Here is a 144,179-nt window from a genome sequence, read left to right as displayed (position 1 = left end):
ATCCCAGAACCTATTGGAATCCTGGACTGACTTTCAATTGTCCCAAGTCCAGGACCCTGCCAAGGTAGAACCATTCGACGTTCAGAACCTCTGGGACGTTTCTCTTATTTAGTCCATTTTTTACAAACCAGTTTCAGGGGATAAACATCTAAACAAAGTTTGGAGTACTACATGATTAGCACCAAGCCTTGATCAGATCATCTTAAGGAGATCACAAGAAGATCTCATCCCAGAACCTGTTAGAATCCTGGACTGACTTGCAATTCTACCAAGTCCAGGACCCTGCCAAGGTAGAACCACTCGACGTTAAGAACCTCTGGGATGTTTCTTTTATCCAGTCCATTTTTTAGAAACCAGTTTCTGGGGAAAGAGTGTTTTTTTAGGTCAAGTCCTACCCAATTAAGGGTTAGGGTTAGGGTCATCCCAGAGCCAAATGGAATCCTGGACCGTCTTAACCAAGTCCAGGACCCTGCCACTAGGGGTCCAATATCTGTGGCTTCCCATCCTCCCCTAGATCCTAGAAATTTAGTAGCCATCTAGGGGCTAGGAACACAGTTCCTGACAATATTTTTGAGACTTTTTGGACATCTACTCAGGATAAACTTTCAAGCTACAGGAGTCTCAGGCTGCCTTTGGATGTAAACTGAGTGTACCATGGTGAGGTTGGATAGCTTGCGTGGTCTTCCCGGTTTGGACTACGAACAATCAGTATTGACAAAATAATAATAATAATAATCACACCTAATAAACACAAACAATGTGCAAACTTGTCCGGTTTAAATAGACTACAGTCGATGCACCGTGGAGACCAGAGCTAGGGATGGCCACCTGGATCATGGCTTGAATGTCTCGCTGAACTAGGTCGGGAACATTTAGGTCTACAGTAGACCCCCGGCCTTATGACACCTCAAAACCAAGTGCTTTCGTATCCCAGGGGTCTACTGTGTTCGTGGCTTAAATGTCTCGCTGAACTAGGTCGGGAACATTCAGGTCTACAGTAGACCCCCGGCCTTATGACACCTCAGAACCAAGTGCTTTCGTATCCCAGGGGTCTACTGTGTTCGTGGCTTGAATGTCTCGCAGAACTAGGTCGGGAACATTCATGTCTACAGTAGACCCCTGGCCATAGGACACCTCAGAATCAAGTCATGTGGTATCCCAGGGATCTACTGTGTTCGATTCGTGTTCCGGATGTGTTCTGGTCTTGAGGACTGTTCGAGGAATCCAAATGATTGATGTCGACCTGACCGGAGCCATCCCAAGTCAGTACAGTAAACGTTTGGATCTGTTACCTCCTGTTTCAGATTCAGAGGTTTGGATCTCAGACCCAGTCCTGCAGGGACCGCTTGCAGTGCACCAGGAGTCTAGGAGCCCCCTTGCTCTGGAGCGTGTTGATGATGGCGTAGACCAGGCCCAGGATGCACAGCACCAGGACCAGAGGGACCGACACCATCAAGATGTTCATGGTCCGCTCCTGGCTGTCGTCTACCTTCAGGACCACGTCCACCTCGTTGGTGTCCTCCTCGCGATTCTGGTCCCGGTCCTCGTCCGGGCGTTCTTCTCCTCGGTCCTCGTCGTCCCGGTCCACTTCGTTGTCGTCGTCCCGTCCGACGTCCGGGTTGAACGGCGGCTGGTTGACGTCCGGGTATTTGGGGTCCGTGTCCGGAGGGTCCAGGTCCACGCTGCATCCCATGAAGTCCCGCAAGATGGACTTGGGGTAGCCCGGCTCACTTTTCATGCGGTGGTTGTCAAATTTCCAGTATTTGGAACCTTTGTAGAAGTAGGTGTACGCTGGTGGAGACGAAACACAACAAAAGACACTTAAAACCTACGGACACAGAAACTCGCAGGCTGCGATTCCTGGAGAGTGCTCAGTAAAGAACATCTGATGACAAAGACTATTCTAGTGTATTGTTTTGTGCTCTCTAGCTTAGGATTAGCTTTGTATTAGCTGAGAGTTAGCTAAAGTTAGCTAATTACAAACTGACCGTTAGCTTAGCCTACACTACATTCTAATCAAAGACACTAAAGACATGTTGATTATATTCCAATCCACTCTATTTCATTTTTTAGCTAACTTCGGGTTAGCTTAGAGTTACTTAGCTAAGCAGTAGTTGAGCGTTAGCTGACTCTAAGATGAGCGTTATCTTAGCATACATTATGTTGTAATCAATGACAATGTAAAGCAGTCTATGCTATTCCATTATATTATATTTTATTTGTTAGCTAAGCATTAGCTTTTTATCAACTGAAAGTTAGCTAAAGTTGGCTAATTACAAACTGACCGTTAGCTTAGCCTACATTACGTTCTAATCAAAGACACTAAAGACATGGTTATATTTTTCCAATCCATTCTGTTTCATTTTTTAGCTTAGCATTAACTTGGGGTTAGCTTAGAGTTACTTGAACGTTAGCCACATTTAAGCTAAGTGCTAGCTGACCATTAGGCAAGTCTGTTTGTTATATTGTATTGCATTTTAATCTGCTTTATTTGTTAGCTAAGCATTAGCTTAGGGTTAGCTTAGCGTTAGTTGAGCGTTAGCTAACTTTAAGATGAGCGTTATCTTAGCATACACTATGTTGTAATCAATGACAATGAAAACCTGTCTATGCTATTCCATTATATTCTATTTTATTTGTTAGGTAAGCATTAGCTTAGGGTTAGCTTAGCGTTAATTGAGCGTTAGCTAACTTTAAGATGAGCGTTATCTTAGCATACACTATGTTGTAATCAATGACGATGAAAACTCGTCTATGCTTTTCCATCATATTCTACTTCATTTGTTAGCTAAGCATTAGCTTAGGGTTAGCTTAGCATTAGTTGAGCGATAGCTGACTCTCAGCTGAATGTTATCTTAGTACACACTATGTTGTAATCAATGACAATGAAGACAAGTCTATGCTATTCCATTATGTTCTATTTTATTTGTTAGCTAAGCATTAGCTTGGGGTTAGCTTAGCATTAGTTGAGCGTTAGCTGACTCTATGATGAGCGTTATTTCAGCATACACTATGTTGTAATCAATGACAATGAAAACAAGTTCCATTATATTAGATTTTATTTGTTCGCTACTGTTAGCATTAGCTTAGAGTTAGCTTAGCATTAGTTGACCGCCAGCTTAGCATAGGGTGCGTTTTGATCAATGACGATAAAAACGAGTCTATCATATCTTATTTTATTCTATTCGATTTCATTGGTTAGCTGAGTATTAGCTTAGCGGTATTTAAGCATTAGCTGCGTATAAGTTGAGCGTTAGCTGAGCTTAGCATTCTCTTAGAGTGCACAACATTGTATTCTATGACAATAAAGACTATTTTATTCCCTTTTATTCATTAGCTCAACATTAGCTTGGGGTTAGCTTGCAGTCAGATTTCTAAAATAATGACATATTTTGTACAACTTGCTATGTTGTTACCAGGTTAATTATTGGAAGAGAAAGAGAAGAGAAAAAGAAAAGAAAGAGAAAGAGAAAAACAAAGACAAAGAAAGAGAAAGACAAAGACAAATAAAACGACAAAGACAAAGAGAAAGACAAAGACAAAGGCAGAGAGTGAATGAGAGAAAGAGAAAGAGAAAGAAATTGGAAAAAGCGAAAGAGAGAAAAACAAAGGGAGAATTAAAGAGAGAAAGAAAGGTTAAAAAAGCGAGAAAGAACAAAACAAAGAATGAGAGTAAAAGAGAGGAAGATACAAATAAAGAGGAAGGGAGAAGGAAAGAAAGTAAGTGAGGAAGAAAGAAAGACTGTAAGGAAGAAAGAAAGAGAGAGAGAGAGAGAGAGAGAATTGAGAAAAAGAGAAAAGGAATTGGAGAAAAAAAGAGAGGTAAAAAGAGACTGCGTAAGAGAGAGGGAAGCGCAGGAGATACACAGAAAAAGAATGAGAGACAGAGATAAAGAAAGATATAAAGTTAGAGAGAAAGAGAGAGAAAGAGGGAGAACGGAGAAAACAGAAAAAGAATGTGAGAGAGAAAGAGTAAAAGAAAGAGACTGAATAAGAGAGAGGGAACAGCAGAAGATACAAAGAAAAAGAAGGAGAGACAGAGATAAAGAAAGATATTAAGTTAGAGAGAAAGAGAGGGGGAGAGAGAATGGAGAAAAAGAGAAAAAGAATGGGAGAAAGAGAGAGAAAGAAAGACACTAGGAGAGAGGGAAGTGGCGAAGATACAAATAAAAAGAAGGAGAGACAGAGATAAAGAAAGATATAAAGTTAGAGAGAAAGGGAGAGAGAGAATGGAGAAAAAGAGAAAGGGAATGGGAGAAAGAAAGACACTGAAAAGAGAGAGGGAACAGCAGAAGATACAAAGAAAAAGAATGAGAGACAGAGATAAAGAAAGATATTAAGTTAGAGAGAAAGAGAGCGGGAGAGAAAATGGAGAAAAAGAGAAAAAGAATGTGAGAGAGAAAGAGTGAAAGAAAGAGACTGAGTAAGAGAGAGGGAAGAGCAGAAGATACAAAGAAAAAGAATGAGAGACAGAGATAAAGAAAGATATGAAGTTAGAGAGAAGGAGAGCGGGAGAGAGAATGGAGAAAAAGAGAAAAAGAATGGGAGAAAGAGACTAGGAGAGAGGGAAGCGGCGAAGATACAAATAAAAAGAATGCGAGACAGATATAAAGAAAGATATAAAGTTAGAGAAAAAAAGAGAGAGGGAGAAAGAGAATGGAAAAAAGAGAAAATCTATGGGAGAAAGAAAGAGAAAAAGAAAGAGACCGAAAAGAGAGGGAAAAACAGAAGATAAAAAGAAAAAAATGAGATAAAGAAAGATATTAAGTTAGAGAGAAAGAGAGCGGGAGAGAGAATGGAGAGAAAGAGAAAAAGAACGGGAGAAAGAGAGAAAGAAAGAGACTGAGTAAGAGAGAAGGAAGAGCAGAAGATAAAAAGAAAAAGAATGAGAGAATGATTAAGATATAAAGTGAGAGAGAGAGAGAGAGAGAGAGAGAAAAGGGAGTAGGGAAAAAGAGAGAAAATGAAAGGGAGGGGGAGGTGGTCCTGCCCCTGAGTCCCATCCATCAGGAAGCACTCCAGCACACTTTCTTCATTGCTTCCTAGAGTGTGTTAACCCGGGGGGAGTGGCTGGAGAGGGCCCACCTGCGCCCACTAAGTCTCTTCATTGGATGCGCACTCACCTCCGTCATCGCTCAAGAAGGCCCCCTTGGGGCCGGAGGGGACGGAAGACCCCCAGACGTCGATGGCTTTGGGGTAGCCCGGGTCCGCCGAGCGCGATTGCTCGTTGAAGCGCCAATACCTCAAAGACACGCGGGCAAAAAAATAGACGTAAGTCTCGTATCCAATGCGCTAGGGGGCGCCCCTCAATTCTTTTGTGTTTGGTTTGTGTTCCCGTTCTTACCAGTTTCCCTGAAAGAGGTACGTGTATCCGGAAGGCTCCCACCAGATGGCGGCGTCGATGCGATCGTAAGGAATTTCGTGGCCGTAATGTCCCAGTTCCAGAGGGTAGCCCGCTTCCAGGTTGGCCTCTCGGAAAAGCCAGAATCGGTTTTCTGGAGGGACCGCCAGACAAAAGTGTCAGAAGACTCGGAACCGCTGTTTGAAAACCAGACATCTGTTGCTAAAACATGGGAAGTGTGTCACGGTTGCCACGGCGCCCAATCGGCCCCGCCCGTGTGGCGCCGGCTGCGGCTCGTCGACGGATTGGCTTTCTGTCTGTTTAAGCTCAGTGCTCTCACTCACCCTTTGTCAGTCCGTCAACAAACCTCTGCCACGCAAGACGTGAGTTTTGACTCTGCCAGGGTTTCCTGCCTGTGTTTCCTGTCCGGTATCATTTCCGTATTGATATCCAGTTCCCTTCCCGTCTAGTTTGTCCTGTTTGATTTCGATATCCTGTTTCGATATCGACCCTGTCTGTCCTGTTGTTTAATATCGGTTTTCAGTTCCGTTCCCGTCTAGGTTGTCCTGTTTAATTTCGATCCGCAGTTTTGTTCCCATCTAGTTTGTCCTGTGTAATTTCGATATCCTGTTTCGATATCAATCCCGTCCGTCCCGTTGTTTAATATCGGTTTCCAGTTCCGTTACTGTCTAGTTTGTCCTGTTTAATTTCGATCCACAGTTTTGTTCCCATCTCGTTTGTCCTGTTTGATTTCGATATCCTGTTTCGATATCATACCTGTCCGCCGTGTTGTTTAATATCGGTTTCAGTTCAGTTCCCGTCTAGTTTTTCCTGTTTAATTTCGATCTCCAGTTTTGTTCCCGTCTCGTTTGTCCTGTTTAATTTCGATATCCTGTTTTGATATCTTTCCTGTCTGTCCCTTTGTCTAATATCGGTTTTCAGTTCCGTTCCCGTCTAGGTTGTCCTGTTTAATTTCGATCCCCAGTTTTGTTCCCATCTAGTTTGTCCTGTATAATTTTGATATCCTGTTTTGATATCATTTCTGTCTGTCCCTTTGTTAAATTTCGGTTTCCAGTTCTGTTCCCGTCTAGTTTGTCCGGTTTAATATCAGTCTCCAGTTTTGGTTTCGGTCTAATTTGTCCTGTTTGATTTCGATATCCTGTTTCAATATCAATCCTGTCCGTCCTGTTGTTTAATATCGGTTTCAGTTCAGTTCCCGTCTAGTTTGTCCTGTTTAATTTTGATCTCCAGTTTCGTTCCTGTCTCGTTTGTCCTGTTTGATTTCAATATCCTGTTTCGATATCAATCCTGTTTGTCCCGTTGTTTAATATCGGTTCAAGTTCCGTTCCCGTCTAGTTTGTCCTGTTTAGTTTCGATATCCTGTTTCATTTTTGGCTTTATCATTTTCTTCTTCCTTTTCTCTCTTTTTTCATTTAATGTTTTGTTTTTGTTTTTTATATTTCTTCTTTTTCTCTTTTTTCTTTTTCTTTTATTCTTTGGTTTATTTCACCCGACCTTTTTGCTTCTTTTTTGCATTATTATTATTTTTTCCTCCTTTTCCCTATTTTTTCTCTTTTTCCTTTCTTTTTTTCTAGTGTTTTTTTCTTCTCGTTTTTTCTTGGTTTTATTATTTGTTATTTTTCTCTTTTCCCCTTTTCTTTTATTCTTCAGTTTCTTTCACCCCATCTTTTGACTTCTCCTTTTGCTTCATTATTTACTTCTTCCTTTTCTCTCTTTTTTTCATTTCTTCTTTTGTTTTTCTTCCTATTTTTCAGTTTTTTTAATTCTTCTTTTTCTCTTTTTCCTTTTTCTTTTATTCTTTTGTTTCTCTTGCCTCACCTTTTTGTTTCTTTTTTTGCTTTTATATTTTCTTTCACCTTTTCTCCCTTTTTTCTTTTTTCTTTTTTCTATTGTTTTTTATTATTATTATTTCCATTTTTTTTCATTCTTATTTTTCTCTTTTTCCTGTTTTATTTTAGTCTTTTGCTTCTTTTTTCCCCAAGCTTTTCTTGCTTTGACATATTCTTCTTATTTTTTTCCTTTTTGATTTGTCATTCATTTTTTGTCTTGTTTTGTATGGTCATTAAGCCGCCGCCATTCTCATTCTTTTTGTGATTTTTAGCACTCGTTTTCAACCGCATGACAGAAAACCACGACAAAAAATACAGACTTTCCTTTGAACTTTCTTATTAAGGCAGGAGGAGACCCCTGATTTATGACGTGAACCGACTTATCTGCCTTTACTGTCCATCAAAAATAACGATGTACCGGTATTCGCGTGGAGTTTGAAGGTAATGAGTTGAAAGATTTATGACTTTCATGCCCAAAAATTACAAACAATTTGATAAAGGTTAGCATCATGTTGCAATTAGCGTGTCCGACGTCAGTTTCGGTTTCAGGTTGACGAAATACTCTTACTCCAAAACACACGATAATGCCGACAGATTAAAAAAGAAAAAAAAATCCGCCTAAAAGCATTCCTGCATCAGTTGAAGATCCTTGTTGTAATCCGTCTGTGTGGGCTCATAACACCCCTTTCAAAATAAAATGACTTGTCAGAGATCTCTGGTATAGCCGGGAGATTGTTTTCTTGACCTTGGAATATCTTTAGCAATTAGTAAAAGATTCAAATGATGATTGAAACGTTCGTTAGCTGATGAAATTCCCAACATAAATATGTACACGATCATATATTCAAATCAGAGTCGAAATTAAACGTGTCAATTTCCCTACGGGGATGAATCAAGTATCTATCTATTTCTCTATCCTTCTAGCTATCTATATCTATATCTATCCAGAAATCTATCTATCTAGACATCTATCTATCTACACACCTATACATATATATATATATATATATATATATATATATATATATATATATATATATATATATCTAGACACCTATCTATATATCTTTATATCTATATATCTAGACACCTATCTATATATCTTTATATCTATATTTACCCAACTATCTATCTAGACATGTATCCAGACATCTATCTATCTAGACTTCTATCAAGACATCTATCTATCTATATCTATCTCTCTAGACACCTATCTATCTATATATCTATCTATCTATCTATCTATCTACACACCTATACATCTATCTATATCTATCTAGACACCTACCTATATATCTATATCTATCCATCTAGACATCTATCTAGACATCTATCCATCTAGACACTATCCATCTAGACACCTATCTATCTATCTATTTCCATCTTTCTAGATATCTATTTATCTAGACACCTATATATCTATCTATATCTATCCAGACACCTATCTATATATCTATATCTACCCAACTATCTATCTAGACATGTACCTAGACATCTATCTATCGAGACATCTATCCATCTATAGCTATCTTTCTAGACACCTATCTATATATCTATATCTATCCATCTATCCAGACATCAAACTAGACATCTGTCAGACATCTATCCATCTATCCATCTAGACACCTATCCATCTATCTATTTCTATCTATCTAGATATCTATTTATCTAGACACCTATATATCTATCTATATCTATCCAGACACTTATCTATATATCTATATCTACCCAACTATCTATCTAGACATGTATCTAGACATCTATCTATCTAGACACCTATAATATATATATATATATATATATATATATATATATATATATGGTATAACCCCTAACCCTATCGAGACATCTATCCATCTATATCTATCTTTCTAGACATCTATGTATATATCTCTATCTATCTATCTATCTAGACACCTATATATATATATATATATATATATATATATATATATATATATATATATATAGACACCTATCTACCTATCTATCGATATCTATCTATCTGTCTATCTATCCATCTAGATCTATCTAGACATCTAGACATTTATCTATCTAGTCATCTTTCTATCTATACAACTATCTATTTATCTAGATGTCTTGATAGATATCTAGATATGTCTAAATAGATAGATGGATAGATCTTTAGATAGATATTTAGATAGATCTTTAGGTAGATCTAGAAAGATAGATAGTTAATTGAAATCCCCGTAGCAATATTGAGGAGCCGGCGGATCCGTGAGCTTTTGGCAGCCATCCCGGGGACAGAGCGATGACATCATCCTCCTGGGCTTCAAAGCCCCTCGGTCGGACCCTCGCCGGATCGGTCGGCTTGTAAAAAGACAAGCCGCTCTCGCATTTGAAATAACGAGCCTGGCTGAGGGAGATTTATAGGCCAGGGATTGCACGGGGGATGGGGAGGGGCTCATTCCTTACGTCTCTCAGAATGGAATAGCAAGGAACCAAGGGGGGCATATCATATACATGGGAGGGAAGGGGGTGGGGCACAACTATTATTAACCCTGAAATTGAAAGTGTTTTTTCAAAAATGTGTTTCACAATTACCGTTTTAAAAATGTACAGTTTGTTTTTGTATTTTGTCATTTATTTCATTTAGTAGAATCATGGATTTTTTTTTCAAAAATATGTTATTTTATTGTTCTGTAGATTATTACATTATTTTTCGTAATTAACTCGAAAAACTTTTCTTTTGTCCTGCTTTTTTTTCTACTTTTTTCCTTTTCTTCTTCTTTTTTTTCTTTACTTTATTTATTCTTCTTTATTTATTCATTTTTTTCCTTTTTCCTATCCTTTTAAATTTTTGCTTTCTATTATTTTTTTTCCTGCTTGTTTTCTTCTTCTTTTTTTCTCTTTTTCCTTTTTCATTTACTTCCTTTTTCTTCTTTTTATACTTTTTTCCTTTTTTTTCTTGATTTATTATATTTTCTTCTTATTTTTTTTTCATTTTTGTGTTTTGTTTGTTTATTTTTCCTATCTTTTCAATTATTTTTTCTTGCTTTCTACACTTTTTTATTATTTTTTCCTGCTTGATTTCCTCTTCTTTTTTTCGTTTTTAATTTTCCTCATTTTTCTTCTTTTTATAGCTTGCTTTATCATACTTTTCTTATTATCATTTCCTTGTATTGCGTTTTGTTTTTTATTTTTGTCTTTTATTTCTTTTTTCCTATCTTTTCAATGTTTCTTTTCTTGCTTACTGCATTTTTTATTTTTGTTCTTGCTTGATTTTGTCTTTTTTCTTTTTATACTTGCTTCTTTTGTTCTTCTTTTTTTCTTTTCTTAGCTTTTTACTCCTTTCCTTTTGCTTTATTATGTTTTTTTCTTTCTATTACTTTTTTTCTTCTTAATTTTTTCTCTTTTGAAGTTTATTCTTTTGTTTCTTGTTTCTTCTTTCTTCTTGCTTTATGATGTTTTCTTCCTTTATTCCCTTCATGTTTTATTTTTTCCTTCTTTTGTTTCTTTTTTTCCTCGCTTTTTCCTTTTTCTTGCTTCTTGCAGAATGTTTTTAACAGTGTGGAGAAGCTTCATTTGGCCCACACTCACCCGGATCCAAAGTTTGAGACCCCAGGACGGATTCCCGGGGTCTACCGCATCTCGGTTTTCTACGAGGTGTCAAGCGAGTGTTTCGTCCAGTCTCCGACTCACCCTTAAAGAAGACGAAGCGTCCGTCGTGTCGTTCGTAGGCGGCGTCGATGTCTCCGGGCAGACCCCGCCAGAAGTGTCCGATGGGCATGGGGTAGTTGTCCAGGACCCTGTTCCTGCGCACCCTCCAGAACCAACGTCCCTGCGGGGGGAACGGAACCTGAGACAAGGTCTTGCTTTATGGGACGGTAATATCGCATTAGGCTACCTTGAAGCTGTTACTGAAGTACATATGTACGCGTCTGTCTCAGCGGTTTACACTTCAATTTGTTATCAGCCCATATACTTCAGGAACTTTCACTTTAGGGTGTACTCACTTTTGTTGCAAAGGGGTTTAGTTATTGACAGCTATATTTTGAGTTTTTTGAGAGTTAAAAAAAATTGACGCCGCTATAAAAACTTTACACAGACTACTTTTTATCGTGCAGAAGCGATGTTTCTTCAGTGTTGTTCTACTAAACACTATAATTGTCACGGTTGCCATGGCGCCCAATTGGCCCCGCCTGATTGGCTTTTGGCCTATTTAAGTTCAGTGCTCTCACTTTACCTTTGTCAGTTCGTCAACGACATGGGTTTCGACTCGGTCCTGTTCCTGTTGGTATTTCCTGCCCGGTATATTTCCCATTTATTTTGTCCTGTTCATTTTCGGTTTCCAGTTTTGTTTCTGTCTAGTTTTGTCCTGTTTATTATTTTCTCCAGTTTTTATTCCCGTCTAGTTTCTCCTGTTTTATTTCGATTTTCCTGTTTCGGTATCAATCCTGTCCGTCCCATCCTGTCCGTTATCGACCCCATCCGTCTGATATCAACTCGGGCAATTGAAATCGATCTCGTTGACAGATTCGCTTTCCGTCTATTTAAGCTCAGTGTTCTCACTCTTCCTTTGTCAGTCCGTCAACAAACCTCTGCCCCGCAAGACTTGGGTTTTGACTCGGTCCTTTTTCCTGTTGGTATTTCCTGTCCAGTATTGTTCCCGTTTATTTTGTCCTGTTTAATTTCAATTTCCAGTTTTGTTTCCGTCTAGTTTCGTCCTGTTTGTTATTTTCTCCAGTTTTCGTTGCCGTCTAGTTTTTCCAGTTTTTTTCCAATATCCTGTTTCAGTATCAATCCTGTCCATCCTGTCCCGTCCGGTATTGACCCCATCCGTCTGATATCAACTTGGGAAATTGGAATCGATCTGACAGATTGGCTTCCGTCTATTTAAGCTCAGTGTTCTCACGCTTCCTTTTTCAGTTGGTCAACCAACCTCTGACCCGCAAGACGTGGGTTTGGACTCGGTCCAGTTCCTGTTGGTATTTCCTGTCCGACGTTGTTCCAGTTTATTTTGTCCTGTTTAATATCGGTTTCCAGTTTTGTTATCGTCCATTTTTGTCCTGTTTATTATTCGCTCCAGTTTTCGTCCCTGTCTTGTTTGTCCCGTTTATTTTCGATATCCTGTTTCAGTATCAATCCTGTCCGTCCCATCCTGTCCGTTATCGACCCATCCGTCTGATATCAACTCGGGCAATTGAAATCGATCTTGTTGACAGATTGGCTTTCCGTCTATTTAAGCTCAGTGTACTCTCCCTTTGTCAGTCCGTCAACAAACCTCTACCGCGCAAGACGTGGGTTTCGACTCGGTCCAGTTCCTGTTGGTATTTCCTGTCCGATATTGTTCCCGTTCATTTTTTTCCTGTTTAATCTCGGTTTCCAGTTTTGTTTCCGTCTAGTTTTGTCCTATTTATTATTTTCTCCAGCTTTCGTTCCCATCTAGTTTCTCCCGTTTAATTTCGATATCCTGTTTCAGTATCAATCCTGCCTGTCCCGTCCTGTGCGGTATCGACGCCATCCGTCCCTAACGTGCGTGACTCCCCATTTCCCGTAAAATAAAAGACTTATGTGAGAACGTCACGCGTTTGGGTCCTGATCCGGTTCCGGTTCATGACAACAACGGAATCTTTGCAGAAATGTGAGGGGTGTACTCACTTTTGAAATACTTTTACTCGAGTAAGACTTTTGGCTGACCTACACGGAATGTCCCGGCGTTCGGCTAATAAAAGGGACGAAACTCAGCGGCGTGGACAGATTTACGAGACGGACGTCGGTTTATAAAGCGGGGAGCGGTCGGCGTGACCGTCCCCAGATGAAATAGCCGCGAGATGCTAAGGGATTTGCTCTTGGCTAGCGTCCCGACATTCGTCCTTCACGGGCGAGCGGGGACAAGATTTTCCCTCGTCCGACGTTTCCAGACGGGAACGATCGCCGGTTGACGTCGGATTCCGATAAATGTCTTCATGGAGGATGGGAAAAAAACGGCTGGACAGAAAATATTGTGAAAATCTATGTAAGAAATAATAATGTCAAGATATTAAACCATGTTAGACGTAAACGAGATTGGGATTACTTTTCAAGATTGTTAGTTAGCAGTGTTGGGAATAACCCCGTTATGAATAACGAAGTAATCTAACTAGTTTTCTGCTTTTAAAACACCGTCACCGTTACTGATAGTCAAAGGAGGTGCGTTACTTTGACTGCAGAACACCGATGGTCGAGTTGTTTATGTCACGTCTTTTCCGATCACCTGTAGGGCTTTCGACGTTGGGTCGGAATTCCCTTTTGCAATGTTAAAAAACTTTAATTGAATAATCCACAGCGACTGAGTTATCTGAGTTTGAAAGAAGCCAGCGAGCAGACAAAAGGTCCTGCATACACGAGGGCATAAAAGTTCTCTAAAGCCAGGGAACTGGGATCCAGCCACACAGGAGGCACAGGACCAAATCCCAGCTTAGCAAGCAACCAGAGAACCTTGCCGAGCCAGCATTTGATATCTTGCATGCATGTGTGAAACAAAGAAACAGGCCGGTCAGAGGGGTGGGAGACCCCCGCCCCCCCGGCGACCGGAGATGTGAGACAGGGATGCCTGTCACCTCGCATTTCAGTTTGAAAGAAGCCAGCGAGCAGACAAGAGGTCCTGCATACACAGGGGTAAGAGAGTTCTCTAAAGCCAGGGAACTAGGGTCCAGCCACAAAGGAGGAACAGGACCAAATCCCAGCTTAGCAAGCAACCAGAGAAACTTGCCGAGCCAGCATTTGTTACTTGGCATGCATGGGTGAAACAAAGAAATAGGTCGGTCAGAGGGGTGGGAGACCCCCGCCCCCCAGGCAACCGAAGATGTGAGACAGGGATGCCTGTCACCTCGCATTTCAGTTTGAAAGAAGCCAGCGAGCAGACAAGAGGTCATGCATACACGAGGGTAAGAGAGTTCTCTAAAGCCAGGGAACTAGGGTCCAGCCACACAGGAGGCACAGGACCAAATCCCAGCTAAGCAAGCAACCAGAGAACCTTGCCAAACCAGCGTCCAAGCCCGATCGAGCCAGAGGCCAAACCAATGGGACGCATCCTGTGACCTCAAGAAACTTTAAGCCACCGCCGGCCACCTCGAATTTCAGTTTGAAAGAAGCCAGCGAGCAAACAAGAGGTCCTGCATACACAGGGGTAAGAGAGTTCTCTAAAGCCAGGGAACTAGGGTCCAGCCACAAAGGAGGAACAGGACCAAATCCCAGCTTAGCAAGCAACCAGAGAACCTTGCCGAGCCAGCATTTGTTACCTGGCATGCATGTGGGGAACAAAGAAACAGGCCGGTCAGAGGGGTGAGAAGCGCCTGCCCCCCAGGGCGACCAAAGCCGTGAGCCAGGGATGCCTGTCACCTCGCAATTCAGTTTGAAAGAAGCCAGCGAGCAGACAAGAGGTCCTGCATACACGAGGGTAAGAGAGTTCTCTAAAGCCAGGGAACTAGGGTCCAGCCACACAGGAGGCACAGGACCAAATCCCAGCTTAGCAAGCAACCAGAGAACCATGCCGAGCCAGCATTTGTTACTTGGCATGCATGGGTGAAACAAAGAAGCAGGCCGGTCAGAGGGGTGGGAGACCCCCGCCCCCCAGGCGACCGGAGATGTGAGACAGGGATGCCTGTTACCTCGCATTTCAGTTTGAAAGAAGCCAGCGAGCAGACAAGAGGTCCTGCATACACGAGGGCAAAAGAGTCCAGGGTGTCCCCTGCCCACTGCCCGAATGGGATGGGCTCCAGCACCACCGCCACCCTACTGAGGATAAGCGGTGCAGATAATGGATGGATGGATAAACTCAGGTCTTTAATTCGATTGGTCAGAATAATCATTGACCACCTAAATTAGTAAATGGGCCCAAAATAATAATTTAGTTTGTATCCGGTGCTATAAGAAGAGATTGGTGTCTATAAAATGTACGAACACAACACCGATTTAGCGTTAGCATGCTAACGACCGTTCCTAAAAATGTCATCTTGGAGGTTTCAAAGCCCACGCGCCCGGCCATGATGGCGGCTGACATCACCACCAAATGGAAACCATCTGCGGGACCGCCGAGTTCTCCGCCCCGGGCCTAACACCTGAACGCACCGCGGCCGGCCGTTTTACATGCCCGTCTCCTCGTAAAAGGCGGTCCTCGCCTCGTTTTACCGTCTCCGCCGTCCGCAAATTGGAAACAGGCCCCGGGTCGAGGTACACCTGCCATCCGAATAACGATATTCACGTGCCAAAAGTACTTAAAAGTAGAAAACAGAAAGTACTCGAACGTACGGAAAAGGAAGAAAAAGGAAAATGGAGGAAAAGAAAAAAGAATGAAAGAAAATAAAGGAATTAAAGAGAAAAAAAAACAATGGAATTTTCTCTTTTTTCTTTTTATATTTTTCCCTTTTTGTTTTTATTTACCTTTTTTTCTCGAGTTTCACTTTTTCTCTTGTTCCTTTTATTTCATTTTTCTATTCTCATTTTTTAGCCTTTTTTTCTTATTCCCTTTTTCTTTTCTTTTTTTTGTATTTCTCCTTTTTCCAAAAGTAGGAGTCTCCATATCTTGTGCTTTTAGCACTTGTTTTCAATGGCACGACAGAATAGAGCGACATCCAGTGGGAAATATTACACACTGTCCCTTTGACTTTCATGAATTTTTTGGATGAAGTTATGAAAAGTAATAAAAGTACTTCAAATTGGAAAAAAGTTCTTAAAAGTGTGAAAAAGTACTCAAATTTAGTAAAAAGAAGAATACTGAAAAATACAATAAAAGGGCAAAAGGGTACAGATAAACAAAAATGACTGAAACAATAAAAAAGTATTGAAAGTACTAAAAAGTCCCAAAAAGTTCTGTACTTTTTCCTTATGTACTAAAAAGTGATGAAAGGTCGAAAAAAGCCAGTGCGGTGCCAAAAGTACTAAAATTCTGTCTACGACCATACCACCCTGAGAATGCCTGATCTCATGAAGCTAAGAAGGTTGGGGACTGATTAATACTTGGATGGGAGACTGCCTGGTGCAGTAACTTAGGTCATTTGGTGCACGCTCTGCTGCAACAGCACTGACTGTACCCCCTGCGGTGAAGATGAATTTCCCTAAGGGGACCAAATAAATTGAAATATTAAGATTGTTATGTCCTAAAACGTGAACAAAGGTACTAACATGTACTTTGTGCTACTATTGCTTTCGCCCCATTACTCGTTAAATATGTATAGTTTTTAACGAAACTCCGCCTCCTGTCCTTTACTTTTCCGACTCTTCCTCATTTGCATGTCGTTCTTTTGTTTGCAAACGAAAGAAATCTCACCTTGAAGACAAACATCTCGCCTCTCAGCATGGCCACCGTATCAAAGTCGCCCTCGCAAATGTCCGGTCCGTAGTGGTCCGGTTTTTCGGTGGTTCTGGGTCTGTCCGGCTGGCGGGGGGGGTTCTGTGGAGGACGGGGGTCCGGGCGCCGCGGAGTCACCGTTGGCAAAGACTGAGTGGGACGGTTGTCTTGCGTCCCTGCAGGACGGACAAACCGGAAAGACATCAAGTCAGTTTTTATGTAGAGGAACTCCACTGCCACATCACCATTTCCCCTAACAACAGGACCTGCCTCCAGTGACCGTGACATCATCACTTTAAAAGAAGAAGCGGCAACAGCTTTCTTTCTCTCTTTTAACCGCGCTCCAACTGCCTAGAAGCTACCCTCTTAAAGCGAGTGGTCCGGCGGGTAGGGACTAAGATGACCGGCCGAGGTTCGAGGGTGTGGCCGCCCCAGAGCCACCAGGCTTGGAGAAGACGTGGTTCTCTCCGTCCCTGTTGTCTGGATAACAACAACTGCCGTGAAATCCACCGCCAAGAGGGATAGGACCCTGGCTTTCTTCGTCTTCCTGTCAGGCCATGTGCAGCCTTTTACACACCCTTCCCCCGAGAATAGATGACACACAACCTGTCTTGGGTGTTTTGGGCAATATAATAATAATAATAATAATAATTTCCTTTGTATTGTCATTCTTTGTAACAATGTACACAGAACGAAATGTCGATACACCTGACCCGTTGTATAGACACACTATGAAAATAATTCCTGATCATTTACAGGAGATGATTATCTTAAAACTGGGTTTATTAATCAGTACCGTTACCTTTTAGAAAATGTCTTCCCCTCTCTCCTTGATTGTGTGAACAACGTGCTTTATTCTCTTGTTTGTTTCATGTAAATAAAACGTAGTTTGTTCGAATCAAACCACGTGCATTATCTTTTTGTGTCCATCTTATTTTCCTTCCTGGACTGATCAATCATTATCCGTAGCAAATACTACAATATGTTTAGAGTATTGCCTTCTTCATGATAAATGGGAGACACAATATGGTAATGGTTCTGACCGTAGATTTGCTGAATTCCTCGTCTGTCGTCCTCGGGTAACTGGAAATCGTCCGTCTCCATCCATTGGTAGAAGGGCGCCATGATAGCTAGCGGGTTGTTGGAATGCTCCAGGCCCAAAGCGTGGCCCAGTTCGTGGACCGCCACCAGGAACAGGTCGTTGCCTGCGAGGAACGAAGAAGAAGAAAAATCGAGGAATGAGTGAAAAAATAGGAATAGTCGGATTAGGATCGGAATATTGCCGGAATTGCCACAGAATCCGAACATTCCTAAATCGAATATTTCGTTATAGTGTTTGTTAGCTGGTCGTTCTTGTATACTCATTCTACGAGTGCAAAACCTTTTCTTCTTCTGTGATTTTTTTTTGTCTTCTTCGTTGGTGTCGCAAAGAACTTTGGACTTACAGTATAAAAACGAATGCTACACGTTAACTCTGTCCAACTAAATAAATCGGAATATTACTGATATTCGGGTAATGTAAAGAAACCCGAGTATGTTCTTTATTGTAATGCAAAAAGTCGCTTTGTTTGATGTTTTTCTAACGTAATTGCAAATCATGATAGAAAACCTGTTCAGTAATTTGGCCCATTGCTCCATGCAGATATCCTTCTAGAGCAGTGTTGTTTTGGGGCTATTGTTGGGCAACATCGATTTTTAACTCCCTACAAAGATTTTTTTTATGGGGTTGAGATGTTGAGAATGGCTAGGCCACTTCAGGACCTGAAATACTTTTTACGGAGCCACTCTTTTGTTGTCCTAGCTGTGTGTTTGAAATTATTGTCACGCTGAAAGACCGAGACACGTCTCATTTTAAATGCTCTTGCTGATGGAAGGATCTTTTTACTCAAAATCTCTCGATACAAACATCAGTCGTCGTGGTCTCTTTGCAGAAAAATAGCCCCATAGAATTATGTTTCCACCCTCATGTTTTACAGGGGATATGGTGTTCTTCATTTTGAAGTTATAAACTATTTTATACGCTGTTTTATTCCACTTATACTCAAAATACTTGTCCCAAGTTTGACCCCAGCCTTGAGTGCAACTCTTCAGAAGGGTGTCGTAAACCGCCTCTGCTTTGGAACATGTCTTTGGATTCAGTCTGTGCAGATAACAATGACTTATCACCTTGCTTGGGGTGTTGGGAGTATGTGCCTGTCACCCCTTGTCACCCCTCTTCCCATTATTCAAATCATGGTTGGGAAATTTAAATCGACGACGGCGCGGACCAATCACAGAGGCTTGGTCATGGGGCGTGAACATTTCATCGGGTTATAACATGGGAAGACCCTGGAACCTCGTCGTCTTCTGCACACAATTGCAATTTTGGCACGGCAGAAAGATCCGATTTGTTCAACTCTTTGATTCGGCTAAATAAGTTGATTTGTGAACTATACTCGTCGTTCGGCTGATTACATTTCTCCGGCTTCTGGACATACTCCAACTGTATGGGTTTAGATTTCAGTTTAATAAATGATAAAACGTTACAATATACAATTCAGCAACATGTTTTCTACGGCAAAACAGGGCCTGGACGGTTACTGGCTTCAGCAGGGGGACACGTCTGGCAGTTTAGGAAATGAGTCCCTAAACTGATAGTAGCCTTTGTTATTGTGGTCCCAGTTCTCTTAAGGCAGGGGTGTCAAACTCATTTTAACTCGGGGGCCACAGGATAGAACAAACATTCTCTCAGGGGCCGGACTAATGAGGTAGGAAGAATGTAAAGGAAAGAAAGAAAGAAAAAAAGAAAGAATGAAAAGAAAATATGGAGAGAAAGAAAGACAGAAAGAAAAAGAGAAAGAAAGAAAAAAGAAACAACGAAAGAAACAACAAAAGAAAGAAAAAGAGAAAGAAAGAAAGAAGAAACAACGAAAGAAAGAAAAAGAGAAAGAAAGAAAGACTAGTAAATTGAGGAGAAAGACGAAGAGAGAAAAAAATAAGAGAAAGAGAGGGAGAGAACAAGAGGGAGGGTGGGACAAAGAAAGAGAGAAAGGGAGAAAGCGAGAGAGAGATAAAGGAGAGCGAGAGACAGAGAATGTTAAACAAAAGAGATAAAAAGAAATAGTGAGAGAGGGGGAAAGAAAGAGAGAGAGAAAAGAAATCCAAACAGGAATAAAAAGAGAGAAGGAGAGAAAGAGAGAAGGGGAGTAAGAGGAGGTTGATGCAAGAGAGAGAGAGAGAGAGAAAAGACAGAGAAAAGGAAAAAAGGAAGGGAGAGCCAAAGAAGGTAAAAAGACACAGATAGAAAAAGAGAAGAAGAGGAACAAAGAAAGAAAAAGAGAGACGGAGCGAGTGAAAGAGAGAGAGATTGAAGGTGAGAGAAAAAGGGAGGATGAGAGAGAGAGAGTGAAAGAGAGAGAGAGAGAAAGAAAGACATGCAGGTACAGCGTTTGTGAGAGGCGCCTGGCTTTGGCAGAATCAAGTGGACATATTTCAACCTGCAGCTCGTTTTTCTCTTGCGCTTCCCTCAGCTTTGTCTCGCGGGCCGGATTCAATCCCTTAGCGGGCCTGATCTGGCCCGCGGGACGGCAGTTTGACACTTGCGTCTTAAGGTCATTCACTAAGTTCCCCCGTGTGGTTCTGAGGTTTTCTGTTCTTGTTATCAATTTGACACCACAGGGTGAGATCTTGGACAGAGCACCAGATGAAGGGAGCTTATCAGTGGTCTTGTATGTCTTCCAGCTTCATTTCCATTTTACCTATTGCAGATTGAGTCTATCCATCCTGGTGCAGATCTACAATTTTGTCCCTGGTGTCCTCGGACAGCTCTTTGGTTTTGGCCATAGTGGACCGCCTGAGGTTGTAGACAGGAGTCTTTTATATTAATAATGAGTTAAAACTGGTGCCATTATTACAGGTAACAAGTGGATCCTCATGAGACCTGGTTAGGAGAAGTTAGACCTCTTTGACTGACAGAAATCATGCTTGTTCGTAGGAGACCAAATAGTTCTTCATCTCATTTCATCTCATCAGCCGTACCGCTTATCCTCAGTAGGGTCGCGGGGGTGCTGGAGCCCATCCCAGCCATCTCCAGGCAGTGAGCAGGGGACACCCTGAACTGGTTGCCAGCCAATCGCAGGGCACACAGGGACAGACAACTCATTCGCTCATTCACACCTCAGTAGGGTCGCGGGGGTGCTGGAGCCCATCCCAGCCATCTCCAGGCAGTGAGCAGGGGACACCCTGAACTGGTTGCCAGCCAATCGCAGGGCACACAGGGACAGACAACTCATTCGCTCATTCACACCTAGGGACAATTTAGACCGGCCAATTCACCTGAAATGCATGTTTTTGGAATGTGGGAGGAAACTGGAGTGCACAGGGAGAACATGCAAACTCCACACAGGAGGTTCGATCTCATGACCTCACTATCTGCACGGCTTATCCTCAGTAGTGTCGCGGGGTTGCTGGAGCCTATCCCAGCAATCATCAGGCAGTGGGCAGGGGACACCCTGAAATGGTTGTCAGCCAATCGCAGGGCACACGGGGACAGACAACTCGCTCGCTCATTCACACCTAGGGACAATTTAGACCGGCCAATTCACCTGAAATGCATGTTTTTGGAATGTGGGAGGAAACCGGAGTGCCCGGAGGAAACCCACGCAAGCACGGGGAGAACATACAAACTCCGCACAGGAAGTCTGGAGCTGGATTTGAACCCACGCAGGAGGTTCCCAAGACATGAACTGTGCCGCACAAGCGCTAACCACTGCGCCGCCGTGCTGCCCCAAATAGTTCTTGTCCACTCTAATTCGGAAATTGATTCTTTAAAAATGAAACAATGCAATTTTCTTATTTTAATTTTTTTAAATTCCACATTCTGTCTCTCATCTCTCGGGCCTGGGTCATAGTTGGATAGGAGACTGTCTGGGAAAACCAGGTGCTGTAACTCGATGAAACATATTGAAAAGTTCTAAAAGGTCGAAAAAAGCCAGTGCGGTGCCAAAAGTACTAATATACTGTCTACGACCATACCACCCTGAGAATGCCTGATCTCATGGAGATAAGCAGGGTGGGGCCTGATTAATACTTGGATGGGAGACTGCCTGGTGCTGTAACTCAGGTCATTCGGCACACGCTGTGCTGCGACAGCACTGACTGTACCCCCTGGTACAGAAATTGAAATTCCGTAAATGTCACGGTTGCCATGGCGCCCAATTGCTCCCCGCTGCGTGGCGTCAGGTTCTGTCACGGTTGCCGCGGCGCCCAATTGGTCCCCGCCGTGTGGCGGCAGGTTCGGTCACGGTTGCCGCGGCGCCCAATCGGCCCCGCCCATGGACACCAGCGGAAACGCGTTGACAGATTGCTCCCTGACTACTTAAACGCTGTCCTGTGAGTTGTTTTTTGTCGGAGCGTCTGCTAAACTCTGTTTTGCCACGTTAAGCCTTGAGAATTTCCGTTTTTCCTGTGTTTTTGCTCTTGTTTGTCAAGCCCTGTGAATCCCTGTATTCCCCGTGTTTTTTGCTTCTGTGAATCCCTGTTTTGCCTGTGTTTTTGCTCTTGTTTGCCAAGCCCTGTGAATCTCCGTTTTTGCCTGTGTTTTGCTCCTGTTTTGTTCTCGCCCCGATCTGTTCGATTTTGACCACGTCCTCGTTCCGATCAACCAACTTCCGCGACCAACGATTTCCGGATCGAGTGTGCGCTCATTCCTCTTCTCCCCAATAAACTGTGAGTAACGTTACGCGATTGGGTTCTGCTTCCTGTTTCCTGTCCTGGTTTGTGACAGTAAAGGGACAACATAAATGGAATTATTCTTCATATGCATTTCACAATTATTTCTCTTAGAGTTGACTCAATTCTTATCGGCCCCACAGTATGAAGATTTTGAAGAAAAATCGGGAACGTTTTTAGCTTTGCTAGCAAATCTGGAAACCATCAGATTTGATGAGGCAGCTGAAATTCCAGGCCTGAAGGAAGATCACGCAGGAACGAGTGCAGGAACCGGTCTGTTCATTGTTCTCTCTCGATGATGTCATCGACGAAAGCCATGACCCGGCGTGTGGACCGATACTATCGCGCGTTCCCTGAAATGAAGTCCGCTTTTGTTACGAGCTCTATTATCGACTGACGTGACCTCGTTAGCCGTCCTCCGTTAGCATTTCAAACACCGACCCGGAGATTGGGTCTGGGGTCCGCAATTTGAAGTTTGACCCCAATTTTTGCTTCTCTTGAAATAGGATTTTTCAAAAAGTGTTCAACAGTACTAAAAAGTACTGAAAAAAATCTACAAAAAAAAGTACTAAAAATTAATAATATTGTCAGGACCGGAACAAAGACAGGCGAGCGAAGGTAGTGTCGAGAGCGGGGAAAAACAGATCGATGGCCGGGACGGGGGAGCAAAAACGTAGTCGAGTTCAGAAAAAGGGTCGGAGCCGGGAATCAATCAGGAATCGGGACAGGAGAAAGTCAGGGTCGAAAAGGCTTGCCTAGCAGTAGCTGAGGTTCACAGACGGACTGACCACCGGTGACAGGAAAACGGGGGTTTATAAAGAGATAAGCAGCCAATCGGCGTCCGAGGCAGCAGACTATATTATATATAGAAAAGTACTAAAAGTTATGAAAATGTAGAAGAAAAAAGCAAAAGTAACATAGTACTGAAAAGAACGTGAAAGTGCTAAAAACAATACAGTCATGAACTACGAAAACATGTAAAAAAGTACTAACATGTACTAAAACCACTGAAAACTACAAAAACATTTGGAAAAGTACTAAAGTAATGAAAAGGTACAGAAAAAAGTAAGTAAAACAGTACTGAAGACGATGAGAAAGTACTCAAAACCAGTAATAAGTAATGAACAAAGTCAAAGCAGTGAAAAGTATGAAAAGATATACAGAAAAGTACTAAAAGTTTTGAAAAAATGTAAAAAGGAGCAAAAAGTAAAATAGTACTGAAGAGTACGAGAAAGAACCAAAAATCATACAGTAATACACGCTAAAGTACTGAAAGCACCAGACACTATAGAACCATATAGAAAAGTACTAAAGAACTGAAAAGATTGAATAAGTACAAAATGTACTGCAAAAATATACAGAAAAGTACTAAAAAGTAATAATATTGAAGATAATGAGAAAGTACTGAAGAACAATATGTACCTAAAACGGACCAAAACCGCCAAAAAGTATGAAAAAAATATACGAAAAGTTACTAAAAAGTAATAATATATCAAACAGTATTGAAAATTCTGAGAAAGTAATGAAAAACAATAAGTACTTAAAGCGGACCAAAACCGCCAAAAAGTATGAAAAAATATACAGAAAAGTACTAAAAGTTAAAGCACCAGACACTATAGAACCATATAGAAAAGTACTAAAGAACTGAAAAGATTGAATAAGTACAAAATGTACTGCAAAAATATACAGAAAAGTACTAAAAAGTAATATGTCAAATAGTATTAAAAATTATGAGAAAGTACTGAAAAACAATAAGTACCTAAAGCGGACCAAAACCGTTCAAAAGTATGAAAAAATATACAGAAAAGTACTAAAAGTTAGAAAAAATGTAAAAAGGAGCAAAAGTAAGATAGTACTGAAAAGTATGAGAAAGTACCAAAAACAATACAGTACTACATGCCAAAGTACTAAAAGCACCAAACACTGGAACCATATAGAAAAGTACTAAAGAACTGAAAAGATTGAATAAGTACAAAAAGTACTGCAAAAATATACAGAAAAGTACTAAAAAGTAATAATATTGAAAATCATGAGAAAGTACCCAAAAACAGTAATAAGTATCAAACAAAGTAAAAGCAGTAAAAAGAATGCAAAATATTAAAAAGTACTAAAAGTAATGAAAAGTGTGGACACACCCACAACATTCCTGGTTCACATGAAAACTGCCCCATTAGCATTGTGCGGCTAGCCATGCGCTAGCAAAAAGCCCCAATAACCACGGAAACGTCTGTTGCACCTGTTGCACGTACTAACGTGTGAGTGGGATGAACTTTCCATGTTAGCATTGTTCGATTAGCCTAGCGCTAACAAAGATACTAACAACCCCAGGGTTACACTTGTTTACTCCTGAAAGTTGGAAAGATCTACACTCAAATGTGTGTGTGAGTCACATGTCCATGGCTACATTAGCATAGAGCACTACGGCCCGCGGGCCATTGGCGGCCCGTCGAGCTTATTCGTCCGGCCCGCCAAACAAAAATGGGAAAAATATATTAATATAACTACAATATGACTAATAAAATATTGTTTTACGGTTATGCCCAGTGTCCTTATGCAGACCCCTCCTCAAAATTGTTTTTATTTTTCTGTAGTAATTTTTCATCTTTTTTTCCTTTACTCTTACCCCTTAGCTGTTTACATCATTTTTCTTGGCGTTTTCTTATTTATCTTTATCTATTTCTTTTCTTTTTTCTTTTGTGTTTCCCCCTAGCTTTTTACTTATTTTTCTTTGTACTTTTCTTTTTGTACTTCTTTTGTTTTGGTTTTTCCCAGCCTTTTGCCTGTTTTTTCTTTTTTCTTTTGACATTCTTCTCCATTTCTTTTTTTTTCATCTTGTACTCCGTTTTTCTAGCATTTTCTTTTTTTTTTCTTTGCTTTTTTCCGCTTTTCTTTTAAAGTTTTTCCTGTCTTTTTTTCATCCTTATCCTTTTTGCTTTTGTTTCTTTTTGATTTTTGGTTTGTTTGCTTTATTTGTTTGTTTTTGAGTTTTTCCTTGCCCTTATGAAGGTTTTAGATCAGGGGATGGTGTCATAATAGGCTTTTGTCTGTAATAGTCTGTGGTTTGTGCAGTCCTTTGAGATTCTTTGTGATTAAGAGCCAAACAATTAAACATTACTGATTTGACTTGAGGTTTTTGAGTTTTTCCTTGCCCTCATGTAGGTTTTAGATCAGGGGATGGTGTCATCATAGTCAGTGGTTTGCTATAGTCTGAGGTCTGTGCAGCCCTTTGAGACTCCTCGTCATTAAGAGCGTCACAAATAATCATGACTTGACTTGACTAAGTCATGATACTAACGTATAGTGTGTGAGTCACATAAACACGCCCACATTAGCATTGTGCAGCTAGCCGAGCGCTAACAGCTTCGATAAAGAAACCTTTGTGAGGTCGCCACGGTAACGCCCGTGCTCGCCACCTCTCATAAAAAGTTTCGCTCGGGAACGCTGCATCTTAGCCGGAAAACAATAGCTTGAGGGGGAGTCTAGCCATTTCCAAAAGTGACCGGTTTACAGCCATTAAAAAGTTTGCAAATGCGTATTTTAAGACATTGTGAAAGAGTTGTAAATGTTTGACTTCTTTTTCCAGTTGTCAGGGGTTTTTGGCCCTGATTTTAATACACATTGAAAAATTGGCGGTCTCGGTTTTACCGTTAAAGGCTAATGCAAGCTGTGGGCCGTAAAAGAAAGCCTGCTATTGGCCGAGAGTGGTGTCAATGCAATGGTCAGGGGCTAACGACCATATCGGGAATAGTTTTACAAGTGTTTTGCTGCCACCTAGTGATGAAAGTTAGAGTTACTCGGCTAATGACTGTAAGGAACCAAGGTGTCACGACTAGAACGGAATCAGGACCCAGATGCGTAGCGTTAACCACAAGTTTTTTTAACCGAAAGAGGAAGGGCAGTGCCCGCGATCCGGTGAAGCAAGTTGCTCTCGCAATCAGTTTGGGATCGAAATACGGAAGAGGATCTTTTGTAGTGAGAGACGGCGGTGTCAAGGACGAAAAAAACAGGTCGATGGCTGGGACGGGAGAGCAAAAACGTGGTCGGGATTAAAAACGGGTCGTAAGCCGGGACGGGAGAGCAGAAGTGGTGGGGATCAAAAACGGGTCGTAGCCGGAGACAAACGGGGAGATCATGAACGGACAGGTGGAAAAACGGGTGCAAAAACGGGACAGGCGGGAGTCAGGCTCAAAAAGGCTTGCCTTGTAACAACAGAGGTTTGCAGACGGACTGACAAACGGAGTGTGACAGGACGGAGATTAAAAAAGGACAGGAAGCCAAATGAGCGGGCACAGATGATCCAAATCGGTAATCGTGACACAATGTTACTGAACAATTAGTCAGTATCTCGCCAAATACTCATTTAGGCTTTCCTATGGTTTCCTTCTCTAGCCACTCACGTCGCTGATTGAAAATGTCAATCTTTTACTGGCTTAAGAGCGGATTCATGTGGTCTCCTCGCAGTCCACTGAATAAATAAAGCTGCTTCATTTCCTAATTGAGTGTTTCCTGTGGACATGAAGAGCGTCCCATTGTTTCCCAGGGGCACTCTCCTCAAAAACCCCTCCACCCATTTAGTGACAGTCGTCTCTTCTGTCCTCTTATCTCCAAAGACACAAAGGACAGGACGGCCGAGCTTAACCCCTTGAACCCCCCCCTCTTCTAAGTGGGAGTTTGTGGCCCCCCACTTAAGATTACGGCCACAAAGTGCAGACAAAGGAGTGTCTCCTTGGGAACGACTCCACTGAGTTGGAACACACAAAAAAGTTTTTATTCTTCCCTGAACGTTTTTTGCAATCAAATGCTAGCAAAGAGTGTAGCATGGGCATCTTAACATGGGACAACAGCTTAAGGGTAGGTCTAGCCTTTTCCAAAAGTGACCAGTTTACAGCCATAAAAAAGTTTGCAAATGTGTACTTTACTTTGGCCATTTTCTAAGACATTGTGAAAGAGTTGTAAATGTTTGACTTCTTTTTCCAGATGTCAGTGTTTTTTGGCCCAGATTTTAATACATATTGAGTCCATAATTGTGCACACTTAATAATGGTGCGTAAAAATGGACCCCGAGGTGTATTTTTCGCACGTGTTTTTTGGCTTTGATTTTAATACACATCGAATAATCGGCCGTCTCGGATTTACCAATAAAGGCTAATGCAAGCTGTGGGCCGTAAAAGAAAGCCTGCTATTGGGCGAGAGTGGTGTCAATCAGAAGGAGAGTGGATAACAGCCATATTACGAGTCTGTTTATGAAGTGATTAGAACTAGGAACATCTGATAATGCACAAATGCTTTTAGGCGGATTTTTTCATCATATTATTGAGATAGAACACACAATCAAATGCTAGCAAAAGAGTGTAGCATGGGCATCTTAGTCGGAAAACAGCTAGGACAATAACTTGAGGGTAGGTCGAGCCTTTTCCAAAAGTGACCGGTTTACAGCCATTAAAAAGTTTGCAAATGTGTATTTTACTTTGGCCATTTTTTAAGACATTGTGAAAGAGTTGTAAATGTTTGACTTATTTTTCCAGACGTGAGTCCATAATTGTGCACACTTAATAATGGTGCGTAAAAATCGACCCCAAGTTGTATTTTTCGCACGTGTTTTTTGGCTCTGATTTTAATACACATCGAATAATCGGCCGTCTCGGTTTTACCAATAAAGGCTAGTGCAAGCTGATGGCTGTAAAAGAAAGGCTGCTATTGGCCGAGAGTGGTGTCAATGAAAAGGTCAGAGGCTAACGACCATATCAGGAATAGTTTAACAAGTCTGTTTATTTGTGAACGAATATTAGGGGAAATGAAAAGACTGGAACTAAGAACATCTGATGATGCGGAAATGCTTTTAGGTGGATTTTTTCATCTTTCGGCATTACGGTGTGTGTTTCGGAGTTAATATTTTACACGGTTGGATTCACTAAACGTTCCAGGAAGTTAATACTCAATGTTTGTGGGCATTCAACTCATTTGATGACTGCCAGTGGACGTAGGGAATCCAATTGAATCCATCTAACCTATATGTCGAGTCACCTCGACTTTCCACTTTTTTTCCACTGTGTCTTTCTCTAGCCACACATGTTAACCACATGGCAGCAGGCTATGGCTCTCAGGTAGCCGCAATTGTGTCAATCGCCTTCCACAGCTGCTCATCCAAGCAGATTTCATGGCCTGGTGATTTCTTTCCCCACTGTTTCCTTCTCTAGCCACTCATGTGAGCCCCTTTGCTGTTGTTGTTAACTGCTACTGCTTTGTCTTTTAATGTCACTCAACTTCCACAGCTGCTCATGCAATCAAATGTTGCTAAAATTCCGTGATTCAGGCCTCTGGTGCATTTTTCTCTATTGTTTCCTTCTCTAGCCACTCGACTGCAGACCAGGGCTCGCCACTAGCTGCTATTGTTATCGTTCGCTGCTCCTGCTTTGTCCTTGAGTATCGATCGTGTTCCACAGCTGCTCATGCAAGCCAAAGTTGGGTAAAGAGATTCATGCATCCTGGACTTTATTTTCTTCTGTTTCTTTCTCTAGCCAGTCATATTATCAACTATTTTACACGGTTGGATTCACTAAACGGTGCAGGAGGTAATGACTCCGTGTTTGTGGACACTCAACTCATTTGATGACTGCCAGGGGACGTAGACAGAGGAGTGTCTCCTTGAGAACGACTCCACTGGAAGTCTTTAAACGCAGCGGCTGGCTTCTCTGATCTCGAGGTAAACAAGAGAAGGACCACTCCGGACAGGAAAAATTGGTTGCGCGTTCGAACCTTGCTTCTCCACAATTTGTTTTTCTTTGGTCGATAAAGGGAAACGTCGACGTTGACCAGAGCCGATCGGTTCCAGGAACAATAGAAGGCTTTGGAGCAGGAACTCAAAGAAACACCCACACTTTGGAATAAAATGGCTTTTGTGTTTCGATTGTTACTCGTAGTAACAATTCTCGGCACTGATTATCCACAGGGGGTGAAATAGATACTCACACTTCTCTAGTATGGATAAGTCGCCTTTGAGTCAATGAGTTAACTGAGTTAATGAGTGACGGAAGGGCCAATATCAGACTGAATTTGGAGCTACTGTTGAGCTAGCAGTGAAACTCAAACTTTTAGGTTTTCATGTTATTTTTATCAGCGCTAATTCTAAACAGTAATGAAGAAAATACTCACACTTGTATTGATAAACTGTTTATGAGTTAATTGAGTTAATGAGTGTACAAAATGACCAATAGAAAATGGGACTTTGAAGCTCAAAGTTTAGCTACTATTGAGCTAGCACATTAAATCTAACTTGTGTGTTTGTGTTTTTGTCACTCGTCGTTCTTATTATTAGTAATGCTAAGATAAATCAAAAATAACAAAGAAAAAACTTAGACTTCACTCCAATGGATACCCTGAGTTAATGAGTGAACGGAATGGCCAATAGCAATCAAAGACTGAATATGGATCTACTGTTGAGCTAGCAGTGTAACTCAAACTTTTAGGTTTTCATGTTATTTTTATCAACGCTAATTCTAAACAGTAATGAAGAAAATACACACACTTGTGTGGATAAACTGTTTATGAGTTAATTGAGTTAATTAGTGTACATATGACCAAAATAAATTGGGACTTTGAAGCTTAAAGTTTAGCTACTGTTTAGCTAGCACATTAATTCTAACTTTGGTGTGTTTGTGTGTTACTTGTCGCTCTTATTATTTTCTTAGTAATGTTAACATAATTCAACAATATCTATCTATCTATCTATCTATCTATCTATCTAGACATCTATCTATCTATCTATCTAGACATCTATCTAGACATCTATCTAGACATCTATCTATCTACCTACCTACCTACCTTGGCAATATCCCTAAATAGGGGTGACCGACAGCAAGACAAACACATACAATAACAAAGAAAATAAAAAGGAACAAAATAGCAAAAAAAACACACACAAACATTTTTGGACCATGGCCAACCCAATTGCCCAAACACCCAAAGAAGTTTGGCACCTCTGCACCTAAGTCGGTCATGCTTTCGTCCCTCCAGATGAAACGGTACACCAGAAAGCGGCCATGTCACTCGGGTCAGGGTGACGCAACACACTCTTCTGTTCGACAGCAGGGCCCGACAGCTTTCACTGGTTTACCCCTGCCGCATCATAGAACGCGTCAAAACATCCCACTATCCTTTCACAATCATTCCTATCACCAACGAGAGCTCTCGCTTCCACTAGATTTCGACCTCTTTCCTGCAGTGCAGTCATAACACCATCCATCCACGTCAATAGCAACCTTCCTCTTGGTCTCCTTCCGTTGACTTCTGCTCTGTAGATCCTCTTCAACCTTCGCTCCTCATCCATCCTCTCCATGTGTCCGAACCAACAAAGTACTTTCTTATCCACACGCTTGCTCAGTTCCACGACTACTCCAGTTCTCATCTCATCTCATTAGCTACACTGCTTATCCTCAGTAGGGTCGCGGGGGTGCTGGAGCCCATCCCAGCAATCATCGGGCAGTGGGCAGGGGACACCCTGAACTGGTTGCCACCCAATCGCAGGGCACACGAGGACAGACAACTCACTCGCTCAGTCACACCTAGGGACAATTTGGACCGGCCAATTCACCTGAAATGCATGTTTTTGGAATGTGGGAGGAAACCGGAGTGCCCGGAGGAAACCCACGCAAGCACGGGGAGAACATACAAACTCCGCACAGGAAGTCTGGAGCTGGATTTGAACCCACGCAGGAGGTTCCCAAGACATGAACTGTGCCGCACTACTCCAGTTCTGTCTCTCACAATTTCATTTCTTAATCTTTCCAATCTTGTCACTCCTAACATACTCCTCAAACACTTCTCAAATCTGTTTTTAGGCTCCAAATCTCTGCACTATACAACACAGTCGGCACAATCACACTCTCATACAGTCCCCTCTCAACATTCATACTCATACTCTTGTTGCTCATCACTCTCCTCAGAGCACCCAAGACCTTGCTTCCTTGATTGACTCTGTGCAATACCTCGCACTCCATTCCAACAACTGCAGCCACATCACAGCCCAAGCACCTAGAGCTTTCAACTTCTTCCAGCACCTGTCCATGCAAACTTATTTCTAACGCCACGCCCACTCCATCAAGTGAACACTTCATCGCCTTACTCTTGTCAACATTCACACATAACTTATGCCTATCACATACTCTTCCAAACTCCATGACCAACCTTCTCAAAGTTTCCTCAGAATCAGCCACAAGCGCTGTGTCATCTGCAAAAAACAACTAACTTACCTGCCACACAGTTCCCCTGTTATCGATCATCTCTACACTTCTGCCAGATACTCTTGGATTCACCTCTCTCTCCACACCGTCCATGTACACATTAAACAGCCATGGTAACATCACACACCCCTGTCTCACACCAGTCAACACAGGGAACCACTCACTTGGCTCACTCCCTACTCTTACACATGCTCTGCTGTTCACATAAAAACTCTTCAATGCTTCCAACAACTTTCCACCCACTCCATATATCACCATCACTTGCCACAACGCCTCTCTATCAACTCTGTCATACGCCTTTTCCAAGTCAATGAAAGCCAAATAAACATCTTTACCTTTTGCAAAATATTTCTCACACACCTGTCCTCTTCCTTTCCTGAAACCACTCTGCTCCTCCATCACCACCTCATCCGTTCTTCCTCTCACTCTCTTAATCAAGACTCTTCCATACAGCTTACCCGGCAGACAACAAACTGATAAAATTCAACAATAACAAGAAAAAACTTCACTCCTATGGCTACGCTGATTTTGAGTTAATGAGTTAACTGAGTTAATGAGTGAACAGAATGGCTAATATCCTTCAAAGACCGAATTTGGAGCGACTGTTGAGCTGGCAGAGTAACTTCCATCAAAGTGCTTTGATTGCTAGATATGCATTAGCTTCTAGCATCACTTTAGCTGTCAATAACGGGGCGGCAGTGGCTGAGGAGGTAGAGCGCTCGTCTTGGGATCAAAAGATCGCAGTTCGAATCCCGGCTCCTCCGTGTTACATGTCGAAGTGTCCTTGGGTAAGACACTGAACCCCTAACGCCCCCAATAAGCCGGTTAGCGCCTTACATGGCTGCACGGCCGCTTTTGGGAAATGTGAAGCACATTGTAAAGCGCTTTGGGAAGTCTTCATTGACTTGAAAAGCGCTATATAAATGCAAATCATTTCATTTCAATTTTCAGTTCAATAATATATTTTTTGTAGTTTATGCTAGTTTCACAGAGTTAACTATTAATACCTTGTCTAGCAGCTAATATATTTGCATCGATTCTAAAAGTCCAACCACACAAATTTTGATAAAACTCTTAACTAGGAACTAAGAACATCAGATGATGCGGAAATGCTTTTAGGCGGATTTTTTCATCTGTCGGCATTACAGTGTGTGTTCCGACTGCCTACGTTGCAAATTTTGCGCGTTTGAAATAAAACCCTGCGGGATTTTATACTTCAAGAAAACTCGTTTGGAAACCCGCAAACGCGTCGCAAAAAGGGTCCTAAAACCGAGACGCCGTTGTCTTTCAGAGACCGACCTTGAACGTTGTGGTTGCCGATGGTCCAGGGTTCGTCGGAGTCGAAATGCGTGTCCCCTCCCATGCCGGGACCGGGAAAGTAAGCGTGGGCCAGGAAGCCCCCCTCGCCGTCGAAGGGGGAGCTGTCGCCGTGGTAACCGGAGGCGAAGAAGAGCATGATGTCGGGCTCCTTGCGTCGGCCATATTTGATTTCCTGGTAGGGGATCTCGGCGAAGGTGAGCGGCGTTACGCTCTCCCACACCCGGAAGGCCTGCCGGATGGCCGCGAAGGAGTTGTACTCGCCGATCTTGGGGGTGTAGTTCTGGATGCTGAAATAGAACACATATCTGAGCAATCAGATAGATAGATAGATAGATAGATAGATAGATAGATAGATAGATAGATAGATAGATAGATAGATAGATAGATAGATAGATAGATAGATAGATAGATAGATAGATAGATAGATAGATAGATAGATAGATAGATAGATAGATAGATAGATAGATAGATAGGTAGATAGATAGATAGATAGATAGATAGATAGATAGATAGATAGATAGATGTCTAGATAGATAGATAGATAGATCTAGATGGGTAGATCTTTAGTTCAATCTAGATAGATAGAAAGATCTAGATAGATAGATAGATAGATAGATAGATAGATAGATAGATAGATAGATCTTTAGTTAGATCTAGATAGATAGATAGATAGATAGATAGATAGATAGATAGATAGATCTTTAGTTAAATCTAGATAGATAGATAGATAGATAGATAGATCTAGATGGATAGATCTTTAGTTAAATCTAAATAGATAGATGGATAGATAGATGTCTAAATAGATAGATGTCTAAATAGATAGATAGATAGATAGATAGATAGATAGATAGATAGATAGATAGATAGATAGATAGATAGATAGATAGATAGATAGATAGATAGATAGATAGATAGATAGATAGATAGATAGATAGATAGATCTAGATGGATAGATCTTTAGTTAAATCTAGATAGATAGATGGATAGATAGATGTCTAAATAGATATATGTCTAAATAGATAGATGTCTAAATAGATAGATAGATAGATAGAAAGATAGATAGATAGATAGATAGATAGATATATAGATAGATAGATAGATAGATAGATAGATAAACCTGACAACAAGTCACATTTTGCTGAGTTTACAGTTTAAGGATTTTCTAGCTTCAATTTTGAAAATCGCTAGGATCAAAACTAATTATTCTTAACTGCAATCAATAAACAAATCTGCCTCTAGGTGTTACTTGTGCTCCACCATAAATCTTTTTTTCTCTGAAGGATGCTAGAATTTCCTACACCGATAAAAAAATGTGTTAGTACTTTGAGTTCTTTGAGTTCTGATATGAATTACTAATCCCAAGAAAATGGATTCAAAATAGCACACACAAATTATCAACACGAAGAATTAATGATGGGGGGAAAAGGGGGGAGGGGAAGGCTCCGGATATTATGGGAGTATGCGAACACGCCAAAAGTCTAGAAGTTACTAGCACAAAAATTATAGGCGATTTGGGGATATTCCCTTGTAGGGAAAAAAAGCTAATTCCCAAGGACCGGCAAACATGGTGTTAAATCTGAAACCGTCCTCTCAATTGTTGTTGAGATATTTGGTCTCGTGCTCTGGATGGTCGCAATGTATGACCCACGGAGGGAGTGCAGGCTTGGTGCGGCCGTCATGCGAGACTAACCAACCACCCAACCAACCAACCAACCAACCAGTCAGAAAAAAAAGAAACCGGCTATCGCTAAGCCAATTCTTTTTAAATGGACCAGGGATACTCGATCAGATCACGCCTCGATGGGCATGGTCTCAGATATATGATACTCTCAGTATCAGGTGACGGTGTTTGAGGTTGCTAAACTTGTTAGATAGCCAAAGAAGTGGGAAATTTGCCTAAAGTTCTGTACTTGAGAATGTCCCTCCAATTGACATAATCACGTACGGTGAGAACATTATTTTATCAATACATAGCCTGGTCCATGACACTTGGATGTTTTAATTATGTTCAAAACTTCTCGTTTTCAGATTTCATTATGGTACATGGTTTGGGAACTGCCAAAAATAGGACGCAGTCGCCCCATCCATTCCAAAGTTCTGAGTTACTTGGAAGTCAATTTTGTGCTGGGCTTATTTGCTCTAAAATGGCAATGCTAAATTATATTTCTTATATTTGTATATTTGTTTGAATAAAATGACTAATGTATCTTTTGTGACATAATACTAACATTTTGGGGGTTATTTAGTCGGTTGCACGGTACAGAAATGTATTTAGTAACCATTTTTAGAGGAAGTACAATGGTGGCAACAAGACCACTAGACCTCTTTGATTTTTACCTTATTTCATTTGTTTTTTCTTTTTTGTTTCCTTTTTCCTAGCTTCATACTATTTTTTGCTTTTTCTTCCTTTGTTCTCTAGATTCCCCTTTTATGTTATTTGTTACTTCCTTTTCTCTTCTTCTTTTTCCCCTGTTTTTCCTTTTTTGCCTTTCCCTTTTTTCCTCTTTTTCTGTATTTTTTTTCTTGTGTTTTTACCTTATTTCATTTGTTTTTTTCTTTTTTGTTTCCTTTTTCCTAGCTTCATACTATTTTTTGCTTTTTCTTCCTTTGTTCTCTAGATTCCCCTTTTATGTTATTTGTTACTTCCTTTTCTCTTCTTCTTTTTCCCCTGTTTTTCCTTTTTTGCCTTTCCCTTTTTTCCTCTTTTTCTGTATTTTTTTTCTTGTGTTTTTTGTCCATTTATTTCGCCTTATTTTTCTCCTTTTTCTGTCATTTTGTGACTAATGTTACGTGGATGAAGGCGACATAAACAATCTGAAGAGCCTTTTAGGAGCCAAAAAAGCCGGCTCTTTTTATAAAGCTGAGCCAAAAGAGCCATGTCTCTGTAAAGAGACCGAACCTTGCACAGCAACATTGATATAGGCACGTTAGTAAAAAAATCCTTTAGCTACCTGTCTTAATGATAAAAAAAAAATACAATTATAATTTGTTTTTTCAAAAACAAATTACTCCACCGACCCCGGCTCCTACCCACCCGCCGCCTTTCTCTCACAATAATCCGAGTCCAAGCGCACACATACTTTCATTTACTCAATCTCGTGCTGGCATTGACCTAAAAATAGCGCGCTTAAAACACCGAAGAAGAAACCGGCGTGGTTTTTGCCTGCTGTATTTTGGACAGATTTGCTGAAAGGGTCTTGCCAGCTTAGAGGGAACATGAGTTGCGGCGATACGAAAGGATTTCGATCGGTCACCTGTATGTGAGCTGGTTCTTGTTCCACTTGTGTCCGGTGATCGCGTAGCGTTTCCGCCTCACGTTGGTTTTGATCTGGCCTCCGAACTTGTCAGGGACACCGCAACGGGGTCTTTTCATTGCGCTTCGAGACAAAAAAACAACAAAACAATGTAGATCTTGCTAGAATCCTAGTGCAGTAGGTGAAAACATCAAAGCGTACAGGGAGTGCCGTTTGCAGTGTTTTACGGAAATGTGACTCGTAGAGCTACCCAGCTACCAGGCTTCAGCGCTTTCAGGACAGACAGAGACACAAAAGCTAAACTACAACACAGCACCCTGAGGCCATCCTGTTAATCTGTTAAACACAAGGATACTGCTGGAAGTGTGAATTTACCTACAAGAATGAATGAAGTATCTATCTATCTATATCTAGACATCTATCGATTTATCTATCTAGACATCTATTGATCTATCTATCTATCCATCTATCTATCTCTATCCATCTATCTCTCTATCTATCCATCTATCCATCTATCTATCTATCTATATCTAACTAAAGATCTATCTATCCATCTATCTAGACATATATCGATCTATCTCTATCCATCTATCTATATCTAACTAAAGATCTATCTATCTATCTATCTATCTCTATCCATCTATCTATCTATCCATCATCTATCTCTATATCTATCTCTATATCTATCTATCTATCTATCTATCTATCATCTATCTCTATCCATTTATCTATATCTAACTAAAGATCTAGATCTATCTATCTATCTATCCCTATCCATCTATCTATCTATCTATATCCATCTATCTATCCATCCATCTATCTCTATCCATCTATCTCTATCCATCTCTATCTAACTAAAGATCTATCTATCTATCTATCTATCTATCTATCTATCATCTATCTCTATCCATTTATCTATATCTAACTAAAGATCTAGATCTATCTATCTATCTATCCCTATCCATCTATCTATCTATCCCTATCCATCTATCTATCTATCTATATCCATCTATCTATCTATATCCATCTATCTATCCATCCATCTATCTCTATCCATCTCTATCTAACTAAAGATCTATCTATCTATCTATCTATCTATCTATCCATCGATCTCTCTATCTATCTATCTATCTATCTATCTCTATCCATTTATCTATATCTAACTAAAGATCTAGATCTATCTATCTATCTATCCCTATCCATCTATCTATCTATCTATCTATATCCATCTATCTATCTATATCCATCTATCTATCCATCCATCTATCTCTATCCATCTCTATCTAACTAAAGATCTATCTATCTATCTATCTATCTATCTATCTATCTATCCATCTATATCTATCTATATCTAACTAAAGATCTATCTATCCATCTATCTAGACATATATCGATCTATCTCTATCCATCTATCTATATCTAACTAAAGATCTATCTATCTATCTATCTATCTATCTATCTATCTATCTATCTATCTATCTATCTATCCGATCGATCGGTTAGATAGATAGATGATCTATCTATATCTCACTAAAGATCTATCCATCTATCTAGACAGCTATCTAAACATCTATGTAGACATCTATCTATCTATCTCCATGTACACTTGCAGCTAGCCTTTGTACTTCACCACTGGCTCTCTGACTGGGCTCTCAACCGATGGATTTTCTCACCCTACTAGAATCTTGGTGCTCTTAAGAGTTTAGTGGAAACAAAAACAATACATCTGCAGCTAGCACTACTAGTACTACAACACTAGTTCTCAAACCGTAGATTTTTCTAGAATCATGGTGTACTAATGTGTTCCGTGGCAAATGAAACCCTACACTTGCACTATACCATCGGCTATTGAGTTGGGTTTTAAATCAGTAGATTTTCTAATCTTGTTAGAATCATGGTGTGTCATGACTACCGATGGCCCCCTGCCCATATTTAAACCCTCGTCTTTCTGTCACCCGTTGTCAGTCCGTCTGCGAACCTCAGTGTACTCTAGGCAAGCTTTTTCGACCCTGACGCCCACCTGTTTTTGCTCGCGTCAGTCTCTCCGGCTTCGACCAGTTTTTTTGATCCGGGCCACGTCTACTCTACTCTCCTGGCTTTCGACTTGTTTCCGATCCCGACCATGTTTTTTGCTCTCCTGTCCCGGCGACTGATCCGTTTTTTCCGTTCCCAACACCCGAAATCCCACTTCCGCATTCAGTGCGACCTGCTTCCCGCGTCCAGCAATCACCGGATCGTGGGGGCAACCCTTTCCTTTCTCCCAATAAAACTGAGAGAAACGTAACACAAGTGGGTCCTGTCTCCGTTCTGGTCTCGACATGGTGTACTCATGCATGAAGTGGCAGACAAAAAACGCCTACCTGATGGTTTCTTGGTCCATTTGTCCGGTGACTTCCAGGCCGTAGAAGCGCTGCATGTCGCTAATAGCGTTAGCCAGGATCTGCGTGGAGCGCATGGTGGACATCTGTCGGCTAGCTTGAGGCAGGTAGCCGTACATCCTCAGCCAAGACTGCACGAGACAAAAGGAGACATTTCAGAACCAGGTGAACGTTTGCCACTCGTTTCCTAATTACCCCTCTCCCTATTAGAGCACTTCATTCTCAGTCACCTTTTGTCAGTCCGTCAGCGAACCTCAGCGCACTTTTGACTCTGGCTTTTGTTTTGTTCCCGACTTGTTCTTGTATCCTGTTTCCTGTATCGATCCCTGATCCACGCTCCGTTCTCCTGTCTCGGCTACCCGTATTCTGCCTGATTCCGCCCCCTGTTTCCCGTATCGATCCCAACCATGCTTCGTTCTCCCGTCCCGGCTACCCGACTTGTTCCTGTACACGATTACATTTCGTTCTCCCGTCCCGGCTACCCAACTTGTTCTGTCTTCATTGACTTGAAAAGCGCTATAGAAATGCAGACCATTTACCATTTATCATCTTTATTATCCTCAAAACGTTTGGAGGCTGACTCCCTATTGGTGTGTGTGTGTGTGTGTGTGTGTGTGTGTGTGTGTGTGTGTGTGTGTGTGTGTGTGTGTGTGTGTGTGTGTGTGTGTGTGTGAATGGGTAAGAGTAAAGCACATTGTAAAGCGCTTTGGGAGGTCTTCATTGACTTGAAAAGCGCTATAGAAATGCAGACCATTTACCATTTAGCATCTTGATTATCTTCAAAACGTTTGGAGACTGACTCCCTATTGGTGTGTGGGTGTGGGTGTGAATGGGTAGGTGTAAAACACATTGTAAAGCGCTTTGGGAGGTCTTCATTGACTTAAAAAGCGCTATAGAAATGCAGACCATTTACCATTTAGCATCTTGATTATCCTCAAAATGTTTGGAGGCTGACTCCCTATTGGCGTGTGAGCGTGTGTGTGAATGGGGAAGTGTGAAGCACATAGTAAAGCTCTTCAGTGACTTGAAACGCGCTATAGAAATGCAAACCATTTACCATTTACCATTCATGGCGTCGCTCCCTATTTAACCCATGTAATGGGATTACACGCAAAGAGTACTGTATGCATACTGGGTTACTCGTTTTGTCACATGAAAAGGATTCATTGGATCGCTCCAGATATTCCTATATTCCTTCTCCAATCGGGTCGCAGCAATTCATCGGACGTTTATGAAGCGATGCATTTCCGAGATGGGGAGGACCGTCTGCGTGCGGACGCGTGAGTCGTGGGGGTCGAAAAAGGAAACGGGATCTTTTGAATCCCAGCTGTTGCGTGGAAACGCGATCGCTCCAAAAGGGAGACATCGTGAGTAAACGGGAGACACGCCCATCTGCGCAATGCCTAGAGTTGCCGATTCAACCCCGTGTTGACACAGCCACTCCTCACAAGAGTCGGATTGTCTCTCGACTTTTTCTGTCCCGCGTCAGCAAAATTTCCTGGTCTTAGATGACATGGCGACAAAACACCAGGAGTGTTGTCACCCGTTCTCACTAAAAGGGTCCGGCGAAGTACGTGAAAGCGGGAAGTCCGATCGAGGAAGCTGAACTGAACCTGACCCCGACACACCTCCGGATAAGCGAGCGACACAACCGTACGTGTGCATCAGAATCTGAGAGTAAATGAGACACGGGGAACTCCATAAAACGGGTCTATCCATTAAAAGCTATAAACAGTCTTTGCTAATGGTTAAGTAGCACTATGCAGGAATACATCCGGACACAAGACAGGAACGGAAACAGGACCCAATAGCGTTCATTTTACTCAGTTTTTAGCTGATGGCAAGAACGCAGAAGTGACACTTTCCTGTCGAGAGAGGGTCATCGTAGGCAACGGGAAAACAGGTCGATGGCCGGGACAAGGGAGCAAAACAGAAACAGTCCCAGAAAAAGGTCGGCAACAGGTATCAGGCATGAAACAGGGCAAAACAGGTCGATTGCCGGGACGGAGGAACAAAACAGAAACGGGTCCAGAAAAGAGGTCGGCAACAGGTATCAGGCAGGAAACAGGGCAAAACAATTCGATGGCCAGGACAGAGAAGCAAAAGCAGAAACGGGTCCGGAAACAGGTCGGCAACAGGTCGGCAACAGGTATCAGGCAAGAAACGGGGCAAAACAGGGCGATGGCCGGGCACGAGAAGCAAAACAGAAACCGTCCAGAAAAAGGTCGGCAACAGGTATCAAGCAGGAAACAGGGCAAAACAGGTCGATGGCCGGGACGGAGGAGCAAAAGCAGAAACGGTCCAGAAAAAGGTCGGCAACAGGTATCAGGCATGAAAACAGGGCAGGATAGTGTCGGAGAGTACAAAAGCTTGCCTAGCCGAGAGCGTAGGTTTGCAGACTGTCTGACAGCTTCCTTTTAGAAGACGGGGGTTTAAAACGAGTTCAACAGCAAATCGGATCCCGTGGCTGATCATGACAAACACAGGTTAACCACATTTACTCCAAAGATGAACACACTGCTAAATTGTTGTTCCACGAGAACAACGCATGAGTTTGTAGCTTCATTTTTTTTAGTTTATCTTGCCCTCGCTTGTAATATTGTTGATCTACATAAAGACACCTAAACATGAATGCTAACCGGCTAACGTTCACAAGGAATGCTAACCGTCCAAACTATCTTCTTTTTTTCTGTCACGGAAGGAAACAAAAGCCCCCGACCGGCAGCTGCTCGTGATCCCGAAACGCCCCGTGGGAGAAAGAGAAAGCCGCTTCCACTTCCTTAAACTGGAGAGGCTGGGAAAAGAGAAGCGCTACTGTCACTGAAAACCGCAACAGTCAAAAACAAACCTTGCCATGGTAACTAAATGAGTAAAGAGACAACTCAATAACAAAAAGCTAGATAGCTAGCTAGGAAGGAAGACAAAATTTAGCTTGATAAATAACAAAAAGGTCAAGTGTTAGCTAGATAGCATGTAATAAATGTAAAATGCTAGCTGCATAGCTTGCTTAATAGCTAAAAAATAGCTTGACACTTAGCTAGAAAAGTAAACGGGTAAAAAAATGAAACAGGAGCTAGATAGCTAGCTAAAACAGTAAAAAGCTAACTAAAGAGCCGGATAGAAAGCTAAAAACAAAGGTAGACAGAAAGGACGCCAAAGTTTAGCTTGATAAATAACAAAAAGGCCAAGTGTTAGCTAGATAGCATGCAATAAATGTAAAACGCTAGCTGCATAGCTAGCTTAATAGCTAAAAATTGGCCCAACCTTTAGCTAGAAAAGTAAACGAATAGAAAAACTAAATAGGAGCTAGATAGCTAGCTAAAAGAGTAAAAAGCCATCTAAATAGTTGGATAGGAAGCTAAAAGCAAAGCTAGATAGCTAGCTAAAAGAGTAAAAAGCCATCTAAATAGTTGGATAGGAAGCTAAAAGCAAAGCTAGATAGCTAGCTACAAACCAGGCACAAAATTTAGCCAGATAACTAACAAAAAAATGTCAAATGTTAGCTGGATAGCATACAATAAATGTAATAAGCTAGCTGCATAGCTTGCTTAATGGCTAGCTGAACCCTGAACCAGAAAAGTAAACAAATAGAAAAACTAAATAGGAGCTAAATAGCTAGCTAAAAGAGTAAAAAGCCATCTAAATAGCTGGACAGGAAGCTAAAAACAAAGCTAAATAGCTAGCTACAAACCAGGCACAAAATTTTGCCTGATTACTAACAAAAAAAGGTCAAGTGTTAGCTAGATAGCATGCAATAAATTTAAAAGGCTAGCTTGCTTAGTGGCTAGCTTGCCACTTACTTCGAAAAGTAAGCAGGTAAAAAAATGAAATAGGAGCTAGATAGCTAGCTAAAAGAGTAAAAAGCTAACTCAATAGCCAGACAGAAAGCTAAAAACAAAGCTCGACAGCTAGCCAGAAAGGAGGACAAAATTTAGCTCGATAAATAACAAAAAAGGTCAAGTGTTAGCTAGATAGCATGCAGTAAATGTAAAAACCTAGCTGCATAGCTTGATTAGTGGCTAGCTTGACACTTAGTTAGAAAAGTAAGCAGGTAAAAAATGAAATAGGAGCTAGATAGCTAGCTAAAAGAGTAAAAAGCTAACTCAATAGCCAGATAAAAAAGCTAAAAACAAAGCTAAAAGGCTAGCCAGAAAGGAGGCCAACATTTAGCTTGATAATTAACAAATAAAACATAACATTTTAGCTAAATAACATGAAAACAATGTAAAAAGCTAGCTAAATAGCTTGCTTAATAGCTAGCTTGACGATTAGCTAGAGAAGTAAACGGGTAAAAAGGCTAAACAGGAGCTAGATAGCTAGCTAAAAGAGTAAAATGCTAACTATATAGCCAGATAGATAGCTAAAAAGCTAGCTAGCTAGCTAGGAAGAATGACAAAATTTTGCTTGCTAAATAACAAAAAGGTCATATTTTTTTATCTCTCTGTCTCTCTCTTTCTTTCTTTCTAACTTTCTTTCTCTTTCCTAATTTTTTTACTCTCCTTTTTCTTTCTCTAGTTCTCTCGACTTCTTTCTTTTGCCATATTTTTTCGTTTTCTCGCTTTCTTTCTTTTTTACTCTCTTACTTTCTCTTTCCCCATTTTTTATTCTCCTTTTTCTTTCTCCAGTTCTCTCGAGTTCTTTCTTTCGCCATATTTCTTAGTTCTCTCGCTTTCTTTCGTTTTTCTCTTTCTTTCTTTTTCCTCATTATTAGCTCTCTTTTTTCTCTCGTTCACTCACTTTCTTTCTTTCTCCATATTTTTTATCTCTTTCTCTCTCTTTCTTTCTCATTTTCTTCCTCTTTCCTGATTTTTGACTCTTCCTTTTTCTTTCTCTAGTTCTTTCGAGTTCTTTCTTTCACCATATTTTTTAGTTCACTCGCTTTCTTTCTTTTTTTCTCTCTTTCTTTTTCCCCATTATTAGCTCTCTTTTTTATCTGGTTCTCTCTCTTTTTTTCTTTTTTTCTCTCTTTCTTTCTTTTTCTTTATTAATAGCTCTGTCTTTTTCTTTCTCTAGTTCTCTCGAGTTCTTTCTTTCGCCATATTTTTTTAGTTCTCTTGCTTTCTTTCTTTTTTTCTCTCTTTCTTTTTCCCCATTATTTGCTTTCTTTTTTATCTGGTTCTCTCGCTTTTTTCTTTTTCTCTCTCTTTCTCCTTATTATTAGCTCTGTCTTTTTCTTTCTCTGGTTCTCTTGAGTTCTTTCTTTTGCCATATTTTTTAGTTCTCTTGCTTTCTTTCTTTCTCTTTCTTTTTCCCCATTATTAGCTCTCTTTTTTATCTGGTTCTCTCGCTTTTTTGCTTTTTTCTCTCTTTCTTTCTTTTTCCTTATTATTAACTCTGTCTTTTTATTTTTCTAGTTCTCTCAAGTTCTTTCTTTCGCCATATTTTTTTAGTTCTTTTGCTTTCTTTCTTTTTTTTCTCTCTTTCTTTTTCCCCATTATTTGCTCTCTTTTTTATCTGGTTCTCTCGCTTTTTTTCTCTCTTTCTTTCTTTTTCCTTATTATTAGCTCTGTCAATTTTTTTTCTCTAGTTCTCTTGTGTTCTTTCTTTCTCCATATTTTTTCACTCTCTCTCTCTCTCTCTCTCTCTCTCTTGCTTTCTTTCCTTTCTCTCTTTATTCTACTGGTCCGGCCCCCGTGCGAGTTTCTTTCTCTACCACGTGCCACCCCCCCTCAAGCTAAAAGGACTTTGACCCCCCCCTGTCTCGGACGGAGACGCCCCCCAGGGCGAAATGTTTATCGATTTAGGAGCCGGCCTTTCAAACAAACGTGACGGTAAACAGAAACGACGGGGAAAAAAAGAAAAAAACGGAGCGCTTTGCGGGCAGGCCCAGGCGCATCGAGCCATAAAATGCGCTGACTTTGCGTTCCTGTTCTGGATCGACATGAGTCAGAATGGCCAGAAGTCATAAAGCGCTCTTATCTCATCGGGAGTAATGACATTGTTATAAATGCTTTATGACGACAGATTTGGACTCTTAAATGCCTTCTTCTCGATAAGACTGTGAGAATCGTTACGCGAGTGGGTTCTGTTTCCTGTTCTGGTCGTGACAATGCGGCTAGCTTGACGTTTGTTTGGTGTTCCGTGGATCCGTGGAATGATTTTTGTCTCATCTTTTTTATTCGCGTATGATTGTGTTCTCTTCGTCCTCTTTTCGTCCCCCAGTTCGACCTTTGGGGTTTTGTTTAGTTAGATTTCCGTCTTTTTCCATACATTCCTTTGAAAATGATTTTGGAGATTAGAATTGATACATGTCAATCGCAGATATTTTAAGACTTGACTTTTGATAAGTATTACTTGGTAATAACAGTAATCACCTTTATTTGTGGTGGACTGTGTCAAATGAACTCAACTTCCTACTTATCTCTTATTCTCTTTCTTTCTCCCTAGTCTTTCCCTTTTTCTGTTTCTATATATCTTTCTTTCTTTTTTTTCACTCCCTACCTTTATCTTTCTTTCTTTTCTCCTTCACTCGCTGTTTTACTTTGGTTTCTCTCTCTTTCTCTCTCCCTGTCTCTCTTTCTCTTTGTTTTAATCTTCCTCTCTCTCTCTCTCTCTTTGTTTTAATCCTCCCCTCTCTCTCTCTCTCTCATATATATATTTATATATATGTGTATATGTTTGCTTCTTTCTTTCTTTCTCTCTATCTTTCTTTTTTCCTTCACTCTCTCTCTCTTTCTCTCTCCCTGTCGCTTTCTTTTCTCTTTGATTTAATCTTCCTCTCTCTCTCTCTCTCTCTCTCTCTCTCTCTTAATTTTAATCTTCCTCTCTCTCTCTCTCTTTGTTCTAATCTTCCTCTCTCTCTCTCTCTCTCTCTCTCTCTCTCTCTTTGTTCTAATCTTCCTCTCTCTCTCTCTCTCTCTCTCTTTCTTTTTCTTTGTTTTAATCTTTCTCTCTCTCTCTTTCTTTCTTGTTGTTTTAATCTTCCTCTCTCTCTCTCATTTATATATATGTATATATATATATATATATATATATAACATATATATGTTTGTTTCGTTCTTTCTTTTTCTTTCTTTCTTTCTCTTTTCCTTCACTCTCTCTCTCCCTGTCTCTTTCTTTCTCTTTGTTTTTTTAATCTTCCCCTCTCTCTCTCTCTCTCTCTCTCTCTCTCTCTCTCTCTATATATATATATATATATATATATATATATATATATATATATATATATATATATATATGTTATATATATATATATATATATTTATAAATATTCTTTCTCTTTCATTTGTTCTTTCTTTCTTTCTTTCTTTCTTTTTCACTTTCTTTCACTCTCTGCCTTTATATTTCTTTCTTTTCTTCCTCACTCTCTTTACTTATCTCTATCTTTCAATTTCACTCTTTCTTTTCTTTTTTTTCTTTTATTCTTTCTCTCTATATCTTTCTTTATTTATCTCTCTCCCACTCCCTCTTTCTCTTTCACCCTCTTTCTCTCTTCTTTCTACCTGCAATAATGAACCTGGGGATAAGCTAAAACCCTAACAAGTAGCAAAAAGTCGCCCGACGCCAAAGGAGAGCCCTGATGTCGGAAATGTCCACAAGTTCCCTACCTCCGAATTGAAGCTCCGTGCGACCTCTTCCTTTTCGTCGGTGCCCCCGAGCGCGCACACGCACGCCGCCAAGAGGACGCTCCGTCTCCACAGCAACCGGATAGCCCAAAAACCCATAGTCCGGTGGTCCTTGAATGCAACGCGCTCAGAAAAGCAACAGTGGGATGTCGCGCGAAAGTAAATTGAAAATGAAGAAAGAAACTTATACTAGATGCCGAATTGCATGTCGGGAAAAAGCTCCATGACGAGATTGATGTCAGGTGCTCCGAAAATGAGCTTTTAAGGAAGAAAGGAGAAAGAAAAACAGCGAATAAGGAAAAAGAAAACACTTTGTTGCAACTTCTTCGGTCAGGAAAAAAAAGTAAGCAAACTGCAAAATGTGTCGCCTTAAAAGTGACTTAAAAGTTGTAACTTTTAAAAATCAAATCTAAAATCTCGCGTGGGTTGGAAAGGCGTTTTCCCCCCACGAGCGAGACGGCAAGTGAAGGGGGCGAGTGATGAGCTGCGCGTGAGCGCGTCCAGGTCAAGCTGTTGGGGGTGACGAACCGGAAATAAGATGTGAGAGGGGGCGGAGTTAACAAAGTAAAAGGGATTTCCGCAGAAAATGCCGTTCGGACCTCCAAAACAAAATTCGAACAGTTGAAAAGTGAAACATTTTCTCTCCAAAGCATGTGTTAACAACGCCAAACTGAGTTCAAAGAGGCCTTATGCTTTCTTTTTTCACTTACTTTAATCAGGACGGGGCGGAACAAACTGAGGTTAAGAAAATAAAAGTTACTTCCGGAGGAATATAGGTCTCCTTTTGTAGTTTTGTGAGGAAAGTAAAAAATTAGATGATGTGAAAAATCTCTTGGGAGAGACACCGACTGGAAATGAGGCGAGGTTAGATAGATAGATAGAGAGATAGATAGATAGAAAGAGAGAGGGTGGGAAGAAAGAGAAAAAAAAGCAAGTGAGCAAGAGAGAGAAAGAAAGAGAGCTACAAAATAAGGAGTAAGAAAGAAAGCAAAAGAACTAGAGAAAGAAAAGGAGAGCTAAAAAAATAGGAACAAGCAAGAGAGAAAGAAAGCAAGCGAGAGAGAGAGAGAGAAACTGAGAGAGCTACGGAAAGTAAAAGAGAGACCTAAACAATGGGAAAAAATAAAGAAAGAGAAAAATAATGCAAGCTCTAATACTAATTTCTGATTGGACGACCTCATTTTGGCATTCAATTTCATAATAAATATGAATATAATATAATAGTTCAAAGCGGCGCTGCCATGAGCGGCTGCCTTTTCCAGCAGCTGCCCTATTGTTTTATTGTCTGCTCCTATCTTCGGTGTTTTTTCTTCCCGTTTTGACAACTACACTATGGATTACTTCTATCCTATGGACATGGGTTTTAACGCACAAGAAATGCGTGTATTCAAGGAATTTCAACTCCTTGCCCTGAAGAATTCTCGTGCCGGCGTGATGAAGGGGCCTATCGTGGAGGAAAAGCCGGAGCTAGCGAAGCGGCTAGCGGCGTTATAAGTCTTCGGTACCATCCGTAATCATGGTAAATGCGAACTCACGACCAAATAAGATCATCGAGTGCTGGTGGAAAACATCGAAGCGCACAGGGAGCGCAGTTGCTGTGTTTTGCGGAAACGTGGCGCTAACGTGTAGCCACCCGGAGCTACCCGGAGCAATCCGGCTTCAACGCCGCTAAACAGAGACACGAAAGCCGGGGGGAATCGGAGAGGAGGCGGACTTGCTAACACGAGGTGGTGTATCCCTGGATTTTCACAAAGAAAAGTTTTCTATCTGCCGCTGGGATGTCGAATTTTTGGACTGGCGTGACGTCATCCACTCCGCTACAAGCACCCCTAGGGCATCATGTTCATCTGTTAATGAACAACAGGGTAGACTGCTGGAGTGTGAATTTCCCTACGGGGATGAATAAACTATCTATCTATCTATCCATCTATCTATCTATCTATCTATCTAAGAGAGCTAAAAATATGAAGAAAGAACTTGAGAGAAAAGAGGGAGAAAGAGAAAGAGAGAGAGAGAAATAAAGAAAGATATAAATAAAAAATATATAAGAAAAAGAGAGTGAAAGAGAAAGACAAAGAAAAAAGAAAGAGAGAGAGAGAGTGAAGAATATAAGAAAGAAACATAATGGCAGAGAGTGAAAAAAGTACAAAAGAAAGAGGCTAATTTTATTTTCGAAATTCAAATATATCAATTCCAGTTCATGTATTCAAGTATTGATAATTATTATTAAGCAATTAATTAAGATAATAAAATGAGAATATATTTATGTATTGAACACATTTTTTATTTATCTCTTTAAGATTTATTTTACATGAAATACAACAAATTAAACTTCAATTTATGGATTCTAATAATAATAATAATAATTTCCTTGTATTGTCATTCTGTGTAACAATGTACACAGAACGAAATGTCGATTGCACCTGACCCGTTGTAGCGAGCCGATGCAGCCGCAGCCAACAGAGGGCGCCGCCGACCACTTTTTAAGTCTTAGGAATGACTCGGCCGGGGCGCGAACCACCGACCTCCCAGTCTCAAAGCGGGCGCCTTACCATCTAGGCTACTGAGCTGGTATATTCTACAAAGCGAATGAGCAAAAAATATACCGTTTTTCTTATATAGCTAGCTATTTTCCTACATTTTTAGTAATTTAGCTAGCTTTTTACATTGTTTGCATGTTATTTAGCTAACATTTTATGTTTTTTGTTAGTTGCCTGGTTTGCAGCTAGCTGTCTAGCTCTGTTTTTAGTTGGCTATTTAGTTAGCTTTTTACTCTTTTGCTAGCTAGCTAGCTCATGTTATGTTTACTTTTCTAGCTAAGTGTAAGGCTAGCCGTTAAGCAAGCTATGTAGCTAGCTTTTTATATTCATTGAATGTTATATGGCTAACATTTGACCTTTTCTGCTAGTTTTCAAGCTAAACTTTGGCCTCCTTTCTGGCTAGCTGTCTAGCTTTGTTTTTAGCTTCCTATCTGGCTATTGAGTTACCTTTTTGTTCTTTTAGCTAGCTATCTAGCTCCTGTTCTTTTTTACCTGTTTACTTTTCTAGCTAAGTGTCAAGCTAGCCATTAAGCAAGCCATGAAGCTAGCTTTTTACATTTATTGCATGCTATCTGGCTGACATTTGACTTTTTCTGCTAGTTTTCAAGCTAAATGATGGTGTTCTTTCTAGCTAGCTTTGTTTTTAGCTTTCTGTCTGGCTATTGAGTTAGCTTTTTACTCTTTTAGCCAGCTAGCTCCTGTTTCGTTTATTTTACCCGTTAACTTTTCTAGCTAAGTGTCAAGCTAACTATTACACAAGCCATCCAGCTAGCTTTTTACATTTATTGTATGCTAACTAGCTAACATTTGACCTTTTTGTTAGTTATCAGGCAAAATGTTGTGCCTGCCTGGTTTGTAGCTAGCTGTCTAGCTTTGTTTTTAACTTCATATCAAGCTATTTAGATGGCTGTTTACTCTTTTGGCTAGCCATCTATCTCCCATATAGTTGTTTTACCTGTAAACCTTTCTAGCTAACGATCAAGCTACATTAGAGCTATTCAGCAAGCTATCCAGCTAACTTTTTAGATTTATTGCATGCTATCTAGCTAACATTTGACTTTTTTTGCTAGTTATCAAGCTAAATTTTGTCTTCCTTTCTAGCTAGCTTGCTAGCTAGCTTTGTTGTTAGCTTTCTATCCGGCTATTGAGTTAGCTTTTTACTCTTTTAGCTAGCTGTGAAGCTTCCTTATAATTGTTGTACCTGTTAACCTTTCTAGCTAACGATCAAGCTACGTTTGAGCTATTAAGCAAGCTATGTAGCTAGCTAATTACATTTATTGCATGCTATCTAGCTAACATTTGACTTTTTTTGCTAGTTATCAAGCTAAATTTTGTCTTCCTTTCTAGCTAGCGAGCTAGCTTTGTTTTTAGCTTTCTATCCAGCTATTTAGATGGCTATCTACTCTTTAAGCTAGCCATCTAACTCCCTTATAGTTGTTAACCTTTCCAGCTAGCAATCAAGCTACATTTGAGCTATTTAGCAATCTATTTAGCAAAGTTGCTACTTAGTTACAAAAAGTAGCTTGACCGTAGAAAAAGTTTATGTCGAGTCAACCAAAATGGTTTTGAGTGTCCTTTTTGTAAAAATAATGCCAATTGTAAGGTTGTTTTATTTTGAAAGAGAGTTTTTTTGGAACGGAAATAATAAACGTAATGGTTGTGTGAGGAGGGGGACCGACTTCCTGTCTGGGTGGCTTTCATTTCCTGTGAGACGAGAGAAATGTCGGGATAATGATGTCTTTATCCGGAGACTCCTTCGCCGCTCCGCCCCCCGGGAAGGAGCCCACAGCATCATTGCCACCTAGGAATATTATGGGGTTTTTTTGCGTTTGTTTTTTTCTTGTTCTTCTCTTTATTTATGTCTTCTTTTGTGAGTTTCCCCCTTCTTTATTCTATTTCTTTATTTTCCTTTTGTTTTTTTTTTCCCCTTCATCTTTTCTTTAGTACTTGTATTTTTATTGTTTTTTTCCTTTGTTTTTCCTTTCTTTATCATATTATTTCTTAATTTTCTCCATCTTTACTTTTCCTTTCTTTGTTTTTTGTAATCTTTTTATCATCCTTATGTTTTTCTTTCCTTGTGTTTTTTTATACCTCCCCACTTTATGTTTTCAAAATTTGTTTTTCTATTTTTCTTTTCTTTTTTTTTGGCAGAGGGGGGGTTGTTTCTTTCATTTTTACTTTATTTTTCCCACTTATCTTTTTCTTCAAATAATATTGCTCCACAAAAGTTTTTGTTTTTTTGCATTGTTTTCAGAGTTTAGGATGTTTTTTTTTTTTTTTTTTGCTTTTTTATTCTATTAGCCTATTTATCTTTTTAGTATTTTTTTAAGTCATATTTTTTAATTTTTTATTTCTTTCTTTTCTTTATCGTATCGTATCTTAATGTTCTCCATCTTTATTTTTCCTTGCTATAGTCTCTCATCTCATCTCATTAGCTGCACCGCTTTATCCTCAGTAGGGTCGCGGGGGTGCCGGAGCCCATCCCAGCAATCATCGGGCAGTGGGCAGGGGACACCCTGAACTGGTTGCCAGCCAATCACAGGGCATCCTTGCTATAGTATTCCTGTTTTTTTCTTATCTTTAATTTTCTTTCCTTTTTTCATGTTTATTTTCTTGATCCTTTCCTTATTTCTTCCGATTTCATATTTTTTCAATTTGTTCTTTTATTTTTTTTCCTTTTTATTATTTTTTGTTTTTGTTTCTTTAACTCTGACAGTGTTTTCCCTACTTTATCTTTCTTTAAATTTTTGTTCTCCCGTTTTTATTGTTTTGTTACTTTTTATATTTCTTTTATTTTTTTCCCCTCTCTCCATTTATTTTTTTCTTTATTTTTCCTTTATTATTATTTATTTTTATTTCATTTATTTATCTTTCATATGTTTTTCCTTTCCTTATCCATCCTTACTTAATCTTATGTTTTCTGTCTTATTTCTTTAGCGGTTTCCTCTCACAATTCAGTTAAGAGGAGATGAGAAAAGGTGGCAGAATCCTGCTCGGCCGCACGCGGCCCGCAACCCGTAGTTTGCCCAACTCAGAACTGGGTGCCGAGCCTCCCCTACTGCAGGGGTGTCAAACTCATTTGAACTCGGGGGCCACACGATAGAACAAACATTCTGTCGGGGGCCGGACTAGTAGATTAAAGAGAAAGAAAAAAAGAGAGAGAGGGAGAGAGCGTGAGAAACAAAAAAGATAAAAAGCCGTGAGAGAGGGGTAAAAGAAAGGGAGAGGAAGAAGAAAATCCAAAGAGAAATAGAAAGACAGAAGGAGAGAAAAGAGAAAAGAAAGCGCGACGGGTATGAAGAGAGAAAAAGAAAAGAGAGAAAAGGAAAAAAGTGTTAGAGCAAAAGAGGTTAAAAGACACACAGAGAGAAAGAGACAAAGAGCAACAAAGGAAGAGAAAAAGAGAAACACAGAGAGTGAAAGAGACAGAGACAGAGTGGGAGAAAAGGAGTCGAAAGGGAAAAAAAGAGAGAGAGAGAGAGAGAGAGAGAGAGAGAGAGAGAGAGAGAGAGAGAGAGAGAGAGAGAGAGAGAGAGAGAGAGAGAGAGAGAGAGAGAGAGAGAGAAATAAATACAAGTAGAGTGTCTTTGTTGGAGGCACCTGGCTTTGGCAACATCAAGTTGCCCTATTTCAACCTGCAGCTTGTTTTTCTCTTGCGCTTCTCTGAGTGTTGTCTTGCGGGCCTGATTTGGCCCGCGGGCCGCCTCTTTGACACCTGTGCCCTAATGTCTTAACCTGAAATTGCCCCTGGAGGACATCAATGCCCGGCGCCATTTTGCGTCTTCAGCGTCTGAAGAAAAGCGTCATTAGGCCCTCATTAAGTCCAAATGACTTTTGAAAATTCCTTCTTGTCATTTTTTTTGCTGAGACGGGAAAAAAATCTCGTTTACAGTCGGAGAATTGTGTCTTCCCACGATGCAACAGCTGCCTACTCGTGTGTCGGCTCGGATCTCTGCAGGCCTTTTTTTTTCTCTTTTTTTTCTTTTTTTTTTCTTTTTTTTCTTCAGGCGATTTCGAGCAGGTGAGCCTCCTCCGAGTTCATCCGAGGTCACCTCCAAGCCCCCAGGAAAACATGAACGCCGCCTCCCGTCTTCAAAATAAAACTGTCAGCAGAAAAGATGATTCGGCGTCAAAATTCCTCGGCTAACAGAAAGAAGAAGGAGACGAGTAATAAGGAGAAGATGAGGAAGAAGACGCGAATAAAGAAGAGGAAGAAAAAGAAAAAGAAAAGGAAGAAAAAGAAAAGAAAGAAAGGAAAAAGAAGAAGAAAAAGAAAGAGAAAAAGAAAAGGAAGAAGAAGGAAAGAAAGAAGAAGAAAAATAAAAATAAGAAAAAAAAGGAAGAAGAAAAAGAAAAGGAAAAGATAAAGAAAGAAGATGTAGAAAAAGAAAAAGAAAAGGAAAACGAAAAAAAAGAAGAAAAGACAAAACATTTAAAGCCCTAGTGTGTAATATTTGACAACTAGTTGGCACTGTGTTGTCTGGATGCCAGACAAACATGGCGGCACCCTAAGTAGGGATTCCACTTTTCAAAAGAAATACAAATTACTCGACCTATGTATTTTTAATAAAAATAACATTAGTGTGATAGTTTATGTATTTTTGCCTCATATTCAAATCATTTTTTTTAATCAATAAAGTTTTTGTACCACCAGGGGGAACTGTATATTACAGTCCCTTTAAAAAAATGCTATTAATAAGTTTATCCTGTTTTTAATATTAGACACATGCAAACATTTGAGAAAATGGCAAATCGACTTTGATATAGTCTCGCTGTGTCAGGATCAAAAAGCGGGTCGAAGCCGGGGGACAGACGGGAGCAAAAACAGGTGGGAGTAAGGGTCGAAAAAAGCTTGCCTAGTGTTAACTGAGGTTCGCAGACAGACTGACAAAGGGAACAGATAGAAGTGGGTTTAAATAGATACAGGGAGCCAATCAGAGTCCGAGGCAGTTGGCGCCAAAGGAGTTGGCACAGGTGCATCACATTCTCCTTTATTCTCTTTCTTTCTTTCTTTCTTTCTTTCTTTCTTTCTTTCTTTCTTTCTTTCTTTCTTTCTTTCTTTCTTTCTTTCTTTCTTTCTTTCTCTCTTTCACCCTTTCTTCTGTTCTTTCTTTCGCCCTTTCTCCATTTCCTTCCCTCTTTCTTTCTTTCTTTCTTTCTGTCCATATCTCCTTTTCAGCTAATTGTTAGCGTGTAGCCTAATCAAGAGATGCTTCTCCGAAATAAAAACAATAAATACAAGGCCACTGTTGACATTTAGGCTACACGCTAACAGTTAGCTGATGCTAAGAAACTAACAGGACATTTTGCCCATAAGTGATAAAGACTCCAAAACAAAACAACGTTTCATTTCTCTTCCCGATATGAAGTTTGATGAGTGCCTCGGTCCAATCTTTTCGCCGTAACGCACAACTTTCTTTTAGTTCTTTGACCAGGAAAGTCCGCTGGGATCCTGTAAAACTTTAATCTATAATCGGATACATTTTTTTTCCTCCGATCCTGGCGCACAAAGACACAACATGACTATTCATCCCTCTTCTGACCAGAACATGTATTTTTTGCCCAAGCCACGCCCACCGCATAGGTCACCATCCATCCATCCATCCATCCATTGTCTTCCGCTTATCCGAGGTCGGGTCGCGGGGGCAGCAGCCTTAAAAGGGAAGCCCAGACGTCCCTATCCCCAGCCACCTCCTCCAGCTCATCCGACGGGACCCCGAGCCGTTCCCAAGCCAGCCGAGAGACATAGTCTCTCCAGCGTGTCCTGGGTCGTCCCCGGGGCCTCCTGCCGGTGGGACATGCCCGGAACACCTCCCGAGGGAGGCGTCCAGGAGGCATCCTTATTAGATGCCCGAGCCACCTCAACTGGCTCCTCTCAATGCGGAGGAGTAGTGGCTCTACACAGAGTCCTTCCCGGATAACCGAGCTTCTCACCTTATCTCTAAGGGAGAACCCAGCCACCCTGCGCAGGAAACTCATTTCGGTCACTTGTATCCGGGATCGCATAGATCACAATATTGACAAACAAATAAAAGGGACTATGTTAAAGGATTGACAATTATAGTTATACTGTATTGCCTTAATTTATTTTTCTCAGTGTCAAATATTCCAAAGAAAATATCCTTCCAATTTTGTATTAAACTGTTGTCAATCTTATCAGTTTTAATATCCTCTGCCGAAGCAGTGAACGGGTTTTTCTGCTACTATGACGCCTTCGCTTAAATATACGACGCACAGGTAGTTTGTCCTAATGGTTCTGCCGTAGATTCCCGGTTCAAAGTTCACTTCCGTTTACTGTTGCGTTAGCAACGTGATTCTTTTGGGTCATTTTCACACAATAATCAATGGAATATGAGTATTATTATCATCTAATTCAATCCTTTATTTCGTATATAATATAATGTTTTGTTATTTGAATCGAATGAACAAGCCTAAAAGTGCACGTCGAGCGTATCTTGTCTTAGCTTAGCTTGCTATCTGCTAGCAACAACAAAATCCTTGTGATTTGATCAGTAAGCATATTTGCTTTTCCGTTGGAAATTTTTGTGTGAAAATGAGTAAAAAGGGCGATCAAGAAGATAACTCGAAGGATCATCTGGGGCAAAAGGAGGAAAGCGATCGACGAACAGGTTTGTTAGGGATTTTCAACGAATGGCGTTAAGGTTAATGCCCATCTTAGTTTCTTACTTCTGTCTTGTGCTGTTTGTCTTTTGGGAAGCTTTATTTCTCTGTCTCTTGCATTGTATTCTTCAGTGCACTTTATTTTACTGACGTTTGATTATTTAATCAAATATATAAAATAATAATGCCAGAGCCTGTGTCCCATATCAATAAACCGCTGTGTCAAAACTAAGTTTCAAGGTGAGAGCAAAGTTCTTATGTGAAAATGTCACCAAATTCTGCAAACAATATTTGTGTATTATTTGTTATTGCAACATCTGGTCATCCTGGAAGGGGGATGGCCTCGTGTGCGGTCCCTTAACAAGGTTTCTTCATTTTTGTCATGTTGAGGTTTTTGAGTTTTTCCTTGCCCTCATGTAGGTTTTAGATCAGGGGATGGTGAAATAATAGTCTGTGCAGCCCTTTGAGACTCTTTGAGATAAAGAGCTTTACAAATAAACTTGATTACAGAAACGCTACAAAGATACTCCTGCAGAAATACTACAAAAATACAACTACATTCACATACACAAATATTACTCCAGAAATACCATTACAATAATACTATAATAAAGAAAAACCAAGACAGAAACACTACAAAATTACTGCTGCAGAAATACTCTAAAAATACAACGACATTAATGGTATTATACACAAATATTACTCCAGAAAAACTACAAAAAACGATTACAGAAATGCCCCAAAAATACTACTACAGTAATACTATAATACAGAAAAACTACTACAGAAACACTACAAAAACACAACTACATTAATGGTATTATACACAAATATTACTACAAAAATACTACAAAAATACTACTACTGCTACTACTACTACTAATACTACTGTAATACTATAACACAGAAAAACTACAAAATGTCACAAAAATACTACCAAAAAAAAATACTACTGAAATACCAGAAAACACTACAAAATACAACTACATTAATGGTATTGTACACAAATATTACTCCAAAAATACTACAATAACATATCTATACATCTAAAAAAACTATTACAGAAATGCCCAAAAAATACTACTACGGTAATACTATAATACAGAAAAACATCTACGGAAATACTACAAAAACAACTACATGAATGGTATTATACACAAATATTACTCCAAAAATACTACTACTACTACTACTACTACTACTACTACTACTACTACTACTACTACTGTAATACTATAACCCAGAAAAACTTCTACAAAATGTCACAAAATTACTACATAAATACAAAAAAAAAATACTACTGAAATACCAGAAAAACACTATCAAAATACAACTACATTAATGGTGTTGTACACAAATATTACTCCAAAAATACTACAATAACATATCTATCTATCTAAAAAAACTATTACAGAAATGCCCCCCAAAAATACTACTGCGGTAATACTATAATACACAAACACTGCAGAAACTACCACAGAAATACTACGTACATCAGGTGGTCTATGCAGCCCTTTAAAACGTTTTGTGATTAAGGGTTATACAAGTAAACTTGACTTGACTAAAATGCAACCATATATGATGGAGAATATCTCCACAAGGAGAAATTCAGCGCCCTCCTACTCTGTGCTTGAGACGGTGCCACCAGAACTGTATTTAGTTTTACTTTGGAGGTAAAGGTAAATACCTTCTGGAATTGCCCCTACCGGATTAGGGACATATAACTATGAGAGGACACTATAATAAATCATTGATAAAATGGAGAGTAATGCCAAAACGCACCAAGTAGCCAGGACATTGGATTTACAAAATTGGATTGAAAAGGCATTACCGTCTTCGTTCCAGAGAAAAGTATTTGGGATCCCGGACCCCGTTAGTCCCAACACCGACCTCACCTCGGTATTTTAGTCACAACTTGGGACTCCAACATTAGTTTTTCTTCTTCTTGTTTCCTGCAGACCCCATCCGAGAAAACGGTCCTCCGGAACTTCACAAGTCCTCCATTAAAGAGGAAGAGCTGGAGTCCGACGTGACCCGGTTCGAAATTACAGCCGTCACCGTCAAGTGCGAGAAGCAAGATGATTGGTCCACGCTCTGTCCTAGTCAAAGTGAGACTACCAAAGGACCCTGACTGTGCATCGAAGGGTTTTATCCAGGAAAAAGTCCATGAAAAGTCTAAGCTGCACATTTCCCTTCGGATAGATAGATACTTTATTCATCTCCGTAGGGAAATTCACACTTCCAGTAGTATCTTTTGTAGTTTATTAACAGATTAACAGGATGGCCTCGGGGTGCTGTGTTGTAGTTAGCAAGACGCTAGTCCAAAAGTCCGACGTCCCTGCAGCAGATGGAATTCTTTGTGCCCAGGGTTACACCACTTCGAGTTCACGTAGATAGCGAGTCCGCCTACTATACGCTTCCCGCAGGCTTTTGTGTCTCTGTCTGCCCTAACAGCGCTGAAGCCGGGTAGCTCCTGTTGGAATTAAATATCAAAATGTACAGTTTACCAAATTGTTCGAAGGAGTTATCTGACTCCATTAACCAAACACAACCTACATTCACTCAACAATTTATGCGTGCCTGTTTCTTGACGGAAAAGATGAACTGGAAAGCCGACATTTCCACACGGGGTAGATTTAATTTCATTAACAATTTAACTAAGTGTACTCAATCGAAAACAGACGAATTAGTGTCTCTGGGAATCCCTCCTCTGAAGTCCTTTAGCTCTCTTCTATTCACCATCTTCTCCCCGCATAATGGGGTGCCGACTCCTCCCATGGGCGTGCCAAGGAAGCCCCCACTAGGCGTCGCGAAGTCTGGAATACTCAAAACGACACCGAGCGTTTCTACGTCATCAGGGCCTTTCTGCTTTTGGATGTGCTGATTATCTTATCAGCCTTACGTCCCGTTCCCGCCGTTCCTGTAAACAACATTTTCCACCAGGGTGCCCTGACCTCGCACCACAGCCCAGTCAGTGAATATCTTTTGCATTAAATGTAATTTGTAGTCAATCATATAAAAACCTTCTCTCCGGGAGCTCCACATTTGCGTTTGGGTAGCTAGCATTAGCCTAAAGTGAGATCTTGATATGTCTCTCCAGCAAAGTGATATATGTTGCCTCAAATACTAGGTTGACTTACCTTAGAAAATTTGTAGCACTCCTTTTAAACTGTATCCACGATGAGTTGGTGCTGTGGACGGCTTCATAACCATCCAAAGCCAACACTTGTCTTAGTCTCGAATGAGTCGGAGCAGACCTTATTGCCTCGCCCCAAAACATAAAAACAAGATGCAAGTAGATCTTGGCGGGAGAGGGAGAGCCGTTTATTTATCTTCGTCAGAGTTCAAAACAGAGTTCTCATTCCTGTAAGAGACAATCAGCTTTTTATATCCTCAGACAACATCTCATGTTACTTAGCGCGTCCCCCTCGCGATGACGCACGTGTTTATCTCAAAATGCACGCTACCAGACACAATGTTTTTTCCCCAGAATGTTTTCGTCCTCTTTCGATTATCCAAAGTTACACAATTTCCAAGAAACTCGTTGTGGTCGGCCTGACACATCCAGATTCCTGACTTGACCGCTTGCTCCACGCCAAGCGAATGTTATTACTTGGCAGCCCAAGGCGATTAATAATAACATTCGTTGACATTTTAAACTCGGGAGAAACAAGCCTGGAATGTCCCGTTTTAAACTAATGTGTTCTCCTTATGTCAAGTTGACTCGAATAAACCACAATGCCAAGTATCAGGTTTGCATGTACCTCATGCACACCGTTTGACCATTTTAGAGGAAAACTGACTGAAATACATTTCAATGGGGGTTGGAGTAGAGATTGTCCGAGTGTATTAAGTCGGCTATGCACGCTGTGATTGGCTCATCCCATTTGAGGGCGGGGCTTAGCCATAAATCTATTCTTAACTCAGCTAGATTTTAGTAAACTCGGTGTATTTTATTTTGTCCTACAGAGATCAGTGCGGGACAACAAGAAATCAAAGAGGAGCAGGCCGAAGTCTCCTTTCCATCGGCGAGTGTCGTCGTAAAGATCGAAGCTGACAAAGAAGAAGAAGAAGAAGAAAGTAACGAAGAAGGATCGGAAAAAGACGATCTGTTAGCTCCGATATCGGACTCCGAGACGGACGAAGAACACTCCCCGGGTGCTCACAAATGCTCCAAATGCGGGAAAATGTCCACTTCCAATTGGGCTTTGAAAATACACATGAGAACGCATACCGGGGAGAAACCTTACCCCTGCACCACGTGCGACAAAAAGTTCGCCCAGAAGGGACATTTACGGGCGCACATAAGAACACACACTGGGGAAAAACTGTTTCCTTGCACGCTGTGCGGTCTGGTTGTAAGTACAAAGATTAATTTGACGAATCACATGAGGATACACACGGGAGAGAAACCTTTTGTCTGCTCCGTTTGTGGTAAAAGGTTCACGGTGAAGGCGCATTTAAACTTGCATACGAGAACGCACACCGGGGAGAAACCTTTTGCCTGTTCGGTATGCGGTCAAACGTTCTCCATGAAGGGACATTTGAGAATACACACAAGGACACACACCGGGGAGAAACCGTACCCATGTACTAAATGCGATAAACGATTCGCAGTGAAAGGACATTTAGTAGCTCACAACAGAACGCATACAGGGGAGAGACCTTACTCTTGCTCGGTGTGTGGTCTGCAATTAACTCAAAAGATCAGTTTAAAAAATCACATGACGATACACACTGGAGAGAAACCGTACGAGTGCACTCACTGCGGTAAAAAATTCCCCATCAAGGGACAGTTGATAACACACACAAGAATACACACCGGTGAGAAACCTTTCGTCTGCTCCGTCTGCAAAACAGGTTTCAGCGATCGATCGGGATTGGTCAAACACATGAAAAGACACACAGGGGAGAAACAGCACTCGTGCTCGTTTTGCGAGAAAAGTTTTTCTCACAAATGCACTTTGATAACGCACACCAGAACGCACACTGGGGAGAAACCGTACAGGTGCGATGTGTGTCTCAAAGAATTTGCCCGCAAGGATCGGGTGAAGAAACACAAGTGCGCTGCTCTGAAAAGTAGCGATTAATTAATTTATTTTCATTTCAATTCTGTGGAACTTGAATTATATTTAACTTATTATGTTCATCATACTTGGATTTCCTTGATTTTGTGTTTGAACCTTGTTTGTAATAAAGCCCAGAGCACACTGGGTTGGACGGTGGCGTGGGTCTTGTCACAAGTGGGGGCGCTTTGCTCCTACTTGAAGCTGCTCGTGCATTTGACGAAGGTCCTCCAATTTCATTTTAATTTTGTATAATGACAAAATAACACTCATACATCTTTAGTTGTGTGCTGTGTGTTATTATTTGCTGATCCAGGATTGTTATCATTTTTTGTAATAGTCGTATACTCTTAATGGTAAATGGTCTGCATTTTTATAGCGCTTTTTCAAGGCAATGAAGACCTCCCAAAGCGCTTTACAATCTGCTTAACACTTACCCATTCACACACACTCACACACCAATAGGGAGTCAGCCTCTAAACGTTTTGAGGATAATCAAGATGGTAAATGGTCTGCATTTCTATAGCGCTTTTCAAGTCAATGAAGACCTCCCAAAGCTTTACAATGTGCTTCACACTTACCCAGTCACACACACTCACTCACACACCAATAGAGAGTCAGCCTCCAAACGTTTTGAGTATAATCAAGATGCTAAATGGTAAATGTTCTACATCCCTATAGCGCTTTTCAAGTCAATGAGTTTAAAGTCAATGAAGACCTTCCAAAGCACTTTACAATGTGCTTCACACTTACCCATTCACACACACACACTCACAAGGCGCCTACCTGCTTATTGGGGGCATTAGGGATTCACTGTCTTGCCCAAGGACACTTTGACATATAACACGTAGAAGTCGGGAATCGAACCTGTGATCTCTTGACCCCAAGACGAGCGCTATACCTCCTGGGCTAAAGCTGTCTGCTCATGAGGTGGTACTTTAAATTCAAACACTCATTTTATTTGATGAAGCTGGTTAAGATCTGCAGCAAAATACTATTACAGCGTCCTAAAAGCATTTTATTGTTCCAATGTCGGATCAATTTTGGCCAGTTTAAGCATTTTTCTTAGAAAAACAGGTCAAAAAAATATAGTAAAATCGCAAATTACAGCTAAAATATTAACCTAAATATATAAACTGTACTATCTGCGTCCTAAGCCACCATGACCATCAATGATAAATATAACTTCATACTGACAATTCATGCGGCATAACAATTGAAGCATGAAAAAACATGGATGAAACTGATCGATAATGACGTCATCTCGATGTAAGTTTAACCATTTGGGGGGTTGAATGAAGGTGTGACGCTACTTTGGGGTGGTTCCGCTCCCCGTTCACCGGGAAAGCCAAGGGATCTCTATTGGGCTATAAAATAACCCAACTCCTAATAAGATTTGGGAAATCAATAACTATGAAAATTTGGGAACTACGGTTTATATTTTTTAGAAAATGTATATTGTCAGGTGAGTTTTTGTTCCATTTTCTTTCATTTTTGCTTCTTCACAATGTGAAGAGAATCAAAACAACCTGAAGGATTTTATACATTTGACTATAAAAGATTTTATACAATTGAATACAAGTTACATTTACTGAGTGCAATGAAGATTTTTACCGAGTGGGATTAAGTTCAATGAGCAGTGAAAGTTCAGGGCACCCTGGCCTGGTACGAAATGTGGTTTACAGGAGTGGCGGGAGCTGACGTAAGACTGATAAGATAATCAGCACTTCTTGACGAAGAGGGGCCCTGATGACGTTGAAACACTCGGGGATGTTTTGACCATTCCAGACATCGAGGCCAGGTGGTGGAGCCCACGTGGGTGGCTTCCCGGGCTCGCCGTTGGGAGGAGCCGGCACACCAGCTTGCGAAAAGACGTGGGCCGAGAGAAGAAAGGCTGAGGACTTCAGAGGAGGCTTGACAGAGACTCGAGTGACACTAATTCGGCCATATTCGATGGAGTTCACTTAGTTAAATGCTTTAAGAAAATAAATCTGCCCCCGTGTGGAAATGCCGGTCTCTTGCCCCTATTTTCCATCAAAAAAGAGCGTGCATTATTAGGTGAATGTAGGTTGTGTTTGGTTAATGGAGTCAGATAACTCATTCGAACAACTTGGTAAACAGTACATTTTAATAATTAATTCCTAACAAACCCAAAATCTGTTTTTTTAGTTAGTTACAATGTCTAAAAAAATATATGATAAAATAAAAATAGACAGATGGAAAAACTGCATTTGTATCATCCTTTTTCATGAATAAGAGCTTACAATGTTAAAAAAAAGGGGAATATGAAGTTAAATGCCCCCCTACTACAAAACTTATTTTAAAGGTAGATACATTTGCAAAACACAATTATTTTACATTAAGTCTGATCACAAGAAGCACCTAAAAGTACGCAACATTTCTACGGCAGCTCTTTGTGGACTGGACAAATCCAGCGCCCCCATTTTAATGATGGTGGCTCTTGGAGGCAAAATGGCGACGAGGGAATGCCATGTCGAGGTGGCGGCCATGTTAGTAAGGGCAAATTTCCTTCCTGGGCTGTTTCAACAAAACATATCGAGTTAACATTATTTCAAATGATATAATATACTAATTATAATAATATATCAAGAATTCATATAGCCAGGATTGTTTTCAGATCGCTATTTATCAATTGTACCGAATCAGGAGAGAAAATGAAGCATTAAAAACATGCAAATAATGATGATTCGTTAAGTATAGAAAAAAAATGTTATTTGTAGTCAAGTCAAGTCATGTTTATTTGTATAGCCCTTAATCACAAGAAGTCACAAAGGGCCACATAGGATACAGACAACTATTACACCATCAATAATAATATTTATTACACCAAAAAAGAAAAAAAAACTACAAAAATACTACTACAGGTGTAACGGGTGTAATAATAACTTTTGTTTTATTGAAATTTCTGCGGAAATATGTGTATAGTTTTTGGTAAGTGTCCTGCAATTATGAGTCCAACAGTGCCACCTGCTGGCATGGGGTAGGGTTTGTTTTGGCTTTTGACATGTGACCGGAAGGCGGGGTTTTGTTGGCAGTCTACAGAGTGAGCTGCCAACGGTAAGACACATCTTTTGGTGCTCCACAAAAGAAGTTCATTTTAAACATTATAACCACAGCTGTCAAATCTCTTAACATGCACAGTAATGTGATTGATGTTGTCAAGCTGTTTGGATTTATTTTCGTCTTGTTTCTGTTTTACTAAAATGTTAATTCCCCTTATAGAGATCAAAGAGATCAAAGCCAGCAGAGAAGCTAATGTTGTGACTCATTTCATCTGCAGGTAAATTGTATCCGTTTTTATACTCATTATTGTTATTATTTCTATTTTCTCATATATATAAAAAGTATGATGTTGGTTAAAATTCAGACTAAAGAAAATATGTTGAATTGTAAACGTTAAAAAAACACTATGCGATCTCTTGTAAAAATGTATTGTGATATTCTAAAATGTATTCTATGTAAATTGAAAACAAAGCTCTATGATATGCTTTGGGTAGTCTACAGAGCAAGCTGCCAACGAGATCAGAGAGATCAAAGCCAGCAGAGAAGCTAATGTTGTGACTCATTTCATCTGCAGAAACTGTAATAAAAACCTCATCATCCAGTCCAGCGTGAATGTGGATCTTTGGTGTGACAGGTACACCGCGGTTACACAGGGATTCTATAATACAAAAATACTACTACAGAAATATTACATAGCAACTAAAGAACTACTACGAAAATACTGATTCTGGCATCTTCAATTTGTTTTCCACACTTTTCTCGTCACTCGTCTTAGAATACTCATCATCTTTTATGTGATTTTAAATTACAAAAAAATCATCCTCTGTCAATCCATCTTTCAGTGATTAAATGTGATTTTTTTTTTATTCTGGTTAATTTTTTTTAAGCAGCCAAGAATATTTATAATATTTTACAAATCAATATAAATTCAAAGCCTCGATGCAATAAGTGTGTACAATTTAAAACGTCAATCACTTGATTTTATCGAATTATTGTACACCACTTCAATATCCAGAACAAAACACTAATAATCCAATCATAGATTTTGAAAGAATTGGAGACAGTTTTTGAGTATTTAAAGACACATATTTCACAAAATAACAGCTGAAAAGTAAAAAAAAAAGATTTATTCAGCATTTTACAAACGTTTTCTTGTGTATTAGAGAACAAAAGAGGGCGCTCCCTTTCGATTTCAATAATTCCTAAAGAGTTCAAAAACCTGCATAAACGTGTTGTTTGGGGGTCATAAAATTGTTTATTAATTATGTTTTTTTCAACTTAAATCTTTGATATTTATGAAATCGTAATAGATAAAATGATGATCAGAGATACACCGTCCCGTTAGTTTTTTTTGATAATACCAGGTTTGGCCAGAGGTTGGCGATCTTGCACCACAGAAGAAGTGCGTACAGTATTATTATTTTTTTATTTTTTTTTTCATTGATTTATTTTTAACGTATTTATTGAGCATTGCATCTTTACTTACAACATTCGCAAAAAAATACGCAATTGTGCCTATTTATGGGAATAATGAATGCAGCAGAAGTGCTTATCTATTAAAAAAATACAAATAAATACGATTTAGGTCATGTTTAAGTCAACACAAAAGGGAGATCCATAAATACTGTACGTATACTGTATATCATTGTACATTGAGTTGATTTATGACATTTAAAATAATTAAGAATACTCAAAGGGTGAACTAAACGCCCTTATTATGATATCGCTTGAGTAGAAAAACGTTAAAAGACGGTTCATTATTACATGCAAGAAACACATTTGGCCTAAAGGTGGCGATTTCATTCGAGCCAGGAACAATTTGTACCATAGAAGAAGAAGCAAAGGGGGACTTTACGTAGAGGAAGAGCGCGTATGAAAACAAGGTAAACAGTTTAACTATTCGTTCTTATTATTACATAATTCGAGTCACATATTCTTTTATCTATTTATATTGTTCTCCACCTAAAAAGTAGTTTAAGTCTGCATTGACCAAAGTGACGCGTTTATCTTTCTTTAAAATAAAATCTCGGAGACGCCTATGGTAAGTGTTCCTTTTCTGATTTTCACCATATCATATGACGAGTCATTCTCAAATACAGTCGAGCCCCCGGCATACGAAGAATGATAAGTATTACTTAAGTGTTATAGCGGTGAATTTGATTAGATTCAATTGTGAATAAATTAATGAAATTGTGTTTACCTTTGGTGTGATGTAATCGAGCCGGTACATTGGAGCTGCGGGTGGATGCACAGGGGAGGCGGAGATGCCGTATTCAAATTCAACCTGATGTCTAAAACGTCCACTTTCAAGAATGATAATGCATATTTATTTGCTTTGATCCCTTCCTTAATTATGATACCAATCCAGATAGTTGATTGGTTACGACCATACAACGTGGACAGGGTAACCAAAAGCAAAAAATCAAGATTAAAAGATTGAATTAATCCATCAATCTAGACATCTCTCTCTCTCTCTCTCTCTCTCTCTCTCTCTCTCTCTCTCTCTCTCTCTCTCTCTCTCTCTCTCTCTCTCTCTCTCTCTCTCTCTCTCTCTCTCTCTCTCTCTCTCTCTCTCTCTCTCATTCATGAAACGCTTGGATTGTTTTTGTATTATTCTGTTGTCAAAACGTCAATATTTGAATAGAGGAGGAAATTCAAAACGCTCCTTTTCAAAAACCAATTAGTCGAAAAAAGAATCGACCGATTCTTCGATTGTTCATATAATCCTCGGGAGCAGCCTTTAGTTTCTCCCTCGTGGATTTCTCTTATCACGGGTTTGTTTGGGAACCCCCGCCATGCTAGGGGTTTCTGTGATGCAGGGGTCTCCAACATGGCCCCCGTGGGTACCAAGGTGCCCTTCAAGGACAGTTGAGGTGCCGCGAATTGGTTCTGGATATAGATTACCAGTGCTGTGGGTCATTGTGATTTTCTAGTGAAATTGTTTTTTTTTTGTGGTTGGCTAAGTCAAATTAACCTTACTTCCTATTTATCTCTCTTCTTCTGTTTCTTTCTTTCTATCTTCTATTTCTTTCTGTCTTTTTCTATCTTCTATTTCTTATTGTCTGTCTGTCTTTCTTTCTGTCTCTATTTCTCTGTCTTTCTTTCATTTCTTTCTCTACTATTGTGTCTTTCTGCCTTTCTTTCTTTCTTTCTTTCTTTCCTTCTTTTTCTGTCTTTCTTTCTGTCTTTATTTATTTACTTCCTTCTCTTTCTTTCTCTTTGCCTCCCTCCCTCCCTTTCTCTCTCTTTCTTTACTTCTATCATTAATTCTTTCTCTCTTTCTTTCTCTCTTTCTTTCTTCCTTTCTTTCTTTCTCGCTTTCTCTCTCTCTCTCTCTGTCTCTCTCTTGTCTGTCTTTCTTTCTCTTTTTCTTTCTTGTTTTTTTTTCTTGTCTCTCTACCTCTCGCTTTTTTCTCTCTACCTCTCTCTTTTTACTCTCAACCACTTTTCTCTTTACCTCTCTCTCTTTTCCCTTTACCTCTCTGCCTCCTCTATTTCCCTCATGCAGTGGTTAGCACGTTCGCCTCACACGTGAAAGGTCCCCAGTTCTAGATCGAGTGGCCTGGAGAGGAATGGGCGCCACCAGGTTGCACTTGCCCAAGACGCACCACAGGAAATCGTGGCCCTACGACCTGTGTGCTTAGTGGATCCTACCAAGCATATCAAAGTGGGTGCCCTTTGCACTAAGAAGTAGCAAAAAGTAGTTTGCACGCTTTCTTTTGATTCCTTGCAGGAATCGGAGAATACAATATCCTCCTGAAATGGAGAAAAACTCAATTCCTGCTGACATGAAATCAGAAGAAGAGCGAGAATCTTCCCATATTAAAGAGGAAGTGCTCGAGACCGATCTGGCTTATCTACCCGTTATCGTCGTCGACGTGAAAAGCGAAAACGGCCAAGATTCGGGTGACGAGAAGCGAGAGACACCGAGTGGCAGCTCGCGTCAACTCTTGAAGAAAGAAAACGGAGGACCCGGGGAAAACCACTTCTTTGCTCACGCTTCGGATAGCGGTTTCATTTTACATTCCTCGGACAATAACTACGAACGTTCGGAAAACGATACCACCGAATGTTCCCGATGCGGGAAAACCTTCGGTTCCAAATGGGGTTTGAAATCCCACGTGAGAATGCATACCGGAGAGAAACCGTTCGCCTGCTCTCACTGCGGCAAAAGCTTCTCCATCAAGAAAAGTTTATTGAGGCACACGAGAACGCACACGGGAGACAAACCGTTCGCTTGCTCCGTTTGCGGACATCGAGTCATCCAAGAGACGCATTTGATCTCCCACATGAGGACGCACACCGGAGAGAAACCCTTCGCATGCTTGGTTTGTGGGAAGAAATTCACTCAGAAGGGGCATTTGAGAACCCACACCAGGACACACACCGGGGAGAAACCTTTCACCTGCTCAGTGTGCGGCTTCAGTTTCGGCGATCGTTCGGCAATGGCCAGACACGTGATGAGACACACGGGGGAGAAACCTTTCCGTTGCAAAGAGTGCGGTAAACGGTTTTCCCGTAAGGATCAAGTGAAAAGGCACAAGTGTTCTGGCGAGAAGAGAAACAGGAAATTAAGCTAAAATTAGAGAAATCGGTAAATGTGACTCTAAATCAAATGTAGTATCATATAGCGTCTTTTATTGTTGAGAATATATACAAGGACACACACCGGGGAGAAACCGTACCCATGTTCTAAATGCCATACATTTTCGCAGTAAAAGAATATTTAGTAGCTCACAACAGAACACATATCGGGGGGAGAGACTTTATTCTTGCTCGCTGTGTGGTCCGCGATTAACTCAAAAGATCAGTTTAAAAAAATCACATGACAATACACACGGGAAAGAAACCGTTCGAGTGCACTCACTGCGGTAAAAAAATCCCCATCAAAGGACAGTTGATAACACACACAAGAATACACACTGGTGAGAAACCATTCGTCTGCAAACCGGGTTTCAGCGATCAACATTTATGGCAGTGTTTCCCGATGTTTTTGGAGCTGTGGCACTGTTTTTTTCTTTCATCAAAAAATCTCGTACCGCACTGTCCTTTGGAAAAAAAATGAAATTGAATCCCCAGCACCAGTTTCAGTTTTTTGTTTTAGCTTGTATTATCATGTTGTCTGAATTAAACTGGATACTGTTATCTCATCATATATGTGTGTGTATCTGTGTCTAGTATTGCGAGTTATTCTTTTGATTTCATAATTTTGCTGCATTTTGGGGTTTTACTTGTGCCTAATTTGTTTTCACACCTGCACTTTTTATATTCTTTAGACCAATTAAAATCACCTTTAGAAAATAATGCTGTAATTGAAATTCCCCCAAAATTATGTTCAAGATTTCTTTTTCAATATGGCACACCATTCCCCCCTAGAGGGCGCCCGCCTGGGGGGAGTGGCTGGATAGGGCCCACTTGTGCCTACTTTGTTTTTACACCTGCCCTTCTTTATTATCCCAATATTAATTCACTTTGGTCATTTTTACATTCTTTGATGTATTTGATTATTTTGTAGTTTTTTGTGTTTTCATACAACTTCTTAAAAAATACTTTGAAGAGAAAAAAAGATAAAAGTCTATCCAGGATAAATAGGAAAAAAACTAAAAAGCAATGTAGTGCTTAGAAAACTAGCTCAAGTTGTAATCCTGTTTCCTGCAATAGTATATATTCTTTCATTTTCATTTAGCAACAACAAAAAGAAAACCATTTACAAGATGTTTTCACAATTTTCCACTCGTTTAGGGTTGTGATGGCCCTGGCATAGAAGCCGTTTCTTAGGCAGTCCTAGTTTTAAGGGTGACAGTAATAGGTCAAAGAGGTGGTGGCCGGGGTGGGAATCGTCTTTTATAATGTTAATAGTATTGCAAGCCGGCAATGTCTTCCAGACTGGGCAGAGAGCGTCCGATGATCTCTTGGGTGGTGTTGAATACTCTAAATGTAATAAAAAATGCAATTTTTGGAAAGGCACCTGAGGGGGGATCATCCACCATGATGGGGATGGCAGCAAAAAAACATTAATCCTGAACCGAAACCCTTTTGATCACTTCCAAAATAAAATTTCATTTACAAAATAAAATACAAGAAAAGTACATCAGCTGACGTTTTTTTTTTACAAATGAAACAACACGATTGTAAAACAAATGTATTAAAATGGAAATGAAAATAATCCTGATGAAATGAAGAGAGTACATGTTTTAAGAAGAAATCAAATCAAAAGTAAACAGAAAAAAAATGACTCCAGTAAAAGTACTTTTACTTCAGAATAATAGGATTCAAGTAGAAGTAAGAAGTAGTCATCCGAATAATTATTTGAGTGAACGTAAAAAAGTACTTGGTGAAAAAAAAAAAGTCATATTTCTTGTGTTTTTTTTAAAACATCCCTTTAATTGGATCATTTTATCATCAAAACACAAATTAGTATATTTGGGGCTGCATTTATATACACTGCCCATTTAATACAGTAAAAAAACATTCCTAATCCTGCTCCAAAGTGCCACCTAGTGGTTGTTTGGGGTCACTGGTCAAATCTAAAAGAAACGAGGTCTCCAACAAAATGAATTCGCCTAAGGCTTAGGCCCTAAGCAGAGACTGATGCGTACTTACGTGGAGGGGATTTAAGTAACGGGAACAATGTAGCCTAATGTAGCGGAGTAAGATCACAGTTTCTTTTTCACAAAACTACTCAAGTTAGAGGCAAGTCAGGTCAAGTCACGTTTATTTGTTTGGCCTTTAATCACAAAGAGTCTCAAAGTGCTGCAAAGACCACAGACGATTATGACACCATCTCCTGATCTAAAACCTACATGAAGGCAAGGGAAAACCCAAAAACCTCAACATGAGGAAAATGAAGAAACCTTGAGAAGGGACCTAGAGTAAAAAGTATTGTTTATATAGTGATTTTAAAAATACACCTAGAAATACAAAATGTAATCGAGTAAATGTAACGGAGTAATTGTAACTCTTTACAACCCACCTCTGCAGTGTAGTAAAATATTCTCTCAGAAGCAGTAATTCATCAAACGCTCCAAAAATATCCCTCTCTCTCTCATTTTACCAATTTTAAATAATTATTTATAAATGATTCGAACATAAAAAAAGTAAAAATTGACAGCCGCTCCTTTCATTTAACGTTGAGTGAATTTCAGCGTTATACCTTTAGAGGGCAGTATTACGCACACCTTGGATTTTGCTGTCGGAAATGGGAAAGAAGAAAAAAAACACGATAGGATCCCGGAAGTGAAAGCACGGAATGGTGGACAAAGAACCGTCTCGTCGTTTTATTCATTTACTTTTGACGAGATAAAACATTATTTGTTTTTTAAATCCTTTTTTCCAGGGGTGAATGTTTGACCTTTATTCAACCTGCTTAGGTCAGCGTAGTTATTTCCTTCGAACTGCTAACAAAGAGTCGTGTTAGTAAAATGAATGCGATCATTTTAAAAGATGAAGAGGACAAAATGTTTCCAGAAAAGAAAGACAACGAACGACATCAGCAACTCCATTTCACCAAAGCTGGAGATGAATATAAAACAGGTTTGTACCCTAAACCCCTCACCTTTCTGTAAAATTGGCCAAAAGTCCCAATCCGAGACGTACCATCGAGAATATGGACGCTTTTTGGTCTCGTATGAGAGTTCAAACTAAAGTTTTGCCCCAAACTAAAAAAAATGGCTGCTAGTTTTACTAATGTAACCGCGGTGTACCTGTCCCACCAAAGATCCACATTCACGCTGGACTGGATGATGAGGTTTTTATTACAGTTTCTGCAGATGAAATGAGTCACAACATTAGCTTCTCTGCTGGCTTTGATCTCGTTGGCAGCTCGCTCTGTAGACTGCCCAAAGCATTTCAAAGAGCTTTCTTTTCAATTTACACAAAATACATTTTAGAATATCACAATACATTTTTACATCCATTTTAACAAGATACTTCTAACAAGAGATCGTATAGTGTTTTTCTTAACGTTTACAATGAATTCAACATATTTTTCTTTAAACTGAATTTTAACCAACATCATCCTTTTTATATATATGAGAAAATAGAAATAATAACATCAACAAGTATAAAAACGGATACAATTTACCTGCAGATGAAATGAGTCACAACATTAGCTTTTCTGCTGGCTTTGATCTCTTCAAGGGGAATTAACATTTTAGTGAAACAGAAAGAAAAGGAAAATAAATCCAAACAGCTTGACAACATCAATCACATTACTGTGCATGTTAAGAGATTTGTCAGCTGTGGTTATAATGTTTAAAATGAACTTCTTTTGTGGAGCACCAAAAGATGTGTCTTACCGTTGGCAGCTGACTCTGTAGACTGCCAAAAACCCCCACCTTCCTGTCGCAAAGTCTAAAGCCAAACCAGACCTTACCACATACCAGCAGGTGGCACTGTTGGACTCATCATTGCAGGACACTTACACAAAAACTATACAACATATTTCAGCAGGAATTTCAAGAAAACAAAAGTTCTTATTACACCCCTTACACTAACATTGATTCATCTAAGTTGGAACACAGAGAAATAGAACAGGGTTCCCGCGGTTCCTTGAAAAGTTTTATATGAACTTGAATTCCATCCATTATCCGCACCACTTATCGTCAGTAGGGTCGCGGGGGTGCTGGAGCCCATCCAGCTATCCTGGGGCAGTGGGCAGGGGACACCCTGAACTGGTTACCAAATTGTTCGAATGAGTTATCTGACTCCATTAACCAAAAACAACCTGCATTCTCCTAACAATGCGCGCTCGTTTCTTGATGGGAAAAGATGGACAAGAGACTGGTATTCCCACATGGGGGCAGATTTAATTTCTTAAACAATTTAGCTAAGTGAACTCCATCGAATATATGGCCGAATTGGTGTCGCTCGAGTCTCTGTCAAAACTCCTCTCTCGATCTTCTTTCTTTTTTCCTCTGCCCACGTTTTTTCCACAAGTTGGTGTGCCGGCTCCTCCCATGGGCGTGCCAGGAAAACCCCCACGTGGGGTCCACCCCCTCGCCTGAAAACTCATAACAGTAGAGCTCTTATCAAAACAATGCCTGACGTCCTTCGTTATCCAAATTCCCCGGCCAAAACATTCCTCCTTCGGATCAGCGTGACCTGTCATTGAACTTCAGCCTACCCGGTGAAAATTTTCATTGCACTGGATAAATGTAACTTGTATTTAACCATATAAAATCCTTCATAGTAAAATGTATAAAATCCTTCACAGGGACAGACAATCTGCTCCCTCATTCCCACTTAGGGACAATTTGGACCGGCCAATTATCCTGACATGCATGTTTTTGGAAGGTGGGAGGAAACCGGAGTGCCCGGAGGAAACCCACGCAAGCACGGGTAGAACATGCCAACTCCACACAGGAGGTTCGATCTCATGACTTCAGAACTGTGCCGCACACGCGCTAACCACTGCGCCGCCGCGCTGCCCATAATTTTCATAAATCTTGAAAATGCGAACACAAAGATTGAGTCCTATTTATCAATTGTCTACGTCCAGAGAAGTAAGCGTTTTCTTTCTTCCCAAGAATGAGTTTTTATGATGCTACACCTCAAAATTGGTCAGGAATACCCAAAAAGTCTTGAATTTAACTTGCCTTAAGATGGAGGAACACGGGTGTCAAAGAGGCGGCCCGCGGGCCAGATCAGGCCCGCTAAGGGATTGAATCCGGCCCGCCAGACAACACTCAGAGAAGTGCAAGAGAAAAACAGGTTGAAATAGGTCAACTTGATGTTGCCAAAGACGGGTGCCTCCAACAAAGACACTGTACTTGTATTTCTTTTTCTCTCTCTCTCTCTCTCGCTCTCCCTCTTTTCCACCCCTTTTCTCCCACTCTCTGTCTCTGTCTCTTTCACTCTCTGTGTCTCTCTTTTTCTCTTCCTTTGTTGCTCTTTGTCTCTTTCTCTCTGTGTCTTTTTAACTTCTTTTGCTCTTGCGTCCTTTTTTCCTTTTCTCTCTTTTCTCTTTCTCCCTACCCTTCGCGCTTTCTTTTCTCTTTTCTCTCCTTCTGTCTTTCTATTTCTCTTTCTATTTCTTTCTTCTGCTCCCTTTCTTTCCCCCTCTCTCACGACTTCTCATTTTATCTCCTTTGTTTCTCACGCTCTCTCCCTCTCTCTCTTTCTTTGTCCCGCCCTCTCTCCTTTTCCCTCCCTCTTTCTCTTATTTCTTTATCTCTCTTTTTCTTTTTCCTCAATCTACTCGTCCGGCCCCCGAGAGAATGTTTGTTCTATGGTGTGGCCCCCGAGTTCAAATCAGTTTGACACCCCTGGTGTAGAATGTGTTTATTCTCCCCTGAAATTTTTTTTGCCATTTTATGCTAGCAGATCAGTAGCATTGGCATCTTAGCTTAAAACCTTAAACGATAACGTTCAAATATGATATCAGCCTGAAAAATTAAACATTGTCTTTTACACATTTTTCCAAAAGCATTCGCCTAAAAGCATTTCTGCATCATTTGAGGATCAGTGTTGTAATTCTTCGTTTTGGATTCATAATTCCCTTTAGAAATAAAGAGACTTGTCAGAGATTTCTGATATAGCCATTAGCCTCTGATATTTACCCCCAAACCCACGATAATGCTGACAGATTTAAAAAAAAAAATCCGCCTAAAAGCATTTCTACATCGTTTGACAATCATTGTTGTAATCCTTCAATTTGGCTTTATCCCTTTTAAAAATGAAGAGACTTGTCAGAGATTTCTACAATAGCTGTTGCTTCTGATATTTACCCCCAAACCCACGATAATGCCGACAGATTAAAAAAAAAAAAATCCGCCTAAAAGCATTTCTACATCGTTTGACAATCATTGTTGTAATCCTTCAATTTGGCTTTATCCCTTTTAAAAATAAAGAGACTTGTCAGTGATTTCTACAATAGCTGTTGCCTCTGATATTTACCCCAAAACCCACGATAATGCAGACGGATTAAAAAAAAATCTGCCTAAAAGCATTTCTGCATCATTTGAGGATCATTGTTGTCATCCTTTGTTTCGTGGCTTCATAACTCCCCTTTAAAAATAAACGAGATTTCTGATATAGCGGTTAGTTTCTGACCTTTTGATTGACACCACTTTTGGCCAATTGCAAGCTTTTATTAATGGTCCTTTGCCTGTGACAACCTATCAGGGCCTATTTTTTTTTAAAAAAACAAAAAAAAACATTATGACCAATTTGGCGTCAAAAAACTTCAACCAATAGTGTCTAATTCAAATGTGTCTTGACACATTGGCTAGCTTATTAAATTCCCAATAAAATTTACGCAATTTTACGAGTTGCGTCGAAATCGGAGACAAAAATAAACGTGCGCAAATTACGCACGATTATCACATGCAAGTGTGCACAATCAGTGAGTGAGTTCTGGAAAGAGAAGTCAAACATTTACAACTCTCACGATATCTAAACACTAGCCGAAGTTAAATATAAAATGCAAAGTTTTTAGGGTTGTAAACTGGTCGTCTCATAATGTCGGTATTTGGAAACGCCTGTCCAAACCATTTTTGATAAGCTGAAAGTGTGTGAAGACTGACTATTTGGCCTGGCATTCCTTAAATCAGGGGTGTCAAACTCATTTGAACCCGGGGGCCACACCATAGAACAAACATTCTCTCGGGGGCCGGACTAGTAGATTAAAGAGAAAGAAAAAGAGACAAAGAAATAAGAGAAAGAGTGAGGGAGAAGGAGAGAGGGCGGGACAAAGAAAGAAAAAGAGAGAGGGGTAAAAGAAAGGGAGAGGAAGAAAGAAATCCAATGAGAAATCGAAACACAAAAGGAGAGATAAGAGAAAAGAAAGCACGAAGGGTATGAAGAGAGAAAGAGAAAAGGAAAAAAGAAAGTTAGAGCAAAAGAAGTTAAAAAGACACAGAGAGAGAAAGTGACAAAGAGCAACAAAGGAAGAGAAAAGGAGAGACATAGAGCGTGAAAGAGACAGAGAGGGAGAAAGGGTGGAAAAGAGAGAGAAATAAATATAAGTACAGTGTCTTTGTGACACAGCTCGTTTTTCTCTTGCGCTTCTCTGAGTGTTGTCTCGTGGGCCGGATTCAATCCCTTAGCGGGCCTGATGTGGCCCGCGGGCCGCCTGCTTGACACCTGTGCCTGAATTGGTCTTTATTAAATTCATTTTCTGTAAAAGGTTTGCAGTCATTGGGGATTGGCGTTGCAGCCTTGTAGCTCCCCTTTGTAGCATTTTCATTTGGTCGAGTGAAAAAAGTGCTGCTGTGCCGTTAAAACAGCTTCCTGTTGCTTCACCTTTTCACAGACACGGTTGTTGGGGATTTGGGTAAAAACATACTCCAATTTCCATTTATCCTATAAGCAGCCGCCCTCACAGTCTACTTTCCTTTTTTTATTGACGGTTTTAAACGGGGTTGGCTAAAATTCTCACAGAATGTCAAGGTCAAGGTAGCCAAAGTGCTCCAAGTGTATTTTATACTGCAGTCAACATTTCTGGCAGGGCACATTTGATTGTTTTTATGACAGAGGCAGCAGGCCATTAAAGAATTGATCACGGGCTGTAACTGGCCCCCGGGCCTGACTTTGGACATCCCTGGCCTAGACCTACCATTAAAAAGTATATCAAATACAATGCTTAGTTTTTTCAGATGGTGATCAAATTTGACAAGGTACCAGGTAAGGCAGGTGTTTCAAACAGGCGGCCCGCGGGCCGTATTAGGCCCGCTAAGGGGTTGAATTTGGCCTGCGAGACAACGCTGAGGGAAGCGCAAGAGAAAAACGAGCCGAAGGTTGAAATATGTCCACTTGATTTTGCCAAAGCCAGGTTCCTCTCACAAACTCTGTACTTGTATTTCTTTTTTTCCCCTCCCGCTCTATCTTACTTTCTCTCTCTCTCTCCCTCCCTTTCTCTCCCTCTTCCTCTTTTTTCTCTCACTCTCTCTCTTAAACTCTCTCTGTCTCTCTTTTTCTCTTTCTTTGTTCCTCTTTGCCTCTTTCTCTCTCTGTCTTTTTACCCTCTTTTGCTCTCCTCCTTTTTTCCTTTTTTCTCTCCTTTCTCTTTCTCTATCTCTCACATTGTCTTGCTTCCCCTTCTCTGTTTCTCCCCCTCTTTTTCTCCCCTTCTTGGTTTCTCTTTTTCTATTACTTTTTGAATTTCTTTCTCTCTTTCTTTCCCCCTCTCACCATTTCTCTTTTTATCTCTTGTTGCGCTCTCTTACTTTTTCTCTCTCTCTCTCTCTTTCTCTTTTCCTCCCTTTTTCTCTCGCTCTCTATCTCTTTAACTCTCTCAGTCTCTCCTTTCTCTTTATTTGTTCCAATGTCTTTCTTTCTGTGTCTTTTTACTTTCTTTTGTTCTCTTCCTTTTTTCCTTCTTTCTCTCTTTTCTCTCTCTATCTCTCACTCTTTTGCTTCCCCTTCTGTTTCTCCCCCTCTTTCTTTTTCTTTCTTTCTCTCCTCTCTTCCTCTCTTTCTATTTTTCGTTGGATTTCTTTCTTTCTCTCTCTTTCTTTCCCCCTCTCTCACCATTTCTCTTTTTATCTCTTGTTGCTCTCTCTCTGTCTCTGTCTCTGTCTCTCTCTCTTTCTCTATCCCTCTCTTTATCTCTCCCTTTCTCTCCCTCTCTCTTTCTCTTTTCCTCCCTTTTTCTCTCACTTTCTATCTCTTTAACTCTCTGTCTCTTTTCTCTTGATTTCTTCCTCTTTGTCTCTTTCTCTCTGTGTCTTTTTACTTTTCTTTTGTTCTCTTCCTTTTTTCCTTTTTTTTTCTCTCTATCTCTCACTCTTGCTTCCCCTTCTGTTTCTCCCCTTCTCTCTTTCTCTCCCCCCTTTCTATTTCTCTTTGGATTTCTCTCTTTCTTTCTTTCCCCCGCTCTCTCCATTTCTCTTTTTATCTCTTTTGTTTCTCTCTCTCTCTCTCTCCTACTAGTCCGGCCCCCGAGAGAATTTTCTATAAACTAGTTAAAATGAGTTTGACGCCCCTGAGCTAAGGTGTCAAACTATCGTCTCAGCTGTTTTCCAGCTAGGATGCCACACTCATCCGCAGGCAAAGTCACATATTTGGCGGCCATCTTGCTACTACGGAAGCCCAAATGACCATTTGACTAAGCTAGCTTGTCACGGTTCCGCTTTACCCCGTAACTTCCACACACTGCACACAGCTGAGCCCCTCGTGCGAGTGATTCTCGCTCCTTTTCTTTTCTCTCCTTCTGTCTTTCTATTTCTCTTTGGATTTCTTTCTTCCTCTCCCTTTCTTTTCCCCCTCGCTCACGACTTTTTATCTTTTGTTTCTCCCTCTCTCCTTTTCCCTCCCTCTTTCTCTTATTTCTTTATCTCTTTTTCTTTCTCTTTCATCTACTAGTCCGGCCCCCGAGAGAATGTTTGTTCTATGGTGTGGCCCCCGGGTTCAAATGAGTTTGACACCCCTGCGCTACACAGACAAATACGGGTCAATTAATACACACTGTCCCTTTCAGATGTCAGCAAGGAATATCTTCGCCTTGCGCGTCGTAACCACGACAACATCAAAGAGGAAGAAGAAGCCGAGCGTCCCCGCATCAAAGAGGAAGAGGAGGAAGCCGAGGTCACCCGGTTGCCGTGGACAACCGTCATCCTCAAGAGCGAGAAAGACGAAGAGCAAGGAGATTACGACTCGGAAGCCGAGGGAGACCGCGGCGGAGCGTCCCAAGATGGCCGCCTCTTAGCTCCGCTCTCCGATAGCGAAAGCATCGGTTCGGATGAAGAAAACGGAGAGAAGGAAGGTCACCGTGACAAAAGACGCTTGTCTTGTTCCCATTGCAGCAAAATGTTCGCTTACAAGTCCGATTTAAAGACCCACTTGATGAGCCACACCGGGGAGAAACCTTTCTCCTGCTCCGTTTGCGGCAAAACCTTCTCCCGCCGGCAAAATATGGAAACGCACGCCAGGACCCATTCGGGAGAGAAACCCTTTGTGTGCTCCGTTTGCGGTAAAAGCTTCTCGCGTCAAGAAGGGATGACCACTCACGCCAGGATCCATACGGGAGAGAAACCTTTCCCCTGCATAGTTTGCGGGAAAGGATTCAATGAGATGAGGAGTTTGCGATCGCACACCAGGATCCACACCGGAGAGAAACCTTTCGCCTGCGCGGTTTGCGGTAAACGATTCTCTCGCAGGCAAAACATGAAAACGCACGCTAAAACGCATACTGGGGAGAAACCGTTTACCTGCTCTGTTTGCAATAAAAAGTTCTGTCGTAAGGAAGGTTTGACGACACACGCAAGAATCCATACGGGAGAGAAGCCTTTTACTTGCTCTGCGTGTGGTAAAGAGTTCAATGAAAAGAGAAGCTTGAAATCACATGCAAGAATACACAGTGTGGAGAAACCTTTCGATTGCACAGTTTGTGGTCGAATATTTTTTCTGGAGAAAAGTCTCACAAATCACATGCTAACTCATGCTGAAGAGAAGCCTTTTCAATGCCCGGTGTGCAGTAAAAGATTCTCTCAAAAGGCATATTTAATGGAGCACATGAGAGCGCACCATGGAGAAAAACCCTTTTCCTGCTCTGATTGTGGGAAAAGATTTGCTATAAGGAGAGACTTAAACAAGCATGCCCAAACCCACTCTGGAGTAAAACCCAATGCCTGCTCGGTTTGCGGGAAAACCTTCTCTGACAAGGGTCATTTAGAAAGACACGCAAGGACTCACACTGGGGAGAAACCTTTTGGTTGCTCGATTTGCGGGAAGAAATTCTCTGACAAGGGGAACATGAGAAAACACGCAAACAGGCATACTGGAGAGAAACCCTGAGCCTGAAACGTTTGCATATGAATTACAACACTTCACAAATGAATACACATCTATTTACCGTTGGTGTGACGTGAATGGTCAGTGTTTACAATGCGTGTGCCTTCTTTGTATTACAGTACTTTATCATCTCAAGCTTTGTAGCCTTGGTCACCATGTCTTTACTTCTCCCTTTAGCATCAAAGCAAGTCTTAGCACTTGTACCTTAAAAAAAAAATCAAGTCTTGACGTGACATTCTGAATTGAATGAAGACGAAAGCATTGTGGGAAGTAGTTCAGCCGGTAGCATACCGGTATATTTATGATGCTGTGTAGTAAACCAATAGCTAAGCAACATTATTATATGCTGTAGACCAGGGGTCAGCAACCTTTGGGGTGTGGAGTGCCACTTTCAAATTTCCTTGTAAATCAGTGTGCCACATCAAGATTAATGACTCCCACATTTTTTTAATATCCAACAGAACTGTCATTTAACACCAGTCCAAATATACAACATGGATATACATTGAAATAGTATAACCGACCAATTTATCTAGCACTATTATTGTTCATCAACAAACTTTTTACCACAAGAAATAACCAGAATCAACCATTCTTCATTAACAATGAACTACAATCAAAAAACAAGTGCTATGCACAGCTACCATACTATTCATCAATGATATCTTGTCGCAGAAATATCAAAACTTGAAATAACAGCAGCAAAGCAGAAGGCACCCACACAATCATACACAGGCTTCTTTAAAATATTCGCCATCAGTAAATGGTTTTCCTTGCTTTGCTATGCAGTGAGCAATGTGATAGCTTGCTCCAATGGTGGTGTTTTTAGCAGTGACAAAGGTTGTTGGAGTCTGTGTTTGTTTGCCGTACCTGGACACAGAGCCTTTTAATGTTGCTGCCTTGAATTCGTGTCCATGCTTCGTCTCTTAACGGCGTTTAACACCTGCTGTGCGAGGCACAACGCTCTCGAGGCATAATGGACAAAACAGCACAGTCATTTTTTGCACAGGTCTTCAGTCAAAGAACGAGATTTTTTCGCTGAAGGAGCCGTCATGATTCATTTATCGCGCGTCGGTGTTTCTGTGGCCGGCTCAAAACACGGATTTCTCTTCTGCAAGTCGCTGTGCAGACACACACTTGCACACGGAGCAGAAGTAGAGGGGTGCTACTGTAAAGCCTCTGAATAACACTGCGCACAACTGAAAATATCTAAATTTCAGGTAAAAGTGAACATTTTTCAAACAAAATCCGTATTTTGCCGTGTCATAGGTTGCTAACCCCTGCTGTAGACGAATAGCATACAGACATCTTGGAGATAAATTTTGTCATATGCACCAACATCGGAAAGTTGAAATGATATACGTTTTTCGGCATGTGAAATATTTGTCGTTGATGTCGCATTGTAGGGACTGAAAAATCTTCTGGATCCTGGGTTTCTGTTTTTCATTTTTAAATTATGTTTGAAGGGTTGGAGAAACTACTACCTGGTAAACAATGATGAGATCCAGAAATGTCTTCATATGGAACTTTGACGAATCGGTGTAACTGATATTCTTTTTGTGGTAGGAAAGTTGAGTGTACTTTGATGAATTATGAGCTATCAAAGAGACACACATCTTGCTCCTTTACAGTGTTTTACAGAGGTTTTGCTACAGCAGAACACGACTTTGATTTATTGTTCTTCGAGTAAAATTGCAAAAGCTCAAAAAAAGACTAGTTTTTCCTCGATTTATTTTGAAAATATGCTGATTTAATTGTGCTACATGAATAAAAGTATTTTTGGCTTAACTCCCATCTATGTTGCTTTCATTATTGTGCAACTTTTAAACACCATCATCCTAACAAGTTAGAATAACGTTTGTGTGGATTAAAATTTTGTCAAAAGCTTTTTTTTTGGAGTGTTAGGGAAATAAACCATTTTACAAATGTAGCGTTTACCAAATTGTTCGGATGAGTTATCTGACTCCGTTAACCAAACACAAACTTTATTCTCCTAACAATGCATGCTCATTTCTTCATTTCAGGGAAAAATATTGACAAGGGACAGGCATTTCCACACGGGGGCAGATTTATTTCTTAAAGTATTAAGTGAATTCCATCGAATTTAGCCGAAATATTGTCTAATTAGTCTATGTCGAGCCTCCCATCTCTCGTCTCTCTTCTTCCGTCTTTTTCACACGTCGGGGTGTCGGCCACCCCCCCATGGGCGTGCTGACTCCTCCCCTGGCAGACTCCTCACGTGGCCTCCACCTAGTCGCCACCTCCTCGCCGAAAGGCGCCGCCATGTCTAAAGGACTTACACCCACCCACAAAGCTTTTCAGCATTTTCCCGCGTCAGCAATCACAGGAATTCTGTTATCAAAAGACGTCTGATGCATTCCAGACAGCCTAACTTTCTAATGTACCTTGAAGAAAAACAGTCAGTGAATCTCTCTATTGCATCAAACTGAGTACATGTACTTATTTTGTAGTTAATTTTATAATATCCGTTATAGTCAAATGTATAAAATCTTTCAGGAGCTGTGTTGAAAAATGTCCTTTTCCTTAGTGCCCGTTTGTTCCGGGTACTGAAAAGACAGGATTTCATAACAAGAGGCTGCAAATAGATGAGCAGTTCCTTCAAGGTTTTATTAACAGAATATATTCCGGGCACAAATGGAGGCGTTCACTTGTGCGAAAACTGATGTGTTTCACTGTGATTTAAAAAGAAGAAAGGCTGTCCAAAAGCTGGGATGGGCTCCAACACCCCCGCGACCCTACTGAGTATAAGCGGTGCAGGTAATGGATGGATGGATGGACTTAAGCTAGCATGATCTTTTCAGAAAGTCTACTGAACAAAAATGAATTTTTCCCTGTTCTTTCAGTAGACTTTCTATGATGTAAGATGATTTTTTTTAACATAAGACAAAACTGAAGTTACCTGATTACGTTTAAATAAATGAAGTTCTAAATGAAGAAAGAACATCATCATAACTGAAACAGGAAGTGACAAATTTTAATTATACAACTGCAGCTAGCAAGCTATTTGAATGATTTGAGAAGATCTGACCAGCTTTAAAAATAATGATTCTTTGGTTTTAGTACAGCTTGTCATGTACGGTAATTGATTGTGCCTGCGCAGCAGACGAGTTATTACGGTACATAAACCGAGTGTAGTCTGGGAAGATGTTTGTAACCGAGTGAAGAAGCTATTTTGTGTTCTGTAAATAAACAACGTTCATATTGAGTTTAAAGAAGACTCTGTCCATCTTTTACACGGATTGGAATCTGAGTTATCTTATTTTAAAATATATGTTGTGATAATCACCGTTGTTAACCCAACGCGGACAAGTGGACTAATTCAATTTACAATTTATACCAGACGTCAAGCACTACCTTGTAAATATAACGTTTATATCTTTTTTTCTTTGAAGTATTTTATGATATTTTCATTCTGCCGTACAACGTTTAATAACGTTTCAAACAATCTTAACTATGTTGTTATCGATAACAAGCAAAGACAAGTATCATTTGTACGGTATCTTTTGAACAAGTGTGATCGCAACTTATCCACCCCTTGTGTTCTGGAAAATAGGGAAATCGTTAAACAATCCTTCAATTTCTACTATTAAAGGAACGTTCTAATAATTTGATTTAATGTTTTATTAAAATGTTTCTACCTTGTTTTGTCCCTAATGTGATGCCGTCCGTTCTCTTCCGTAGCTCCACTTCCGTATACGTTTTGTGCAAACAAACGCTTTTTAAACTGTCTCGAATTTGCATTTAAAAAAACAAATCGAACCTTTTATATTTAATTGGAGTAAAATGTCATTACTTAAACATTTGCATTTGGAAAGACATGTTCGCGTGACGTATTTAATAGCCTGTAGCTTAGCTTAGCGTGCTACTTGCCAACGCTACAAAAAAGTCGAGCTTTCTTATAAAAGAGCTCGAATTTGATCAAGCGTCGTGATTATCGTTGGAAAATGTATGGCCAAGTCCCAAAAGCAGCGGACGATGATGAGAAAGAAGAAAATAAGCATCGAGGATTAAACACCGATTTCAGGAAGACTCACGGACAGGGTTTGTCAACTTATGTTTTCCGAATTTCTCCCGATTGACAACAACAACAACATCAATGTGATTATTGTTTATTTTCATATGTTTTTCCCAATTTACGTTTAGATAGCTAGATAGAAAGCATACCTGTCGCGCTCCAGGGCTCCATGCCCTTACAAACTGTCGTATTTTCCCTTACAAAATACAAAATAATCTTTTTTTTCGAACGCGTTTATTTAAGTAGTTTAACATGTTATATTGTAAATGTGTTTCATTATATCATATATAGTGTTAATTAACATTTTGTGGTGGGCTACTGAGTTATTGCTATTATTACTGAGTTATTTATTATAAAAAAAGGTTCAAAAATGAAGTCGCTTGGACGTTCACTGTAGAAGGAAAAAATACATGACAATAGAACTAAGTAGAATAATACATTTTCTCATTTTCTGCATTTAATTATTGTTGGTAATATACTGATTAATGGGATAACCACAAACCTGTCTTTTTTTCATTTTCTCCTTTTATACTTCCTTTTTTTCTTAACTTCTTTATACAACATCATAATTTGTAATATAATGCATCAAAGCAAGTGAGCCGTTTGAGAGCTGTCTCTCTTTAATGTACTGAGCCCAAAAAGTCGGTTTTCTAAAAAGAGACGGACTTCCTTTCACTACACAACGACCACATGAAATCCGATGTTGAATGATGCATGATGGGAAATCCCCAGGCGGCAGACGCATGCGCGCAGTAGCATCAAACCGCTCGCTTTGTTTGCAAAAAAAAAAAAACGATACCGAGATAGAGGCTACCGCGGCGAACTCGTTTGACTCGATTGATTTGCCGTTTCATGATAGTTGGTGTATACCGGATGGTACCCATATTTGACAAACTTGCCTTTTTCCGTACAAATTTTCTTGTACGACGTACACGTCTTAAAATGCATCATAAACGTACTTTGTACGGCAAAAATGTACAGCTTGACAGGTATGAGATAGGTAGGTAGGTAGGTAGATAGATGTCTAGATGTCTAGATAGATGGATATAGATGGATAGATAGACAGATAGATAGATATTTTATTCATCCCCGTAGGGAAATTCCCACTTCCAGCAGTATCCTTGTGTTGAAAAATAAAATAAAAAAATAAAGATATAGAATACAAAAATAACCAATATAACGTGTTGATATAGAGTATTTGAATTGTGCTACATAAAATACACACTCTAATGAAAATAGAGTCATATGCAAATGTGGGCTTTTACTCCCCCGGGTGGAGTTAAAGAGCCTCATGGCATGAGGAAGAAATTATTATTATTATGGGGCGGCAGTAGCTCAGGAGGTAGAGCGCTCGTCTTGGGATCAAGGGATCCCAGTTCAAATCCTGGCTTGTCCGTGTTACATGTCGAAGTGTCCTTGGGTAAGACACTGAACCCCTAATACCCCCAATAAGCAGGTTAGCGTCTTACATGGCTGCAAGGCCGCTATTGGGAAATTTGGAGCACATTATAAAGCGCTTTGGGAAGTCATTGACTTGAAAAGCGCTATAGAAATGCAGATCATTTCAAATACAGATCATCAGTCTGTCCGTGGAACAAGACTGTGACAGCAGTCTGTCGCTGAAGCTGCTCTTCTGTTTGGAAATGATGCTGTGTAGTGGATGGGATGAATATTGATGTAATGTTTGTGTTGGAGGCAGAGATTTCTCACCCACAAATCAGTTATCTCCAAACTGCAGATAAAACCCTGGCTTATTGTAAATACCATGAATAGAAAAAGGAGTCTAGGTATCTTATTTCGCGACTTCTTTTGGATATATGTTGCACTGTTATTCTGAATTATTATGATATATCTTATTCTGCCTAGTTATCCCAATATTATTTTTCTGTCCTATTCTTCTTTTTGAAGTGAAGAATCCAAATTATTATAGCAACTATGTAAAAGGGAACCACATCTTATAATCATTGTAAAGAAATCAATACAATATTGCTTCATACAGGGGTTTCAAACTCATTTTCAACAAGGGCCACTTCAGTACTCAAAGAACCTGATGTCATTTATAAATGTGACATCATTCGCATGTCAAATAAATGTAACTCCCCTTCTCTAATTTTATGAATTATTCAAAATACAAACGTTAGTTTGTGCCATGAAACAAACAGTTGCATTGAAAAAAAGTCACTACACATATGCAGAATATGTTTTAAATTAAGTACATTAATAGTTTCTTCCTCATGGCATGAGGCTCTTTAGCTCCACCCAAGGGAGGAAAAGCCCACATTAAACCTCACCCCCACATTTGCACATTACCCTATTTTTATGACAGTGTGTATTTTCCGTAGCACTATTTAAATACTCTATACCAACACGTTATATTGGGTATTTTTGTATTCTATTTTCTCTATTTTATTTTTCAACACAAGGATACTGCTGGAAATGTGAATTTTCCTACGGGGATGAATCAAGTATCTATCTATCTATCTATCTATCTATCTATCTATCTATCTATCTATCTATCTATCTATCTATCTATCTATCTATCTATCTATCTATCTATCTATCTATCTATCTATCTATCTATCTATCTATCTATCTATCTATCTATCTATCTATCTATCTATCTATCCATCCATCCATCCATCTATCCATCTATCTATCTATCTATCTATCTATCTATCTATCTATCTATCTATCTATCTATCTATCTATCTATCTATCTATCTATCTATCTATCTATCTATCTATCTATCTATCTATCTATCTATCTATCTATCTATCTATCTATCTATCTATCTATCTATCTATCTATCTATCTATCTATCTATCTATCTATCTATCTATCTATCTATCTATCTATCTATCTATCTATCTATCTATCTATCTATCTATCTATCTATCTAATACTTCTACAGACAAGCTTTGAGAAATTTGCGATTCGAAACATTTTTGCCCCATCTACTAAAGAAAATCCAACTTATGAGATTTCCAAGATGTTACCACTAGGGACTGGGGCTTTAAATTCATTTTATTATCGTCATATTTATCTCGTGACTCTATTTTTATGTTAGATTACAATTTGAATGTGTTTTTAATGATCAGCAAGATGTGTCGTATAGCTATTTAGGGTTAGCTTTTAGGAGGCTGGGAACAAATGAATAGGTTTACAGATATTTTGATCAAGCATTGAGCAATTCTAGATAAAAGCACAATTCGGGAACAAATTAATCTTGTGTAACAAAATCTTCTTGGACCTTTTTGTGATTATTTATTTCTCAATTCCACTCATTGCCATCAATATGGAAATACTGGCATGTTATGGCGTTGAGCTGGATATTGTAGGTGACAGGCATTGTGGGAAATGTATTTTTTTGTTAAAGCACTCTTCTGACCTGTCTATTTTAGACACTTAGACATTTTAAGCTCCAGTGGGCCACATAAAATGATGTTGCTGGTCATATTTGGCCCGTGGACCATGAGTTTGTCACCTGTGGCTTGATATAAGGTCAGATGATAAATGTAAAGATTATAACTGCTGATTATACCATCTGAGTTAACTAAAACAAACACAGAATTATACAAAAACTATTTTGGTATAGTTTGGCTGTATATTTTTTTCCCCTTTTTCCTTTCCTAAAGTGTTTCACTCCTTTCTTCCCATTTATTTCTCATTCCAGACCTGGTTTCTCTTTTATTTCAATTTATGTTACCAGAAGAATAGAAAAAAAAGTAAATAGTCGATTTTACTATGCAGTTTCCAAGCATGGCCCTGTAAATATTACCTACTACTATTCTTAATTATCTTGTTTTTTTGTCTTTTATGACCGGTTTCTCCTGGAATTTCACGTCTGATTTTGTTGTGAATACGGTACACTACGTCATCACCAATGACAATGAAGACAATTCTAATTGTCGATTCGTTTCTTGTAGACTTGACTGAAAAAGACCTTCGTACGGAGCAGCCGAAGCCATTCGTCCCTAAACAGGAAGAGGCAGCACATTCTTCTGATAAGAACGATGAAACGGAGATGGCAACAGCCATAAACACAGAGGAAGAGGACCCTAATCTCTCTCATATTAAAAAGGAAGAGCTGGAATTGGATATATTTCCACTCACAGTCATCATGAAGAGTGAAGATGACGATGATGAGCATGGAAAAGGTTTCCAATCCCAACCGGAGGGTCTCATCGCTCCACTATCAGACAATGATGCTGAAGATGATAACATCCGCCTGAAATGTTCTCAGTGCGAACGTTTGTTTTCCGACGAGTCCGCATTGAAGAAACACACGGCGACGCACCACCGGGAGAAACCTCTTGCCTGTTTCGTTTGTCATAAAAGATTTGCCCACAAGGGACATTTGAACATCCACATGCTGACGCACAGCAAAGAGAAACGTTTTTCCTGTTCGCTTTGTGGCGTAAAAGTCAAGCACAAGAGTAGTTTGACGAATCACATGAAGATTCACAGTTCAGAGAAACCTTTCGTCTGCTCCGTGTGCAACCTAAAGTTTGGGAGACGGTGTGGTTTGGTAAAACACACGAGAGTTCACACAGGCGAGAAACCTCATGCGTGTTCATTTTGCGATAAAAGGTTTTGTCTCAAAGCAGATGTAAAAACACACATAAGAACACACACTGGAGAGAAACCTTATGTCTGTTCAGTTTGTGGTAAAAGTTTCTCTTTGAAGGGGAGTTTAAGAATACACACGAGAACGCACACCGGGGAGAAACCCTTTGTCTGCTCAGTTTGCGGTAAAAGCTTCACGGTAAGGACTGGTTTGAAAAGACACATGAGAACACACGACAGGGAAAAACCTTTTGCCTGTTCAGTTTGTGGTCAACGGTTCCATGTGAAATCATGTTTGGTAAGACATACCAGAACACACACAGGAGAGAAACCTTACGCTTGCACGGTCTGCAACTTAACTTTCATCGACCGCACGGGATTGGTTCGTCACAGCATAACGCACACCGGAGAGAAACTGTTTTCATGCTCGGATTGTGGTAAAAGTTTTATGCAGAGATGCATTTTGGAAAAGCACACAAGAATACACACCGGGGAGAAACCCTTCAGTTGTAGTCTGTGTGAGAAGAGGTTCTCTCGGAAGGATCGGGTGAAGAGACACAAGTGTGCTGCTGTGGGACAAAGTAAATGACGCTTGGCAATTCAACTAAACATGTTCTTGTGTTGTTGAATAAAGTATGAATCTATATTATGTTTTTCATCTTTTATATTGTCATTGTATTTGACTTGCCCATTCCATCGGAGGCATGAGACAGACCGAAATAGAGACAAAGGAAAGGGGAAAGAAAGACATGTTTTTAAGCATCTTCCCCTAGCCTTTTGCAAGGTTTTTGGTCTTTGATGGTAGCCGTAGCAGCAAAGTGACAGACACGGATTTCAGTTACTTCTGGGTGAGCCTCTTGTTATGTCAAATGAATACAAATCTCTCGACTTACTAATTTATTTTTAATGTTTGTTTATATGACAGTCATAGATAGATAGATACTTTATTCATCCTTGTAGGGAAATTCACACTTCCAGCAGTATCCTTGTGTTGAAAAATAAAATAATAAAATGAAAGATATAGAATACAAAAATGCCCAATATAAACGTTTTGCAATAGAGTATTTAAATAGTGCTACGGAAAATACACACTGTCATAAAAATAGGCGAATATACAAATTTGGGGTTGGGGTTTCATGTGGGCTTTCACTCCCCCGGGTGGAGTTAAAGAGCCTCATGGCATGAGGAAGAAATGTATTTTGATTGTTTTTTAGATGAATATTGTGTGTTTAATGAATGAAGTTTCTTTAAAACCACAAGGAATTACTAAATGATACACATTGTTCCTTTAACTAATTCTATTGTGACATCAAATACTGTCTTAAATGTTTCCTGTGTTCCCAATTATTAGTGACTTATTACTGATTTTGTTTGATTATTTCTTAATACGGTTATTTTTCTCTTCAGATCGTATTTAGTGTAGGGCAATTATATTCTAGGATTGCAGAATGTATTTATCTTGTGACCTAGTTTACCTGACCACCAACTTCAGGGCCCCCCAAATGAGTTTCAGACCCGAGATTTAAACTTAGCCTTTTTTATTTTGTATTTTGTGCATTTTTAACTCAAATTTCCTCATTTCCCAACAAATGTGTGAGTTAATCAAATTAGTAATCATCTAATAGAATTCGGTTCAATAAAAATCAAACACCGCGAGCTTTTGTGACATACATTACTGTACATATAATTCAAGTTCTGCTGCTTACCGGCAGGTGGCGGTAATGCAATCAATCCCCGTTATTTCTACAAGAAGAATAAGAGCAATTAGCGAGATCCTCACACAAAGCGTTTGCTAACGACACGTTGTCAAATCGATTCATTTTGTTTTCATGGCAAAATGTGTAAAATTGAAATGCTAAGGGCTTTTTTGAACTCGCGACTTAGCGAAGCCGTGGAAGAAATCTGCGTGGAGTTTCAAAAAACGATCAGGGAGTACGAGGACGAACTCGGTCGAACAAAAGAAGAGAACCGAAGACAACGAAAGGTGATCCAATCGCTTTGCAAGAATACGAACACTGCAGGTTGGTTTTAGTCATCTTAAGAAACTTTCTATTCTTTTTAAGATATGTCTGTGCCAAGTATATGTTAAAGATGTACGTCCATAAAGCGCTGTTGCGTCACAGTCTTTGTTCATCATTTCTTCCTCATGCCATGAGGCTCTTTAACTCCACCCGGGGGAGTAAAAGCCCACATGAAACCCCACCCCCACATTTGCATATTAGCTTATTTTTATGACAGTGTGTTTTTCCGTAGCACTATTTAAATTATCTCTAGCAAAACGTAATATTGGGTATTTTTGTATTCCATATCTTTATTTTATCGTTTTATTTTTCACTACAAGGATACTGCTGGAAGTGTGAATTTTCAGATGGAGATGAATAAAGTATCTATCTATCTATCTAGACATCTATGTATCTATGTAGACATCCAAACACCTATCTATCTAGACATTTATCTAGACATCTATCTATCTAGACATCTATCTAGACATCTATGTGTCTATCTATCTAGACATCTAAACATCTGTCTAGACATCTATCTATCTATCTAGACATCTATCTAGACATCCATCTATCTAGATATCTACCTAGACAACTATCTAGACATCTATCTAGACATCTATGTATCTATCTATCTAGACATCTAAACATCTTTCTATTTATCTATCTATCTAGACATCTATCTAGACATCTACCGAGACGACTATCTAGACATATATCTATCTATCTAGACATCTATCTATCTATCTAGACATCTATCTAGACATCTATCTAGACATCTGCCTACCTACCTATCTATCTATTTATTCGGAGTCCCATGCAAAATCTGAATCTCCTTCGCTGAAGGTGTGCTATACCTTACTTTTCTGCGGTTCCGACCGAACGTTTGTCGCGATCGTTGTTTGTATAATGTGTTTATTAAGGAATATGAATTGGCGTGTTAAAAAAAACAAACATTTTTCTTCTTTTTTTTGCCAAACTTTAGAAAGGTTTTAGTTTTTTTGGGGTACACGAAGCAGCAAGATGGTTGACATTTAGGCCAGCTCTCTTTAGGTGAGCCTCATGATATTTTAAATGAAGGCACATTTTAGAAAATTTTACGTTCATGTGATGTATTTTCGCTTATCATTTAAATCGACATTGTTTTTTTTATATAATGTTTTTTCACCAGTAGGAGGCGCTTAAGAATACACCATGTCTCTTAAAGAAAATATCTATTTATCTTTTTGTCTTGTGCAGAAGAAAATGTTCATCCAAAGCAGCAAGAGCCAGAGCCTCAATTGAAAGAGGAACTGGAGCCAGCATCTCCTGGCATCAAAGAGGAAAAGCAAGAGGTCGGTTTCACCAAATTGCCAGTGAGCTTTGTGCTCAGGAGAGAAAAAGCCAAGCAACATGGTGAGCATGGTAAATGGGCGGAGCCTCTTAGCAGTAGCTCAGACAAAGGAAACGCAGACCCATCTGGAGATTCCAAAGCAGACAGCCTTCTGGTTTTCCCGTCCGACAGCGCCGACGTAGCCACACAATCCACCGACACGGACAGCGAAAAACGCTGGTCTTGTTGGCAGTGCGACAAAAAGTTCTCCTACAAGTCCACGCTAAAACGACACGCCAGCACGCACAACGGGGAGAAACCGTTCGCTTGTCCCATTTGCGGCAAAGGCTTCACGCAGAAGATCCATTTACGGACGCACATCCGAGTTCACACCGGGGAGAAACCGTTCGCCTGCTCTGTCTGCAACTTGACCTTCAGTCAGCGCTCGCCTCTGGTGGCACACATGAGGAAGCACACGGGGGAGAAACCTTACCCCTGTTCCATTTGCGGCCAACGTTTCTCCGCCAGCCTCAATATGAGACGACACAAGATGACCCACGCCCGGGAGAAACCGTTTCACTGCAGCGTGTGCGACCAGCGATTCTTTTACAAATCACAGATGAAGAAGCATGAGTGCGCGGGGAAGGAGAGCAAAACTGGGGAGTTTGAAGAAAGACCACATGGATGCTCATGAAGGACTTGAAGTTGTTGCGATAGGATGGAAAACTATAGAAGTAATTATGGGGAAAAAAAATTATGAAATGAGTGTATTGTGTTCGCTTTATCCACTGTTCATCAGTGGATAAGGTAATGAGTAATATATTCATTGCAGTGTAGACCGATGGCCATGCATTTCACACTTAGGCCTTCTCTAGTGGTATGTCTGAATCAATCCAACCTTCAATAACTATATCATGACTAGAACAACCTTTACTGCAGTTATATATACACATATGTATGTATATGAGAGAGACACCGAATATTTGCTCGCGTGAGGTAAGGCATATATATATATATATATCTACATATCTACACATAAATGCATCAACAATAACCTTATACATTTGCGATATTAATTGGGAACTTTTCTAACAGAAAATATTTTGTATTTGTTCACAAAATCCATTTTCCTTTCTTCACTCTTTAGTGCAAAGGTGGTAATATAAATCTGTGTTTCTCTCAGCAATAAGAAAAGAAAATCTGCAGATATTTTCCTGTTTTTGGATCCAGTGCTTTTATGGTGTCCTGGGAATAAACATGCATGCCCAAAAAATGACACAGTCTACTAGTCTTTTTCAGATGTCCCTTTTTTCTCACCTTTTTGTTGTGAAGTTCACTCGTTTGTTCACTGTATGTTTAAGGTTTATATAAGTATGTTTAAGGCTTGTATGAGTAACCTGTATTGTTTTGTACTAAAACATAAACAATTCATAAAATATTATACTCTGTAAAGATAAATAAAGTTGAGTTGAACTTACTTTTGGAAGATGGGCTTCAAGATTTAGGCGTCTTCCTCCTCTGTGGTAGAAAGTGGCCGAAAAAAAGCGTTCTGACCATTTTCTCAACCGCATCAAGCTTTCTTGTTCCACTTTTCTTTCAAAAGAAACGGGTCACCTCTTCTATCTACCGTTTTTCGTAACTCACCTGGGGAAACTGGCTAAGATGCTGGAGGAGCCAAGAAGAGGTAGACTTGACTGAAAAAGACCTTCAAAACTTTACCAGCAGGGAACCACACCAGCTTTGTAGGAAGGGGGGACAAAGAAGCACCAGGTTGAGAGAGACACCAAGACCCTTCTACCCCGATCAGGAGTGGAGTCCATCTCAAAAGGCAGCTCCGGTTCCTGGCAGAGATGGCCTGCATTTCTATAGTGCTTTTAAAGTCAATGAAGACCTTCCAAAGCGCTTTACAATGTTCTTCACACTTACCCATTCACACACACACTCACACACATACCTGTGGTGCTCCAGGGCTCCATGCCCTTACAAACTGTCCTATTTTCCCTTACAAAATTCAAAAAAAAATCTTGCACCATATATTTTTAAAATGTATTTATGTAGTTTGTGTTTATTTATGTAGTTTAACATGTTATATTGTTATATTGTACATGTGTTTCGTATATATATATATTGTTAATGAACATTTTGTTGTGAGATCCTGAGTTGCTCGACTTAAATGAGGTTTATTATTAAAAAATTACATTTATTATAAAAAAAAGTTAAAAAATGAAGTCACTTGGACGTTCACTGTAGAAGGAAAAAATACACGAAAATAGAATGAAGTAGAATGAAACATTTTCTTATTCAAATTATGAATTCATTTTTGCATTAAATTATTGTCGGTAATATAGTGATTCAAGGGATAACCACAAACCTGTCTTTTTTCATTTTCTCCTTTTATACTTCCTTTTTTTCTTAACTTCTTTATACAGCATAATCATTCGTAAAGCAAGTGAGCCGTTGGAGAGCCGGCTCTCTTGAACGAGTTGAGCCGAAAAAGCTGGTTCTCTAAAAAGAGACGGACTTCCTTTCACTACATCAAACCGCTGGTTTCGTTCGCAACGAAAAAAACGATACAGAGCTAGAGGCTTCCGCGGCTAACTCGTTTGACTCGATTGATTTGCCGTTTGGTGATAGTCGGTGTTTACCGGATGGTACCCATCATTGACACATTTGTGTTTTTCCGTACAGATTTTCTTGTACGTCGTACACGTCTTAAAATGCATAGTAAACCTACTTTGTACGGCAAAACCGTACAGCTTGACAGGTATGAAATTGAGAGAGGGACAGAGAAAGAAGGAAAGAGTAAGACTTTCAGAAAGGAGCTTGCTCCTTATTGTCGGGGATGCGGCTCTGGTTGCTCACTTGAAAGAGTCGGCTCATAAATCCGTTTGGTTCGCGAACTACCCATCACGACAACCATTGTATGTGGCCTCGTAGCGGTCCGTTCCAGTCGTGTGCAGAATTTAACCCCATTAAACTGCATTTACCTACGTGAAAGAGTTCATGTTGAGCTTTAAAGATGGCTAAAATCTGCAAGAGAGGGAACTGAAATGTGAAAGAGGAGCTTCTGGAGGTGCAAGAAGAGAACGAGCGAGAAGATCGACGGCTAAACCAAGTTAGCATTAGCAAGCAGCTACGAGTTGTGATGGACAGAGCAGGTTGGTCACTTTTATTTCTACAACATTTGTATTTTCTTATTTTGGACTCTTTAAGTCCATTGCATGAAAAATGTTTGATTTCTATTCCATATTTATGATGCAGCTGCTTCGAGAGGTGAATCTGTTGGGTTGTCTATACGCTCATGCGGAGAAAATAGGGATTAACCTTGCAGTTCAATCAAATCAAATGCTAAATCATAAAGTTGAGAGTTTTTAGTCGGTGTTAAGTTATCCCTGTACATACTTGATCGTGGAAGAAATGTTAAATAGCGAATTAGTTGCTATTACCCTGTAGCAGTCTCCCTCCCTCAACTACTTCAGATCGTTCTAGTCTTTTTGACCCAAAGAGCCATAAAATAAAGATTATTTTGATTTTTTTTTCTAGAGAGAGAGTCACACCATCTGTTTCAAGACAAAATGATTACAAAAGTTCATTCCAGACCCTTTTTATCCTCCAAAAAGTGCACTTAGGACCATACACAGGGTAGAATATCAGGATCATACTCATATTTTATTCCTGAAGTCCAAATGATTAAAATGGGATGATTTAGTAAATTTTTTTACTGCACAACTGCTATTTAAGGTCAACAAAAACATAGTGCCAGAAAACATCCAAAAATGATTCATTTGGAAAGAGGGAAATTATCATTTAAGGGGCTGGCGTAATCTCATAATCCCAAAAGTTAGAACCACCAGGAAAAGTATGTGTGTGTCTGTGTGCGGAGTCAAACTTTGGAACAATTTACAAGACCAGATCAAACAATGTCCAACTATTCACCTCTTCAAATTTAAATACAAAAAACACATTCCTGGCGGAATACAGAGATGAAGAAAATGGGGTATGTGTGATACGAGAGATTGGAAATACCGCGTTTACATTCATAGTTAACCTTGTTGTTATTGTTACTATTATTATATCATAACTGTTATTATTGCTATTGTTGTTATTATCATTGGTGTCACAATGATATCTAGTGACTAGTAGCATTGTAACGTGTTAGGATGATTAGTGTATATAATATGTGGCTATTGTTATTATTATAATTATTGATATCCGACCTATGTCATATGTTTATCCGTGAGATTTTGTTGTATTTAGACACAAAAGAAGAGGATCTGTAAAATGTATTAAATAGGGAAGATAAAGGGGTAGGGAAACTAAGCGTCTGCTTCTAACTACCCCTTTTCGAACATGTTTTAATAACATTATTTTTGTTGTTGAGGCATTCTTTTTGTCCTGTTTTTATTTTCTAATGTTCGAAATCAAGTTTTCATTCATTCATTCAATTTCAGCAAAACTGCCAAACCTGCTCTCCAGATTAAGTCTAGTTTTTCCAGCGCATTTTATTTGACTGTGTGACGTTTAATGATTTGATCACATTAGTGAAATAAAAATAATGCCAGAGCCTGTGTCCCATATCAACCAATATATAACATTTTCTTAATTTGGGGTTTGGGGTTTTTAAGGGTTATTGTTCTATCTTCGTTATTCATTATCCATTATCCGTTATCGGTCAGTTCATTATACGCTACAAAGCCTAGGAGCCGGGACACTTACTCTCAACCAAAAGGCTAAGCTAAGGTCCTAGCCCTAAAGCCTTGTTGCGATCATTGCGAATGCACCGTTCCCGGAGGTACTGCAATACCGGGCCGATGCGTGGAGTGGACAGAGCAAGCTCTTATTCCATCCCCGGAATGCAAAAATCAAAAGGCCAAGCTAAGGACCTAGTATCTAAGCCTTAACACGAAGTTCACAATTTGTGACATTTTAGTCCACGCTAGTACCATGTTACCCGATCTTAATCATTTTTTTAGCCTGTGTCTTCAGGTGACACCATACCTTTTTCATCGCAGTGTCTGTCAAGTCAAAGTCATGTTTATTTGTTCGGCCCTTAATCACAAAGAGCCTCAAAGGGCTGCACAGATCAAAGACTATTGCAAAATGCAGACTATTATGACACCATCATCTGATCTAAAACCTACATGAGGGCAAGGAAAAACTCAAAAACCTCAATATGAGGAAAATGAAGAAACCTTGAGAAGGGATACTCTCAAAGGGCTGCACAGACAACAGACTATTGCAAACCACAGACTATTATGACAGCATCCCCTGATCTAAAACCTACACGAGGGCAAGGAAAAACTCAAAAACCTCAAGTCAAATCAGCCATGTTTATTTTTATAACCCTTAATCACAAAGAGTCTCAAAGGGCTGCACAGATCAAAGACTATTGCAAACTGCAGACTATGACACCATCACCTGATCTAAAACCTACATGAGGGCAAGGAAAAACTCAAAAACCTCAACATGAGGAAAATCAAGAAACCTTGAGAAGGGATAGTCTCAAAGGGCTGCACAGACAACAGACTATTGCAAACCACAGACTATTATGACACCATCCCCTGATCTAAAACCTACACGAGGGCAAGGAAAAACTCAAAAACCTCAAGTCAAATCAGCCATGTTTATTTGTTTGGCCCTTAATCACAAAGAGTCTCAAAGGGCTGCACAGATCAAAGACTATTGCAAACTGCAGACTATTATGACACCATCCCCTGATCTAAAACCTACATGAGGGCAAATAATACACATATTATCAACATAAAATTATTCATATGCTATAGAGTAGAAATTGTTAGGAATTAATTATGAAATGTACCGTTTACCAAATTGTTCGAATGAGTTATCTTACTCCATTAACCAAACACAACCTACAATCTCCTAACAATGCGCGCTCATTTCTTGATGGGAAAAGATGGACAAGAACAGCCAACATTTTCACACGAGGGCAGATTTAATTTCTTAAATAATTTAGCTAAGTGAACTCCATCGAATATTAGCCGAATTAGTGTCGCTTGAGTCTCTGTCAAGCCTCCTCTCTCGATCTTCTGCCTTTCTTCTCCCGGCCCACGTTTTTTTTTTTTTTTTTTTCGCAAGCTGGTGTGCCGGCAGGAACATATGGGGAAAATCAATCTGAAAGATATGAGGGAGCAAGTCCATGCATGATTTTGTATAATACCAACAGAACCTTCAAATCACATCTTAAGCTTAATTAAATTACCTTTTTACAATTACTATTAATATTGTAATTATTATCATAACAGTTATCCAGTTTTATTATGACCATTGTTGTTTTTATTGTCATTATTATTAATGTCCTTGGGCAAGACACTGAATCCCTAATGCCCCCAATAAGCAGGTAGGCGCCTTGCATGGCTAACTCCCTATTGGTGTGTTAGTGTGTGTGTGTGTGTGTGTGTGTGTGTGTGTGTGTGTGTGTGTGTGTGTGTGTGTGTGTGTGTGTGTGTGTGTGTGTGTGTGAAGCACATTGTAAAGCGCTTTGGGAGGTCTTCATTGACATAAAAAGCGCTATAGAAATGCAGACCATTTACCATTTAGCATCTTGATTATCCTCACAACATTTGGAGGCTGAATCCCTATCAGGGTTGGGTAGGGTTACTTTAACTGAATTACTTTCAATGACTTTTGGATTACTCCAATACCAAATATGCTAATAAAAGACAAAAGAAACTAAATATCCTTTATTAAATATTTATTCATTTAATTTATTTTGCAGGTATATTGAAAGAACTGCGGTAGTGATGCACTTTCTGTAAAATTATTATTTTTTGTGTGTGTCGAGATTTTGCAAACTATGTGCGTCTTGTGTCCTACAGACGATAATCGAGAGAATCTTTTTCCACGGCAACAGGAGACAAAGTTGCCTGGCGTAAAAAAGGAAGAAGAGTTTTTAGAAATGGTTGACGTTAAAAAGGAGGAGGAAGTTCTGGTACCCGATCTCGTGAAAAAGGAGGAGGACGATTTGGAACCTGATAATGTTAAAGAGGAGGAAGATTGGAGAGAGTTTCCCGTGACTGCGGCCTGTTTAACCTCTGAAGAACAACACGAAGAGAACAAGGTGAAGGTTTCTCCGAGCAGAAGCTCTGGGACAACAGATGACGACGACGTTTTCGACTCTGCACACAATGACGGTGACACAAATTACAAATGTTCGCATTGTGGGAAAACGTTTCCATACAAATGTTATTTGAAACGCCATATCATTGTTCACACTGGTGAAAAACCTTATTCCTGCTCAGTTTGCGGTCAAAAATTTACCCAGTCATCACACTTAGAAAGCCACACAAGAACCCACACTGGTGAAAAACCTTTTGCCTGCTCTCTTTGTGATCAAAAATTCAGCCATAAAGGAAACTTAAATAAACACACAAGAAACCACACTGGTGAAAAACCTTTCACCTGCTCAGTTTGCGGTCAAAAATTCATCGACCAGTGGACCTTAAAAAGACACATAAGAATCCATACCGGTGAAAAACCTTTCACCTGCTCTGTTTGTGGTCAAAAGTTCATAGAGAGTCGAAACTTAAAAATTCACGCAAGAATGCACACTGGTGAAAAACCCTTTGGCTGCTCGGTTTGCGGTCAAAAATTCAGACAGGAAGGAGGCTTAAAAAGCCATACAAAAATTCACACTGGTGAAAAGCCCTTTGACTGCTCAGTTTGTGGTAAAAAATTCTGCCATAAAGGAAATTTAAAAAAGCACACAAGAAACCACACTGGTGAGAAACCATTTGCCTGCTCATTCTGTGGCCAAAAATTCACAGACGAGGAGACCTTAAAAAGACATATAAGAATCCACACTGGTGAAAAACCTTTCGCCTGCTCAGTGTGTGGTCAAAAATTCGTGGAGAATAAAAGTTTAATAATTCACGCAAGAATCCACACTGGTGAAAAACCTTTTGCCTGCTCATTTTGTGGTAAAAAATTCAGACAAAAGGGAGGCTTAAAAAACCATACGAGAGTTCACACTGGTGAAAAACCTTATTCCTGCTCAGTTTGTGGTCTAAAATTTAACCATAAAGTAAGTATGATATACCACGAAAGAACTCACACTGGGGAAAAACCTTTCGCCTGCTCTGTTTGTGGTCTTCAATTTGGCTTGAAAAGTAACTTACAAATCCACACAATAACCCACACCGGTGAAAAGCCTTATACCTGTCCAATTTGTGATCAGAAATTCACCCAAAAAGGAAGCTTAAAAGTACACACAAGAATCCACACTGGTGAAAAACCTTTTGCCTGTTCAGTTTGTGGTCAAAGATTCAGTCGAAGAGAAATGTTAAAAAGCCACGCAATAACCCACACCGGTGAAATACCTTTTGCCTGCTCATTTTGTGGTCAAAATTTCAGCCGTAAAGCAAGCTTGAAAAGGCACGTAAAAGTCCACACTGAAGAAAAATAATTTTTTGTTCAGTTTGCAGTCATCACTAATAGTATTTGCATTTGGAAGAACAAAGCTACCACAAAACTAACTCAGTTTAGTACTCTTGACGACATTGTTCTATCAAAACTTAGCCTCAATTTATTGTTCTGAATGTTTTTTTTCTAATGCACGAGTGTTTCAGCTTGTATGATTTCCTTAAACGGATATATAAATTAAAAGGACGTGCAACAGTATTTACTATATCTCATCAGTATGTTCTCTTATTGACTTTTCTTCTGAAGTACCATTCAAGTATCTCTTGCGTACACATGTAAAAATATGTTATACCTTTTGGAGTTGATTAAATCAAGATGGCCTCTTTACAAGAGGGTTTTGCACGAAATTTGAATAAAGAATTCCAGGCTGACTGAATAAGCGCAGCTTGATCTAGTTTGGCCTCATGGGTTGTGTTGTGGATGGAGTCGGCTTGCATAAGGAACGCTTTAGGATACAAAGAGGGGAAATTCCAGCTTGTTTATCCCGAGTGCAAATGTCAGCGAATGTTATTAATGATCGCCTCGGGTTGACAAAAGAATGCCGTTCGTTCTTGCCAAGTTTTTTTAGCAGGGAACATGCAAGGTCAAATAGACCCCAACAAAAACAGTTCCTGGAAATGTGGAGTCAAAGATTACAGAACATCTGTCTGGTAGCGTGCATAAACACGTGCAAGGGGGACGGGCGAAAGTAATACTGATGTTGTATTAGGATATAAAAAGCCACTTGTCTCTGAAGACGAACGAGACTTCGGTTTTGTATGTTGACGAAGATAAATAAGCGAGCGCTCCCTCCCACGCCAAGACTCCGTTGCACTTTGGTGTTTAAGCATTTTGGGGCATATTGCTCGGGCTGCTCCGCGATAGTTGCACGTTTCCTGAGTCTGGATGAAAAGACTATTTCAAGCCAGTTGTAGATCGTTGGGATAAATAAACCCCCGGAATCCATATCAGAATCACAGATCGGAAAATCGAGTGTTGCCTGTAACCGTTTGCGGACGCTCTTGATGTAGTTATTTCAACATTTGAAGAAAATAGAAGAAAAAAACGGTTACACGAGACTTAATAAGGATTAAGCCTGGTAATTTTGCGCACGGGTTCATTCTAACTGCATTATATTTGACAAGCTCCACATTGGAAACGTGCTGTTGAGAATAAATTACCATAGTAACAAAGCCAGGCTATATTTAACTTGCTTTCAGGCAACCCACTTGAGGCTAATTGAAACAAACATAATACATTTATGCCGGCTTAATCCCTTATCTTGAGTTTATGCAAAACCCAACATTTTTTTTAAACTGATTGTGATTTTATGAATCTTACGATTCAGATTCAGATTCAGATATACTTCTATTGTCATTCTTGTACACGTGTATACAGAACGAAATGTTGATACATCTGACCCGCCCAGTTTCCTTGAATGCACAGATACAAATAAAATGTCGTATTGAGTTGGAGTATTGAAGTACTAGTAATATACTAAATAATTATAGATATGTATAGTATTATACAGCAGTGCAAAGAGTGCAAGAGGAGCAGCTAACCAGATGTGCAAAATGGGCAGTCAGGTAAACAAGTCACTATACAATAACAATAAATAGAATCCTATAATGTATATTGTATATCTGTGATCAAAGCGTGACTTTTCTGTAGATTTCATGATGTTGCATATTGAAATGAGAATTTGTGACTGGATATTCTTTGGAGATTGTTCTGTAGAAGAGATTTTTTTTCAACCGAATGCAATTTGCTGCGATTTAACATCATACATTAAGCAGTGGGCAGCACGGCGGCACAGTTCTGAGGTCGTGGGAACCTCCGGCGTGGGTTCAAATCCAGCTACCGGCCTTACTGTGCGGAGTTTGTATGTTCTCCCCGTGCTTGCGTGGGTTTCCTCCGGGTACTCCGGTTTCCTCCCACATTCCAAAAGACATGCATTTCAGGTGAATTGGCCGGTCCAAATTGTCCCTAGGTGTGACTGAGCGAGTGAGTTGTCTGTCCCCGTGTGCCCTGCGATTGGCTGGCAACCAGTTCAGGGTGTCCCCTGCCTACTGCCCAGAGATGGCTGGGATTGGCTCCAGCCCCTCCGCGACCCTAATAAGGATAAGCGGTACAGCTAATGAGATGAGAAATGAGACATTAAGCAGTGTCTGAAACTATGTCTGCCCAGATGCCCGGGGCATGCATCTTTTACGTCGGGCGTACAACTTACAAAATGTCTCGCCCGGGTGGCCGACAAGAAAAAAATAAATCTTTCGTTATTTGTTTTATTGTTTTTAGTTTTTTTTTTTTTTCAAATCAAACGTTTGCTTTATTCCGATTTCAAGATCTTCATTTGGTTTGGAAATTTCGGTTCGTTTGGCAATTTGCATACTCGGCAGCCAATCAGAAGCCTGCATCGAATAACTTCCTGCTTCCGGACTTTCCCGAGCGTTATAAGGTCGTGCATTTGCATATCATTTTCCAAAGTAGATGCACAGAGAACACAAGAAAAATGGAAAAGTGGTTAGGAATAAAGCCAAAACCTCAGCCCCAGGAGAAAAATTCAAAAGAAGCCAACAAAATGTGTGACGCTCCAAAACGTAAACGTAGATTAATAGCATGGTGGAAAGAGGAGTTCACATGGCTTGGAGCAGACGACACAACGCAAACATTGCATGAATGAAGATGAGTTGATACAGGTACATACTTGTGGTCAAGAATCAAGCCAAAACCTCAGCCCCAGAAGAAAGATTTAAAATAACCGAACAAATTGGATGACAATACAAAACGTAATCGTACATTAAAAGCATCGTGGAAAATGGAGTTCACGTGGCTTGTAGCAGACGACGCAACACAAACATTGCATGAATGAAGATGAGTCGATACAGGTACATACTAATGGAAGATGGACAACAGCCATGTCATATACATGCAATGAAGTACATTTTATAATAAACCTAATTTGAAAGTGTTCTGTTATATATCTATTATATATGTCTGCCCTGGTGTCCGCTAACTTTTTCTTGCGAGTTTCAGACACTGCATTAAGATTTAACTAAAAACTATAATGTCATGCGTTCATTTGTTTATACGAGTGTTTTTCTTTTGTTTTTTTAAATGTAACATTCATGGTAAGTGTCATGGTGTCGGAGGAACAAGGTAACTCGAGCTATTCCCGTCAGCTTTTTGTTTTGGGGGTTTTAGCTCTAAGTGACGACAACTTTTCGTGTGTTGATTTGACTGCAACTTTGCTCGTATCGAACTGTAATTATGTCATTCCGTTTTTATTTATTTGTTTGTTTATTTTTTCTCTTCAACGCGTAAATTGTTTGCATAGGCTTCACTGTGTGATAGTCGTGGAAGTACTCAAAGAGACTTGTGTCGTTGTGTTGATTTACTTCCATTACCAATAAATAGTTCGTTTTGTGACCGTCTTGTCTTTGTTCTTATATACAGCACAAGAAAATAATTGTTTAGAAATCATGGAAGTCTGAATTGGGAGAAATAGCAAAATAGCAGGGGGTTCAAATACTTATTTTCTTTACTGTATAACTGTGATTTTGTCATTCAATTTTGAATTCTCTTACTTTCAAACGTTTGGAGTTTGAACTGCTGATCTGAGTATAATGATTTGTATCTGTCATTTATCATTTACCACCGGAGAATTCACAGATTTTTTTAAAGTGGCCGAGATCATTTCTATATTTAAAAGTGTAGATTAGTCCGTAGGGGGTGAAAGTCGATTGTCCTTTAATTGAACTGGCTGCCAACTAGAGGTAAGATCGGGCCTAAAAAAATCCGGCCCAGCCTGACAAATTAATTTAAATGAGTCACCGGAAAATTTGAATTCCTGTAAAGTAGGCTTAAATGTATTTGCTCGAAAGTGTGTATTTCTAATCAGGTCGTAAGCCGGGACGGGAGAGCAGACGTGGTCAGTATCAAAACGGGTCGAAGTCAGGGACAGATGGGAACAAAAAACGGGACAGGTGGGAGTCAGGGTCGAAAAAGGCTTGCCTAGTGTTCACTGAGGTTCGCAGACGGACTTACAAAAGGGGACGGACAGAACTGGGTTCAAATACTGACCGGGAGCCAATCAAAACCCGCGGCAGTTGGCGCCAAATGAGCGGGAACAGCTGAGTCACATCAGTAATCATGACATGTAGAAGCTTGAATAGAACACATAACAAGAAGAAGAAAATAAAACAAGACGAGAAGTTGAGAACTTAAATTGGTACCATTTGGATGGACAACAACGTTGGCTGGACTATTACGTTATTGTAATTTGATAGAGTTACATCTTACCAGCTCGGTGGCCTTGGGGGTATGGCGCCCGCCCCGAGACTGGGAGGTCGTGGTTCAAGCCTCGGCTGAGTCATACCTAAGACTTACGACATTGGTACCCGTTGCCTCGCTGCTTGGCGTTCAGCATTAGGGGTTGGAATTGGGGGGGTTTGCTCACCTAATGACTAAAATGTCTTAATTTCAGGTAAAAATGCGTATAACAGAGTTGAAATTTGATTGTTTTGAGGGTTTTTTTGAATTCTCACAAAATCTGTGTTTTTTTTTTTTTTTTTTGCATTACTGTTAAAACTCTGGTACCGCATACATTTGTTCAGCCATGGGCGTCTGCTACTGTCTTTTTTGTTTGCTACTTTATGGGCTTCTGCGCTTGCCGTACCTTCAGCACTATCACCTTGTGCTGAGGGTAATCTGTGCCCAATATCAGTTTGAGAAAAAATGCATATTTTGCTAAATATAGGAGCTGCTTTCACGAACTATTTTTGTAAATGTATATAAGGTGTGCTAAATGATGCGTTAAAATCACTAATTAAATGTAAAGTAATGCAACTTGAACCGATGATTACTGTGATGCAACATATTTCAATGCAACCACGCCACGATGTGCGGCATGTTGAGTGATGTCCCGTTTTTGTATTTTTGTTAACATTTTAGACGTCGTATGCAGTCGTGCACAGACGCCCTGACTTCTTTGTATTGTTTATTGAATGGAGGCAATAAACCGAGTGACTGTGAACCTTTGTGTCGCGCATGATTGAGGGTCGTTACATGCCCATTGAAAAACAAATGATTATTTTGCCATGCACTCGCGTGCCACTGGTTAAGCCCTCGCGTGCCAGGAGTGGCACGCGTGTCATAGGTTACCGACCCCTGCCCTAAACGTTTGCGGTTGGCATATGTTTTGCGGTGCTTTCTAAATTCTCTGTCAAAATATTGTCGCAAAAAATCAGGATGCTGTCATAAAAAACGCATCATTAAAATAAACCAAAGTTATTAATAATAAAATAAAATAAAGTAAGCTCTGCTGTGAACCGGAAGTTGTTTATTTGAAGCTCCGCCTACCTCCTTTGTTCTTCCGAGTCATTCCCAAGTTGTTTTCGGTTCGGCAGCGTTTCGCTCCACTAGTGTGAAAAATCTCAATTTAACTCCGTAAAAGAGTTAATGGTGAATATTTAATACGACTAAAATGTACTCCAGAGGGGAAGGACATTTCAAAGAGGAGATTCAAGAAGAGACCGAGCGAGAACATGGACGGCAAGACCAAGTTAGCATTAGCAAGCAGCTACACGTTGGATTGAAAGGAGCAGGTGGGTCACCATTTTTCATGCTTTAGTGAACGAATTCATATATATTAACATACAAATATCTTACAATGTTGCGTCAACAGTACACTCAAACTAAAAAAACGAAATAAAATACAGGTAAAAACAGACAGCAAAGACGCACACAAAATGAACATGCCAGGCGGAAACAAAAATTGACATAAAAATGCCAAAATGTTTGCGAATAGAATTCGTTTTAGTGGATTTCTGGTTTAGGGGAGCTTTATGGATAGTATATATATTGTTTAACTTCACAGTGGAAGGTACAGATTGAATAATTAATGAAGCCAAATTTCTTTTAAACTATAATGCGTTGCATTTATGATATTGTTCTCTAGTTCTGCCATACTTAACATATTGTGCAGAAGTCTGGGGCAACAATGACAAAAGATCACTCCAGCCCCTTTTTATCCTCCAAAAAACGTGCAATTAGAAGCATACACGGGGTAGGATATAGAGATCATACTCATATTTTATTCCTGAAGTCCAAATGATTAATAAAATATTTCACTGCACAACTGCTATTTAAGGTCAACCAATACATAGTGCCAGAAAACATCCATAAATGATTCATTCGGAAAGAGGGAAATTATAACTTAAGGGGCTGTCGTAAATTAATCATCCCAAAAGTGAGAACCACCGGGAAAAGTATGTGTGTGTCTGTGTGCGGAGTCAAACTTTTGAACAATTTACAAGTTGAGATCAAACAATGTCCAACTATTCATGTGTTCATATTTAAGTACAAAAAAACCTTACTGGCGGAATGCAGAGATGAAGAAAATGGGATATGAGTGATACGAGAGTTTGGGAATAGTGCGTCTACAACTATGGTTAACTTTGTCTTATTGTTGCTATTGTTATATCATAACTGTTATTATTAATATTATTACTATTGTTGTTATTATCATTGGTGTATTTCATAGGAAAGATGAAGAGGGTAGGCAATAAAAAGAAATATAAGCAATTGCTTCTTACTACCTCTTTTCGAACGTATTAAGTAACATTATTTTGTTGTTGAGTTATGGTTTTTGTTCTGTTTGTATTTTAATGTTCGAATAAAGTTTTCATTCATTCATTGATTCATTGAAACAGTTCTACTAGTGAATTTTCATTTGTGCCCCTCGTTCGATTTCCAAAAAAGAGGGCCCTCGGCCCGCCCTCGGGATACTTCAATTATACTTGAAATTCACTCAAAGATACCTTATCACATTCATATATTTGCATTCAACCTCCTCCGTATGGATTGAAAATCCAGTTTCATAACAAAATAATAGCTATATAACCAGAGACTCAAATTCTCAGAGGATTCTCAACAGGCTTTATTATCCCTAAAATAGTAGAACAACAATAACTGGAATGAAATACTGATAAAAAAAATGCCTTCTTTGTTATAAGTCAAGTCATGTTTATTTTTGACACCCTAAATCACAAAGAGTCTCAAAGGGCTGCACATACCACAGATTATTGACACCATCCCTTGATCTAAAACCTACATGAGGGCAAGGAAAAACTCAAAAACCTCAACTTGAAGGAAATAAAGAAACCATGAGAAGGGACTGCACATGAGGTCATCCCCCTTCCTGGATGACTAGGCTGCAATGGATGTTGCAATAACAAATAATACACAGATATTATCAACATAAACTATAGGTTATTTATTGGCTATAGAATATAAGTGTGTTTTAAGTTTAGATTTAAACATTTCCACTGAGGTTGCAGATCAAATCTCAAGGGGAAGAGCGTTCCACAGCACATCTCTCCCCGCATCGTGGAAAGAGGAGTTCACGTGGCTTGTAGCAGACGACGCATACATTGCATGAATGAAGATGAGTCGATACAGGTACATACTGATGGTTAGGAATCGAGCCAAAACCTCAGCCCCAGAAGAAAGATTCAAAAGAAGCTAACGAAATTGATGACACTACAAAACGTATACGTACATTGAGAGCATCGTGGAAAGAGGAGTTCACGTGGCTTGTAGCAGACGACGCATACATTGCATGAATGAAGATGAGTCAATGCAGGTACATACTGATGGTCGGGAATCAAGCTAAAACTTCAGCCCCAGAAGAAAGATTCAAAAGAAGCTGACCAAATTGATGATGCTACAAAATGTAAACGTACATTGAGAGCATGGTGGAAAGAGGAGTTCACGTGGCTTGTAGCAGACGACGCAACGCAAACATTGCATGAATGAAGATGAGTAAATACAGCTACATACGGATGGCAGATGGAAATCAGCGATGTCATATCTATGCAATGAATGTTATATATTCTGATGATCAATCCTTAATAATTTGCAAGAATGGGTTTTTTTTTTTTGCGATGAGTCGTCTTATTGTGTTTCAATTTGGGAAAAATGGCAGGCAACTTTTCAGAGTTGTCTGCCTTAGTGTCTCCTAACTTTTCCTCATGCGTTTCAGACACTGGTACATAACAACACGATTCACCGTGACACTACAGGATTAAGCTTGAATAAAATGCTTTAAGTAAAAAAATGATATTAAAAGAAAAAAAATCATATTCATGTAAAACTTGTGTTGTAATTATATGTTTATTTTTGGGGGGGGATGCTGAAAGGATTCTTGTAGTGGTGCGCATGCAGAAAACAATAAAAAAATATTCGTGAAGGGAGATTTTCCAAAACTGTGTGTTTTGTGTCCTGCAGACGTCAGTCAAGAGAATCTTCTTCCTTGGCAACAGGAGACAAAGTTGCCTGGCGTCAAAAAGGAGGAGGACGATTTGGAACCTGATCGTGTCAAAAAGGAGGAGAACGATTTAGAGCTTAATCACATTAAAAAGGAGGAAGATGATTATTTGGAGAGAGTTGACGTTAAAAAGGAGGAGGAGGACTTTGAGCCTGTTGACATCAAAGAGGAGGAAGATTTGCGAGAGTTTCCAGTGCCTGGGGCCTGTTTAACCTCTGAAGATCAACATGAAGAGAACAAGGAGATGGTTTCTCCAAGCAGAAGCTCCGGGACAACAGATGACGAGGACACGTCCGACTCGGCACACAATGATAGCGACAAACAGTCGGAAGATGAAAACGCATATTACAAATGTTCGCAGTGTGGAAAAACGTTTCCAAACAAGCGTAATTTGCAACGCCATATCATTGTCCACACTGGTGAAAAACCCTTTTCATGCTCGGTTTGTGGTAAAAAATTTAATCAAAAAGAAACCTTGAAAAGACACGCAAGAACCCACACCGGTGAGAAACCTTATTCCTGCTCAGTTTGCAGTCAAATATTCACAGAGAAGGGAAGTTTAAAAATCCATGCAAGGATTCACTCTGGTGAAAAACCCTTTGTCTGCTCTGTTTGTGGTGAACATTTTACCCAGAAGGGTACCTTAAAAATCCACACAAGAATACACACCGGTGAGAAACCTTTTGCCTGCTCAGTTTGCGGTATAAAATTTACAGTGAGTGGTAAATTAAAAATCCACGCAAGAACCCACACTGGTGAAAAACCTTTCGCTTGCTCAGTTTGTGGTCAAAGGTTCACCGAGAGGGGAAACTTAAAAAAACACTCAAGAACCCACCCTGGTAAAAAATTGTTTTCCTGCTCAGTTTGTGGTCAAAAATTCACCCAGAAAGAAAGCTTAGAAATTCACACAAGAATTCACACTGGTGAAAAACCTTATCCTTGCTCAGTATGCGGCCAAAAATTCAACTGGAAAAAAAGTTTAAAGGTCCACACAAGAACCCACACTGGTGGGAAACCTTTTGCCTGCTCAATTTGCAGTCAAAATTTCAGATCGAGAGATCATTTAAAAATCCACACAAGAAGCCACACTGGTGAAAAACCTTTTGCCTGCTCGGTTTGCGGTCAAAAATTCAGCCAAAAGGGAAGCTTAAACAGACATACAAAATCACACTGATGTGAAACTAATACCTTGTTCAGATAGCGATCAAAGATTCTCTAATCAAGTGTGCTGGTGAGAATATGTATATGTAAATGTATGTTATACATTTTTGAGTTTACTTAACCCTTCTGACATGCATTTTTTGGTGGCACAACGTGTGCCAGTGTATTTTTGGGACGTGAACTTGAAGTGTGATAACTCAGCCATTTTTTAACATATTTCTTTATTTCTAACCCCTTAAAATGTTCAGTGGCATCAGACCTATCCATATACACCGCTTTTCATTTATGTATTCCTCCCCCAGCCCCTTAGGATAGTACATATCCTAAAAGTGACTGAACTAACTGAACTACATTTGGTGAGTACCACGTTGGAAACACCTGCTTTTGAGACTCAGTCATCATAGTAACTCAGCCAGGCTAGTTTTAACTTGCTTTCGTGCAACCCACTTGAGGGTTTTTTGCATTACCCTCCTAGGTTGTTTTTTTTTAATCTGACTGTGATTGTACTGTTGTGGATTAACTGCAAGTTGGCTTGATGGAAAACATCTGGATGTTATGAAGCAATGTTTATACAGGAAATACCACAGGTTGACTGAGCCAAGTCGGGGCAGGAAAAACACTGTCGAGTTTGAGAAAAGCACCACGTCACTGAGAAAGAATACTGTCGGTTAGAGAAAAACATTACGTATCCACGAGGACACAGTATAAAAAAGCTGACCGTTTCCTAAGCGGACAAACGCGGATGAATGTATGGATGAAATCAACAACGTTCCCTCTCTGTCATATTTCGGCTCTGTTTATGTTTTGGGGCGACGCCCAACGACGTCCTCTCCAAAAGTACTTATCTACTATATATAAATATATATATATATTATTTTTATACCTGGGATCTAAGCATAACTTTTATGTGGATTTCATTACCTTGTATCCCATGTAAGCGTATTTGAATTGGGGTTTTGTGACTGGATAGTCTTTGAAAATTGATTTTAAACCAATTGTGATTTACTGTAAATTAACAACTTAATACATTGACATTTTACTAATAGTCAAAATGTCACAAGTTAATTTGTTTATTTTATTTATTTTTGGGTTTTAAAATGTACCATTTGTGTAAAGTGTAGGAGACACATGATAAACTTGTTTCGCTTACCCATTTCATCATCTTTTTGTGCGTCGATTTAACGGCAACCTTATTCTTGAAATGAAATGTCTTTGTTCTTATATTCAATTGTAATTTATATACAGGGTTGGGTAGGGTTACTTCAACTTGATTACTTTCAATGACTTTTGGATTACTCCGATACCAAATATGCTAATAAAAGACAAAAGAAACTAAATATGAATAAAATAACTAAATTTTGTGCAGGCTTGGGGAGTAACGCAATACATGGAACGGCAAAAATGATGTTGGCAAGCATCATTTTATTCATATTTAGTTTATTTAGTCTTTTATTAGCATATTTGGTATTGGAGTAATCCAAAAGTAATTAAGTTAAAGTAACCCTATCCAACCCTGTTATATATATATATATATATATATATATATATATATATATATTCCTCAACAGTAAAGGAAGTACTTAGATAGACATGTGTCATTGTGTCGCTGTCTCATAAGCAGATCTAAATCATTTTTTTACTTCTATTTCCAATAAATATTTGCTTTTGTGACAATCTTGTCTTTGTTCTTTTATTAAACTAAAATTTAGTCATTTCATTTTCTCTTTAAGCGTTTGAAGTTTGAACTGCTGGTCCGAGTTTAACGATTTGTCACCCCTCTAGCATGTACAGTGGCTTGCGAAACTATTTGTCTCCCTTGAACTTTGTGAGCTTTTGCCACGTTTCAGACTTCAAACATCAAGATATAAAACTGTCATTTCTTGTGAGGCATCAACAAAAAGTGGGACACAATCATGAAATGGAACACACTTTATTGGATATTTTCAACTTTTTTAACACGTAAAAAACGAAAAAGTGGGTGTGCAAATTGATTCAGTCCCATTGAGTTAATACTTTGTAGCGCTGCAAGTCGCTCGGGGTATGTCTCTATGAGTGTTGTACATCGAGAAACTGATATTTTGGCCCATTCCTCCTTGCAGAACAGCTCGAGCTCAGTGAGGTTGGATGGAAAGTGTTTGTGAACAGCAGTTTTCAGTTCTTTCCACAGATTCTCATTCTTCTGGATTGTGGTCTGGACTTCGACTTGGCCATTCCAACACCTTGATATGTTTTTGGTGAACCATTCCATTATAACTTTATGTACCAATAGCCTTAGGGAAAAAAAATCCAGTCTAACATTGAACTTTTAAAAAAAAGTCAACTTTTATCTGTACATGATACTTATTTAAAACTGAAAACTTAATTTTGAAAACAAAATAAAACAATGTAAATCTCAACTGGATTTATGGGTTCAACGGGACACATCTATTATTGGCCCACTATATTTGACTAAAACGGAAAGTTTATCTGGATGTATCTACCCAACATACTCCCAAGCAATTCCAAACAATATCATCAAAATTATCAAACAAATGCACTTTATTTTTATTTGGAGAAATAAACCGCATATCATGAAAAAAGTCACATGGTTAAAAAAATAGGAAATGGGGGCCTGAAACTAATCGATTTTGACTGATTTAATGAAATCCTAAATATAAAATTGATTCAAACATGGATGACCGATAACAAGTTGTTCTGGCATTGACTCCCTAACTATGTACAGTGGAGCAAATAAGTATTTAGTCAACCACTTATTGTGCAAGTTCTCCCACTTGAAAGTTTTACAGAGGCCTGCAATTGTCAACATGGGTGAACCTCAACCATGAAAGTCAGAATGTGGAAGAAAAAAAAACCACTTTTTGTTTTTAAACAACTGATTTGTAAATCATGGTGGACAATAGGCATTTGCTCAAAACCAAAAGTTAATCTCAATACTTTGTTATGTACCCTTTGTTGGCAATAACGCTTAACAAGATTTTCACACATTGTGGCTGGTATTTTGGCTCATTCCTCTCTGCAGCTCTCCTCCAGAACATTGATGTAATGAGGCTGTTGTTGGGCAACACAGACTTTCAACTCCCTCCTCAGATCACCTATCGGGTTGATAACTGAAGACTGGCCAGGCCACTCCAGGATCTTGAAATTCTTCTCACAAAGCCACTCCTTTGTTTCCCTGGCTGTGTGTTTGGGATCATTGTCCTGATTGGACTTATTATACAGAACAACAATAAATCTTATTCAATGTACGGCAAAAGAAAAAAAAGGATATCAAAAGTCTAAACCCGTTTCTTCAGATTTGTCTAAGTCAATTTGTTTTTTATAAACACTTCAATGCCCAAAGGATATAGAATATGCTTCAAAATCTCCCACTTGTATTGATTTAATCATATCATTTTTTAAAAAACTTTTTTTCCTCTCTGCAGCATTTTATGTGCCCCTGAAATTAATTAACTTTGTATTGATGTTTGGCTGTTTCATGCCAATTTGTTTTAGAATGATGCAATGTCCAATTAAAATCAACAGTCATTGACTAGCGTAGCTCTTTTGTTAGCCAGCTTCACAGCTACTTACTCAACATATCTTAGCTTAGCCTTCGTTGCTATGTCCACTTATCTCATCTCATTAGCCGTACCGCTTATCCTCAGTAGGGAGCCCATCCCAACCATCTCCGGGCAGTGGGCAGGGGACACCCTGAACTGGTTGCCAGCCAATCGCAGGGCACACGGGGACAGACAACTCACTCGCTCATTCACACCTAGGCACAATTTGGACCGGCCAATTCACCTGAAATGCATGTTTTTGGAATGTGGGAGGCAACCGGAGTGCCCGGAGGAAACCCACGCAAGCACGGGGAGAACATACAAACTCCGCACAGGAAGTCTGGAGCTGGATTTGAACCCACGCAGGAGGTTCTCATTACATGAACTGTGCCGCACAAGCGCTAAACACTGCGCTGCCGTGCTGCCCACTTATATCTTATGGAAATCTACTCGGAATAAAAATTAAAAGGCAACTAGCATCTAACCCTTCATTCATTCTCTGTGTGTTTTTCCTCGAGAGAGCTGGAGGATATCCAGGATTGATTGGCAGCCATTGGTGAGACACAGAAAATGAAATGACATCATCTCAATTTAATATAAGAACAAAGACATTTCATTTCAGGAACAAGGTTGCAGTCAGATCAATACATAAAAAGACGACATCATTTAAATAGGGAACCAAAAACAAGGACTGATGGGAAAAGATCAAGTTTATCTCTTGCCGCCTTAACAACCTGGACACTATTACACAAATGTTACAATTAAAAAAAACAAAAAATAATCACTCATAAGCAAATGAACTTAAGCCGTTTTGATTATAAATAAAAATTAAATGTATGGAATTGTTAACACACAGTGAATCACATCCTTTAGTCATGTCTGCACCACTTATCCTCAGTAGGGTCGCGGGGGTGCTGGAGCAGTGGGCAGGGGACACAGAGACGGACAAACCACTCGCTTATTCGAACCTAGGGACAATTTGGACCGGCCAATCAACCTGACATACATGTTTTTGTAATGGAGGAAACCGGAGTGCCTGGAGGAGACCAACACAGGCATAAGGAGAACATGCAAACTCCACACGGGGAGGCTGGGTTGCTGGATTTCAACCCGTGATTTCAGAACTGTAACGTGGGTTCACTACCCACTTAGCTGCTGTTCCGCTCCCAGTGAATCACAATTGGTTAAAAATCATTCTTCAAAGAACATCCGGTCACAATTTCACATTTAAAATACGCTTTCATGTACAAAGTAATGAAATCTAAATAAATGTCATGCTTTGATTACAGGTATAAAAATATGTATTGCGGATTCATACAATCACAATCAGACAAAAAAATGGTAGGGTATTGCAGGAAACCAAGATATGGGATTAAGCCAGGATATATTTATCATCTTGGTTGAATTTAGCCTTAAGTGGGTTGCATGAAAGCAGTTAAGAGCAGCCTAGCTCGGTTACTATGGTGATTTATTCTCAATAATAATGTGACCTTTTTTCTTCTCGTTAACTTCAAAAGTTCAGAAAAGTCCACCAGGAGCTGATAATCAGCAGTCGTAAAGGAGCCCGGGCGTCACTTTTCCATTTTCCTATCCGAGATTTCGACATGGATACTGGGGGTCTATTTGAGGATTCTATGGACGTGCATTTATCCCAACTATCTACAGGTCTATTTTTTGTATTTATATTTGTAAATAGTTGGACATTGTTTGATCTCGTCTTGTAAATTGTTTCAAAGTTTGACTCCACACGCAGACACACACATACTTTTCCTGGTGGTTCTCACCTTTGGGAGTTTGAATTGACTACAGCCCCTTAAGTTATAATTTCCCTCTTTCCGAATGAATAATTTATGTTTTCTGGCACTGTTTTTGTTGACCTTAAATAGCAGTTATGAAGTGAAACATTTTACTCAATCATCCAATTTTAATATTTTGGACTGCAGGAATAAAATATTCCGTGCAATACCCCCTGTGAAAGAGCCATTTTGATCAAGTCAACTTAAAAAGGTGGAACACATACTCACATGAGTGGATTGAAAAGTAAGAAAAAATTAAATAATGGATCATACTAAGGAGATATCATAGTTATTACTATTAGTTGTAATTTCATATACTCTTATCAACAAAAAGAAACAGGCTGCAATACATGCATTTGATAATAACATTTTCATAACTAGAAAAACACTAAAAATAGTGTTTGGACATATCAATGACGTCAAGAGTACACGAATGACTTCATTTTATGGTAGTGTTTTTTGTATGTAAATGAAAACTGTTAGCTCATATCAAGAGTAATGACTGCTATCCTTACCAGCAAACTTGTGACCCTGTACTTTGAAATAACGAAAGAATCGTTTAACCGTTAATCGAACAAGAAAACAACTTCTCATCAGTGAAGGTTATTAAACTTAAGCTTCCTTTATGGCTGAATTTTCGACATCCATAGGTTTTTCACCACTATGAGTTCTTGCATGGAGTGTTAATTTTGAGTTTTTGCAGAACTTTTGGCCGCAAACTGAGCAGGCGAAAGACTTTCCACCGGTGCGGAGTCTTGTGTGACTTTTTAACTTTGATTTCTCAGAAAATCTTTGACCACAAACTGAGCAGGCAAAAGGTTTTACACCAGTGTGGGTGATGGCGTGGATTTTTAAGGTACCTCTCCAGGTGAATTTTTGTCCACAAATTGAGCAGGAATGAGGTTTCTCACCGGTGTGGGTTCTTGTGTGTACTTTTAAGCTTTCTTTCCAGTTGAACCTTTGACCGCAAACAGAGCAAGAAAATGGTTTTTCACCAGTGTGGGTTCTTGCGTGGCCTTTTAAGGTACCTCTTCGGGTGAATTTTTGACCACAAATTGAGCAGGAATGAGGTTTTTCACCGGTGTGGGTTCTTGCGTGTATCCTTAAGTGGCCGCTCTGGCTGAATTTTTGACCACAAACTGAGCAAGAAAAAGGTCTCTCACCAGTGTGTACTATCATATGTGATTTCAAACGACACTTGTGCTGAAACGTTTTCCCACACTGCGAACATTTGTGATATGCATCATCTCCTTCCCACTGTTCGTCGCCATCGTTGTGTGCAGAGTCTGACATGTCGTCAGCATCTGTTGTCTCGGAGCTTCTGCTTGGAGACACCTTCTCCTTGTTCTCTTCATCTTGATTTTCAGAGGGTAAATGGGCCCCGGTCACGGGAAAGTCCCTCATACATTCCTCTTCTTTAACATCAACAGACTCCAAGCCATCCTCTTCCTTTTTTACATGATCCAACTCCAAAACGTCCTCCTCCTTTTTAATGTTAGCTGTTTCTAAATACTCCTCCTGTTTCATTTTAAGGTGGACGGGCTCCAATTCGTCGCCCCCCGTTTTGATGTCAATTGTCTCTAAAAACCTATTCTCTTCTTTGACGCCAGGCAACGTCGGCTCTTGTTGCCGAGGAAGAAGATTCTCTTCACTGATGTCTGCGGGACACAAGACACATATGAATGTGTCAAATCACTGTTTTAGATTGTTCAATGAATAAAGTAAATAAGTTTGTGTCCTTGTTTGCAGTACTTTATGACATTTTACAAAATAACTTTGCTTGCACCTTGTCTTAAAACCATAATTTAGGACAAAAATAACAGTTAGAATGAGGTTTAACTCTTAAGTAACTGTGGGAGGGTGACAAATTTTAAACGGCGTATTTACATGGAGCATGGGCTCTGGCATTCATGGATTTTTATCAAATTCTCAAATGTCACACAGTGAAATAAAATGTGCTAGACAACAAGATTTTGTCTGGAGAGCATGTTTGATGGTTTTGTTGAATTTTGACTCAAAATACATGGTGTTTGTCATTGTTGCATTGGCTGGGGATCGCATCCAGGTCACCCGCATAGCAATCGAAAATGTCAACACCGGACCACTAAAAGCAAATACAAATCAAAAGGAGTTGCATTGGGCACTCGATTAGTTAGATTGATGGATGGTTGCAAATACAGCTTCGGGGGGTGTGCTTCAGTGACATTCAGTGGACATATTTCAAACTGTAGCTTATTGTTTCGACTCCTGGAGTATGACGCAATAAAGCATCAAGTTTTTAAAAATACTTTTCCTGGATTTTATTCTTACCAGCATTTCCTTTCACTGAATAACATGCTTAAATGTATTTCTTCTTGAACATATTTTTGTATGAATATGCTGTTGTTTATTAGCTCAGGAGATAGATCGAGGTTCGATTCCCGGCTCCTCCTTGAAATATGTCGAAGTGTCCTTGGGCAAGACACTAAATCCATAATGTCCCCAATAAGACGGTGGGCGCCTTGCATGGCTGACTCCCAATTGGTGTGTGAGTGTGTGTGTGTGTGTGTGTGAATGGGTAAGTGTGCAGTTGGGGGCGGCAGTAGCTCAGGAGGTAAAGCGCTCGTCTTGGATTAAAAGGTTGCAGGTCTGAGTCCCGGCTCCTCCATGTTATATGTCGAAGTTGGGAAAGACACTGACTCCCTCATGCCCCCGATATACATGGCTGAAGCTGCTATCGGTGTGTGCGTGTGTGTGGATGGGTAAGTGTGAAGCACATTGTAAAGCGCTTTGGGAGGTCTTCATTGACTTGAAAAGCGCTATAGAAATGCAGACCATTTACCATTTATAATACAGGCGATATAGTCTCTGTGTTATTAAATAATAGCAACTATTTCCACCCCAAACTAGCCCAGCCACCATTTGTTCATTTCTTCTACACGAGAGTGCATACAGCGAAACCGAGGAGTTAACTGATGCCGACTAAAACACTCACATGAAAAGTGAGTTCATGTACATTTTTACTTTGTTAAACTGCTAGGTTTATTCATATTTTGGTTCCATAAGCGTATATTTAATGTAACCTCGACACCAACGAAATCTATTCTCCCATAAAAGGACTGCATCAAAAATAGTAAATAGATGTGTATATCGTGCAATGGACTTCAGGAACCCAATATAAAAATGACAAATATGTTATTGACACTCGAGTGACCAACCTGTTCTGTTCGACATGACTTGTAGCCGCTTGCTAATGCTAACTTCGTTTAGCGGTCGTTCGTTCTCATCTTGCGCTTCCCGAAGCTCCTCATTAAAATTTCCTTTTCCTCCCTCGCACATTTTAGCTATGTTTCAAGCTGGGGATTTATTTCTCTTTACCAAGTCAAATGGATCGTTTCCACACGGCTAGAGCGGAATGCTACGTAACCAAAAACAAACTCAGAGTGACCCGGAAGAAGAAAGAAAGTGGGCAAGGTCCACCAAAATGACTTCCGGTTCACAACAGAGCTCATCGAAGCTGTTTTATTAAGCAGTATTAGTTTTGGTGTATTTTATTAAGCATCTTTTAATGGCAGCATATTTGTTTTTGCAACAGTTTCCTGACTCGGACTTTAGAAAAGAATGCATAACATATGGTAACCGAAAACTCTAGGGAGTCCGCCATCTTGTAGTGTGATTACATAGCTCTGATGTTAGCCAGCTTCACTGACTTCTTCAAGGTTGCCCCAGTTTAGTAATCGTCGCTATCTCCATTATGGAAATACACTCGGAGTAATACAAAATTCCTCATACCCGATCTCAGAAGATATTGTAAAGACTACCAACGACTATTACACCACGTATTGTTCTTCCCCCTTCCCTCTGTTTTATTTTCATTTTAAAATTTTATTTTCATTTTGTGTTTCTTTGAGAAAGGCTGGGTGAATATAGTTAGGAAGGATGCTTTTTGGCAGGATTGGGTAGGGTTACTTTAACTTGATTACTTTCAATTACTTTTGGATTACTCCAAAACCAAATATGCTAATAAAAGACAAAGGAAACTAAATATGAATAAAATGATGACTCACAACACGTGGTAAGCTTTCTCTCCTGGCTTTGATCTCCGGCAAAACGAACATAAAATGCGACAGAAACAAAATGAAAATAAATCCAAACAGCTTGCCAACATCGTTTTTGCCGATCCATGTGTTCCGTTACTCCCAGAGCCTGCAGAAAATTTAGTCATTTTATTCATATTTAGGTTCTTTTGTCTTTTATTAGCATATTTGGTATTGGAGAAATCCAAAAGTAATTGAAAGTAATCAAGTTAAAGTAATCCTACCCAACCCTGCTTTTTGCTCACTTTCCGTCTCTGTAATCTGTAGTCTTCCTTGGACTCATGTTTGGTTGCACTACACATGACAGTGACATCTATTGGACACATATATAACGCTGTCCCTTTAAGATTCATGTGTCAAACATCCGGCCCATGGGCCGGATCAGGCCCGCCCAGGGTGTTGATCCGGCCCGCCAGACATCACTGAGAGAAGCGAGAGAGAAAAATGAGCTGCGGTTTTAAATATGTGTGCCTGGTGTTGTCAAAGCCAGGCGCCACTTGTAAAGCAACTCAAGCTCTATCTCTTTTGGTCTCTCTCTCTATCTCTCTCTGTCTCACTCTGTCCCTCTGTCTGTTTCTCTCTTTCTATTTTTTATTATTTCAGTCCTACTTTTTTCTTTCACTCTTTTTACTCTTTCTTTCCTACCTTCTCTTTCCATTTATTTCACTCTCTCTCTCTTTCCCTTTCTTTTTCACACTCACTCTTTTTCTCTCTATCTCTCTTTGACACTCTCCCTTTCACTTCAAAATTTTCTTTGTTTCTTTCTCTCCCCCTCTTTTTTCTATATTATGCTCTCTCCGTCCCTCTCCCCTTTTCTTTCTCTCCATCTCTCTCTGTGCTTCTCTCTTTTTTATTATTTCATTCCAATCTTCCCCGCGACCCTAATGAGGATAAGCGGTATGGCTAATGAGATGAGATGAGATTCCAATCTTTTTTCTCTCTTTCTTTCTTACGTTCTCTTTCCATTTCTTTCATTCTCTCGCTTTCCCTTTCTTTTACACACTCACTCTTTTTCTCTCTATCTCTCTTTGACACTCTCCCTTTCACTTCAAAATGTTCTTTGTTTCTTTCTCTCCCCCTCTTTTTTTCTATATTATGCTCTCTCCGTCCCTCTCCCCTTTTCTTTCTCTCCATCTCTCTCTGTGCTTCTCTCTTTTTTATTATTTCACTCCAATCTTTTTTCTCTCTTTCTTTCTTACGTTCTCTTTCCATTTCTTTCATTCTCTCGCTTTCCCTTTCTTTTACACACTCACTCTTTTTCTCTCTATCTCTCTTTGACACTCTCCCTTTCACTTCAAATTTTTCTTTGTGTCTTTCTCTCCCCCTCTTTTTTCTATATTATGCTCTCTCCATCCCTCTCCCATTTTCTTTCTCTCCATCTCTGTGCTTCTCTCTTTTTTATTATTTCATTCCAATCGTTTTTCTCTCTTTCTTTCTTACGTTCTCTTTCCATTTCTTTCATTCTCTCGCTTTCCCTTTCTTTTACACACTCACTCATTTTCTCTCTATCCCTCTTTGACTCTGCCTTTCACTTCTAATTTGTATTTGTTTCTTTCTCTTCCTCTCTTTTTTCCTGTATTATGCTCTTTCTATACCTCTCCCTTTTTCTATCTCTTTCCTTCTCTCTCTCTCCGTCCTCGCACTCTTACGTTATCTCCCTTGTTTTCTTTCTCTTTCTCTTCATCTCCCTCTCTTTCTCTTAAATCTAATAGAGTGGCCCCTGTGACATTTATTTTCTAGTATGTGGCCCTCAGCTAAAATGAGTTTGACAACCCTGCTTTAAGAACAGTGGAATATTATTATAAATGCTGTTTCTTTTTGTGGAAAACTCAATTTGGCCTAAACTCACAGGGATCCTAGCTTCAAATCAATACAAGACGCCTGGAATTTAAATGACTCCACAAGATGGCGGACTCCCCAAACGTTTGCGCTTTTATGGTTTTGCAGTCCTTTCTAAATTCCATATATATAAACTGGTAAGAAACCAATATAATGTCTCAAGAAGACACTTAGTAAAATGTATCAAAAATAAACTCCTACATCATTTTTAAAACGTAACAGCTCTTTTGTGACCCGGAAGTTGTTTTTCCGGAGCTCCGCCCATCTCCTTTGTCCTTTGGAGTCACAATTAGCTTGTTTTTGTCTACGTGGCGTTCTCGTCCAACCATGTGGAAAAAGTAACATTTAACTCTGTAAAAGAGTTAATGGTGAGCTTTGAAGGTTGTTAAAATGTGCAAGAGAGGGAAAGGAAATTTCAAAGAGGAGCTTCGGGAAGTGCTGGAAGAGAACGAGCGAGAAATTCGAAGGCTAAAGGAAGCTAGCACTAGCAAGCAGCTACACGTTATGTTGAAGAGAACAGGTTGGTCACTTTATTTTCTAAAACTGTCTTTTCAAATGTTCGAGTCCTGAAGTCATCATATGACGATATGTTGTTATTCTTTCATTTGATGTTATTGATGCGGTTGCCAGGAGGTGGAGTCCATTTCTTTGTCGTAGAGACCAAATCTACAGGTCTACAGAGCAGAAGTCAATGGAAGGAGACCAAGAGGAAGGCTGCGATTGACGTGGATGGTTGGTGTTATGAGTGCACAGCAGGAAAGAGGTCTAAATGTAGTGGAAGCTAGAGCTCTTGTTGGTGATAGGAATGATTGTGAAAGGATAGTGGGATGTTTGGACGCGTTCTATGATGCGGCAGGGGTAAACCAGCGAAAGCTGTAGGGCCCTGCTGTTGAACAGAAGAGTATGTTGTGTCACCCTGACCTGAGTGACATGGCCGCTTTCTGGTGTCCCGTTTCATCTGGAGAGGCGAAAGCATGACCGACTTGGGTGCCGAGGTGCTTAACTTGTTTGGGTGTTTGGGCATTTGGGTTGGCCATGGTCTCAAAAAAAAAATGTGTGTGATTTCTGCTACTTTTTCCTTTTTTAAATTTTCTTTGTTTTTGTATGTGTTTGTCTTGCTGTCGGTCATCCCTCTCGAGGGATATGAACAGGATAGATAGAGAAGGATTTCATACATTTGACTATAAAGGATTTTGTACGATCAAAAACAAATTACATTTAAATGCAAAAGATATTCACTGGCTGAGCTGTGGGGCGAGGTCAATGCAACCTAGTGGAGAATGATGTTTACAGGAACAGCGGGGAACTGGGACAAAGTGTTGATTAGATAATCAGCACTTCTCGACGCCGACGGCCCTGGTGACGTCGAAACGCTCGGGGGTGTTTTGACCATTTTAGACATCGAGGCGAGGGGATTTTCCTGGCACGCCCATGGGAGGAGCCGGCACACCAGCTTGCAGAGACACGTGGGTCGAGAGAGAAAAGAAGATCGAGAGAGGAGGCTTGAGGGAGACATGAACAACATTAATTCGGCGGAGTTCGCTTAGCTAAATTGTTTAAGAAATGAAATCTGCCCCCATGTGAAAATGTTGGCTATTCTTGTCCATCTTTACCCATCAAGGAACAAGCACGCATGGTTAGGAGAATGTAAGTTGTGTTTGGTTAATGGAGTCAGATAACGAATTCGAATAATTTGGTAAACGGTACATCTTAATAATTAATTCCTAACAATAGATAAATAGATATATAGAGACCAAATCAAGTATCCGCTGAAGTGGACAAAATGCGAGTGTTTTAGTCCACATGATCATTTTCTCCCCCGTCCCCTTATCATCGAATGCTCTCAAACTAGACAAGTTTTTTTGATGTTGACGTTGTCATTTCTGTATGATAGCGCTCGAGATAGACGCTACTGCGAACCAGCGACAAAGAAAGTTAAAGCAAGGATACAGTCAAGTCATGTTTATTTGTATAGCCCTTGTTGGCAATTTAATATGAAAATGTAGCGTTTACCAAATTGTTCGAATGAGTTATCTGACTCCATTAACCAAACACAACCTACATTCACTCAACAATTTATGCACGCTCGGTTCTTGAGAGAAAAGATGAACAGGAAGCCGACATTTCGACACGGGGGCAGTTTTATTTTCCCTAACAATAGAATTAAATGAACTCCATCGGAGACGGCCGAAGTGGCGATGTTGGAGTCTCTGGGAAGCCTTTTTCTGAAGTCCTTTAGCTCTCTCCTCTTGGCCATCTTCTCCCTGCATAATGGCGTGCCGACTCCTCCCATGGGCGCGCCAAGGAAGCCCCCCCTCAATCTCGTTAAAGAGCGTCGCGATGTCTAAAATACTCAAAACAACACCGAGCGTCATCGGGGCCTTTCTGCGTCTGGATGTGCTGTTTATCTTATCAGCCTTACGTCCCGTTCCCGCCGTTCCTGCAACAACATTTTCTACCAGGGTGCCCTGACCTCGCACCACAGCCAAAAATATGAATGAAATGAAATGGTCTGCATTTATATAGCGCTTTTTAATGACTTCCCAAAGCAGCCATGTAAGGCGCTAAGCTGCTTATTGGGGGTATTAGGGGTTCAGTGTCTTACCCAAGGACACTTCGACGAGCCAGGATTCGAACTGGGATCCCTTGATCCCAAGACGAGCGCTCTACCTCCTGAGCTACTGCCGCCCCATGAAGAAGAATAGAAGAATTAAAATATAATTCAATTAATAAAATCGGCCTTATTCAGTGAATAAAAAAGGTATTTTTAACTAAAAATACTTTAAATGCAGTGTTATCATCATTACATTTTACATAATTGCTATGGTTCTATAAAAACATTTTTAACAATGTAAATTATTTGGCCGAGGCCTTTTTGTATTTCCAAATGCTGTTTTGTCAAATTCCGCTTTGCCAAAGCCTGTTTTGTCATACGACCATTTGACAAATGGCGTTTTGCCAAATTACAGTTTGCAAAATGTATCTTGCTGTCCATCAAACTACGAGAGGTGGGGCTAAGCTGTGATTGGCTGATTCCCAGAAACCAACTCGGGTAGCAGACCCAGAAATTTTGATCGTTCTTCTATGCCTTGTTTTTTTGTCCAACGTCAAGTTTTTTTTTAGTTTTCCTTAAACTGCATTTTATATCTACAAGGAAGCAACGCGGAGAAAAAAGTATCGTTTTGAGGGAAAAAGTGTGGTGTTTTGATTTCCTTTTTATAAAACGTACAGACGTTGCCCTCCTTACGAACGCGATTGTTAGTAAGTTGAATTTGTTCGTAAGTTGCTTGATTGCTATATTTTCTATGTTTAAGCCTTATAGACGTAACCCGTGTTGTTTTGTATTAATAAAATGAACATTTCATAACATAATATTATCTATAAAGATAAAGTCGAGTTTAACTTACTTTTGGAAGATAAGCTTCAAGAGGTCCTCCTCCGTGGTAAAAAGTGGCAGAAAAAAAGCGTTCCGGCCATTTTCTCAACCGCATCAATCTTTCCTATTTCACTCTTATTTCAAAAGAAACAGCTCGCCTCTTCTTTACACTTTACACCAACTGTATTGAATGGATGCACTAGATATTAAACAATAAAAATGGCATTTTTTTTATAGCGCTGGAGATACAGTATAGTATGTTTACACATGAACTAGAAAGAGGAAGCAGATTTCTTCTTCGGGGTGGATGCTTGGTGACCTCTCACAGCGCCACCACACACCCGTAGCGGCGGAAAGAAGTACTACAGTACTGTCCTGTACTCTGAAAAAGTTGCACACAATACAAAATCTTAACTTACAGCAATGTCCGGATATTTTTCTACAACCCGAAAAATATGTTCGAATCTGCCGTTTTTCACAAGTTGAATGGTCGGAAGTAGAGGAGCGTCTGTACTATAAAAATATAAACGTATAAAGATATAAGAGTACAAAAGTATAAGAGTATATAAAAATATAAGAGTATAAAAGGCATATTTAAGCCATAATTTCCCTTACAATTGACAATAAACATTTCATTTCCTCGTGTTGAGGTTTTTGAGTTTTTCCTTGCCCTCATGTAGCTTTTAGATCAGGGGATGGTGTCATTGACCAGCTCAGTAGCCTAGATGGTAGGGCGCCCGCTTTGAGACTGGGAGGTCGCTGGTTCGCGCCTCGGCCGAGTCATACCTAAGACTTATAACATTGGTAAAATGGCGGCGCCCTCTGTTGGCTGCGGCTGCATCGGCTCGCTACAACGGGTCAGGTGTATCGACATTTCGTTCTGTGTACATTGTTACAAAGAATGACAATACAAAGGAAATTATTATTATTATTGTAATCGTCTGTGGTTTGCAGTAATCTGTGGTCTGTGCAGCCCTCTGAGATTCCCTGTGATTAAGGGCGTCACATATAAACTTGACTTGACTTTTGGTGTGATTTGATATGTTAAGAGTCATATATTCCAAGCACAAAAAAGTTGGAAACCATTGACAATCTTGTTTCTTTATAAGACTAAAGGTTAATGACTGGCAAACCAGTATATTATTGCCAAATAAAATAAAAATGTTAAAATAATAAGCCCCGATTGTTCCATATGCAGTATTCATTCGGAGGGGAAATGATGACTTAAAAAGGAAGTCGTTTTTCTCAATATTGTAATTCAAAGCTAAGAGAAGTTATTGAAGGGAATGATGCTCCATATAAAATCCCGATTTTTCAAGCCAATTGATTTGAAATTGACTATTTCAAAAAATTGTGATCCTCCCTTTAATAATCATCCCAAAATAAGAGATCTTTAAACATGAAAAATTGCAAAGCGGCCTGTAAAACCTCCAAAGAAGAATTGCTTTTCAGTTCCATCCTTAAAAGGGTCAAAACATCCTGCTCTTAAAACAATACTCCAAATGAAATGGGCCAGAAAAAAAATCAAGTGGACGTTAAATAGAAATATTTAAAAAAAACCCTGTCATTGCCGCCGACTTTACAATTTTTGTGAAGCTATACTTTGGTTTATTCCGGTAATGCTTCTGTATGTAAATACAAACATTGAAAGAGTTTTTAGAATTGACTTTATTGTCATTGATTACAACGTAGTTTACATGACAACACGGTTTAGCATGGCAGTCCAGGATGAACATGCAATGAAAGGTTTTTAGTATGAAGAAAGACCATATTCCTGTAAAACTTGTTTCGGTAAACATTTACTTGTTTATATTTTTGCTGAAAGGATTTTTGTAGGGATGCATTTGCTGGGGAAAAATCCATGTTTTGTGTTTGGAGAGAGGTTCCAATATCATGTGTCTTTGTCTTTCAGACGTCAGTCAAGAGAATCTTCTTCCTCTGCAACAAGAGACAAAGTTGCCTGGTGTCAAAAAGGAGGACGAGGAGGAGGAGTATTTTGAGCCTTTTGATGTTAAGGAGGAAGATTTGAGGGAGTTTCCAGTGACTGGGGCCCGTTTAACCTCCAAAGAGCAACATGACAAGAACAAGGAGAAGGTGTCTCCAAGCAAAAGCTCCCAACGCGCTCTACCCGCGACAACAGATGATGCCGACGCGTCTGACTCTGCGCACAACGATGGCAGCAAACAGTCGGAGGGCGGTAAAACTAATTACAAATGTTTGCAGTGTGGGAAAACGTTTCGACACAAGTCTTATTTGAAATCGCATATCATTGTACACACTGGGGAAAAACCTTTCGTCTGCTCAGTTTGTGGTAAAAGATTTCCCAGGAGAGATACCTTAAAAGTCCATGCAAGAACTCACACTGGTGAAAAACCCTTTTTATGCTCAGTTTGTGGTCAAAACTTCAGCCTGAAATCAAACTTAAAAATCCACATAAGAACCCACACGGGTGAGAAACCTTTTTCCTGCTCAGATTGCGGTCAAAATTTCAGCCAAAAAGAGCATTTGAAAATCCACATAAGAAGCCACACTGGTGAAAAACCTTTTGCCTGCTCAGTTTGTGGTCAAAAATTCATCCATGGATCCGACTTAAAAAGGCACACCAGGACCCATACTGGTGAAAAACCTTTTGTCTGCTCTGTCTGCGGTCAAAGATTCAACTCGAAAGAAAGCTTAAAGCTACACACAAGAACCCACACCGGTGAAAAACCTTTTACATGCTCAGTTTGTGGTCGAAAATTCAGCCGGAAAGAAAGCTTGAAAGTACACTCAACAACCCACACCGGTGAAAAACCTTTTGTCTGCTCAGTTTGTGGTCAAAACTTCCGCCGTAAAGCTCACTTAAAAAGCCACACGATAACCCACACTGGTGAAAAACATCTTGTATGCTTAGTTTGTGGTCAGAGATTCAGCCACAAAGGAAGCTTAAAAAGACACACAAAAATCCACACCAATGAGAAACTATTTTCTTATTAAGTTTGCGGTCAAAGGGTCACAAGTGTGCTAGTGAGAATAACAGGCATCACTCTGCCTGATATGAGCTCATAGTTAGTATTTGCATGTACACAGCTACTACTGAATAAATTCATCACGTCAGTTTTATGTCCAGATTTAGCCTATTTATATTGTTCTAGTGATGAAAATATTTTGTTTTACAAACGTTTTAATGTTGCAGCTTGTATCCCTTTGCCTAATGTATTAGATGAAGTTAAATGATTAAAAACAATAATTACTCTGATTTGTCGTCAGTATGTTCCACTATTGACTTTTCATCTGAAATACTTTTCTAGCAACTCTTTCATTAAAAGGTAAATATATGTTATCTGTTTTGTGTTGGCTTAATCAAGATGGCCTCTTTACAGATAGATAAATACTTTATTCATCCGGGTAGGGAAATTCTCATTTCCAGCAGTATCCTTGTGTTGAAAAATAGAATAATAAAATAAAAGATATAAAATATAAAAATACCCAATTTAACGTGTTGATATAGAGTATTTAAACTGTGCTATATAAAATACACACTGTCATAAAAATAGGGTAATATTCAAATGTGGGAGTGGGGTTTCATGTGGGCTTTTACTCCCCTGGGTGGAGTTAAAGAGCCTCATGCCACGAGGAAGAAATTATCTCCTCAGTCTGTCCGTGGAACAAGGAGGTTATTCCACAAAATTGGAATAAAGAAATCCAGGCTAACTGAAAAAAGCCCAGCTTGATCTAGTCCAGCATAATGGGTTGCATGTTTGCGATGATGTCTCGCCAGTTTTTGAAAGTGGTGATATATGCGGATCCTCAGGATCTATCTCACGGATCGGGAATTGGAAGAGTGTCACCCATGATCTTTTACGGCTGTACATCAGCTCCCTGTGGAATTTTATGAACTTTTAAAAGAAATGAGGAAGGTTACACCTGCACTATTAACAAGGGAAGGATAAATCGGAGAATAAATCACCATAGTAACTGAGCCAGGCTAATTTTAACTCGCTTTCATGCAACCTATCTGAGAAGATATATCACAGCTAAAGCTTTTATCCTGGTTTTGTGCAAACTAAACTGAATATATATCTTTTTTTTCTCCCTGCAATGTGTAAATAATGTGCATGGGATACGCTGTGTGATTGTCTGAGAAGAACTCAAAGAGACTTGTGTCATTGTGTTGGCGTCTCATCAGCAAATTAAAAACTATTTATTTTCTCCAATTTAAAACTGTTTTTTGTGTTGCACTGCAATTTTGTTAACAAATTGTGAATTCTCTTCTTTTCAAGAGTTTGACGTTGAAAGATTTGCAACCCTGCATTTTGTTGTGAGATACTGAGTTGCTCGACATGAATCAGGTTTATGATTAAAAAAAAGTTCAAAAATAAAGTCGCTTGGATGTTCACTGTAGGCGGAAAAAATACATGCAAATATAATTAAGTAGAATAATTTTCTTATTCAAATTATGAATTCATTTTCTGCATTAAATTATTGTTGGTAATATACTGATTCAAGGGATAACCACAAACCTTCATTTTCTCCTTTTATACTTCCTTTTTTTCTTAACTTCTTTATACAACATCATCATTCGTAATATCATGCATCAAAGCAAGTGAGCCGTTGGAGAGCCGGCTCTCTTTAATGAGTTGAGCCAAAAAAGCCGGTTCTCTAAAAAGAAACGGACTTTCACTACACAACTCGAACTGGAGATCGATGTGCAGACGAAAACTCGAAATGCGAGACCAAAACAACAATGGCGGATCTGCCTGACGAAAAGTTTGGAGAGCGGTAATTCTTTGTTAAAAAATGATAATGACAATTTCGTGTCAAAAAAGTTGCGACCCGGGGACGCATGTTGATTTGACACGATGCGTCCCCAGCAAAAATAATGCGTCTATGACGTCTAGGACGCAGGGACGCCGGCAAACGAGAACACTGCAACCCCTATCAAAAAGTAAGGGATCACCAGTTGTGGGCAAGCCCTCACTCAGACATTTTATTCTGAAGAAAAACTCGGATCACAAATATGAAACAATCATAAGGTCATTCCAAAGTGCAACATATTGGCATTCAGAAACACTAAAAATGTGGAAAGAAACATTCCAACGGTCATTAAATGTCACTTTTATAGAATTAGTACAGGGCAAAATATAATGGAATCGGCCCATTCTGAAGAAAAACAGAGAAATCACTATCAAAACATCCATCCATCCATTATCTGCACTGCTTATCCTCAGTAGGGTCGCGGGGGTGCTGGAGCCCACCCCAGCTCTCTACAGCGAATGGGCAGGGGACACCCTCCAATGCTTGCCAGCCAATCACAGAGACAGACTACTCACTCGCTCATTCCCACCTAGGAACAATTTGGACCGGCCAATTAACCTAACATGCATGTTTTTGGAATGTGGGAGGAAACCCACGCAAGCACGGGGAGAACAAGCAAACTCCACACAGGAGGTTCGATCTCATGACCTCAGAACTGGCTTTTAGGACAACTTGCAGTCTCTGAGGACTCAATGAGTGACAAACAGTATTCTTTATCAATCTGGTGCCAACTCTCTTTGATTGCAGTTGCCAGATCATCTTTGCAGGTGGGAGCCTTGTTGTGGACAATTCTCTTCGATTTCCACCACAGGTTTTCAATTGGGTTGAGATCTGGGCTATTTGCAGGCCATAACATGGACTGGATGCGACTTTCTCCAAGGAATGCTTTTACAGTTTTTGCTCAGTGGCATGATGCATTGTCATCTTGGAAAATGAGTTCATCATCTCCAAACATGTTTTCAATCGAAGGATTAAGGACTGTGGGAATTTTTATGTTTTCTTTAGGCAGTCCTCTTTGTAAATCTCACTGGAACGGCACCAAACCAAAGTTACTTTGTGTTTAAGCGTCAATGATGGTTTCCTTTTGGCTTTCCTATATGAAAATTCCATTTCATTAGGCGATTTTGCACAGTTCTGTCACAAACAGACTCCAACTTCCTCCCATTTACTCTTCATTTGTCTTTCTGTGCATTTTCTCTTTTCTACCAGTAAGCTTGACTTTAACAACCTCCCCATGATGTTTGTACTTGGTCCATATCTATGATACAGCTGACTGTGAACAGCCCACATCTTTGGCAACCATACGAGTAGAGTTACTTTCTTCAAGAAGTTTGACGATCCTGTCTAAGGTCTCAAAAGACATCTCCTGTTGGAGCAATGATTCTTGCCAATCCACTCAGTATAGGAACCCTCCAAGGTGTGACAACTGCACTGTTTTAACTGCTGATTAACAGACTTCATCTAGGCCAGGTGCCCATTTAAATGCTGACTAACAGGTCAGGTGCCAGGTGCCCAATTACCGAAAGGAAATGGACTGCGTGTGTCCTTATTTTCTACTCAAATGCACCGATTCTGTGTTTATTTCCTCAGAATGGAGCGATTCCATATTTCCCTGCACTTGCTCTATAAAAGTAACATTTACTGACCATTGCGATGTTTTTGTTTGTTTGTTTTTTTTCATTTCTTTTAGTGATTCTGAATGCCAAATAATTGTGGATGTGTTACGGACTCTAGCCACCTCCCACTAGGGGGATATAGTTTCGGTATGTTTATTATTTATTAAATATCTGAGTGAGGAGCTTGCCCAGGACTGGCGATTCCATACTTTTTGCTAGGGGTTGTACTCACTGGTAGAAAAATATTTGATTGTTTTCCAATGTGAGGTAAAACAATTCATTATATCCATTGAACATCCCCACAACCAAAATGTGATTAAAACCAAATATGTTTGCAAACTTTTTTGTATTATAATGTCACTTTTTTCCCTGCCTGGCATGTTTTGTTTTCCAATTTCCTGGTATTTTAGTTTGTTGTACAGATTGATTGTACTATTAACACAAAATTGCTGTATGGAAATGTTTCTGCGTTTTGTTCTATAAAGCATTAAAATATCTTGACTGGATTTCCTGCTGTTCCTGAGGCATGGGTATGGGATTAGTGTATACAATATGGGACTATTGCTATTGTAATTATTGATATCCGACCTATGTAATATGTATATCCATGAGACATTGCTACATAAGACACAAAAGAAGAGGATCTGTAAAATGTATTTAATAGGGAAGATGAAGGGGTAGGAAAAATAAGCATCTGCTTCTGACTACCAAACATTTTATGTGACATTATTTTGTTGTTGACTCATTGTTTTTGTCCTGTTTTTATTTTTATGTTCGAAATAAAGTTTTCATTCATTCAGGTTCGGCATCACCACTTCAAACAGGTGAAACCTGAACTTTGACACAAGACACTTGTTTTTAAAACAATATTTGGTTCTTAATGTCCTCCTTAATGTAAACTAAAACAGAGTATTTTTGTCTGCCAACTGAAAGAAAATTTTGCTTTTAATTAATAAACTATATTACCGGTACATGGTTGAAATTCAAGCATTTTTTGTAGGACTAATGCAACTATCTGACCTTGTTTTACTTCAATTATTTTTTTAGGTTGCATCGTTCATTCATCCTAAACACGTTTAATAAGGTTGTTTATATTATGTTTATTCTGTCTTTCATTGGCATATTTCGTATACGAGTAATCCAAAAGTCGTGAAAAATAATCAAGTCACACGACTGCACTATCATAGTATTCAGGTTACGTTACTGTTTACATTTTTCAACAGGTAACTAGTAACTGTATCGGATTACATTTTGAAAGTAATCCTCCCAATCCGCCATGATGCACTAAGAGCTGATGCTGCATTCCCCAAAGTTGGGAAATCGGATTATCCTCCTCGAAAGGTAACAGAGACGACCATAGAGCGTTCCAAAAAAGGTGGAAAGTCGAAGTTTTCCAACCTCCAACTAGGAAAATATCACTGGAATGACACTTGAGATGGGAGACCCTAACTGTAAAATTGGGGTGCATATCGTTTCTCCCAGTTGTACATTAGAAGATTCCAACTTCCCACTTTTCAGGAATGCGGCATAACCTATACAAAGACTCCACAAAATGGCGGACTTCTTTAACGTTTGCGGTTTTCATGTTTTGCAGTAATTTCCTTTGGAAAAGTGTCGCAAAAATCAGAATGATATCTTAAGAAGACGCTTTATATAATATACCAAAATAATACGACAAAAAAAATCCAAAAGGAAACACCTCTTTTATGAGTTGTTTTGTTGTAGCTCCGCCCACCTTCTTTGTCCTTCCGAGTCACCCTCAGCTTGTTTTAGGCTATACGGCGTTCCGCTCCGGCCGTGTGGAAAACCTCCGTTTATCTGCTTAAATGAGTTAATGGTGAGTCTTAAATATGGATAAAATATACTCCAGAGGGGAAGCATATTTCAAAGAGGAGCTTCAAGAAGACATCGAGCGAGAAGATCGAAGGCTAAACCAAGTTAGCTTTAGCAAGCAGCTACACGTTGGGTTGAAAGGAGAAGGTTGGTCACTTTAGTTCTTTTAACATTTTATTTTCGAATCCAGGGGTTAATTTACTATATATTTTGTTACTTTTCTATTTCATATGCTTGATTTGGCTACCAGGAGGTGAAGTTTATTTGTTTGGCATCAAGGCGAAATACTATACGCTCATGCGGCCCGAATAGTATTTAACCTTGCGGTTTATTTAAATCGAATATTAAATTAAAAGATGAGTGTTTTAGTCAGCATTAATTATGTCCTTGGTTTCCTTGCCCTTTGAGACTCTGTGATTAAGGGCTATACAAATAAAAATGACCTGTACGCACTTTCTTTGTGCTGAAAAAAAAACTGGGGTGGAAGTAGTAGCTATTAGTGATGGCAAACTGGAGCATCGTGTCAGAAGATTTAATTCCCCCTATGTTTCTGTAAGGGGTCTTCGCTTAGAAAACGCTCGTCTACTAGTCATGCCAAGAAGAAATCTGCAGGTTAGAAAGCGTTCTCCGTTCAGGTCCCTTTGCTATGGAATACTCTGCCCTTAGACATACGACAATTAGTTATTTCCTGTATTTCTTGTTGATGATGTCTGTGTGTAGTCTGTTGAGGCCCTTGCAAGATCTATCGCGGCCTGGTCATCCAGGAAGAGGGATTACTTGTGCGGTCCACTCTCAAGGTTTCTTCATTTTCCATATGCTGAGGTTTTTGAGTTTTTCCCTGCCCTTATGTCGCCTTCAGATCAGAAGATAGTGTGTCACAAATAAACATGACTTGACATGAAGCAATGAGGCTTTTCATCCTTTGGTTTGCTCCTGGGCATCATGAGACGTCATTTGTTTTTTTAACCCCTTAAAATTCGCCTTAAATCCCAATCAAAGTAGATTGATCTTGAGCCATTTGGAGAATATGGACGTTTAGGGTTTCTTTTGAACAGTAACACGCTGGAATTTGGTCCCAAACGGAAATAATCACTGCACGTGCTACTAACATTCAGCAATTTGAGTTGGAACACACAGAAATTGAAGGTTTTTGTTCTCTCTGGGATTTATTTTTTTTTGCAATCAAATTCCGGCAGCGAAGTGGAGAATGGGCCTCTTACCTGGAAAACGTGATACAATAGTTTAATACAGTGCTAAATTTGATCACAATCTGAAAAATTAAACATTCTGTTCTGCACATTTTCCAAGGATAGGTTTACCCGTTTCCAAAAGTGGCCATTTGGAGACGACCGGTTTAGCACACTAAATACTTTGCAAACGTGTACTTTACTTTGGCCACTTTTTTAGACATTGTGAAAGAGTTGTAAACGTTTGAATTCTCTGTCGGCATCTCGATCCCTGTTGTGCACAAACGCGCGTAAAAATAAATCAATAATGCCGTTTCCACTCTCAGTTTATGGTCTAATTTGATTACAATAGGGACACCTTCATATCGATTTATTCGGAATTTCATTGGCCGACCCAGTGTCTTTCAACCCTTTTTGAACCAAGGTACACTTTTATTTTTAAAAAAGTTCCGAGGCACACCGTCCGTCGAAAATGTTTGAAAATGAAGTTATGTCAAATATTTCACTGTACTACCTCATAAGGAGATACTTAGTACATAAAAAGAAGAAAAAAAACTCTTCAAATAAAAAAAGAATGTGCTTTATTTAATGTTTTGATGTACAGTGCAATCTTAAACCGCTTTGTTGAACAACTTAAGTTATTAAATGTACTCTGCTACCTCTGTTGTGGATTATTGGAGTCGAGCTAGACATAAGGAGAACGCATTAGGCCGCTTGTTAATAACCCAGGTGATCGGGCTCACCTGTATTGGAGAAGAGAAACTCCCAAAACATGCAGGACATGCAGCTCTTAAGGTGGACCACCCCTGCTCTAGACTTTCGCGGAGGTGTGGAGACCATGGTTGCTGTTAGGAACTAAATAATAAAATGCATCGTTTACCAAATTGTTCAAATGAGTTATCTGACTCCATCAACCAAACACAACCTACATTCACCTAACAATGCGCGCTCGTTTCTTGATGGAAAAATGAACAAGAGACCGGCATTTCCATACGGGGGCAGATTTAATTTCTTAAATAATTTAGCTAAGTAGCATGGCGGCGCAGTGATTAGTGCTTGTGCGGCACAGTTCATGTCATGGGAACCTGTCGTGGGTTCAAATCCAGCTCCGGACTTCCTGTGCGGAGTTTGTATGTTCTCCCCGTGCTTGCGTGGGTTTCCTCCGGGCACTCCGGTTTCCTCCCACGTTCCAAAAACATGCATTTCAGGTGAATTGGCCCGTCCAAATTGTCCCTAGGTGTGAATGAGCGAGTGAGTTGTCTGTCCCTGTGTGCCCTGCGATTGGCTGGCAACCAGTTGAGGGTGTCCCCTGCCCACTGCCCGGAGATGGCTGGGATGGGCTCCATCGTACAAGACATCGTACAAACACGTATTTGTTTCTAATAGTCTGGCGGCCCGCCGGCGAAGAGTTAAGGGGTTAACCCTTTGCACGGGACGTGAGGTTGCCTTCCCCTAAAGTTTGAGTGCCATGATGGATGGCGACAGCACTTAAGGGGACGGCAGTTGAATAAGCATATCAATAACCACAACAGAAAAATATAACCAGCAATTTTTACAATGGTGACGTCTTGCTGTGCTGTGTGAACCGGCATGGTTCTAAGCCCAATTTGTTATTTTATCGTATCCCTTTTGATGAAGGCAGAAGCCTGATGGATGTCTTAAATCAATCGGAGTTACAAGTGTGTTATCGATAAATAGATCTATAGATAAATACTTTATTCATCCTCGTAAGGAAATTCACATTTCTAGCAGAATCCTTGTGTCGGAAAATAAAATAATAAAATAAAAGATATAGAATACAAAAATACCCAATATAACGTGTCGATATAGAGTATTTAAGTCAAGTCATTTTTTATTTGTGACGCCCTAAATCACGAAGAGTCTCAAAGGGCTTCACAGATTATTACACTATATTACACAGACTATTTTTCAGAATATTATTATACATTCCCCTGCTCTGGAGCCGATGAGAATAGTAGGTTATTCATATGCTATAAACTAGAAGTGAGTTTTAAGTTTAGATTTAAACATTTCAACTGAGGTTGCAGATCGGATCTGATGGGGAAGAGCATTCCACAGCACCGGTGCCCGGATGGAGAACGCTCTTGAACCAGCAGAACACTTCTTTGCTCTTGGGATCACCAGAAGACCAGTTTAGTTAGTAAAATATATATATATATATATATATATATATATATATATATATAATATAAATAATATTATTATTATTAGAAGTGTCCTAGACAAAACATCTGCTACTTAAGCATTTCACACAGCCTGCCCTGACCTTTTATTGTACATTGAATTCAAGCACACTCGGTAAATATCTTTATTACATTAAACTGAATTCATGTAACTTGTAGTCAATCGTATAAAATCCTTTATAGTCAAATGTATAAAATCTTTTAATGTTCTCAATATTGTAATTACAAGCTAAAGATTTCAGAAGGGAACAATGTTCTATGTTCAATTGGGATTTTTCAAGCCAATTGATTTGAAAAATCAACTGTTTCAATAAATGGTACTCCTCCCTTCAAGTAATCATTAGCAATAAGGGATTTTTGAAGATGCAAAAGTGCAGAGTAGCCCGCCAGTCTTGCGAATAATTTCTTTTTAGTCCTCTGTGCATTTCGCCTTGAAATGTGTCACAACAATTTTTTTCTGATACTGCTTCTTTATGTGACTATAAACGTTGAGAGGGTTTTCATTGAATTGTCTTTATTGTCATTGATAACAACGTAGTGTTCATGACAACGCAATTCCACGTGGCACTCCAGGGTAAACATGGAAGATAAGGCTTTTAGGCAAAAAAGAAAAAGGTTATAGAAAAAAAAGAAAATGTCATTTTTTTTTGTTGTGTACATTATATGATTGTTTTTTTTTTGTTTGATTTTTTCAAAAATGCTGAAATTATTTTTTTTCCACCAATGCTTTTGCTGTTAAAAAATATATATACTTGTTTTGTGTGTTTAGAGATTTTCCTAAACCATGTGTGTTCCGTGTCCTGCAGACACCAATGAAGAGACTCTTCTTCCCTGGCAACAGGAGACAAAGTTGCCACACATTAAGAAGGAGGAAGATGACTTCTTCGAGGTGGTTGACATCAAAGAGGAGGACATTTTGGATCCTGATCAATTCAAAATGGAGGAGGAGGACGATTTGGAGCGTGTTGACATTAAAGAGGAGGCCGATTTGAGAGAGTTTCCCGTGACTGTGGCCGGTTTAACCTTCGAGGATCAAGGTCAATATAAAGAGAACAATGAGAAGGTGTCTCCATCAGATGACGACGACACGTCCGACTCCGCACCGAATGATGGCAACGATCAGTCGGAGGGTGATAACACGAAACACAAATGTTTGCAGTGTGGGAAAGGGTTTCGGCGCAAGGACCATCTCAAAAGGCATATCATTGTCCACACTGGCGAGAAACCTTTCTCCTGCTCAATTTGTGGCCAAAAATTCGGCCTGAAATCAAACTTAAAAATCCACACCAGAACCCACATCGGCGTGAAACCTCATTCCTGTTCAGTTTGCGGCAAATTATTCACCATGAAAGGAAGTTTAACAATCCATTTTAGAATTCACACGGGTGAGACACCTTATTCTTGCTCATTTTGTGGTCTCAAATTCAGCCAAAGAGGAAAATTGATGTACCACACAAGGACTCACACTGGTAAACTCTTTGCCTGCTCAGTTTGTGGTCAAAGTTTCAGACAGAAAGATCATTTAAAAATCCACACAAGAACTCACACGGGCGAGAAACCTTTTTCCTGTTCAGTTTGCGATCAAAAATTCAGCCGAAAAGAAAGCTTAAAAAGACACACTGCAACCCACACAGCTGAGAAACTATATTCCTGCTCATTTTGTGGTCTAAAATTCAACCAAGAAGAAAAATTGATATATCACACAACGAATCATACTGGCGAAAAACCTTTTGTCTGCTCAGTCTGTGGTCAAGGATTCAAACAGAAAGATCACTTAAAAATCCACGCAACAACCCACACGAGTGAGAAACCTTTTTCCTGCTCAGTTTGCAGTCAAACATTCAGCCGAAAAGAAAGCTTAAAAAGACACACTACAACACACACGGGTGAGAAGCCTTTTCCCTGCTCAGTCTGCGGTCAAAAATTCAGCCGAAAAGAAAGCTTACAAAAACACACTACAACCCACACGGCTCACAAACCATATACATGCTCAGTTTGTGGTCTAAAATTCACCCAAAAAGGAAGTTTAAGAATCCATGCGAGAATTCACACTGGTGAGAAACCTTTCGCCTGCACAGTCTGTGGTGAGAAATTCAGCCGGAAAGAACGTTTGAGAAGCCACACAAAAACCCACACCGATGTAAAACCTTGTGTGGTCGTAAATTCCGCAGAAAATCAAACCTAACCCCAGTATTTTGAGAAGAAAATATGAGTCCGTACGATCTCACCATTCACTGAAATAGGTCGTGCCTCATCTCGTTTCAAAATATACATATCACAGAAACATCTCGGTCAGTCTGATTCAAGATATCTGAAAACTGGTCTTGCTGCCATGAGATTGGTTAATAGTATGCAACCCTGGCCTCCTTACATCCACGGGTCCTTTGAATCCAACTGTGTAAAATATTTACCGCATTTTCACACCCATTAGGCGCACTGTTTTAAAGGGCGCACTCTACTTGGTTCGATTTCTTTTTTACGCAACATTTTTAAACGCCACTCTGCATAATAGCTAAGAGACGTGGGCAGAGAATTCAAACTCTTTCACAATGTATACAAAAATGGCCAAAGTAAAATACACATTTGCAAATGTTTTGGTGTTGTAAACTGGTCGTCTCTAAATTGCCACTTTTGTGAAGGCTTCGACATACCTTTTAGAAGAATGTGTGAAATACAATGTTTAGTTTGTCAGATTGTGACGTGGTACCAGGTAAGGCTTCAAGCTATTGTCTCACCTGCTTATAACTCATCTGCAGGCATTAAATTGCAAAAGAAATTCTGGCAAAAATAGAAACCTCCTATTTCTAGGGATGTTTTCACCTCTTTTTGTGTTCACTTGTTACAATTGATACATTTGATAAGTTTAAAATACGAAGACTGGAACACCTGAAGTTGAAAATGGATCATGACAACAATCATTGAATGTCACAAATAAAATAATGTATATGACTAGGGGAAAAAACATTTTATCATATATCAGATTACTCAATTTTAGTAGAACTAGTGGTACGTCTTGGATTGGGATTTAAGGCAAATTTTACAGGAACATTTACGGGTTAAAAGAACATACTATAACCTTACACTGGTGAAAAACCCTTTGCCTGCTGAGTTTGCGATCAAAATTTATCCCATGAATCAGTTAAAAAAATATTTTCTTGTTGAATCCGCGGTCAAAAATGTTGAAGTCACGTTGTAGCTCAGAGTCACAAGTATGCTGTTATTATTTTGGAGAGGACGTTGTTGGGCGTTGCCCCAAAATATACGCAGAGACAGAAATATGGCAGAAAGGGAACGTCCTTTTTTGCAGCATTCATTCAGCAACGTTCAAGCCACGTTCAAAATCCGTCCAAAAGACGCTGGGTTCTCAAGATCACGTGCTGTTTTTCTCAAAATTCAAAGTGTTCTTTCCGGCCCCGACTTTGCTCAGTCAACATGTTGTGAATTCTTGTATCAATATTATCTCATAACATCCTGCCAGATGTCTGTTGTCAGCTCGAAGCTGACTTACAGTTAAACCACAACACTGTCAAGAAAAGATTTAAATTTTTGTTTTTAAGTAGGATTTTTAGAAATGGTCTTTCTGCTTGCTATGAGCTCACAGCTTGCATTTCCATTTAAGAAATCTCAGCTACTACTGAATGAACTAATTTGTGTACTATTGACGTCACTGACATGTGTCAAATGTACTTAACATAGTCTATAACTGTGCTCGTATTGAAATTGTTTTTGTAAAATGCACGAGTGTTGCAGCTTGTAGCCTTCTATTGAATGATTATGTGAATTATATATTGACCTTTTGCACACATGTGACCTAACCACGTGACGAAAACATGACGGACGGCAGTAAACCAGGGGTGGGGCCAGTAAACGATAGACAACAACAACTAAAAATGTATCGTATTCAACACCCTTGGCAATGACTAGTCAAATGAATATTGTGCAGATGTTGATCAAGGTGGCTCATCTAGTCAGGAAAACACAAAGAGCGCTACTTTCTTCTGACGTATTGCACATCTAACCAAGTTTTCTGTACCACTATATTGTAAATGGAGTATCCCCATACACCCGTGATAATCTAAAAGCTTATAAAAGACTGGATGCTTACAAGATATTTGCAGCTGGGACACGCTGCTGGCTTTGTTGTGCTGAAAAATCTACCCCCGGCATGAAATTTCCCCCTCGTGCAAACGTTACTAATACAACTTTGTGTACAAATTTTGGGGAAATGTAATGGAACAGTAAAAACAGTTAGAGCACGCACAGTTGTCAATACATGTGATATTCAGAAGAAGACTGTTTAAGACTCCTTAATCTCAATAAAAGCAGCTCTTTTATGTGGGCCGAAATGTCAACGGTAAGACACTAGCTAGTTAGCACTAGCTAACGTCTTATATTTGACGTGACTCCTACCTACATCACATACAATTGCTCGTAAATACATCAGTGTTTTGTAAAAATATTCGCTGCAGATCCTGGAAAAATTGAGGGCTGCAATTCCATCTGTTTGATTTGCAGACAAACATCGCCGTCTTATGTCTTCATCAATACAATAAAATTCCAACTCGTGCTTAGAACCTTGCCGGTTGGCACAGCAATAAGTCACCACGGTAAAAAGTCGTGGTCATATAGTTCTGTCTAGTTGTTGGTATTTGTTTCAATTTAAATGCTCATTCAAGTGCTGTCCTCTAGGGTTCTCTTGCCGTCCGCCATGGCTCTCGTTCTGCCAATAACAGGAGTGATAAATAATAGCAGAAGTTAGCTTAATATTTCATCAGTATGTACCATCATTGACTTATTTTCTAAATTCCTTGTAAGCGTATCTTGTGAACACATGTATGTTTTTCGAGTTAATCACGATGACGTCATTACAATATTTCTTTCAAATCTGATTGATAATAAATGGATGGAAAATGTCCTCATTTTTTGACCTGTAATCAAAGCATGGCGACTTTCCATGTGGATTTCAGAATCTTGTTTTGATTGTGAATTTGTGAAAGGAAGAATAAATTGCCAACATTATTTTAGAAATGTCACATGTGCTCAAGTGGTCTTTTTTGTCCCCGTTCGTTTTCTTTTTAAGTATGAAAACCGGAAACGAAAAGACAGTCAAGTGGCGTAACCAGGGTTAAAATGCCCTAATAGTGCGGTTTTTTTCATGCCTAATTGTGTTTTTTCCCACACTCCAAATAGTCCCTGAATGTGCCCTGACACATAGAATAGAATAAGAATATACCTTTATTGTCATTGTTACTGTTTCAATCATTGGTCCACGGTGCACCATATAAGCTTCTCTGTCTTTGGTCTCCTCAGTTTTGTTGGAGAAACCACGGAGTAGCAGCTGCAGGTGGTCATGGGCAAAGTGAAGCCTCATGAAGCAATGAGATCTTGGGTGACGTGTCCCACTTTGGTTGTGTTTCATTCATTTATTACTGACCTCTGAGGCCCTGTGGTGAGGTGCCCTCTCCTCATGAGAGGTAAGAGAATTCTTCCACCGTGGTCCACTGGGTGTCGTAAGAGGCTACTAAAGTGGAGGGAGCGAGGGGACTGTGGATCTTCTCCTCTCTATCTCTACTCCCTAAGAGAAGGTAAGGCAAAGAAATGGGGGTGGGGGACCGAAAGGCCTTGCAAACCCTAGTTATAGGGTCACTAAATGTGAGAGGATGTGGAAGTAAAGTGACTGAGTGGAAGAAAGGAGGGGCAGGAGACCGAAAGGTCCCTAGTTATTGGGTCACTAAATGTGAGAGGATGTGGAAGTAAAGCGACTGAGTGGAAGAAAGAGGAGATGGGAAGTAGGATGACTGAAAGGATGTGCTAGCCTTGAGTGAAACAAAGATGAAAGGAAAGGGTGAATTACAGCTTGGAGGTATGTATGGTAAAAAGTCTGGAGTTACGTGTGGACAAGTTTTAGGTCACCCCTCTTGAAGGATATGACCAAGGTAGATAGATTACTGACCTCTCCTGCAGTAGTGGAGCATTGCAGCTTTTAGTTTTATTGTGATGTCGCAATAAAGTCCTTAAAGGGATTACAAAAATAATGTTTTGAGTTCCTCCTCACAATCGTGCAGATATTCCACATGCCTTGGATCTTGAGAAATTAATTTTCAAAGTACACTACTCAGTTTGACCTCACATCCCTGAGAGCTGTGACGGCGATTATAGTAATCAGTGATTTCAGAGCACTCATTTTTGCTTGGAGTAATTTGCTTACTGTGTCTAAATTGATCATCAAATGGAAAGTTTGCCCGCTGTTGTGTAAAGCGTGTGTTCCTTTTTAGCTTTCACCTCATTTTAGGTATGTGATTGTGACTTTTCCTCTCGTGTTATTCGCCGCTTGTCTTTTCCATTAACATAATGTTGTCCAGATAGTTCCCTGTTAGCGTGCGGGCTTCCGAATATGAAGGCTTCCAGTTATTTTTGGTCTGGGTAAGCCCCGTTGTATCTTTCTTTTTTGTAGATCTGAAAATGTTTTGTTTCCTATGTTGTTTAGGGATAACGTGGTTCAATGTTTGCATTTTAAATGTAAAAAAGCTAAGTGAGTTCTTGTATTTTATAGTTTATAGGTTGATGGACTGAAAAGTACATATATTTAAATGACATGATGTTGTGTCGAGATTCAAGTCCAGCTACCACAGCCTCCTTGTGTGGAGTTTGCATGTTCACCCTGTGCTTGGGCAGGTTTACTTCAGGCACTCCAGTTTCCTTCCACATTCTAAAAACATGCATGTTAGGTGAATTGGCCAGTCCAAAATTGTCCCTAAGTGGGAATGAGCGAGCGAGTTGTCTGTCTCTGCGACCGTCTGGCAACCACTTCAGGGTGTCCCCTGCCCACTGCCCGAAGATTGCTAGGATGGACTCCAGCACCCCCGCGACCCTACCGAGGATAAGCCGTGCAAATAATGAATGGATGGATGTGTGTTAAAAAATGTAATTAGTTAAAAGTTCACTGTAGAATGAAAAATAAATAAATGCTATTTGTTTAAATTATCTAGTGCATAATGCAGAGTTTGCATGTTCTCCCCTGTACTTACGTGGGTTTCAGGTTTTCCTCTTACATTCCAAAAACATGCATGTCAGGTGAATTGGCTGGTCCAAAGTGTCCCTAGGTGTGAATGGGCGGGTGTGTTGTCTGTCTCTGTGAGCGCTGCGACTGTTCAGGGTGTCCCCTGCCCACTGCTCCAGCAACCCCGTGACCCTACTGAGGATAAGTTGTGCAGCTAATGAATGGAATGAATAATGTTACATTGTTATTGGGACTATACCAATTAAATGAACCCCCCAAAACCTGCCTTGTTCTTTTTTCCTGGCTTATTTAATATTTTCTTGCTTTTTTTCTCTATGTAATCTTCTGTCTCTACTTTTTCTTTTCTTTTTTTCTAGGGAAATTACTGGGATCAATATATTAGGTAAGAAACTTTCCACTATTCAACTAGCAGATGACACAACACTCTTTCTTAGGGATGAAACACAAGTCCCTTGCTGTATAAACGATAAAATGGTTTTTTTTTTCTCTAGTCATATACATATTTTTATTTGTGACATTCAATGATTCTTGTCATGATCCATTTTCAACTTCAGGTGTTCCAGTCTTCGTATTTTAAATTGATCAAATGTATCAATTGTAACAAGTGAATACATAAAGAGATGAAAATCTCCCTGAATTAAAAAAAAAACCTTCAAAAAAGAGATACAGATTGATTATTTACGTGTTTGGAATTAAGCGAATAGTTCCGGAAGTTGTAAACCAATTAACCGGAAGCCAAAAGAAGCGACCCATAACAGATTAGGTCTCAACAAAATAAGTGTCCAAATTTCTCAACAACACAAACTCTAAATTTATTCTTAGGTTAAAAGGCATAACGTTGAAGAATTGTGGTATTAAACTACAATTCGTACAATGGTTTCTCATATTTCCTTGTTTTTAACGTCTGAATTACCCCAGAAGTTGTAGTCCAATAAACTGGATCTTGTAGTTCTCTTCGCACAAGACTCGAGAATAAAGCAAATACATTTTTATCTACGTTTTTTTTAATTGAATATTGCATCATTACAGACAAATTGGGCAAGAAACAGTCAAAGTATACTAAGTTAACCCTTTTCAAGGTAACAGAAAGTGTTGCAGAAATACAAAGAAATTAAAGTAAAACGAAATATGTTCAACAGAACACATGGGGCGGATTCATAAAAGGTGGTACAAAAAAACTTATTTCCAGTAAAAAACACAAAAAAAAACATTGATTGGAATATCAGGAAGAAATACACAAACTATCATACCAATGTGTTTTCCCCCTGAAAAACATATGCTAACCACAAACATTTAGGGAGTCCGCCATCTTGTGGAGTCATTTCCACATCAGGTGTTTGCATAGCTTAGCTCTTTTGTTAGCCAGCTTCACACCAACTTACTTAAGGCTGCTCCAGCTTAGTTGTCGCTGCTATCTCCATTTTTAGCACTCAAACTTGAAGGAGATCTACTCGTGTAACGGGTGAAATAATAACTTTTGTATTATTGAAATTCCTGCTGAAATATGTTGTATAGTTTCTGTATAAGTGTCCTGCAATGATGAGTCCAACAGTGCCACCTGCTGGTATGTGGTAAGGTCTGGTTTGGCTTTAGACTTTGCGACAGGAAGGTGGGGTTTTTTGGCTGTCTACAAAGAGCTGCCAACGGTAAGATACAATCTTTTGGTGCTCCGCAAAAAGTTAATTTTAAACATTAAAACCACAGCAGACAAATCGCTCAACATGCACAGGAATGTGGTTGATGCTGATAAGCTGTTTGGATTTATTTTCGTTTTATTTCTGTCGCCTTTTATGTTAGTTTTGCCGGACGCTGCATGTTGTGCTAAAATGCTAATTCCCCTTATAGAGATCAAAGCCAGCAGAGAAGCTTACCACGTATTGTGTTGTGACTCATTCATTTGCAGGTAAATTGTACCCGTTTTTATACTCATTATTGTTATTATTTCTATTTTCTCATATATATAAAAAGGATGATGTTGGTTGAAATTCAGACTAAAGAAAAATATGTTGAATTCATTGTAAACGTTAAAAGAAACACACTATACGATCTCCTGTTAAAAGTATCTTGTTAAAATGGATGTAAACATGTATTGTGATGGTTGATACTCTAAAATGTATTTTAGAGTATCAATATGTTTTAAG

General features: G+C 39.7%; 9 protein-coding genes and 1 pseudogene across 10 annotated transcripts; 8 read left to right on the top strand and 2 right to left on the bottom strand.

The window, feature by feature from the left end:
* Positions 1–1,073: 1,073 nt before the first annotated feature.
* Positions 1,074–46,406, bottom strand: mmp15b (matrix metallopeptidase 15b). Its single transcript, XM_088333454.1, has 10 exons — positions 45,931–46,406; positions 38,366–38,514; positions 36,006–36,128; positions 32,731–33,038; positions 17,527–17,688; positions 16,463–16,659; positions 10,855–10,993; positions 5,345–5,495; positions 5,124–5,242; positions 1,074–1,791 (listed from the first exon to the last, which is right to left on the bottom strand). Exons 1-10 carry the CDS (start codon positions 46,045–46,047, stop codon positions 1,322–1,324), a joined length of 1,935 nt encoding a protein of 644 aa, XP_088189580.1. The 5' UTR covers positions 46,048–46,406; the 3' UTR covers positions 1,074–1,321.
* A 12,441-nt stretch (positions 46,407–58,847) lies between these two features.
* LOC148366658 (uncharacterized) lies at positions 58,848–60,329 on the top strand. The gene is made up of 2 exons (XM_088333328.1): positions 58,848–58,854; positions 59,079–60,329. Exons 1-2 carry the CDS (start codon positions 58,848–58,850, stop codon positions 60,197–60,199), a joined length of 1,128 nt encoding a protein of 375 aa, XP_088189454.1. The 3' UTR covers positions 60,200–60,329.
* A 4,667-nt stretch (positions 60,330–64,996) lies between these two features.
* On the top strand, positions 64,997–68,354 carry LOC148366657 (uncharacterized). Of its 2 annotated transcripts, none has more exons than XM_088333448.1 (3): positions 64,997–65,082; positions 66,708–66,866; positions 66,933–68,354. In XM_088333448.1, the coding sequence occupies exon 3, from the start codon at positions 66,961–66,963 to the stop codon at positions 67,777–67,779; it is 819 nt and encodes a 272-aa protein (XP_088189574.1). In that variant the 5' UTR covers positions 64,997–65,082; positions 66,708–66,866; positions 66,933–66,960; the 3' UTR covers positions 67,780–68,354. The 2 variants fall into 2 exon arrangements, with proteins under 2 accessions (XP_088189574.1, XP_088189575.1); XM_088333449.1 differs by lacking the exon at positions 64,997–65,082 and adding an exon at positions 65,102–65,240.
* Positions 68,355–70,436: 2,082 nt separating this feature from the next.
* On the top strand, positions 70,437–80,188 carry LOC148366656 (uncharacterized). The gene is made up of 2 exons (XM_088333437.1): positions 70,437–70,732; positions 77,619–80,188. The coding sequence occupies exons 1-2, from the start codon at positions 70,621–70,623 to the stop codon at positions 78,932–78,934; spliced, it is 1,428 nt and encodes a 475-aa protein (XP_088189563.1). The 5' UTR covers positions 70,437–70,620; the 3' UTR covers positions 78,935–80,188.
* A 2,430-nt stretch (positions 80,189–82,618) lies between these two features.
* On the top strand, positions 82,619–88,169 carry LOC148366655 (uncharacterized). The gene is made up of 2 exons (XM_088333440.1): positions 82,619–82,993; positions 86,895–88,169. The coding sequence occupies exons 1-2, from the start codon at positions 82,897–82,899 to the stop codon at positions 88,121–88,123; spliced, it is 1,326 nt and encodes a 441-aa protein (XP_088189566.1). The 5' UTR covers positions 82,619–82,896; the 3' UTR covers positions 88,124–88,169.
* Positions 88,170–89,274: 1,105 nt separating this feature from the next.
* On the top strand, positions 89,275–92,189 carry LOC148366654 (uncharacterized). The gene is made up of 2 exons (XM_088333446.1): positions 89,275–89,555; positions 90,774–92,189. The coding sequence occupies exons 1-2, from the start codon at positions 89,372–89,374 to the stop codon at positions 91,538–91,540; spliced, it is 951 nt and encodes a 316-aa protein (XP_088189572.1). The 5' UTR covers positions 89,275–89,371; the 3' UTR covers positions 91,541–92,189.
* A 1,588-nt stretch (positions 92,190–93,777) lies between these two features.
* On the top strand, positions 93,778–104,299 carry LOC148366652 (uncharacterized). The gene is made up of 2 exons (XM_088333419.1): positions 93,778–94,004; positions 97,683–104,299. Exons 1-2 carry the CDS (start codon positions 93,992–93,994, stop codon positions 99,266–99,268), a joined length of 1,599 nt encoding a protein of 532 aa, XP_088189545.1. The 5' UTR covers positions 93,778–93,991; the 3' UTR covers positions 99,269–104,299.
* LOC148366653 (U2 spliceosomal RNA) lies at positions 95,624–95,713 on the bottom strand (annotated as a pseudogene).
* Positions 104,300–104,659: 360 nt separating the features above from the next.
* LOC148366651 (uncharacterized) lies at positions 104,660–130,540 on the top strand. Its single transcript, XM_088333327.1, has 4 exons — positions 104,660–104,870; positions 107,554–108,765; positions 120,378–120,524; positions 125,293–130,540. Exons 1-4 carry the CDS (start codon positions 104,750–104,752, stop codon positions 126,354–126,356), a joined length of 2,544 nt encoding a protein of 847 aa, XP_088189453.1. The 5' UTR covers positions 104,660–104,749; the 3' UTR covers positions 126,357–130,540.
* A 947-nt stretch (positions 130,541–131,487) lies between these two features.
* On the top strand, positions 131,488–137,820 carry LOC148366650 (uncharacterized). The gene is made up of 2 exons (XM_088333426.1): positions 131,488–131,773; positions 135,824–137,820. The coding sequence occupies exons 1-2, from the start codon at positions 131,644–131,646 to the stop codon at positions 137,200–137,202; spliced, it is 1,509 nt and encodes a 502-aa protein (XP_088189552.1). The 5' UTR covers positions 131,488–131,643; the 3' UTR covers positions 137,203–137,820.
* Positions 137,821–144,179: the final 6,359 nt, after the last annotated feature.

This window comes from Urocampus carinirostris, chromosome 4 (genome assembly GCF_059441175.1).
Source record: "Urocampus carinirostris isolate Australia breed hairy pipefish chromosome 4, RoL_Ucar_1.0, whole genome shotgun sequence".
Lineage (NCBI taxonomy): Eukaryota > Metazoa > Chordata > Actinopteri > Syngnathiformes > Syngnathidae > Urocampus > Urocampus carinirostris.
This window is presented reverse-complemented; position numbering and strand designations above follow the sequence as displayed.

Coding starts and splice junctions, on each gene's coding strand:
- LOC148366654 (XM_088333446.1), top strand. CDS start 89,372: ATGTGTAAAATTGAAATGCTAAGGGCTTTTTTGAACTCGCGACTTAGC. Junction 89,556..90,773: donor CAAGAATACGAACACTGCAG/GTTGGTTTTAGT, acceptor TGTCTTGTGCAG/AAGAAAATGTTCATCCAAAG.
- LOC148366657 (XM_088333448.1), top strand. CDS start 66,961: ATGGAGAAAAACTCAATTCCTGCTGACATGAAATCAGAAGAAGAGCGA.
- LOC148366655 (XM_088333440.1), top strand. CDS start 82,897: ATGTATGGCCAAGTCCCAAAAGCAGCGGACGATGATGAGAAAGAAGAA. Junction 82,994..86,894: donor CAGGAAGACTCACGGACAGG/GTTTGTCAACTT, acceptor CGTTTCTTGTAG/ACTTGACTGAAAAAGACCTT.
- LOC148366656 (XM_088333437.1), top strand. CDS start 70,621: ATGAATGCGATCATTTTAAAAGATGAAGAGGACAAAATGTTTCCAGAA. Junction 70,733..77,618: donor TGGAGATGAATATAAAACAG/GTTTGTACCCTA, acceptor TGTCCCTTTCAG/ATGTCAGCAAGGAATATCTT.
- LOC148366650 (XM_088333426.1), top strand. CDS start 131,644: ATGGATAAAATATACTCCAGAGGGGAAGCATATTTCAAAGAGGAGCTT. Junction 131,774..135,823: donor CGTTGGGTTGAAAGGAGAAG/GTTGGTCACTTT, acceptor CGTGTCCTGCAG/ACACCAATGAAGAGACTCTT.
- mmp15b (XM_088333454.1), bottom strand. CDS start 46,047: ATGGGTTTTTGGGCTATCCGGTTGCTGTGGAGACGGAGCGTCCTCTTG. Junction 36,129..38,365: donor ATGGACCAAGAAACCATCAG/GTAGGCGTTTTT, acceptor TTTGTCTCGAAG/CGCAATGAAAAGACCCCGTT. Junction 16,660..17,526: donor AGGAATTCAGCAAATCTACG/GTCAGAACCATT, acceptor TCCGTCCTGCAG/GGACGCAAGACAACCGTCCC.
- LOC148366651 (XM_088333327.1), top strand. CDS start 104,750: ATGTACTCCAGAGGGGAAGGACATTTCAAAGAGGAGATTCAAGAAGAG. Junction 104,871..107,553: donor CGTTGGATTGAAAGGAGCAG/GTGGGTCACCAT, acceptor TGTGTCCTGCAG/ACGTCAGTCAAGAGAATCTT. Junction 108,766..120,377: donor CAGACATACAAAATCACACT/GATGTGAAACTA, acceptor GTTAATGGTGAG/CTTTGAAGGTTGTTAAAATG.